The 144,179-nt window shown below is 37.3% G+C and overlaps 2 protein-coding genes across 2 annotated transcripts; one reads left to right on the top strand and one right to left on the bottom strand.

The window, feature by feature from the left end:
• Positions 1-7,653: 7,653 nt before the first annotated feature.
• Positions 7,654-9,460, bottom strand: CGA (glycoprotein hormones, alpha polypeptide; the record flags this gene model as incomplete). The annotated part of the gene is made up of 3 exons (XM_084259585.1): positions 9,343-9,460; positions 8,127-8,311; positions 7,654-7,731 (listed from the first exon to the last, which is right to left on the bottom strand). Exons 1-3 carry the CDS (start codon positions 9,440-9,442, stop codon positions 7,654-7,656), a joined length of 363 nt encoding a protein of 120 aa, XP_084115711.1. The 5' UTR covers positions 9,443-9,460.
• Positions 9,461-62,420: 52,960 nt separating this feature from the next.
• ZNF292 (zinc finger protein 292) lies at positions 62,421-138,377 on the top strand. Its single transcript, XM_084228323.1, has 8 exons — positions 62,421-62,603; positions 105,899-106,053; positions 106,237-106,315; positions 108,460-108,595; positions 120,761-120,963; positions 126,928-127,064; positions 129,625-129,766; positions 131,100-138,377. Exons 1-8 carry the CDS (start codon positions 62,436-62,438, stop codon positions 138,258-138,260), a joined length of 8,181 nt encoding a protein of 2,726 aa, XP_084084449.1. The 5' UTR covers positions 62,421-62,435; the 3' UTR covers positions 138,261-138,377.
• Positions 138,378-144,179: the final 5,802 nt, after the last annotated feature.

Raw genomic sequence — 144,179 nt, 5'->3', positions numbered from 1 at the left:
GAAATTCATGTAATAATGTGGATGGATTTTGAACTTCAGCTTATCAAATAATTCTAAATCATGTTGAAGCTAAAATTTACCTAGTGCACATTTATTAGAACCTTCCCCCTGCAGCTAGTTAGATGCCAATAAAAGGGCACCTTACAAGCAAGTACAGAAGTGTAGGGGCAGGAATGGACACAGTGCAGGTTTTCTGATCCAGCAGACCAGGTAAAGGAAGAGTTAGAGTCCTCAGATCCTCACCCTTACTCGACAACAAGCAGAGGTGCTGGGGGTCGGGGAGGCTGGCAGGCCTCCCAGCCCCCAGCAAGTCTTCACTCTATCTGGGCTCTCTCGTAGTTCTGCTTCTCTGCTTCTCCTTCTCTGGGCTTCTACTCGTTCTTGGCTTCTGCTGGTGTCCCTGTGATGCCACCCTTATAAACTCAGTCTCTCAGCCCAGGTGTACCCACTCCAGGTGCCCGCCATCAGGCATGCATTCAGGACCACAGGGTTCCCTCATCTATCCTAATGGTGGGAGGGCAGAAAAGCCCGATACTTTTTCCTTACCCTACAAGAAGGATCCCATCAATACGAAAACAAATGTGTCCAGTCAGCTACATCCTGCCAAGCATCCCTATAAAAGCATACAGACTCCCAGCCTCACCCACTCTTTTCGAAAACCGCCACTCTCCAGTTGTCCACTAGGGGCAGCAATCCTCTGCTGCAGAATAGAAAGGTTGGCAGTGAAGGAAAGCCTTTCTCATCACGCTCTACTTTGCAGTACTGTGAAGAGTGAGCACTTGCGCCTCAGCTTCAGGAACCACAAGGCACACCCTCAGGGTCCATCCACTATGCCCAAGAAAACAGCAAATACATTCCTGGGATTATGACTTCTATGTCAGAGATTGGGAGTGGAGTTGTTAGGGGGAAAGGATGTCCTGAGCTAATCCCATACAGGCTTTGTGGACTCCACTCCCACTCCAGACTAAAGCCATCAAGACATTGGGAAAAACAAATCCCATCACCACCAAAGGGAAGGTGGCTGGGACCTGAGGGTGGAGTTAAGCAGCCAGGTTGGGTATAAAAACCAAACATGTGGGCCTTGGGCTGGCTTGCTATTGCTCGCCTCCTGGCTTCATGGCTCCTGGCTTGTAGCCAGCTCTCTGAGTGCCATTTGGGATTCCTGATGGGCGGATCGGGTAGGACTTATTTAAAACCTTGTCTCCCACTTTTCTCCCTGAGCTGTACATTTCCTCATTTCCCCTTCCCTTGTAAATAAACCTTTTATTAACCTTTCACATGTGCCTGCAGTAGAGCATTGATAAGTCCTTTAAAGAGCGCGGGTGAGGACCCACAGTCAGGCACCCCGTTTTGTATCGGGGCTGCCCTATAACAGAGTCACACCATCCCTAGAATAACCATTTAGATAGTAAATAAGTCCTCTCCCTAACACTCAAGGTTAAGACTTTAATAATTCTCCTGCCCTAATATTTACCCAAGCTTCTGGGAGGAGCCCCACATACACACACCCTTCCCAATTCCTCCACCTTCACGCATATGCCAAGCTTTTCTTTGTTCAGTCCACATTTCCTTTCTTCCTCTTCCTTTATCCCCCCCACCCCAAGTCATCTTGAGCAAACTACTTTATCCTGCCTCCCAGTTCTCCACCATTTCACAGGCCTACTCCTATTGCCAGCTTTTTCTAATTATCCCCAACATGAGTTGCAATTGACAAAAGGTGTGTAGAAAGAAATTTGCACTTGCAGAAATTCTACTTACTGTCAACTTAGTTGAGAATCAATTACTATTCACAGACCATTTGCAACTGAATAAGTGACTGTATTTCAAACACACTTTCTCATCAAGAGCATTTGGAGAAAATTGATTTATCTTTTTTTGTGCTTTACATTTCACTATTCTACTTTCTACAAACATTTCATCAATGGAAATGGCTTTAAAACAACATATTATCTTTGTTAGAACATTCTTACAATTTTTCAGTTATATGCTAAGCTTTAGGCTGCAGGTCAGACTCTCCGACTCCCACATCCCCCTCTCTTCCCCAAATCTCAGCTTTCAAGTGTTTCAGATGAGTGAGCCCTAGATGTCAGATTCCGTAGAATATGAGAACATGTGCTTTTCTGGGATTCAGTAGAATTCATTAAAAAACATCCAACAGCTATTTCCTTTTTATGTCTCCCTTTTTAAAGTTTGATGCAATAATTAACTTCTCTCTTTGCTCCAAGGAAACTCAAACCCACTTTAATTCTTTGTGAAAACAGTGTTTAATATTTACAATTCCATATGTTATGCAGTCTTAAATAGGAGAATATGGAAATCCTACTTGACTTTCAGAATAGATCTTTGTGTTTCTCCTAATTAAGTTTAAGAAGAAAATTACTGGAGATATTGAGTGAATCAAGAGAAGCAGTAAAGGTGATGCTTAATCCAAGCTTCCAGAAAAAAAAAATCAGTGGACAATTCACATTTCCTATTTCGTCTCTTTTGATGCCTAGGCAAATTTCTAAAGATTTCTTCTGTTCAGTATCCAGGGAAATATAGGTTTTTCGTAGGTTTGTTGAGAGGCCAAAACTGGTGTACTTAATGGAGAATATGCAGATTATGACTTGCAGAATAAGGAGGCACAAGCCACCCATATGTGGTAAACAGGTGGCACCTTCAACATCTGAACTCCCACTTTAGGGAAGTGAAAACTCCAGGGTCTTTTAGTCGAAGGTGCAACTTCAATACACTAGCTAGCATAAAGGAAGTAAAGTCACAAGATTTAATATTTACAGATCCCAAAATAGGGTGGGGGGAAGGTTGGAGGGACACTATGAGTCAAGAGAAGAGCAGTCTTCTGTCCTAGGTCTCGAGTGAGGAGGAAATGGAGAGCAGGGTAATAATAAGCACCTGGTGTTTGTGAAGCGGCTGGAGCAGAGGTCAGCTCTAAGTGGTTATTTTAAAAGGTGACCCAGGGAAAACAAAGTAGGTACTTGTGGTAGAAATCCCAAGATCAGATCCTTATTTAAATGTCCAGACTCCCTCTGGATGTGAGCAGGCTTGGAATGCAAAATGTCGTGAAGCAGCTGAAAATAGCTGCTTTCTCATGATAGTAGGTAAAGCAAAACTCTCATACCTTAAGAAGAAATTGAAATCGAAAGAAGCACACCAAACTAGAGAGGGGGAGACCCAGGATGCAAGTGTGTTCTCAATTCCAGTACAACTGAAGCGTTCTGTGCCTCCATTTATCCAATTGTCAAATGTCAATGGTGGCACCTGCCTGGGCTTGCAGTCCATAAGGGACTGAGTGAGACCCAATGACATATTTGGCATAGAAATATTGGGGAAAGTAAAAGTGGTTGTGCAAATGTCAGGTGGTTTTGATGTTGGTTGTTTAACTTTTTCTCAAGTAAGTGGACCTCTCTAAGCCACTTGAGGTTTGTGGTCCTAACCAACTTATTCACGTCAACTTCATGGCCACTTACATGTGGATTCTTTGGTTTTACCTTCCTGCTGGGCCAGATTATGAGCAGTTGTTGTAGTTTCCCCATAGATGAGAAAAGCAAAACAAAACTATTGGTTTTGTTTTTGTTTTTCAAAGATTTATTTATGCATACAAGAACTGGGGTCCAGGCCAGAGGTGCAGGGATGAGAGGATTCACCAGAGGCAGAGTGGGGAGCAGAACAGGTAGATTTACTGAACTGCATTGCTGAGAGGAACAGTGGGAGAGATAGGAGAGGTCTGCTGCGCCATGTGGGTTAGCACCCAGCCTGGGGATCGAACTGGTGCTGCAGAGGCTGTAGATAGCTTCACAGTGCTGTGCTTAACCCCTTGTGCCACCAGGGAAGCCCCAAAACAAAACTATTTGGGGCAATATTTTCTCTAAAATTTTCTAGCAGTATAAAGAAAATGAGACATCAACACTTGGAATCTTTGATGTCAACTAAGATTCTCACCAATTTAAGACAAAATACAACAATGATCATATTAAGATTATGGCGTATGAGCAGGGCTGCCATGTATGCCTGCAGTGTGTATTGCAGAAAGCTGTCCACGTAGGAAGTGATGACTACTCATATACAAATGACAGTCATTTACTCCAGGCACTCCCTGCATAGAGAGGGCATCTTTTTCCATTTTGCACAAAGGCTTAATCTAGGCTGGAGGTTTTGTTTTGTTGGGGTTTTTTTTTTTTGTTGTTGTTGTTGTTGTTTTTCTTGAGTTTATTTATTTATTTATTTATTTATTTTAAATAATAAATTTTATTTTTATATTCCCCATACAATTGCAACCCCCCCATTCTGACCCCAATCCCTCCCCTCCCGCCCCCCACCCCCCAAAAAGTGTCTCTGGTTCATAGTTTTTTGTTGATTTTGATTTTCGCTTTCTTATAGTTATTCATTTTTCTGGTCCCTTATTTAAGTTTTCTAGATTCCTGCTATGAGTGAGACCATCCGGTATTTTTCTTTTTCTTTTTGGCTTATTTCGCTGAGCATGATCCCTCCCATAGGCTGGAGGTTTTGAATGTGGGGTGATTACATAGATTCCAACAGCAGTTGAGAAAGAAGTGGAAGAGTCGAGTTATGGCTTTTCTTTCTGGTTTCATTCCATTTGGCCACTTTTGTGGTCACGGACTGCTCCAGCAGCCCTTCTTGCCGCTCCTTCTTTCTTCTTGCACGTTTTTCCTTCCCCTGCCTTTTATATCCTCATTATTCTTCCCCCTTCCCTCTACCATTCTTCCCCTCTCATCCTTTCCCCTCATTCCCAGAAGACAGACTGATGCGTAGGAGCCATCTCTGTCTCAATGACCTCCTCCTTGAGTCCTGCTCATCTCTGACATCCCTGTAGCCACCTAAGAGTTTTTACCCTTAGTGGTTCAGCAGCTTTTTTTCCACATGCCTTCATCTCCTTCTGAACATGCTAGTCACTCTGTAGTTTTGATACCAAAATCACTGATGTCCCTCAAATCTGTACCTCCAGCCTGGAGTCCTTTCTTGAGCTACATTTCCTACTGAACACACTGCCTATCAGACATGCTCACTGAGTACAACTTAGACAACAACTCAGCAAAGTCCTGAAATAAACTTGTCCTCTTCCCACCATATTGTCACACAAATTTTTCATTTCCTAGTTATTGGCACGATCATCCATCAGTCACCAAAAAAAAAATCAGGAGTCACACTCACAATCATCTCATTTCCTTCCAATTTCTCCCATAATGTCCTCTCTCCTTAATTCTCCTCTCATTGCCAGTAGACTGTCATCATCCATATCAAGACAATGGCAAAAACCTCAAGGTACATGGTCCTACATCACTAGATCTCTCACCTTCCCAAATCATCCTTTTATTGCTATCAGAATGATTTCTCCTAAGTACAAAGCTGAGTGAACATATTGTTTAATAGAACTTCTCAAACCCCTGTCCATAAGTACTCTACAGCAGGAAGCGTGAAGGAGCTCCCAGGAGATTTGGAAAATGTTCAAAAGAGAAGAATCCAGAGGAGCCATCTGTAGCTTCTTTCCAGGTCACAATTTTAAATCTAGTGTTGTCATTTTATTTTCTAGTTTATATCAGTTTTTGTTTTGAAATTAAAATCACCTTTCTCTAAGCCCTCAAGCAAAATTGACCCTGCAGAAAAGTACATGTTTATCCTATGGCTTCAGGCATCTTCTTTAAGGAATTAGGGTCCTCACTTGAATGCACATTTCTTTGCATGTTATATAAGGATTTTCTTGGCAGATCTCTATTTGTCTCTGCAGTTCTAGCTCTCCAACCAACTCCCTAAAGTCCATTCTTCTCCTTCTTGCAATTGGTGAACGTCATACTGGTTTCCATCTCAGGATATTTACTTGTTATGTTTCTTCAAACTAAAATATACCCTTTCCCCACTATCTACTTATCTTTTATACCCAACTCAAGTATTGCCTACCCTGTAAAGGTCTCCACGGGAACCCAAAGCACTGAGCTAAATATCCCTTTCTATGTGCCACCAAAGTCCACACCTCCTGTAAGTTTTATGCCTCTTTTCATCACTAAACTGTGGATTGCTTTAGGGCAGGATCTGCATTGTATTCATCTTGGCCTTGCCAGACCAACACAATGCCTGGTGCATGATCAGGTGGGAGGTTCACATGAGCAAAAAATTTCACCCTGAAGTTCGCCAGGGTTTATTTGACTGTATGAACAGGGCATGTCCCCATCCTTTTTCCTTCCATCCTCTCTACCAAATAGGATGATCTCAGATGGGCAAGAGCAGTCCAACCAAGAGAGTGTTAGTAGCTTTCCATTCTGAACCCTCCGAACATCTCTCAAGACCTGACACATAGTAGATTCTCAATGAATATCTATTAAATATTTGAATGAACCAATGATCAATTCTATTTTCTCAATTTAAGCAGCAATTCACTTTCTCAGTCTTATCTTCCAAAGAATTCTGATATCTGTGAATCCCTACAATCTAACAATATGCCAGAACTTATAGATATTAATTAATGAATATCTGAAGTAATGTCTTCATGCATATTTCAGTGTTTGTTAAAAAAGTACAAGTACTCATTTCAATTTTTCACCCTGATACCTGGTGTGTTTATACCAACCTGTTAAGAATTGGCTTGTCACTCAAAAATGGAACTTGACAAATTGGTGATGACTGACTGAAAAATTTTTTGAAAACATTATCTGTGACCAGTGTGATTTTTTTTTTTTTAATTTCAGGCTCCTTTAAGAGTAGAACTTGTGGGTGGCTTTGATCTCTACCATAGCTAATATAATTTAATGGGTAAAAGCCATGGTCCTCAAAGTAAGGACTATCTCTGCTTTTAAGTATTAATGTTCAATAAATGTGACCGAAGCATGCCAATGCTCTGAAGCATTTTGATAGAATTAAGTGAAAGTGCTTGGTACTCCATCTAGCCCACAAATGCTCCATGAATACTCATTATTTATTCCTTCCCAGCCAAACCTGAACATGGAATGAGAGAACTGATACCTCTGGAATTTAAGAATAATGTTTCATTTCTGTTAAGGACAACGATACCATTTTCTTAGCCACCATTTGGTTATAACCTGATTACCAAGAACTCATAAAATCCATTCCCTCTTCCCCCATTTTTTGTTTTGTTTGGTTTTGGTTTTGGGGAGGCAGAAGCCGAGTGAATAGAAATTTCAAGCTGGGAAAGCTTTTGTCTCTCCCAAACCCCAGGGAGGTGTTCTCCAATATTTTTCTAGTTGAACACAGGTCTCCAGTGTCAGATCACTAAGTACATGGGGCCCCAGCTCACCAATTGTTTCACTCTTTCAATTAATCCCCTCAAAAGCTTTACAATTTTATGGAAAAATTTCCATAAATTTTTCCATTCTTTACAATTTTATGGGAAAAAAATAGATTTCAATGATGGGATGATGATTTAAAAGACTTTATTTCTAGCAGAACCAGCTTTTTATGGTCATGTTAAATGCTATATTTCATTCCATGTAAAAAGAGCTCAACTGTCAACTATACTGTAGGATAAAGAGAAAGGCAGTAAAGTTGCAGTATATCCTTGAAGCATGTCAAAATTAGTATGAAAAAGAAAAGGAGGATTTTATCTCACAAGGCCATAAACACTGAGCAAATTAATTTTCCAGTCCAGGAAATCAGCAGTCATCAACAGGGTACTTTGCAAAGTAGTTAAGATTTGTGGTAATAACAAGTACTGCAGTGACACTCCGTGTGGTTCTCCACTTTGGCATTTCCCATTACTGTGGCCTAAAGGGGAAGGGAAATATTTCAGACATATTGATAGATGAGCAAAACTGAAAACTGTCAAACTAAATTGCCCGTAGCCAGCTACACAAAATAGATGCTTGCTACATTTGCATATTCTCCTTTTTGACTGATCTTTTCAACCTGAAAGATTCGATTGTATTGTATAAGTACCCTATTCTGTTTCCCAACCTATCCCACATCCCTCCACCCCAATTTTATTGGGAATAAATCCAGTCTACTCAGAGGGTGCTGACTCTATTGATGAAAGGTGACATATGCAGATGATCCCAGTAAAAGTGTCCCCAACAAAGGGAACCTTTAGACATCCATTAAACCCCCATGAATATCTCTGTTTGGATTGTTAGGAAGTTTCCCCAGGCTCTTTAAGTTATCACCTTGGTAAATGCTTTAGCCACACAGCATGTGGCTTCTGAGGTGATGTTCTTTGGGACCAACATTGTCTTCTTAGACCTTGCTGGAGTGGGATATGCTCTGGAGAAGCAGCAGCCCATGCACTGGTAAATTGGAGCACCCGGCTTGGAGAAGTATTTGTTTTCCTTTAGCTTGCATTCTGGGCAATCTATCACCAAAAAAAAAAAAAAAAAAAAAAAAAAAGCAATGAGTAAATTAATTCAAAAATGATTTGAAAGGAAACTACCAATTGTTTCTTATTATGGAATGGTAAGAATTCTTTTTTGCCATTGGAAATAGAAAATAAACAAATAAATACTTCTGGCTCTATGTTAATATCCATATATAATATCTTTATATTGATTATAGTTACTTTCATGGGAAAACAATTTTGCAGCTATGCATGAGAAATCTCAATAGTAGTCATTTCCTTCTGTGCAAGAATGGATCCTCTATCGCAATGCTATTAGAGGGCCTATAGGGAACACAGCACTTGACAGATGAAAACACCATGCTCATCTAAAGGAAATTTTGCCCAGAGGCAAAATATTTTCCCTATAGAATCTGGTATTTTTCCCAAAGAACTGCAAATATTGACAGAGAAAAAATATGTCAGCTTTTAAAAAGGTTGGTGAGTGTAGAGATCCTGATACTAGATCAGACACCTGCACTTGGGAACTAGAATTAAAAATTATCCCTTTGCTAGAGAAAAACCATAACCAATAGTAGCTCACAATTTCATAGCAGATGGAATTCTATCAGTAGCTACTATATGAATTTTTTCAAACAATACAACAAAACAAATTTATAGCATAAAATGGCTTTTTTCCTCCCTTGTTAACAGATGTGAAAATTCATTTACAAAGGCAATATTAAAATCCTCTCAACTCTTCTGGGAGAACTGTCGAAAAAAATCAACTAACTGAAAAGAAGTTTTGCCCATAAAATTCAGATAAAGAATAATAAGGACTCTATTTCAGTTGAAAATACACTGGTTATTTAAATGGACATGAAAATATCATTTTCACTATATACTTTCTGAACTTAATTTTATATTCACAATCTACAAGTGTCTAGCTATGTTCAGTAGCAAAGATTCATCACATTTGAAAAGAGGTGGAAATGTAATTAATAGAGTTATTGACGAGTATGTAGAAAGGTGCATTTTTCTTCATACTGCAAACCCATTTGGTCACACACCCTGCATTATAAACTCTCCATCAGGAAAGGAATGGAGAATATGCAGAAACACAGACAGCGTGGCCAGAATGACAGCTGCATATTTTCTGTAGTAATCCATGACACTCCTGCAAAACACACATGAGAGAAAAATGTTACTCTGCAATTGGTTTACCACACATAATAACAATGGGCACTTTTAAAATCATGCTAATAATAACCACCAGTATCTTGATCCCTCTGCTTACAGTTCCAACATAATCTAAAGTCATGTGGAATTTTTAAAAATTCTTTTTAGGAAAGAGGTAGAGGAGTGAAGCTTCCCTTTTTGTCACATACAATGGCTTAATGATACAACAATAAATTATCTTTTTAAATACATTACCCCATTAAGAAGTCTCAGTGTCCTTCTGAGACAGAAATACCTCAGTGTCTGGAAAGCCCCTACCATAAATTTCTTTGATCCATTGTTTCTATCAATAAACTTTACAGAACATGTGCATTCTTGAGCTATTTTTACAGCCTATTAGGTGCTCTCATGATTAGAGGAAGAAGGACCCTGGCCCAAACTAGTCAAAGCCAGATAACAGCACATGCGCAGAATGACCAAAAGTGACTCACTGTAGCAGGGGACTCATTATAATACTAAAATCCCAATGTCTGGGTGGAATTTTTTCTGAATGCATGATGTATAATGAGGTATGTATAGAAACTGCAAAGCACCAGTGAAACACCATCCTGAACACACAAGAACACCTAGTTGTTTGTTTCTGGCCCAAAAGCCTTGAACTCTATAAAAACCAAAGGTAAGGCTTTGATCAAGAGCCTCCCCTTTCCAAAGAAGACTCTGTGGAGCTCTTTCTCTTGCTCTGTCATTTACAATAAATCCTGGTGTTCTCTTGCCTTCACTCATTGACCTTATTGCAATCTTCAGTGAGGGTCTCAAGGACCCACCAGAGAAGCAAATAACACTTATTTATGCAATGTCTCATTACTGCACGTAGCGGAGGGATGAAAAAGGATTACTCAGACTCCATGTACAGAACAATGAGAAGTCTAGAGGGACTACACCACAAAGGTGCAGCCAAGCTCCAAGGCAGTCTCATTTTTATTTAGAATCAGACAGAAAATAAAGATCAAAGAAGCAAGCAGGCAAATGGGGAATGCACAAGTGTGTGGGGGATGCGTAAGCAAATGGCCCCAGCCAAGGTTGGAAAATAGGGAGAAAGTCAAGGAAAGTCTCAGTGTTTATGGTACTCGAACCATAACACCTATTGCTGTTTGTGCACATGCTGTTTTCAGCATGTATAGATCCTCATACCAGGACTTTTGTCCTGAGAGGTTCCTTATCAACTTTCTGTTTCTGCACACTGAGAGGCACAAAATAGTCAAAGCAAAGAATAATCAAAGCAAAGATACGAAATAGTTGAGGCACACGATAATCCAAGCTCCCACAATGCAATATGGAGGCTAGATTAACAGTTTCTTTTTCTTTTTTTTTTCTTTTTTTTAATAGAGGCATGTTATTTATTTGTTTGTTTATACATGCACTGGGTACAGTCAGAAGCACGGGAGGGTGAGAGAATTCACCAGAGTCAGAGCAGGGAGCAGAGCAGGCAGAGGACCAAAGTACACTGCTGAGGGGAGCAGCGGGCTGCAGGAGAGGTCTCCGCGCCATGTGGGACCCTCCTCCGATGACCAGGGAGCAGCCGGGGATCGAACCGGTGCTGCGGAGGCTGCGGGCAGCTTTCGCAACCCAGCACTCAACCGCTGCGCCACCGGGGAGGCCCTAGATTAACAGTTTCAAGGAGTCAGTGGTAAGAAAGGAGTTGAGGAGGGGTAAGTGTGGCTAAAAAGAACAAATGAGAGGGAGACTTGTGCTAGAACAGCACTGTATCTTTATTATTATTATTAATTATGTATTTATCAATGGAAATTGTTACTTAACCAAATATTCATGGTTCAGGACACAGGTCAGTGACAAATTTACATAGATGTCAACTCAAAAAATTGTTTATGTTCCAAATCACTCAGTGCTCTGAAAGATAACCAGTCTTCCTCATCTCAAAATCTTTCATGGAATCATAATTTCTACATAAATATGAACATGTCTTTCTTAGTTCTGCCACAGTAAATTTACATAGAAAGCTGCAACCCCCAGGAATACAATGAATGTCTCAACAATATGAAATTGCAGACACTTGATCATAAAGCCATGCATCTGAGGTTCATCAAAGCATTGAAAGCCCATGGTTATTCTTCTCAACACCAATGTCCTTCCAGACAATTCTGTATCTTGATTGTGATCATCATCACACTAATCTACACATAGGATAAAATTGAATACAGGTGCACACACACACACAATAATAGTGAAAGTTCAATAAGCTCTTCAGGTTGTACCAATATCAATGTCCTGGATTTTACAATATAGTAGAGTTATGCAGGGTATAATCACTGGGAAGAACTGATGAAAGGTTACCTGAGACTTCCCTATACTTTTTTTTGGCAATTCTCCCTAAAATATAATCCAAAACAAAAAGTTTTTTTAAAAACACATTTCAGAATGTGATTTAAAATTGTATGTGAGTCAAAATTTACATTTATTTGTAGAACAACATAAGACCATAGTTTTGCTAGATGTTTCTGTCAGCTCATACATCTTTTAAGAATAATTTGTCAGACGGCAGAACTAACCTTTTATAATGTAGTAAATGAACTACGTAAGTATAGGTGAAGCTGAAACATTTTATTACTTATGAAAACATTATTTTCACCTAATATATATTTATACATAAGTAATTATAGGTTTTATTTTCTTCATGCATAAATGACAATGACTAAATACTGTTCTAAGTCAGTGATTCTGGGAACCCAAAACACTTTGTAGTTGTCAGAGAGGTCAAAATGATTTTCATAATAATACTAAGAGGTTATTTGCCTTTTTTCACTCTTATTCTCTTATGAGTGTTCAGAGAAACTTCTTAGAGGCTGTATGACATATGAGATTACAATATATTGGATTAGGAAGCACATGAGAATTTAGCTATGTTCTGTTGAGCCAAACTTTTAAAAAGAATTGCAAAAAAAGATAAAATAATGACATTAATTGATTGTGTTTTGTTTTGGAAATTTTCATTTTTTTATATAAATATACATTATTTGTGTTAACATATAATGGGTTGTTTATTGCTGTTTTAATTTTTTTAATTTTTAATTTTATTTTTTAAGATTTTTTATATAATTCTTACAAGCGACTATAAACCAGAGACATATTGCTGTTTTTAAATGAACAAATATCTTAAAACTTTTCTAATGTAATTTCTCAATCAGTAAATATAACTTCATATGCAAAAGTTCTTTGGGATCTTTGATCATTTTTAAGAGTGTTAAAGGATTCTGAGACCAAAAAGTTTGAGAACTACTGCCTCATTGATATACCAAAGCTACAAGGAAATTTTCAGAATTAAAACTGGTTTCCTTTTTAAAGTATCAGTTTTGTGCTTTGATATTGCAGCTCATATATTATGAAAATCCAGCATTATGCGGCGAACAATTTTATCAGAATTAATTCAGAGAGAAACATTTATAACAAGATTGCAGAGTGTGAGAGCATGAAGTCAATGCACATATTAAAATTTGCTTATGATAAAGTGAAAATTGAAAAAAAGAGCCAAAGTCAACCCTGCTGTAGCTCTTAATATTTTTTTTAAGAAATGAGATTAACCAAGCAGAAAGGGATTAAACTCAAATTCTAGGTGTTTTGGAAAACATTTTAATAAATCTTTTTATCACCCTAATCACCTTTAGGTCTTCTGGTTTGGAATTTGGAAGAGAAGCATTAAGAATCACTGGCTGGAAAAATAATTATGTTCAGCTGGGATTTATGCTACTTTGTAAAATATGTTCAATATTAATCAGATTTCCTACCCTCAGATTCTTGGTATTCTAAGTGAATACCTTATAGACATCGCAAGTACATAACAGATCTATACACACAACCACTCTGTCAAACTCCCACATCTACTCAACAGGCCCTTACCTCCTGTCAATTGCCACATCAGAATAATAGGACTTCAACAAAATGTGCATTTTCTCAACTTGGCTGCTAAGGCCTTTTTGTCCCTTCTTAGTCCATCTACCTGAGAGTCCTTTAAAGAGTTGCTCAGCTGCCAACTTCTCTGTGAGGGTTTTACACAAGCCCAAAGTCATAAATCTCTCCACTGCACTCACCTATCACTTTGCTTGTTTCCTAGGTGAAGTTCTGGTTTGCCCTGAACTCTAGCCAGTTACGTATATGTTTGTCTCTCATTCACGTGATGCTTTCTTAAGAGTAAAAACTATGCCGCCACCAGGCTACCCCAAAGTCTTGCACAGTAAATGCAATGATGTTGCAGTGGGACTTTAGAACAGTTATAATATCAATCACAAGTTGCTAATGTAGAGCTGTCATTCAAGCCCAGGAACAAGATAATGCTGGAATGACAGCTTAGAATAAATGTTTAATAAAATAAAATACTTTCAGATATTAAATTCATTAAAGACTGTTTTCACTTAACTATATAACTTGTAGCTGGATAATATGTTACTCTTTAAGTGCTAAATAAGCACAGGTAGGAGCCATACTTTATTCAAATGTAAAGGTCATAAAAATTTTAAATAAGGTCACAGTAAACTCTGTATGTACACAAATTTAGATTCTTGCTATAACATCAATATGAAGAAAAAAGTAGCATTCTTGAAAGTAAAAAGAATAGTGCTATATTTTTTATTATTTAACACGTTTGCATATTATTTATATATGCAAATATATAAATTGTATAATTAATGTGTTAAATGATTTATAAAATAAGCACTCTACCAGTGTACCATACATGTATAAATATAGACACACCAAGTATCATGCACATACATACCCACCCCACATATCATTAGAGAGTCTAGGTTGAGAGATACTATTGTGGCCACTTTGGGGGAACACAACCTGCTCTAGTGGTGAAAATCTACTGGCAATGAACAGGGGACTTCTGTGGGCAAATTCTCTGCTCTGTAAAAAATCTGCTCAGAAAAAAAAAATCCTTATAAAGGTGCCAGGATTGAGAAATCTATAACCCCAGCATGTCTGTCCTATTGTTGAAAGACTTCAAGCCAAATATACATAAAAAAGATATGTAAAAATACTTGGTTCACTGTGACATCCGGTCTTTCAATCACAAAGATGCTATCATTCCTCTCCCCTGCCAGAGAGTGAGATTTTGGGGTTTTCTAATGGTGGTAATATATGGGGGTGACTCATCCATACTCGCACCAGTAAACCCAACTGACTCATAGCATGTTTTTGAGATGACTGGATAGGATTAGTGGTATCATTCTTTGTTAACAAAGCAAATTAAATCTAACTGACTTCTAGATAGTTAACCTAAGGCTTCACTTCATTTGTCCCTTGTCCAGTAATGACAGAGGAGAGGAAAATTAGAGTGCCTTCAGTGAACGGTGACTCGTGAAAAGAAGCAAGGTGTTTAAGGCCCAGCACATTGCCCGACATTGACAATGGTATAAATAATTGTTAAAATAATACCTGGCATTAAATGAGCCCTTATATGTGCTCGATATACTTTTATGCATGTTGAACATACAAATATACTCAATATTCATGACAACTCTATATGTACTGTTCTCATTTTTGCAGAGGTGAAGTAACCTATGCAAAATGACAAAATTTGTCAAGGGCAGAGTCAAGCTTTTAAAATGTCTCTTTATAATTCTAGACTCCAAGCTCTGAACCACACCTCACTATACTGCCTTGAAATATTTATAATTTACAATGAACTTCTTAAATGACTTTTTCAATGATACATCCCTAAATAAGATGCTGGCATCCTTTTTAGAGCAACAGTATTTTGTAACAAATATACCTTGCCCATGAAATTTTTTACTTTACACATTAAATGACTTTATACGTTCAATGCCAATTCTATTTCCCACCTTTTACTTTGTTTTCATGTAAATTTGAGCCACACCTTCTTCAGAGCAGCATTAAAAAAAAAAGTAATTTCATTTGGATGAAGAGGCATTTTCTAACTGATCCACTTATGAGAACTGTTGTTGATTAATGGGGTGTGGGAAAAAGAGAACCAACATTACCTTTTGCTTACATTTCCTTGTTTGATTCTTTTCTCATTTCTATGAGGAAAGCATTATTATGGTATCTATTTCATTACCAGAAAAGTAAACTCAGAAAATTAAAAGGATTTTCCAAAGTCATTTGGAAAATGATCTGATCTTAAGATAGTACCCTTTACCTCTGGTACCCCCATAGCCAAGAAGTACTAGTTAATTCATTTCCTCCTTTATGATTTTGATTATCAGGCATGGATCGTGCTGTTACAATTGTCTTCTCTATGTTGCCCTGGATTCTACTCCCAGTTCACTCTAAGTCCCACTCTCATTTATATCCCATATTATTGAGGGAGCTGGAACATTATCTGAGTTTGATGAACCAAGGAAATACTGTTTACTTTATGCAGCATTACAGTGGTAATGCTGAAATGTTATACACCAAAAGCAGAATTTGCAAGGATTGTAAATTGATAGCAAACTACTTTAGGATCCACAATCTATTAAAAATGGAAGTTTGATGCTATGGATCATGCCACTCTCAATGCAAATATCAATTGATTTCTGTATATTTTCTTTTTGTGAAAGCAGATCATTTTTATCTATTTTTAGACAAGATATACGTTATTTTCTAATTTTGCCAATTCTATTTCCCACCTCTTACTTTGAGTTTTCATGTAAATTTGAGTCCCACATTTAAAAATATGTACAGTAAAACTGAGATTATGTTCTGGAACATAATCATTTGTTTTTTTTAACATTGTTCACATTCTACCCTTTCAGCAGGAAATGGCAAGAAATATGACTCAAAATTTCAACAACCCTATTACTAAAAGAAAAAAAGAAAGAAAAGAAGCAACCGAGAACCAAAGTTAAAGTTGAAATGAAAACACAGGAACTTTTCATAAATTGTGACTTATCTTTGTAAAATAACTCAAGTCTGTAGCAAAGTATTACAATGCAATGGGTGACCGATAATGTGAATAACTGAACTGGTGTTAAGTTATTACCTAAGAAACCTCTTCAAAAACTTAGAAATATCTTGTATTCTAATGTAATATATGTTACTTTAGTGTGGGGAAAATATTATGGAGTTTAAGAAACAAAAGTTCTTATGAAAATTAAATAGAGCTTCTTCATTTCCAATAGAGCCACACAAACCTGCCCAAAACCTGATGCTAACAACGTAGAGGCAAAAGAACATTTTTATTTCCTACTTTCAATTTCCCAACCAGCTGCCATTTCAACTATCCCTGACGCAGTATAACTAAGGTTAGCAAAGGTTTCCAGAATGTTTCAATGGAACAAGCCAATCTGACTTGAACAACTGATTCTGTATTGCAAGGTATGCTACCCATATGGCACAGCAGACCTCTCCTGTCTAGCCCACTGCTCCCCTCAGCAGTGTATTTCAGTATATCTGCCTGTTCTGTTCCCTACTCTGTCTCTGGTGAATCCTCTCACTGCCCCCCCACCTCTGGCCTGTACCCCAGCTCTTATATGCATAAATAAATAAATCTTTAAAAAAGACACAAATGACATCCAATACTTCTTGAGGACAATTTTTAGATACAGGCACTCAAATATCTCAACAAGAGACATTTATGTTTCTGGTTTGTTAGATAACAGATTGGTCTATGATCACTGAACACAATTTTGCAGACTACCTTCTAATTCAGACATGAAAGCTGAAAAAAGAATGTGTAAATGCCTGTCTAACTCTCTCCTTACAAAGGTTTATGTATAGCCCCCCACTAAGTTCTCAAATTTTTATTCCTTCATCATTTAAAATCCCCAAAGTTGATTCATTCAAATTACCTTCCTCTGGACTTTTTGCAGGATGTATGCAGGGCAGTTGATTGTAGATCTGAAGACAGGTTTTAGCTTTGTCTTATGATTTCTCAGTAACTGCAGTTAATAAAGTCCTCACCTGTCTTTTATAACAACAGAGTAATAAAAATTACATGTACCCACCTGTCCCTAAGCCCAGGGATCAGCAGTAAATTCCATCCAGTGATTGAATGGTACTTGGTATAATTACCATGACATCAATTTGATCTTATCTTGTTTCAACCCTTAGATTATGTTTTTGTTTTGAGCCATTTTCACATGGTAGTGACCGCAAGGTCAGCCTATGAAAAGAGAGTCCACTGCCATTTTCTACGTAATTTTATCAAGACTTGCACACAACATCCTGAAAGTTGACACTTTCCTATAAACAAGTCCCTATGAGTGCCACATTTAATTAACTAAGTACCTAATGTTTACTTAAAATGGGATAAAAGCTGTAAATTTCAGATAATAGATATAGAGCATTTCCAGGCAACACACACATATTTTGACTTCTCTAAAATTAAATGTTCAAGAGGATTTAATAAGGATGCATGGAGAAGATAAGGCAGTTCTGAGGAATGGTTGGTTCTCAAAGATAATTGTGCCCTTTTTTCTCATTTCAGTATTGTAAAGCTCAATTTCTTCCTAAAAAGTTGTAGTATGCTTAATCCTAAGATTCCAAATTCAGTATCTCTATAAAACTTAGACAGTTACTCAGGTTATAACTGTGGTTTTTATCCACACAGATTATGATCTCTCAAAAGTTCCTGTCTCTATCCAGTCTGCTCAGTTACTGTCTCTGTTAAGAACTGTAGCATCCCAGGGGGAGTTTACAGATCCAGTGAATCAAAAAGCAGCTACTGTTTAACGTAAAAAAATAATTAACCAAAGAAAGAAAAGTTGCTCTGTAATTTATTATCTCTGATAAGTCAACTATTTCAATTCTTACACGTTTTCAGATTTCCATTATCTCCTTCTGATGATTTCTTTCTGTTTTCATTCTACCCATTCACCTTTTCCTGGTGACGATGTTATTCTTTTTCCATGAATTTCTATCATTTAAGTCTCAAAGGAGTGGCAGTATATTTTCAGAGTAGCAGACTTATTTTGGAAATCTGGAGCTTTTATAGTTTCAGGGAATGAAAACCATTCAGTCTCTGGATAGACTCCTTTTCCTTTTCTCCCTTCTACTGATGAATTTTACTCTTTATTCTAGTGTCTCCCCTCTGTTTGTATCTTCTTTCAATGCTTCTTTCTTTTTTATCTGTATGATTAAGTAGAAATGTTGTTTCTGGTGTGTTCTTATTAAACTATTTTCATTGGTTTATGATTTAGTAATGGGGTTTATTTTTATTATGTTTCTATAAAGAATTGGGACTATAAGGAGATTAATATAAAATTTTTAAATAGTGTTTTTAAATTTTACAGGTTTTATATTTGTAAACAGACATGGAAAAATAAGTAAATTAAACAAAACAGTTTTCAAAACAGTCCCTTCCACACCTCACCTCTCCCAAACCCTCTTCCCTACTCAGGAGTAATTGTTCCAGTTTCTTATGTATGTTTATGCACATAGCCTATGGAGAAATAGATAAACTATATATAACTTCACATTCCCAACCCAATTCTTAAAATGATAAACAGAGTACAAAAATTAAAGGAAATTCTGCATTGGTATTCATAGTTTAGAGCAGTTTCTTGAGGTTAATAAGATTTATTTTTTTAAAGATTCATTCATTCATTCATTCATTTAAGCACTGGGTACAGTCAGAAGTGTGGGAGGGTGAGAGAATTCACCAGAGCTAGAGTGGGGAGCAGAGCAGGCAGAAGGATCAAAGAACACTGCTGAGGGGAGCAGCAGGCGGCAGGAGAGGTCTGCGCACAATGTGGGACCCTCCTCCGGTAGCCGGGGAGCAGCTGGGGATCGAACCAGCGCTGCAGAGGCCGTGGGCAGCTTCTCAACCCAGCGCTCAACCACTGCGCCACCGGGGAGGCCCAGGTTAATAAGATTTAAATTATGCTTCTCTGTACTTTCTAAAATGAACATATATTACTTTTAATTATAATTGGGGAAACAAATGATTAATAATTGGAGAAACAAATGTTAATAATTGGAGAATTAATAATTGGAGAGTTTTTGTTATGATTTGGCAAAGTATTATTTGAAAGATAAGTTTTTGCTTCACAATTTTGTGTAACTTTTTTCATATATCACTGACAGTTCTATCCCAAACCTGACAGCTCCATTTTCCTCCCTCTTGGATTGCTGGTAGGACCACTGAGTGATCTAAACTACTCCTCATCCATTGATAATTACCTCTCAAGTGCTAAAATTGAATCTCCTAAGGCCAAGAAGGTAGACTGGCTGAAGACAATAGGATGCCAGAGCAACTAGTTACCTTTACAAGGCAAAGTCTTAAAAGTACCTCATGCTGCAGAAGTCATATCAGAAACAACTTTGCAAACCCATATCATACAGTGAATATGTAGACTATGCTAAATATATTAACTTTTCCTAATGAAGTTTTGTCATCTACACACTGAAGATAACCACCTTTGTAAACATTTCATATACTTACTTGATTTGTTTTATTAAGCATGACTTGATCTTTCTAATAGCAAGCTATGATTATCCCAAACATTATGCTATAATCAAAACAGCTGAAGTATATTAAATTCTTGCTTTTCCAAGTAGTTTTTTCTTCAGTAATTTCAGTGATGCATTACATGATTTTAAATTTTCAAGTAACGCAAGAGCATATATAATGAACAAATAAGTCTTTTCCCACCCAAAATCTCTACTCTCATATCCAAAGGTATCTACTTCTAGCAATCTCCTAAAGTTTCCAGAATTTTGCTATGCATATACACACATGTTTTTTGGGGGAGGAGGGTGCTATATACAAATAAGAATATAATATACACATGCCCTCCTTCTTTCTTCTTTTTAAAACTTACAATGTACTTGATGGTTTTCTCCATATCCAAATGTGCAGATCTAACCATACTGTTAAAATATACAAACTCTTAAGGATCATTAATTATTAACAATTCCCTTTTAATGATCCTTTTCAGTTTTTTAACTATTATAAGCAATCCTGTAATTATCATCCTTGTTCTGATTACATGTAGAATTATAGTTCTAAGATACATTTTTAGAAATGGAATTGCTGGATTAATAAATATGAATACTTTAAAATTGTATAGAGATTACTCAAATGTTCTTCTCCACCCCTACTCAAAGCTGATGCCGTGAACTATGCTAATTTTTATGAAATCAGTGAAGAATGGTAACTTTTTTGTTTATACTTATGTTGAGCAGGACTGAACATCACTTTATACCTTATAGGTCATGTATGGATCATTTTCCGTGAACTACCTGTTCAAAAATCTTTCTCAAATTATTTATCTTTAATTTTAAACTTGATATTCAACTCTTTGGTGTTATTTTTAACATACAATAGTTTTCATGTGATCAAATATATCTTTTTACTTTCAGGCTTGTTATATATAATGCCAAGATACTAAAAAAAGTATTCATATTACATTCTAGAATATAGATAGCTATATTTTCTTTTCTCAGTTTAGATCCTTCATTCATCATTAGCTTATTTGGAAGTGATGAATAAATTAGAAAACCAGCTTCTTTTTAAGTCTAAAGAGTAAATCAGTTGTTATAACACTATGTATAGAATAGTCAAATTTTTTTTCTACATTACTAAATTCCCAAATATTTGGGATTAATTTGGGGGGATTCTGTACTATGATTCACATCAATTGGAATGTTCAATAAATTATAGTAATGTTTAAAAATTCATAAAGATCATTAAACATTAGATTTAATTACTTAGTATCTATCAAATATGCATGCTGATGTGCAATATCAAAGAGAATTTAGACATAGAACATATTTTTAACTTGCTAACAACCTGGTTGCCATAAATCAGAAGAACTCAGATTATCCATCCACATTCTTTTTGACTTGTCATTAGGCTACTAACCCAGAATCCTGATTTCCTAATCTCAGTTTGACTATTTAATACTATATAGTAATGTTTCTTGTAGTATTTCCCATTTTTTATCTAAACTAGAATTACCAAACTATTTGTTTAAAATACAGATTTCTGGGTCCCATGTGTGACCTACTGCCTCACAATCTCTGAGTTGAACTGAGAGATTTGCATTTTATATGTCACAGCTTTATTATGTAACATTGTTGCACAAGGCTGCACACCATTGTTTAGTGAGCCAGAATTATGGTTAAAGGGCAATGTGGTTTGTTTTCATCTTCAGCTGTGCCCATAGCACAACTAAATTGAAAATGGTCAAGTCATTTGTTCGGATATGTGAGCCTGAATGCTGCAGAGGCAGCTGAAACACCCAGCAACCAGAACCTGCCATAAGGATAGTCAGAGCACCAAAGAACTACCCCTTGGTCACAGACACAAAACATCAGCAGACAGTTTCTTCATTGAGATAAGGCTTTTCAGCAGCAGCAGCAGGTAAGGCAATTGACAGTTTGAAAGAGCAACCTGAGAACGTGATGTCTAACACACACAACAGCAACAAAATCTCCCCAGAATTGATGGACAAGGAGCAGGCCAACTTGACACATGCAAAGCAGCAAAGAATATTCTCTACTATTTGAGTCAAAATAGTGTAGTCTAATCAATAATGCAAACATCCTGTTTCTCGGGCTAACAACCTCTGTCACTTAAGCCCTCGGAGTGATAAAGAAACTGCTGGTACAATTATATGCAATCTTCTTCTACTCTGAAATGTCAATAGACTAGGCAAATAACGCTTGGAAGAAAGGGAGGAAAATCTCACCGGTGAAAAATGATTTATTAAACATTTTCCCATTTCTTTTTGCTGCACATATCTCCTCACACTTCTGTTTCAGAAAATTTTCAGTAATGGGCCATCAATGAAAGCTCCATAGGAGAAATGGGTTTTGTACAACAACTTAAAAAAAAAATTGTATTGATAGAATGATTCAGATATAGTTACAGTGTAGTATGGGAGGCGTGGGAAGGGAGCAGGAAATGAAACCCAAAAGTAGTTCCTACCCAAATTTTGCAGGGAAATCTTAAAAGACATTAAATGCCACATGAATTAGCCTAATGCACCTCTGTCACAAAGGACATGGCTATTTTTCCATGAGAAAAAGGATGCCACATTCATAAATCTTTTTGTATTTTCCCTCTGTGCTTGAATAAAACAATCATGTACAGTTTTGGAGACAGTGAAGAGCTTGGTGAGAGTAAGTTGAAGTCATTGAGTAAAAGAGATTTCATTTGGATGACACTTTTGGTGTGGGTAACAGGAAGCCTGTGGTTCCCACCAAAAGGAAGGGCAAACAATGCCAGCTAACCTGGCCTAGAGTATTAGCTGATATTCGACAGAAAATGTTCAAGAGGAAAGAAGAGAATCTTGTCACAAACATTATCCTGACCTTTGTCCCATACATCAGACCACCTGAATTGAACAGTGGAAAGATTCTGTCTAATGTCAGCCTCTAGATGCTCATCTGGGCTTGTAAAGTCCTAATCATTGCTCAGGCAGTGGGAGACTCTCCCTTTCACAAAAGTGCCTCCATATCTCTTCAGTATGTGAGACATAACCTGAATCAGCAATCACCCACCAAACCTCACCACCTCCATTTCCCTCACTGACACCTCTAAGATAAACATACTCAATGGGAACTAGGTTTGTCATCCTTCCCCATGCCTGATCATATTCCATAGGAGTTGTTTTTGCCATGTCTCATCTGTGAAATATTAAAGTTGGGTTGGGAGAAGGGAGAAGAGAATTTGGAAGACTAGAAGTAAAGAATTAATATATACCTATATCTAGTTCTATATACCTATATACCTATATATGAGTTGTCAAAGGAATACAATGTCATAAAATATAGTATGAGATTTGTTAGTAAAGAGGAGGGAAAAAAACAGTGTAAGAGCTGATTCTTAAGGTTCAGAGATTGAGATAACACAGTTATTTCAGTATAAGGTCTCCTTTCCCTGTCCTCAAAATACTGAATTTTTATAAAAGAGTTGTTTTTTATTTATCTATGCATACAAGAACTGGGGTATAGGCCAGAGGTGTGGGGGAGGTGAGAGGATACACCAGAAACAGAGTGAGGAACAGAACAGGCAGACTGACTGAAATACACTGCTGAGGGGAGGAGTGGGTAAGACAGGAGAGGTCCACTGCACCATGTGGGTAGCTCCCAGGCTAGGGATTCAACTCATGCTGCAGTGGCTGTGGATAGCTTGATACCTCTGAGACTTAAGCCCTGCACCACCAGAGAGGCCCAACACTGAATTTTTTTAATTAATTTTGTTTTGAAAATTATTCATATCCTTTGTGATAAAGACATTCTAGATGCATTCCCAAAAGTAGGGTCAGATGCTTTGGCCTCAAGTACAAAACAAAAGAAGCTCATTCTCTCTCATAGCTTCACTTTATTTTTTTTTTATTTTTTTTTAAGATTTATTTATTTATACAAGCACTGGGTATAGTCAGAAGCGCGGGAGGGTGAGAGAATTCACCAGAGATAGAGCGGGAAGCAGAGCAGGCAGAAGGACCGAAGTACACTGCTGAGGGGAGCAGCGGGCGGCAGGAGGGGTCTGCGCGCCATGTGGGACCCTCCTCTGGTGGCCGGGGAGCAGCCGGGGATCGAACCGGCCCTGCAGAGGCTGCGGGCAGCTTTGCAACCCAGCGCTCAACTGCTGCGCCATCGGGGAGGCCCCATAGCTTCACTTTAAATCTCTGTTCCAGATCTGAATTTTCCCTTGACCTTCTTGCCAGTGTCTTCAGTATTGACAATCTATTGCTGTATTACCAGCTACCCCAACCTTAGCAGCTTTAAACAACATTTATTATCTTTTTTTTTTAAAGATTTATTTATTTGTTTGTTTATACAAGCACTGGGTACAGTCAGAAGCGCGGGAGGGTGAGAGAATTCACCAGAGCCAGAGCGGGGAGCAGAGCAGGCAGAAGCGAAGTACACTGCTGAGGGGAACAGCAGGCAGCAGGAGAGGTCTGCGCGCCATGTGGGACCCTCCTCTGGTGGCCGGGGAGCAGCCGGGGATTGAACCGGCGCCGCAGAGGCTGCGGGCAGCTTCCCAACCCAGCGCTCAACCGCTGCGCCACCGGGGAGGTCCACAACATTTATTATCTTACTTGGTGTCTAAGAGTCAGAAATCTGCAAGTGTCTTAGCTGAGTGGGATAGAATCAAGATCTCTTAAGAGATTGCCGACAAGCTGTCAGATGGGGTTGCAGTCATCTCAAGGCTCAACTGGGGTAGAGAATGGTCTTCTAAAGTCACTCATGTGGTTGCAGGCAAACCTCAATTCCTCACTGTTGGGCAGAGACAGTGGAGGTTACCACGTGGTCTTCATAGGAGTGCTACAATGTGATGGGGGGGAGGGGAATTCTCATATATTATTGATGGGAATGCAAATTTCAAATAATGCAATCATTTTAGAAAACAATTTGGCCTTTTCTTATAATGTGAAATACACAGTGATGATCTAGCAATCTTTCTCCTCAATTTATCTAAAAGAAATTAAAACATGTCCACACAAAGACCTGTATGTGAAAGTTTATAGTAACTTTAAGCTACTGATAATAGCCAAAATAGAAAATAAGTTCATTGCTGTTCAATATGTGAATGTACATACATAATGTGGCACATCCATACAGAGAAATGTTGTTTACAGTAAAAAAGAAACTACCAATACATGCAACACATGTATCAATGATGATAAGCCAAACAAAAAACTTTACACAGTATAATTCCTTTCCTATCACATTCTGAAAAAGCGAAACTACAGGAACAAAGATCAGATTAGTGTTTGAGAAATAGGGTGAGGGGATTGATTCCAAAAAGACAGTAAATTTTCTGTAACTGAGTATCGTGGTGATCATTACTTGGCTGTATACATTTGTCAATTCTCAAATTGTACCTAGAGAAAATGGATTTTACAGTATATAAACTATGCATCATTAAAACTGACTTTCAAAAAATAAAAATAATGGTAGGAAGGACATTCCATTGAGAGGTAACAGCAAGTGAGAATGTGACAATATGGTGAGTATAAGTTTCCTGTACCCAATTCTAACATGAATGTATGTGGAGGATTCCTTACACCATCAAGAGGCTGGTGTCCAAGAATTCAACTCAGTGCTGACACTATCTACCTTCAGATAGCATCAGATTCCATAGGTAAAGTGTTCAGTCTTCCAAGATCTCCTTCTAGTCTTCTACTTCAGGTGTCAGTCACATGCAGACTTTCGGAAGTGCTGCTTCTGAAAACTGGCTACAAATCAGAGATTCCCACAGCCCTCTCCTTGGGTTCTATTAATTTGCTAGAACAGTTCACAGTATTCAAGAAACTCATTTACTCACTAAGTTACCAGTTTATCCTGCAAAAGATATTAAAGAATATAAATCAACTGTCAGATGAAGAGATACATAGGGAAAGATCTCAAACAAAGGAGCTTCTGCCTCAGAGTTTGGGGCCTGGCACAGTGGCATGTGGAAGTGTTCCAGTTCCCCAACCTGGAAGCTGTCTGAATCCCATCCTGATTTCCTAACCAGGCTTGATTGATTAAATCACCAAGGTCACTGGTAATTGATTAAACCTCTAGGTTCTTTCCATTCACCAGAGGTGAGGGTGGCAGGGGGATAAGAAGAAATGAAAATTTTAACCCTCTAATTACATGGTTGGTTCTCCTGGCAACCAGTCCCCATCTTTAGGTGGAGTCTAAAAGGAACCTTATTAACATAACAAAAGACACTCTTCCAAGGGTTTAGTTGCTGTGAGCCTGGAACCACAGATGAAGACTAAATATATAGAAGAAATATATTTTTGTCACCTGAATGAGAAATAGATTTTTTTTCATAAATCTCAATATCATGGGGCATAATATTCAAAGCACGGAGTGGCAAATGATGGAATCCTGAATATTTCTCTTGCATCTTTAGTTTCTATCCAACACGAAAGCCTGCATCCCTCTCACCTTGAAAAGTACCTTCTTATGTTGTTGAAACTCTAAATCTTAGCATAGCAGACCCTTCCACACACTGATGCACAGCCGAGCTGTCAATGTGAAAATTCAGGAGACAATTTAAAGTTAGATTTTCTTGACTGATCCCCTTACTTATCCTACCAAACAGATGCCACTCTCCTTCAGGGCCATTGCTTTGAGGGTGGTAGCAGTGGTACAGTGATGACAGTGGTGGTGATTTGTTTCTCTCGTATACCTTTCTTTCCCACCCACTGCTCTCCTATAGTTCAGGCTTTTATTTTCTTCTCATCAGGATTGACATTGCAGACTTCTAACTGGTCTTAGTGTCTCTGATCACTCTCTCTTCTTTCCAGATAAACCTTCTGAAAAATACTAATCTAATTCCACCATGTCCTAAGAAAATATTGATTCAAAGTCCTTGTCAATGAAAAAATCTCCTCCATTTTATCCTAATCTACTTTTTAAATTTATTTCTCCATATCCCCAGGTCAACAACCTGCTTCAGGGTGAGCTAACTTGAGTTGCTCATTCCTATCTGTGAGCATTCTCTTCGGGGCAGTTATTACCAGTTCTGCCTGAAATGCCCTTTCTTTTCCTCTCCACATATTTAAATCCTCCTCTTCTACCATCACTCAACACAAGACCTAGCTCCCCAATTTCACTTCTCCCCCTCAGTAAGATTCCTCAAGTCATACTCTTTTCCTTCTGCAAACTCAGCAACAATTACTCTTCCAGCTATTTGGGATTTAGATTGTTGTATTGATAAAAGTAGCCTTGTATTTCTACAGCCCTTGAAAGATTTCAGTGCACCTTCCTATTCATCATCTGGTTTGAAGTCTTCTCAACCATCTATGGGACTATTCCTGTTTCAAAGATAAATAAGTTCAGGCTCTATAATACACAATGATTTGCCTGAATTAACACTACTAATTACACTTTTCAATACATTTTTAAATGAGCAAACAAAGACATAGCCAGGATACTGGTGTAGCAACTTAAAAGAAGAGGCAGGACTGTCTTTAATGGAGAAGAAACTAAAGTCAGAAAGACTATACAAGGTCAGAATTTGACCATGATTGTGTTCATACAGACCTGACTGTGTGCTTGACTTTTGTGAGACTGGTAAGATACCTTAAAGGGAAGAATTTAATATAAACAGCTTAACAGATGCATTTTTAAAAGCTTAAAAACTGGGAAACTAAGCAAACACTTATTTCTGCTTTTGCGACTCTTGGAACTGACTGTGTGGGAGAGTTAACTGCTGTGTAAAATGTGGAATTAAAATGAAAAAGCTCTTATGTATATTTTTAGAAAATAGAAACAATTAAAATTAAATGTAACTCAAAATCCAGTTAGTAGAGTTGGCATTTAAATTGACGCTTTAATTAGTAAAATTCTATATGATTAAAGTAGTCACTTGAAAATATCTTTCAAAGTAAAGCATTTTAATATGCTCCAGTTCTTACATGATCTACATAACTTGATCTTTCTTCTACCCCTCCCCGCAAAACTGACTTGTTTCACAGTTTGAGTTAAGGAGTTCCTGGACTAATGCTTTAGAAAGAAGTTTAGCCAAATGAAAGCAGAATGTGAATCTAATTTAAATTAGTCAATAGCAATCATTATGAGGAATGTAACTTCCACATGTGGTCTCTCTCTCCACCTATGTGCTACCTGGATGATGCCAGGGAGTCTTTAAGGCACTGTGCTGAAGTATTAGTTATGGCAGACCCACAGCTTGAAAGAAGCCTGATCTTTAATTGGACTTTGAAAGACTATTAGCTGTCTTCAGTATAGGAAGGACTATAAGGAGAGATCTATTTCTTCATATTGAAGTTTTAGGCCCCTATCTTACATTCCATCTAAGTCACTCACTAGTTGACTATCTTATTATTATTTTATTTTTTTAATGTTTTATTTTATATAATTCTTACATCATTTTTCATTTTTGCACAATGTATGCATTTTCATTTTGGTTATATTTCCCATACAATTGCACCCCCCCCCCCTTATTTTGACCCTAATCCTTCCTCTCCCTCCGGCCCCCACAGTGTGTCTCTGGTTTATAGTTGCTTGTTAATTTTGATTTTTACTTTGTATTAATTAGTCTTTTTCCTGGTCCCTTATTTAGGTTTTCTAAATAGTTGACTGTCTTTGAGGGTGTTGATGAGTCAGAGAATTGCTGAGGCTGTGCTTCTGATCTAAAATATTTTTAAGCAAAAAACACATTTTTAAAAGCCCCTTATAAACAATTATAAGAAGGTCTTTGAGGAAGGATATCTAGTTTAATCCCTATTTTTCATTTAGAACTGACTGAAACCATAACTATCAGATAAGGATCCAAATAGGTTTTTAAACTTTCCATGGCAAAGACTAGCTAAATATTCACCAAATAGATTTCCTCTCCCATTAAATAAACTACATTTTCCAACTGCCTTGCACCTAGAAGTGGGATCATCTGTGCCGCAGACCAGCACAGCAGTGAACGATGAGGCCGTCTCAGGGTTGAGAGACTGCGCAGGGTGATCAGGGATTTGGCGGCCTCATCGTTCACTGCTGTGCTGGTCTGCGGCACATCTGATCAGTTTTTGTGGATGAATTATGAGAAGGGTTATGCCACTGCCCCATCAAAGTATCAATAGCTAAGAGGACTGTAACTTCCACTGTGGTCTCTCTCTGCCTGTGGGCTACCTGGATGATGCCAGTGAGTCTTGGAGGTGCTGTGTTGAAGTGTTAATTATGGCAGACCCACAGCTTGAAAGAAGCCTGATCCTTAAGGAGGCAATTAAAAACGCAAAGCATGTTTCTTTGGGATCAAAGAATTGCAATTTTTTTGTGTACAGTTTCAAGTACCAAGCCTAAAATATACCACAAAGAGGGACAAACTCAGGGGTTTTCATGGGAAGAAAAGAGGAAGATGAGATAAGTGGTTAAAGAAAAGAGTTGATCAGTGTTAAAAAGCTTAATCAGTTACTGATTTGCTAGAAAAGGTGAAAAATAAACTTGACTGATTCTGTCCTTCAGCTAAAAGTTCATAATTATCAGTTTTATCTGAATTACTTCATAATAATTTTTTGCTTAATGGTTTCTTAAAAAACAATTACTTTTAGCCCAACTCAAAGGTCTTTGGTCCAGATCACGGACACAGGTACCCTATTTTTGCAATGGTACCCTATTTTTTTTTAAGATTTGTTTTATTTACACAAGAACTGGGGTACAGGCCAGAGGCTCAGGAGGATGAGAGAATTCACCACAGAATTCTGCACAGAGCAGAACAGGCAGATGGACTGAAAACACTGCTGAGAGGATCATGGGTGAGACAGGAGAGGTCTGCTGTGCCATGTGGGTATCTCCCTGGCCGGCTAGAAATCAAACCTGCACTACAGAGGCTGCAGACAGCTTCACAGTGCTGTGCTCAACCTGCTGTGCCACCAGGGAGGCCCAATGGAACCCTATTTTAAAAATGGTTTCACTAGGCAAAGATAAACAGCTGGGACTACAGCAAATTAAAGAGCTTCTGCACAGCAAAAGAGACAATAACAAAAACAAAGAGAAACCCCACCAACAGGGAAAACATTTTTGCACACAACACTAATGATAAAGGACTGATCACAAAAATCTGCAAAGAACTGATGAGACTCAACAAAAACAAAGAAAATAATCCAGTCAAAAAATGGGCAGAAGAGCTAAAAAGAAACTTCTTGAAGAGGAAATGCAAATGACCAACAGGCATATGAAAAAATGTTCAACATCACTTGTAATCAGGGAAATGCAAATCAAAACTACCATGAGATACCATTTTACACCAGTGAGAATGACACATATTAAAAAAACTAGCAACAACAAATGTTGGCGAGGATGTGGAGAAAAAGGAACTCTTCTGCACTGTTGGTGGGAATGCAAACTGGTCCAACCACTATGGAGAGCTGTGTGGAGATTTCTGGACCTACTAAACATAAAGCTTCCATATGATCCAATAATTCCACTCCTAGGTATTTACCCAAAGGACACAGAAACATCAATTCCAAAGAACACCTGCACCCCTATGTTTACAGCAGCACTATTTACAATAGCTAAGCTTTGGTATATGTGCTGCCAAAGCAAGCACTACAATAGCTAAGCTTTGGAAACAACCCAAATGCCCAAAAATAGATGACTGGATCAAGAAGATGTGGTACATATATACCATGGAATATTACTCAGCATTCAAAAAAGATAAACACATGCAATTTGCAGCAACATGGATGGCGCTGGAAGTGATCATGCTCAGCGAAATAAGCAAGAAAGAAAAAGAAAAATACCGGATGGTCTCACTCATAGCAGGAATCTAGAAAACTTAAATAAGGGACCAGGAAAATGAATAACTATAAGAAAGTGAAAATCAAAATCAACAAAAACTATGAACCAGAGACACTTTTTGGGGGGTGGGGAGCGGGAGGGGAGGGATTGGGTCAGAATGGGGGGTTGCAATTGTATGGGGAATATAAAAATAAAATTTATTATTTAAAAAAAAAAGAAAAATCCATTAAAAAATAATAATAATCTGGGGATTATACTGCAAACAGAATTTAATAAAACTGATTGTTTACTATGAAAAAATAAATAAATAAAAATGGTTTCACTGATGTCAACTTTTCATACCACCTCCCACCACTAACATCAAAGTGAGCAAGACAAAATTGCTACTATAATAAACCACAGGGGCTCTGGGTGATTGTTTATTAGATTATGTATACCTGTTTATTATACATTCCCCAAAAAAGAAATTTCCATTTTTATTATAATCCACAATGCAATATCTAAACAATATTTCTTCATATCCTTTGTTGTAGTTGCCTGTGCTAGAGGTCAGTGGGTTTTAATATTTTTTGAGACAAGGACTGTTTCAAATCTGAAAAACCAAATCTCTTCTCTCCAGGAAAATAAACAAATGCACATATTTTTGCCAAAAATGTCAATATGTTTTCAGAACCCCAAGAAACTCCAAGCTAAGATAGCTATTAACAGTAATCAGTGTATTAGGAATGTAGAAGAGCCCTGAGTAAGTATTAAATGTATATTTCTAAGGTTTCCAATTTAAATTATCATCCCCTTCATATACAGTTACCCAGTCATATTCATGTCTTTGATCATTGAATTTTGAAAGTGCAGAAAATTTATTCTTCAACATTGATTTTTCTTTCCCAGAGCAAAGATGCCAATGTAACAGTCCCAATGACAAACATCAATTCTGTGACTCTGTCTTCTGATTTATGTATCGATTGTCAGCAGTCCCTAGATCAGAATTATCAGTGATGTGATGTTCAATATTCCATGCCAAGCACTGTGCAATTTGCTTTTGGGAACAGAATTTTGACTCCCTTGCATAACCTTTGAGATCTTTTTGATTTTGCCTTTGTCAAACTACCTAACTTCATTTCTCATCATTCCCTTACACAAAATTTTTGTTCTTATAATATCATACTGCTCTGAATCTACCCTGTTCTTGCAAGCCTCTGTGACTCTGCCTGGAATGTTCTTTCTCTTGACTGCCTCCCCAAATTTACTAGTACTCTCTAAGCCCAAGTTATAACCCAAGCATCACCTTTCTGAAAATCATCCATGGCCTACGTACTCCTTCTAAGTGAAGTATCACCGTGATTACACCTGTGCTATTGTGCATGCCCTAGTCATAGTACTCACCACACATAGTGAGATCAACTGCTCTGGCCTACCAAAAGTAATATACAAATTTAATGCAATCCCCATTAAAATATCAACAATATTCTTCAAGGAAATTGAAAAAAAAGTTAAAATTTATACAGAACCATGAAAGGCCTTGTACAGCAAACAAAACCCTGAGGGAAAAGAAGAGAAATGAAAGATTCATATTGACTGACTTTAAACTATACTATAAAGCAACAGTAACTAAAACAATATGGTATTGGAATAAAAATAGAACTAGAGCGAGTGGTCCCATCATTAGCAAGAGTATTTTCAGATGTGATGAGAGATTAGAGAATTTTCAGATGTGATGAGAGATTAACTTAGATTGTATGAGTGGGCACAATAGAATTAATCACAAGTGTAGGGAGAGGGAGAGAGAAAGAAAAGTCAGAGAGGAGAGATGTGACATTTCTGAATGCAAAATGTATAAGTAGGCCTTTTTTAGTTCTCAGTGTTAGAAAACAATCTCAAATTAGTTTAGGCAAAATGTGGACATGCATTAAACCTCATGTAACCAAGCTATAAGCGATAAAAGCACACCTAGGCATTAATCCCTCTATTGTCCATGTCAGTGTCTCTCTTCCAGAGAACTGCACTCTTTTTCCATTTTACCAGCCTCTCATATACCTTAAGAAATATCACTGATAATGCATCCTAAACTTCCTATGTCCAAACTTCCATTGTCATGGGTGACTTTTCTCAAATTCTTTTTTTTTTTTAAACATTTATTTATTTATTTATACAAGCACTGGGTACAGTCAGAAGCGCGGGAGGGCGAGAGAATTCACCAGAGCCAGAGCGGGGAGCAGAGCAGGCAGAAGGACCGAAGTACACTGCTGAGGGGAGCAGCGGGCGGCAGGAGAGGTCTGCGCGCCATGTGGGACCCTCCTCCAGTGGCCTGGGAGCAGCCGGGGATCGAACCGGCGCTGCAGAGGCTGCGGGGCAGCTTCGCAACCCAGCGCTCAACCGCTCCGCCACCGGGGAGGCCCGACTTTTCTCAAATTCTAAGAGAAAAAATTTAGGATGCTGGCCTGACTTTGCCAGATTTTGTCTAAGTATCTTCGGTCATATTCTTACCACTGGATCAATTGTGGTATGCAGAAAAATGCCCCATCCAAGAGAATTTTCAGATGTGATGAGAGATTAACTTAGATTGTATGAGTGGGCACAATAGAATTAATCACAAGTGTAGGGAGAGGGAGAGAGAAAGAAAAGTCAGAGAGGAGAGATGTGACATTTCTGGTTTGAAGACAGAGGTGAACATCTCATTAAACAAGAAAGGTAGTTGGGCTCTGGAAGTTACAAAAGGCAAAGAAAGACGTTCTCCCTAAGGACCCCCAGAAGGAAAGTACCAATGTTGGCACCAATTTTATCCCAGTGAAACTGATTTTAGACTGTTGGTCCATCCCTAGCAAAACTACCAAAAAGAAAAACCATATTTATTAATGATTATTCAAAGAATTTTCAGGCTATCCTCTTACTCCTCAAAGCGTGATCCATATACCAAAAGCATCTGCATCACCTGAGAGCTTGTTAGATTTGCAGAAACTGGGACCTAACTCAGACATAGTAAATCAGAATCTGCATTTTAGCATATGCACAGTGATGTTTGAGAAGCATTATTCTATAACACATTCCTAACCTTAGTTCTGTAGAGCTCTGGCCAGGCTTCACGAAGATGGTGAATACCGTGAAATTGCAGTTAGCTCTTGTGCATGTACATTTGTGCATTTTCTGAGGAGAAATATGACTGTTTTCAGATTTTAAAAACTGTTTGCTTCAGGGCCTCCCAGGTGGCGCAGCGGTTGAGCGCTGGGTTGCGAAGCTGCCCGCGGCCTCTGCGGCGCCGGTTCGATCCCCGGCTGCTCCCCGGCCACCGGAGGAGGGTCCCACATGGCGTGCAGAACTCTCCTGCCGCCCGCTGCTCCCCTCAGCAGTGTACTTCGGTCCTTCTGCCTGTTCTGCTCCCTGCTCTGGCTCTGGTGAATTCTCTCACCCTCCCGGCTTCTGACTGTACCCAGTGCATGTATAAACCAAACAAACAAACAAATAGATAAATAAATAAGACATGCCTCTAGAAAATTAAAAAAAAAAAAAACTGTTTGCTTCAAACATATTCACTAAGGTTAAGACCATTAGCTATAAATTTTGTAAAATATTTCTTTTGTCTTGACTAAAGTGTCAAAGAGGTTTGTACTGTTTTCAACTGTTAGCTACCTGTTGTTGTATGACAGATTATACCCAAATTTAGTGGTTTAAAATAATAAACATGTATTATCTCACAGTTTCTGTGGGTCAAAAATCTGGGAGTGGCTTGGCTGGATGCTTTTAGCTTAGCATCTCTTATGAGACTGCAGACAACCTGTTGATCTGGGCTGAAGGCTTGATGAGGCATGGAGTTAATCACTTCCAAATTTCCTCACCTAGCTATTGGGAGGAAACCCTAGTTATTTATTAATTATTACTGGATATTTTGAACCCTAACTTAGGTAGGTGTCTCCATACCCACTCTGAGTGTCCCCTCACCATGACATCCAGCTTCCTCCAGATAGAGATAGAAGACAGGAAGTAATGTTGCCTTTTATGGCCCATTTCCAAGTTACACACCATCACTTTGGCTTTATTCCATTCTATTTTTGTGTGAGGATTAGATGACATAATGCATGTACATAAGTACCTTAGTCAAGTATTTCTTACATGGTAAGTGCTCAGTAAATATAACTATTGCACTGAGGGTGCTATAAGAAGCAATCCAGTGAAGAAGACTGTTATATAAACTATTAAGGTATTAGTGAGGACATGACACACTATGCTGCACAGCAATGACTTCACAAAAAACTGGAGGATTTTTATTTGGTATCCGTAAAAGGAGCACATGATTCATTTCATGGACATTATGCATTAGATGACCGTGTCCTTCCTGTGTTGACTGTACAAAGTACATAATTACACTAACGGACTGACCTTAACAAGGGAGTGGAGAGCCTCTTAAAAGCATTTTATGCCCTGAATTTGCCCTTAGCTTAAGGCTACTTTCAACCCTTAGGCTCCATCTACTCCCATTCCCTCATATACATAAAACAATATTTTGTTTTGTATGGATATGTAGTTTTGTAAGCTGTGAAGGTTTTTGTAACCACACAATATGAAATAATCTTTCAAGATTCACTAATGAGGAAGCAGACATATGAAGTTTGATCTAGCATTTTCTTTCCATAATATGGAGTCTAAATAGTTTTCAGTAATAATCACTTACTCATGAAAGCTATGGAAATCCCCTCCCCCCTTCAAATATATAAACACACGAAAACGTCAACACTATTTTAGAAGTGTTGAAGTTAGAAGTATGTACCACACCCAACTTATCCACAAGTACCCATTTTCTGTGGGGCTTCCCTGATATTTAGAGGATTTATCTCCCTATCTTCCCTAAACTTTCTAAATAAAACACAGTCTTCAAATGGGACCTATATGCCTCTGGAAAGGATTTTGAAAGCATATAGGGGTAGATATAGTTTTGGTGCTATAAATTTTCTAGTTCCTCAAATTCTAAGGGCATTCTTTTCTAAACTTGCTCTTCCTGACAACAAGCCATGGTCAAAACATCATACTTTCCCACCCGCCCTCACCTTAGGTCATTACATTTTCCTATATTTCCCACACTCATGAATCTGAAAATTTACCTCATTTCATTGCCCTAAGGGCAAAAACTATGGAGTGACATAGCAGGAATCTAGAAAACTTAAATAAGGGACCAGGAAAATGAATAACTATAAGAAAGTGAAAATCAGAATCAACAAAAAACTATGAAACAGAGACACTTTTGGGGGGTGGGGGGCAGGAGGGGAGGGATTGGGATCAGAAAGGGGGGGTTGCAACTGTATGGGGAATATAAAAATAAAATTTATTATTAAAAAAAAAAACTATGGAGTGAAAACATAGGCAGAATTCAAAAATATTTGTGTTGATGAAAGCATCTTTAGTCAAGGCACCATAAATCCATGTGAGACCTTAGCATGTTTCTCTGTTGTTTTTTTTTTTTAAGATTTATTTATTTATACAGGCCAGAGGAAAGGTTACAGGCCAGAGGAAAGGCGGGTGAGGGAATTCACCAGAGACAGAGTGGGGAGCAGAACAGGCAGGTGGACTGAACACACCACTGAGGCATGCAGCAGGCAAGACAAGAGAGCTCTGCCGCACCATGTAGGTAGCTCACTGGCTAGCTGTGAATCAAACCCAGGCTGCAAAGGTTGCGGATATCTTCACAGAGCTGTGCTAAAGCAGCTGTGCCACTAGGGAGCGAAGTGTCAGAAATCTGCTAGGATGTTTCCATTTTAGATGTGTGGCAAAGTAGGGCAGCAGAAGTCCTGAAACATTTTTTTTTTTTAATTTTAGCTTTTTTTTTTTTTTAAAGATTTATTTATTTATTTATACAAGCACTGGGTACAGTCAGAAGCGCGGGAGGGTGAGAGAATTCACCAGAGCCAGAGCGGGGAGCAGAGCAGGCAGAAGGACCGAAGCACACTGCTGAGGGGAGCAGCGGGCGGCAGGAGAGGTCTGCGCGCCATGTGGGACCCTCCTCTGGTGGCCGGGGAGCAGCCGGGGATCGAACCGGCGCCGCAGAGGCCGCGGGCAGCTTCGCAACCCAGCGCTCAACCGCTGCGCCACGGGGAGGCCCCCTGAAACATTTTTTAACTGACTCATGTAAGTTGATAAACCTTCATTTACCTTCAAATTTTAACATAACCATTTTCATATTTCTGTGCAGTAATTTATAATAAAAACACCAAATTTTATTATTTTTTATTTTTTTAAATAATAAATTTTATTTTTATATTCCCCATACAATTGCAACCCCCCCATTCTGACCCCAATCCCTCCCCTCCTGCCCCCTACCCGCCAAAAAGTGTCTCTGGTTCATAGTTTTTTGTTGATTTTGATTTTCACTTTCTTATAGTTATTCATTTTCCTGGTCCCTTATTTAAGTTTTCTAGATTCCTGCTATGAGTGGGACCATCCAGTATTTTTCTTTTTCTTTCTGGCTTATTTCGCTGAGCATGATCCCTTCCAGCGCCATCCATGTTGCTGCAAATTGCATGTGTTTATCTTTTTTGAATGCTGAGTAATATTCCATGGTATATATGTACCACATCTTCTTGATCCAGTCATCTATTTTTGGGCATTTGGACTGTTTCCAAAGCTTAGCTATTGTAAATAGAGCTGCTATAAACATAGGGGTGCAGGTAAAATACCAAATTTTAAATGACAACTTTAAAACAAATACCAGTCATGTTGACTGTAGGAAATTTATATAATACATGCATGTATATTCAAGGAAAAACTTACCATATCAATTTACAAATACAAATGCATCTCAATAGAACAGTAACTTCCCTCAGATAAAGGCAATACTTTCAAACCCCTACAACTGACCTGGTATCTTTAAAAAGTCAATGTCACAAATGAAAAAAGATAGATGAGTATTTTAGAATTGGAGACCAAAGAGACATAACAGTCAAATGAAATACGTGAGTCTTGATTGAATCCAGGTTCATGGCAACTTTTGGCTCAACATTCTCATCCCTTCCATCTCTACATATTACCACAAAATGCATTGCCCCTGAATAAAAGAATTTTCTCAGAGCAAACCAAAAGAGCCTCATAAGATAAATAACAGTCTGCTAGTTCATTGAGTAACAAACTCTTAGCAAAACCTATGACTTATCTAAATATTTACCTGGGTGCTAGAATTAAGAAGGAAGATGATATTTAGTGGGATGAATACCAACTCATACACTTGATTTGAAAATGCAAACATATTTCTTCTAATGGTAATCTAGTGTGGATTTAGTTCATTCATTTGACAAAAGGGTCAATTTGACCAAGTAGTTTATATGTTGAACATTTTCCATAGATTGAATGAAGTAAAGCTCAATGTTTTAAAGATAAATATATCAAATGAGATCAAATATTTGCAAAGGTGAATTGACATGAACAGTTTTTCAATTTTCCCACCTTTTCTACTATATTGAAATGTCTCCAAGCAAACAAGTAAAAGTAGCTAATACTTATTTGATAACTATTAATGAAACCTATTTGGGAAATTTTCCAGAAATGAAAGGACTCTAATGACTGAGTAACAAATACTTTGCAAGTTAGGTGGTTTCTAATTCTGTGCTTTCAATAAAATTGAAGGAGTACCTAATTGAGTTGTCAGTTATAATATTTTTAGCACATAACTTGAAAGAAGTTTTAAAAATTGAGTAATATTGCCATAATAAAACTTTCTCTATTCTTATTACTTATGGGATAAAGATTTGTCAAAGCTTACATTATTAAAATTAAAAAATAGAATAGTTGGTGCTTAAAATTCCATCTTCTAGGGATAAGAGATGGTAAGTAATAGTTATACATAGATGTATGTAAAATGTGAGTAGTAAGAGCTGCCACATCATAGCATTGCCATGAAAAATAAACTAACTCAAAAAGGATTTAGATAATACCTAGCACAAAATGAATGATAAAAGATGTGAGCTATTATCATCATCATTATCATTATTATTGCTATTATTATTGTCCTTGCTCTTGGCATAGAAATGACAATCAGTGTAGTAATTTATAATAAAAACACTAAACACACCTATCACCACTCTCATGACCAAAATTTTTCAGTTAATTATTTATCAAATTATAGCATATGTATATTGTTTTGATGAATTATTATTGAAAATAATTGTAATGATACCTCAATTCAGAAAACTATTTTTAGCATAAATCGCCACAATCTCCAATAAAAACACTTTAACTTCAATTTTTATACATATTTTTGTGGCAGAAAATTGTATTAGGATTACCTATTAAAGATTTTCAAGCATTAAATTTTTTACATTAGGATAAAATTATGTGGGTTCGTGCAATAGAAGTGAATTCTAGAAGAAAAGATTGCAATGCAAAATTCCTATGTTAAGGAAGAGTTCGTTCATGAATTTTTAAAATGGGTTATGGTAGATACCAGATTGGTAGAGCATTTGGATTCCATGTGATACATTTTTGGTAGTATTTTGTTATGAAGTTAACCCTGGTTAGGAGTACAGATTCATATCTCTTTAGATGCATGCCTACCACCAAGGCACCCAGAGGCCACTGGGCCCACTCCCTTACTGTGTCCCTCTGGTAGCCTCAGCTCTGCAGTCACATTTCTAGGGTTTGTTTTGGTTTAATTTTGTATGTTCCTCTGTTTGCTTCCATTTATTCATTTTTCCTGAAATGTTCCTGTTATACATCTGGGTTTATCATGGTTTAATATTGGTGTTTATGTTTCTTTTTCTTTATTACAGGTACGTGCAAAAGTATTGGCAGACTGGGTTGCATTTTCAAGCAATAAAGGGCAGTCTAGCTGGAGGCATACTTATTTCTAATCTGACTTTTAGTAAGAGCCAATCAACATGTTCACATGCAGCATTATTGAGATCTTGTTGCAGAAAAGGAAAAAGACTGTGACAAGCAAGAAACAAAATATTTATTTCTTTTTTTCTATTTTAATTCCTAATTTTTTTTAACATTTATTTATTTATACAAGAACCAGGGTACAGGCCAGATGTGCGGGAGGGTGAGAGGATTCACCAGAGACAGAGCAGGGAGCAGAACAGGCAGACTACTGAAATACAGTGTGAGAGGAGCAGCGGGCAAGTCAGGAGAGGTCTCCTGCACCATGTGTGTATCTCCGCTGCTAGCAGGGATCAAACCAGCACTGCAGAGGCTGCAGACAGCTTCACAGCGCTGTGCTCAACCACCTGCACCACCGGGAGGCCCAAAATATGTATTTCTTTATGAAAGATGAACAGAACATGTTCTTAACTGCTTGAGGAAAAACTGAAGATTGATGGAATGGGTTAGCATCCTAGGACAAATAGGTTACCAGTCCAGAATCAAAACACCCCAGACTCCTGACCCTCTGTGAGGCCCAAATATGTGTGCTAATCAGATTACTTGCCTCTTCAACCTCATCAAAGACAGGAATGTTTGATAAAACCATGGAAAATTTTAGCATGTCCTTCTGACCAAAATCACAATACAAGATCATCCCAGTGTTCTATGCCTGCCTGGTCACTATGAGGGAACAGTCAACCACCATAAGGATGCCATGTCCAAACATGTGCACCTAAACTTTGCACAAGGCAGACTCTGAACTATCACGGAAGAAGTATGACTTTGACACAACACATTGTTCTTAGCCAAAACTGAATTTTGGTTTTTAGAAGAAGTAATATGGGTTCAAAATCCTACATCCCTACACATGAAATCTATAAATATCTTAAAACTGAAATTTTATTCATAATTCACTTGGATTATTCTAACCCAACCTGGAGTCATTTGGCAGCAAATTCTGGCCCAGATATTATTCATAATCTTTATTCATTCAACTTTGTGTCAATATTATGCTTGGCTAAGAAATGCTGGTGTGCTTTATAGTGAAATACTCTCCCAAACTCTATGATGGTAGACAGATAGACTATAATATTTGTGTGTATATATATTGATATGTCCTCTGGTAGGGTGGTAGAATTTGGGGGAAAATATGTATAATATTATTTTCTAAAATTAATATCTTTATTTTTAAAATATTTTTATTGAAATAAAGTTGGTTGACCTTACTATTTATATTTTTAAAGTACAGGATCCCCCCTTCTGGTGATGTCACCATAGTGTTCCCATTACCAACATCCATAGTCCATCACTGTAGTCCACTGTGCCCCACTTTGTGATCACAATTGCCCACTTTGTGTTCACAATTCCCTCTACCCTATCCCCCTCTGACTGACTCAAGTCTATAGTTAACTTTCAAGGACTAGCTTTGGGGTTTGGTTTTATCTAACCCTTTGCCTGGTTTCTCTTTATTCCACATGTAAATGACACTATCTGGTATTTGTTTTTCTATTTTTAAATAAAATTAATATTTAAAAAAATATTTAAATTATGAAGCACATCTGTCCCCAAGGTTTGCAGATATGGGATCATGAAGCTGCTGACTTGATATAAAAACATTTGTCAAATGTCTTCCTTTCGATGTGCATTTGCCCTGTTAGGTAGGGATTGGGATTAAAGCTGAGTGAAAACATTTTAAATGAACAATATTGGGCACCATGCAATTAATATCTAATTACCATTTTCTGATTATTAGAAACTTTTTTAAAGTTATTTATTTATATATATTTTACATCATTGTTCATTTTTAAACAATGTTTGCTTTTTCTTTTTCCTCAGGTGTAGTCCCTACAGAATTTCCTCCACCCTCCTTCACTTAGAATTTTAGGGAAGTGCTGGTAAGCTTGTTTGACCTTTCTGGAGACAATACATATCCTAACAGTTATCTTTTTGTATGCCTCCTTCACCCAATGTTAAAGCTTTTCTGCATTTACTAACCAGGACTCTTTACTAGTGTCCCCAGAATCTCATTACAGGATGAAGGAGTTCACTGATTCACCTGCCCCTATAGAGACATGTCAATGTCCTTTATTTTAACAGATGTAGCAGCCTGATTCCAAGGTTTGAATTTTTCTTTTTAGCTTTGTTTCTCTAGCTCAAGATTTCTAAATCATTTTTCTCCTAACGTAACATCAAAACTTCTGTCATTTTCCTCTTTTCTATTTATAATTTGCCTTTTCTTCAATGCTCCCCAAATAATCATTCATTTTTGAAATAAAATTTTCTTGCTTACTAAAATACATACAGAAATAAAATTAAGTTTACTGGAATTTCATGTAAAAGGAAACTTGCATTGAGGGAAGAACTGTTGACTTTACAAGTCTTCAAATATAATTTTTGAAGATTACCTTCATATAGACAGTTTCTGATCTACACAGGTAACACAGTCACAATAACTTATAGGATAATGTGGCTTTCCCCAAAAGATAAAACTGATAATTTGTGTTCTTGGTTTATGAATAGCTTAAATAACTCAAGCAGTTTCTTTCCTGTACATCATACCCAATTCAAGCCATTGACCAATCTGAAATTAGTTTAACCATTCAGCCTGATCAGCCTGAAAGTTCTCTACACCACACTTTCCAATGAGGCATTGCTATAGAGCCTGACATTTACTGCAGCAAATGCCACAATTCATAAGCATTCGACTATTTAGGTTTATACTTGCCCCACTAGGCATTCCCATCAAACAAAAATATCTAGATCTCTGCAATGTGATAATCATTAAGTGTACGGGATTATTTTTATACAGATCCTCAGAGAAGGTTTGTGATCTGTACAAATTATAAAAGCAGGGACCTAACAGTCTTATATTGTGAGCCCTCTAGTGCCTGAGACAACTTTAAGGTCTTCTCTGTATTTGTATTGTACATAGTTCTGGTATCTAAGTTAGACTCTTTTAAGTAAGTAACAGTTGGTGTTTCTTTGCCACTAGCATGTTGTGATTAGACCCAGTACAGCAATGGCATGATGTAAGTGGTAAGAAGCAGTAGTTTATGTTCATCAGATTGCATTCTCGGAGACTGAAAGTCAATAATCACTTGACATTCAGAATACATTCTCATGCTGGTAAAGCCAATGTTTTCTGTCTTAGTTTGTTAAGGCTGCCATAACAAATGTTAAAAAATAAATAAACTACCCCCAAATGGAATCACTTGTGCTAAGCACAAAATCAAGACTTAATCCTAACTTAAGTGCAATTTCAGCCCCTCCTAGGAATATAATTTTAACCATTCAGTCCCACCCATTCTCTTCCTAAACTTGACCCCTGCTGCCTATGAAAACTTTCCACTTTCTAACATCAGAGTTCCATCTGTTTACTAGATGGGATATCGTCTGATACACACACAAGTGTGTGCACACCGAATTTCATAGCATATCATCCAAGAAATCCCCCCAAACTGCAGTGCTGGCCCTTAACACAAGCAGCAATGCACTTTTCAGATTATTGATCCTGTCATAGAGATTTACATTTCAGAATGGCTTTTTGATTTTTTTTTTTTTCGACAGTTCTACCTGAATACTAGGCTGAGAAACAAAAACAAGGAGCAGTAATTCTTCCCTGGCACTACTGCCTATTAAGTAAAGTTGCCTCATATACTTACATTGAAACTGAGCCTTGACAAAGAGTACTTCTTTACCATTACTGGATCAATCTTGTCAAGGGGGAAAAGAATTATTGTCATTTATTATTGGTTCTTAATTCTACATATCCATGCTTCAGTATCTGGGTTTAGCCTAGACCGATTCCAGAAATAAATATCTTTTTAACAACTCTTCTTTCCTTGCCTGCTCTTGGTGTCCTGGGTTTATTTTCTTGGTACTAATAGCCACTATGTCTCTACCTCCCTCCCAAGACCTGCCTATTGCATGAATCTTATTTTATTTCAACTTGAATTCTTCCTTTCTCTAACTCTTCAAATATTTATTGCATGGACTGCATAATAACTTCCTCAAGAGTTCTCTAAGGTGGTCACACATAACATTCAATAAATATTTTATTGATTCATTGATATTCTTTATAAATAGCTCTAGTCCATTAATTATATATCTCTTGTGTAGAGTTTTTTTAAAAGAGAGAGAAAGCAGAAGAGAGCAAGTTGTATGCAATTGAGTTTCTTTCTAGAAACCTCATTATTGCTTATGTCACCCAAGCAAGTCATCGGAACTGAGGGTCACTGGCAGAAAGCATGATACTAGGTACACCCAATCCCGGATGCCTAGATTTATCTGAAGAGACTATTGGCACCATCCCTCTCCCCACTCAGGATTTGGTTTGGTTCAAACTTCCCATAAGGGACCACAATCTAGCACAAGTCTTGTTTTTTTTCCAGTGTTCTCTTCCTCTCTCACTGCAGGATGAGATTGTTTTTTTCTTTGTAGTTTGCTCCTAGGTAGTACTGAAGGGAGGTAGGACAGAATGGAGCTTGCTTCTCAAGTTTTCTTTCCAATCTTTCTCACTTACATTAGAGATTCCACTTTTAAATTTGAACTTTAAAAGCATGTAACTAAAACAAACAAAGTGTTGCCTTTGTTCTCTTGTTCTATTGTCCTGGGGTAGTGGTGATCAAATAGCCAGTAGCACTATTGGGGAAGAACTAGGGGAACAAAACAAAACAGCAGGGGACCACATCCATTCACATTTTGGAACAAAAGCCAGTGGTAGGTTACAGTAATTTGGTTCAATGTTAAAGGTAGTCTAATTATGGAATGATTTATTAAAATAAAGCTTTGAGAATCAGGATTTAGTTAAAAATTTTAGTTAAAAAAATTAAATAATTATTTTTAATGTATCATAAAATTAAGTTTGTCCTATATTCCTTTGTTTGCCCCCAATTTTAGCTCAGGCAACAACTTACTCTAACAGCGACTTCTTTTCTACAAAAATCCATTTATAATTTATATCTGTAAAGTGAAATTTTCATCATTTGATTGCTGTGAATGCTTTGGTTTCAGCAAAGGTGACATTTTGCCCCTTATCAAGTAAGAGAATAGCTGTGTAAAAAGCTGCTATCTTGGTGTTAAAAAGCAAAGACTTGTATCCCTGACAAGAAATGTATGTGCAAGTCATTGATCCCAGGGGAGATTTAGAGGAAAAAGTTAATATTTTCTTGTTAAATTCTCTACCACCATAATATTGTGAGTTAATTGCAAATAATGCAAAGGTTTGCCTGAGTGAAATTTATCTGTGTATGAAGAACTGTAGGAAAGTAAATTTAGCTGCTGAGGATTTATGTTATAAAGCTTTTTATTGAGAAGTGGTTAATATCACATTCTTCTCCTAATATTTTCTACATTCTTATTACAGTTAGCGATGTTATAAGAGCATTTCTTTCATTCAATGTGTTCCCATTAATCATTAAAAAATAAATATAATATTGCTTTTCACTTTATCATCTCACAACTATTGTTTTCCCACTAAGCAATGATTATTACCATAAGGGTAAAATCAATAGACTGTTAACAAGTAATATATATCTATATAGGTTTATCATCAATCAAAAACCCCAAGGAGCTAACATAGCACTTATTAAAATTGAGTTTGAATTCATCCTTGCTATTGTATTTTGTGAAACATCTTTTAGGGATCCTGGCTTATTTTATGAAGAAAATAAGTAATTTTCAATATTTATTGACAAAATAAGGAAATTAATCAGAAAAAATTACTTGCACATAACTGGAATAGGAAAATTTGGAAAGCTTTTTGCCATAACCTCTCTGCCTCTGGCAGTGTAATACAGCAGAATAATTTGAAGCTAGTTTGATTTTATGTAATATTTACATAGAAAATCTTCACTTAAAAAAAGCTGAAGGTGGGGGCCTCTCTGGTGGCGCAGACAGTTGATTGCAGTGCTGTGAAGCTGTCCGCAGCCTCTGCAGTGCTGGTTCGATCCCTGCTGGCATAGGAGCAACCCACATGGCGAGCAGACCTCTCCTGTCTTACCTGCTGCTCCCCACAGCAGTGTATTTCGTCAGCCTGCCTGTTCTGTTTCCTGCTCTTTCTCTGGTGTATCCTCTCACTCTCCTGCGCATCTGGCCTGTACCCCGGTTCTTGTATTAATAAATCTTAAAAAAAAATAAGTTGAAGGTAGAGTGTTTGCCTTCGATGAAGGCAAAACCAAAGGAATATCTTCAAGAAAATGTCTCATGAAAAATGAAGTGGTTTTTGATGATCTGATTATACTACCTGCTCCTAAGTCAAGAAACAGAAAAGCAAAAAACTTAAAGGTCAAATTATCAAAGTGATTGTAGCACTTAAACCAGAATATGAAACTAATTCATACTGAGAGTAGAAGTGTGACCTCGCCTAAATGGTTCAATTAGTTTCAACCCTAAGGGCACAAAATAGAGGGGGTGGGGGGGAAATTATTTAAATTTTTCTCTGAGACTTGCTTTCCTAGACACAGCAGAGCCTAGAGGCTTATCCACTAACCTTGAAATGGTCTCCAAGGCCAATTAGAGCCAAGAGACTACAAACAGAGTAGTAAGGCTACCTAGAGGCAAGGAGCCCCAAAATTAAAAACTCCAGTTACCTGAAAAAAAAAGGCTCTTCATATGTCTTAGTACATAAAATGCCCTTTAACTAGCCGATAAACTTCAGCAAGTACACATTTCCTTGCCCAACCCACTCAGCCAGTAAAATTTAACTCCCTTGTTCTCAACCCCAACCCTCAAAATCTATATAAACCTCATTCCCTTTCTTAACTGGGGACATAGATCTGAGTTTGTCTACCTCATTGCCTATCGATTAACAGTAAAGCTTCTTTCTCTTCTCAAAGCCCTGGTATCATAGTCTACTTTGGGTAGAAGAAGGGAAAATAAATAGTTACAATTAAGAAAAACTGAAAATATGGCTATAAATCGGTTTACATATGAAATGAATCTGCCTAAAAATTAGAGGTCCTGGTAATGAAAACCAGACAACTCCAAGTACAGAATACATAGAGATGATAGAAATGAGGAGATGCTGTGCCAGGAGCGCAAACCTTTTATATATCAGTTTCCTTGTGTGCAGAGTGCCTAGAAATTCCTGCTTCCTATGTATCATATAATCCTCCTAAATAGGCATGCCTACTCCTTTATCATAGCCCCTCAAAGTCTAAACTGCATGACTTCTGTGGGTTCCATAACCCAACTGCAGATTTCGCTCAAGTGCCCCAAGAAATTTCATGATTTCATGGTTGAGTATTTATCAAAGAATAGTTGAATAGTTTTCACTTATGTTAACATGGCACAGTGCCAACAAGAAACATTCTCTCTCTTTCTCTCTTTCTCTCTCTCTCTCTCTCTCTCTCACATACACACACACACACACACACACTGTTGTGCGCAATTAAAGAAATGTGGCGAATTTTACATATTATCCCACTAAATTGAACTCAGTATTGTTTGATAACGCAATGCTGCATGTACAAACTTGTTTAAGAAAGGAACGGAAACTTTCCAGGGCATGTTTTGATAGTATAGAAAAAGAAAAGAAATGAAGGGAGTGAATACTTTGTTTAGAGTAAAATTTAACAATTACAAATAAATCCCTTGGGCCTTCCCGGTGGCACAAAGGGTTAAGACGCAGCGCTATGAAGTTATGTGAACCCACTGCAGTACCGGCTGAGTTTGATCCCCAACCAGGGAGTTGACCCACATGTCGCAGCAGACCTCTCCTGTCTCTCCCGCTGCTCCCCTCAGCAGTGTATTTCAGTCGATCTGCCTGTTCTGTTCCCCACTCTGTCTTTGGTGAATCCTCTCACCACCCGCGCATCTCTGGCCTGTATCCCAGCTCTTGTATGCATAAATAAATAAATCTTTTAAAAAAACAACAACAAATAAATCCCTGAGGCAATTGAGAATTATATAACACTAACCATAAACTCTCTGGGCTCATAAATCCTTTTGTAGTCATTCTGACCTTTTCATAAAAGCTCTCAGAGAGCTATCCTCCCCCTTTTCTCACCTCACTTATAAACTAGTGTCAGAGGTATTTTGTTGAAAAGAAACCAACAAACCAAAAGGGGATAAAGCCCAACTTTATGGGCAGCTTATGGGGGCCTCCCTGGAGGCACAAGGGGTTAAGTCTCAGCACTACGAAGCTATCAGCAGCCACTGCAGCACTAGTTGGATCCACCACCAGGGAGCTAACCCACATGGCACAGCAGACCTCTCCTATCTAGCCTGCTGCTCCCCTCAGCAGTCAATCTGCCTGTTCTGCTCCCCACTTTGTCTCCAATGAGTTCTCTCTCCCCACCCCACCCCCACATCACCTCAGGCCTATACCCCAGCTCTTTTATGCATAAATATATAAAATAAATCTTTAAAAATAATTTGCAGCTTAGGGCCTCTACAGGGGACCCTAAACTTCCTGACTTCACAATGGCTAATGTAATATTTGCAGAATATGCTACAACTTAAATATACAGTACTCTACAAAATGCTAGAAGCAAAATTGGGGCAACAAGCATCACACCAAGCTTTGGTTAGTATTCCTTAGAACAGGGTGATTTTTCATCCTTAAATGCTTGCAACTGAAAACAGCTTTTATGAATAAGAATAAGGTAGCTTCTTACCAGATCAATACCTTGTTTTCAAGGGGCCAGGTTCTCATTCTGTGTAACTATGGAAATCAGATTACACAGGAAAGCAATCTTCCCCAGAGGGAGCTGGTTACAGGTGAACTTTCTAATACTGGTTGTGAAATTGAAATTCTAAATCCAGCTATGTTGATCAAATTCAACACACTCAAGTGGGCACACACATCATTTTAGTAAGTTTTATTTTAGTAAGGGGAAACAAAGCACAAATAATGTGATTGAAAGGTTTATTGACTTCTAAGCATCTGCCACTGAACAAATGTGGAAACGTTCTTTACATCCAGAACTTCTTGTCTATTTGATGTAATATCTTTTTTTTAATAAAGAAAGATTTATTTATTTATGCAAGCACTGGGTACAGTCAGAAGCGCGGGAGGGTGAGAGAATTCACCAGAGCCAGAGTGGGGAACAGAACAGGCAGACCGAGGAAATACACTGCTGAGGGGAGCAGCAGGAGGCAGGAGAGGTCTGTCACGCCATGTGGGACCCTCGCCGGGTGGCGGGGGATCGAACCTGTGCTGCAGAGGCTGCGGGCAGTTTCACAGCCCAGAGCTCAACTGCTGCGCCACCAGGGGAGGCCCTGATGTGATATCTTTTAACTACCTCCAAAAGCAGCAATTTGGCAATTGAGAAATTATTATGAGTCAATTGCTATAAATTTTCCTAATATCTACCTTAAATATGTATATTTTTAAAGTTTAAAGTTGTTTCTAAGCATATGAAAATTAACCAGTGTAAAGACTACCAGACTTACTCTTAGCACTTATATTCATTTCCTATGGCTGCCGTAAGTATCACAAACTTAGTGGCTTAAAACAATAGAAATGCGCTATCTTTCAGTTCTGGAGGTAGAAGTTTTACCTGCTGTAACCAAGGTTTGAGTGAAGCTGTCTGTTCTGGAGATTCTAGGAGTCTTTAAGAGCTCTGCATTTCTTCTCTTTCAGTCTCTAAAGAGCTCTGCATTTCTTAGCTGGAGGCCCCTTTCAACACTAAAGCCAGCAATGGATGCAGAGTCTTTCTCATGCCAAATCATTTTGACCTCCTACTCTGCCTCAGTCTCGCACACTTATTTATTTATGTATTTATTTTTAAAGATTTATTTATGCATAAAAGAACTGGGGCACAGACCAGAGGGAGGGGTGGTGAGAGGATTCACCAGAGACAGAGTGGGGAGAGAACAGGCAGATTGACTGAAATACACTGCTGAGGGGAGCAGCAGGTGAGACAGGAGAGGTCTGCTGCACCATGTGGGTCACCTCGCTGGCTGGGGTAGGTCAATTCCCTGGGCGGGATGGAACTTGTGCTGCAGTAGCTGTGGATTGCTTCATAGTGCTGGCGCTTAACCTCTTGGGCCATCAGGGAGGCCCCTCAATCTCCCACATTTAAAGGATATTCATAGTTACACTGGATTCCCTCAGAAAATAATCTTATTACCTTAGTGCCAGGTTAGCAAATGTAATTTCATTTGCAACCCTTTTTTCCCCTTGACTTATAACCTAACATACTCACAAGTTCTGAGGATTAGGACATAGACATCTATTGGGCGGATATTCTGACTACCTCGGGAGTCCAACATTTATGTGATTTATCATATCCTCACAAACTCGTTTTTGGAATAACATATTCAATTTAAAAATCTTTGTTGTTTACACTCTGTTATGAGTTAGGTTGTTGCCTTCCCCAAAAGATTTGTCAAACTCCTAACCTTTGGTAGGAAAATTTCTGTGGATGTGACTTTATTTGAAAATTGGGTCTTCACAGGTATAGCCAAGTTAAGATGAAATCATTAGGATGGACCTTAATCCCTTATGACAGGTATTCTTTGAAGAACAGGGAAACACCATGTGCTACATATATGTGTAGACAGAGCATCACATAGATACACAGGGAGAATGCCATGAGACCACAGAGAGATTGGAGGCTAGAGCTGCAAATCAAGGAATATAATGACTGACTGCCACTGCCACCAGAAGTTAGGAAGAGAAAGGAAATACTCTATATGTTTCATAATAAGCATGCCAACATCTTAATTTTTAACTCTAGCCTCCAGAACTGTGTGATAAGTTACACCTTCATTTGTATTACTTCGCTACTGCAGCTCTAGGCAACTAATACATACTCTTTAAACTACTCACTGACCCTGTGTGGATACTTTCTCATTTATCAGTAGCTATCTCATAATGGGTTCCAAATTATACAAGGCTTTATAAAAATGGAGTCTTACACTAAAGAGGAATTGAAATGACTTCCCACAGTTCTTCAAATTACCCTTGTTTAAACATGTTCAAGTAATTCCTTCACTTTTTGGCAAAATTTTCCACTGCATTTTGAGGGATCTTATAGCTTCCAATTAAGTCAATGTCATCTCTGCTGACTAAATCAATTGCAAATTTAACTGTACTTTTAATATCAGCATTTTTTAAACAATCTCACAATAGGAATTTTCAGATCTTTTTGTAAATATTGAAAAGGTCTATGAAAGGCACAGTTGCAAGAATGGTGAGGAAATATAAAGATGATAAAACACTTTACATGCTCAAATGATCTTATTTTCTGATATACTGAACATCTTTGAAGCATTTTACCCTGAATGGACTTTTTCCAAGAAATGCCCAACCCACATAGGGTGGGTTCTGGCTGTCTGAGGTTTATCTGAGGTGACACATCCAGTTGCCATAACAGACTAGATTGGAATGAACACCTGATTCTCTTTTCCAGAAATTTGGAACTGAGATGTAGGGTCATTTGATCTATATGTAAAACTATGTGGATAAAAAGCCGGCTACATAAATTAGGAGGTGAGTGCTGCAGGTACAAGGAGAAGCAGAGAAAGTCATTTTTTCTGCAGGGGCCAGAAATACGCAGAGCCCATGTGGCCCCCAAATGAGAATGTGTGGAAGAATGTTTTTCCACAGTTCTTGACAGATTTCTAGTGCCTAGCGCGCCCAATAGATGAGTTAATAATTTTATTTCTTTTTTTTTTCTTTACTTGATGTGAAGAGAAAACAATTCATTTGTAAGTAACAGAATGTTGACAATGGGAAGTTTAACAGCTATTCCACCAACTAGAAAGATACATTCTGGATACACTACCTATGCATAGAGAATAGTTCAACATACCTGAATGAAAAAGGAGTTTTTGAAGGGCAGTAAGTGGCATTCAATGCCAGAAAGGTAAGATGGAGTTGCACCATTTGGCGGACATTGTTACTGTTGGCAGTTCTGAGCAGCAAAGAGACATGACAATAATAATTGCTAATATTTATTGAATACTAAGTGTCAGGGATAAGCATTTTATGTGAATATTTTTGTTCAATCAATTAAGTACAAATTATGGAAATGATTATTATCCACAATACAAAGAGGGAAATAGGGAATGACAGTGACTTAGCTAATGTCCACACTTAATTCATTCCAGATTTAAGAATTAATTCTTCTAGATTGTGTTGCTTTAAAATCACATTTGTCCTTTAAAAGGACAGCCCTTGCTTAAAACATTTAGCACAAAATAGAAGAGACAGAAGGTAAAGACACAAACTAAGAAATCTTTCCCTGGGAGATGTTTATGAGAACCATTGTGGGGGCAAGGCTGGAATGGAGAAGCGACCCAAAGATTTTCTTTGGCAAGTCTGAAAAGTGACAGCACAAAAGGAAAGGGAAAACAAAAAGTCAAAACCAAACTCAAGGTTTGGAACCTAAAACCTAGAAGGACAGTAATGTTTTGAACAGAAATAAGAAAGTGAGAGCTTGGGGGAGAGCAAGTGTGGGAGGGACCTTGTAAAGTCATTCTGGGTTTGAGATGCCAACTTAACTTCTAGGTGGAGCTATCCAACAGGCAGGTGAATGTGTGAGGTGGAAGTTCAGGGGAAAGTTTACATTGGTGATACTGATTTGGGAATCATGTTCATAAAAATTAAGAATTAACTTCATGAAAATGGACTAGAGTGCCAAAGGAGGGGCATAATGAGATTTTTGAAGCCAGAGACATAGAAAAACAGTGACATGAAGGAGTTTTTAGTGAAACCAAATATCCATTGGGAGGCAAAATTAAGAAAATACTCAGTATCCTGAACAACTAAGATACAAGTTCAGGCTTTAAGGAGCCTGGATAATATGTCCCCTCTCCCCCCACCACACACACATAGAAACTTACTGGTTGTGGGACCTCCCTGGGGGTGCAGGGGGTTAAGCCGCAGCACTGTGAAGCTATTGGCAGTCACTGCAGCATAAGTTTGATCCCTGGCCAGGGAGGTGACCCACATGGCACAGCAGACCTCTCCTGTCTCATAAGCTGCTCCTCTCAGCAGTGTATTTCAGTAGATCTGCCTGTTCTGCTTCCCACTCTGTACTACTAATCTGTACTACTAATCAAGGCACGTGTACTACTAATCTGCAGTCATCTTCAACAGAACAACATGCTTTATTTTTACTATATTTTGAAGGGCAAGTATTTGGAGTAACTGAAATTTCTTAATGCAAAAAATTTACACAGGGAAGTAATGATGGTCAGTTAACCCTTTATATAATAGTTTTTGGGGCCTCCCTCCCTGGTGGTGCAGGTGGTTGAGCGCAGTGCTGTGGAGCTGTCCGCAGCCTCTGCAGTGCCGGTTCGATACCCGCCGGCCTCGGAGCAATCCACATGGTGAGCAGACCTCTCCTGTCTCACCCGCTGCTCCCCTCAGCAGTGTATTTCGTCAGTCTGCCTGTTCTGTCCCCCACTCTGGTGAATCCTCTCACCGACCCCCCCACGCCTCTAGCCTGTACTCTGGTTCTTGTATAAATAAAATAAATCTTTAAAAAAATTAAAAAAAAAAGTTTTTGGCTTCTCATATAAATAATTAAAATATATAAAAGATGCAAAATACTCAAAATATTGGATTTTTCATGAAATAGTTTTCATAGTTATAAACTCAAATAAATATGTACAGTACAGTTTCTAATAATTCTGTGAGGAGCAATTCATATGGATCATTTGGAAGTTAAAAAATAACATTTTGACTTTCATCTTGAAATCTCACTTGAAACACATTTGGCTTATTTTAAGTCCTGGTTTTAGGCATTTGACAGAAAAAGAAAACACAAATTTCTTTTAGTTTATCAGTTCAGCTCTACTCCCCTGCTGTGTTGTGCCAGTTAGAGCTCAGGAGAAATGATTGTTATTTAATGATGCTAAATAATGCACCAAAGCTGCGACAGTTAAATGTTTGTGAGTGAGCTGTCCCTTTCTATCCTTGAAATAGGGCAAAGCACCAATGAAAGAAATACTACAGTGAAATGGAAATGACAAGACTCAAGCATCCTGAGGTAAAGAAAAGTAAAGGAAGTTCCCTGATTCACGGATTATTTCATGCATAAAATAAGCACTTCTTGGGCCTCCCCGGTGGCGCAGTGGTTGAGCTCTGGGTTGTGAAGCTGCCAGCAGCCTCTGCAGCGCCGGTTCGATCCCCGGCTGCTCCCCGGCCACCGGAGGAGGGTCCCACATGGCGCGCAGACCTCTCCTGCCGCCCGCTGCTCCCCCCAGCAGTGTACTTCGGTCCTTCTGCCTGCTCTGTTCCCGGATCTGGCTCTGGTGAATTCTCTCACCCTCCCGCGCTTCTGACTGGACCCAGTGCTTGTATAAATAAATAAAATAAATAAATAAAAATAAATCTTTAAAAATAAAAAAAGCACTTCTTACCAGGAATCAAGTCATTTACCTTGTGTTACTAATTTAAAAGGGTAATAGTATGCTAAAAAGCTACTCTATTGACAGAAACATTACATTAAAGGAAATATTCACTTCATTTTTAGTATTCCTCTATAGATTTAAAAGAATAATTTATACCCTTAAAATATATATATTAACATTTATAAATTGATAGGAACAATAAGCAATCAAAATTACTAAATTTAACCCAAAATTTTAAAAGTGCTCATCAAAACAGATAGTTTCAAATTACGAACTTGTGTTAAAAATTTGATAAAACTTTGACCTCCCTGGTGGTGTACTGGTTAAGTCTCAGTGTTATGCAGCTTAAGTTCAAGCCAGCCAGGGAGCTGACCCACATGGGGCAGCAGACCTCTCCTGTCTCACCCACTGCTCCCCTCAGCAGTGTATTTCAGTAGATCTGCCTGTTCTGCTCCCCATTCTGTCTCTGGTGAATCCACTCACACAACTCCCCCCACCCCTGCACCTCTGGCCTGCACCCCAACTCTTGTATGCATAAATAAATAAATCTTTTTTAAAAGTTTGATGAAACACAATTCTGGGGCCTCCCTGGTGGTGCAAGGGGTTAAGCACCACACTATGAAGCAATCTGCTCCCTGCCAGCCAGGGAGCAACCCACAGAGATCTGGCGCAGCAGACCTCTCCTGACTCGCCCGCTGCTCTCCTCAGCAGTGTTTTTCGGTCCATCTGCCTGTTCTGTTCCCCACTCTGTCTCTGGTGAATCCTCTTACCCTCTGAATCTCTGGTCTGTATCCCAGCTCTTGTATGCACAAATAAATTTAAAAAAAAAAAATTTAAAAAAAAGTTTGATGAAAAACATGTTCTCCTCTACTCTATTTGTGTGATAATAAGTTGATACAATACTATGGAAAGGCAATTTGGCAACACAAACTAAATTAAAGTCACACATTGCTTTGATCTAACAATTCCTTATTGGTAATTTATCCTATAAATATTTACTTGTTAAAATAATCAGATATATGCACAAGAAAGGTCACTGCAGTATATTTATAGTTAAAAAAGGATGGGGGAATAACTTAGTTGCTGTCAATGAAATAATTAAATTACCTGCATTTATAGTGTGGAATAAACTTACATCCATTAAATAAACTTACATCCATTAAAATAATGTTTATGTGGGAAAAAAGCCTAAGTAAATTTTTTTTAAAGATTTATTTTATTTATACAAGAGCCGGGGTACAGGCCAGATGTGCGGGAGGGTGAGAGGATTCATCTGAGACAGAATAGGGAACAGAACAGGAAGACTGAAATACACTGCTGAAGGGAGCAGCGGGCGAGACAGGAGAGGTCTGCTTACCATGTGGGTTGCTCCGAGGCAGGTGGATATCAAACCAGCACTGCAGAGGCTGTGGACACCTTCATAGCACTGCGCTCAACCACCTGTGCCACCAGGGATGCCCCCCCTAAGTAAATTTTTAAGAGAAAACAACAAAGTGGAAAATTTCCCAAATGAGTCTTATGAATCAATTTAAGAAAACAGAGTTCTGATATATACACACAAATGCTTATCTATGCAGAAGGAAATTCTTAATACTAAATGATTCTTCGGATAGATTATGACAAAGTAGCCCAGGTATGGAGGAAGGCTTTTATTTTTAATTTTTTTAAAGATTTATTTATGCATACAAGAATTGGGGTACAGGCCAGAGATGCAGGGGGTGAGAGGATTCACCAGAGAGAGAGTGGGAAACAGAACAGGCATACTGACCAAAGTACACTGCTGAGCCGGCGAGACAGGAGAGGTCTGCCTCACCATGTAGGTAGCTCCCTGGCCAGCCAGGGATCAAACTTGTGCTGCAGAGGCTGTGGATTGCTACAGAGTGCAGTGTGTAACCCCTTGTGCCACCAGGAAGGCCCTATTTTTAATTTTTTAATGATGTATCCTTTTTTTAATCCTTGCTAATTTTTTGAAACTACAGGATTTTCCCCCTCAGGGATGCTCACCAAACTTCTCCCACAACCAGAGCACCCAAAATCCTCCACCATAATCCATTGTGCTCTCCCCCAAGCCCATTTTTCTTTCATTTTCTTAATCATGACAATTTTAATTTTGTGTCTGACAGGTAATAAAAGCTCTTCCATGTCTTTGTGGGTTGGTTCTGGGGTTTTGTTTTTTCTCTGTGGTGTACTGTTCCCTTGAGGACTTGCTTGGCCATTTATATTTCTCCCTATTGTTTGCTCTGCTATAGGTAGGACTTTTGTTGTGTGTGGGTTCTTCTCTTCCACTGTTCTGGCCATTTACTGATTGGTAGGCACAGCAGCTGGGGCTTTGTGGGATCTGGAATGGTGCTGTGTTCTTTCGGTAGCTCCTTGGGTGATTTTCTTGTAGACCAGTGCAATGCCACGCAGGGCACATAGCAGGTTTTCTATTATTCGGCAGAATGGGTAAAGGAGAGTCCTGGAGCCCTGGGTGACTTTCTCAGGCTTTTATTGAGATTTTACATGTAGTGTGGCCAACAGGTATACCGCAGGCAAGGGTACCGGGGATAAAGAAGGCCGGCAAGTGCCCAAGGGCACCCCCCCCACAGAAGTAAACAACACAGCTTACAACAATGTAACAACTGCAGGTGCCCCATCAGGCAGGGCAATCCTAATGGTGGGAGGGTAGAAAAGCCTGAAAACCATTTACCCTACAGCAGGGCATCAGGACCTGAGTGGGTACGTGGACTGGTATATGGGCCACTGGGAAGATTGCCCTGATGCTCCTTGGAGTATTCTTCATCCCAAGGAGGGCCAGAGGCTAAGTGGGCTATTATTAATTGTAGGCTTTTTTTTTTTTGAAGATTTATTTATATATACAGGCCAGAGGTGTGTGTGTGTGGGGGGGGGGTGTAGGTGAGAGGATTCACCAGAGACAGAGTAGGAAACAGAACAGACAGATCTACTAAAATACACTGGTAAGGGGAGCAAGCAGGCGAGACAGTAGAGGTCTGCAGTGCCATATGGGTTGCTCCCTGGCAGGCTGGGGATTGAACTCGTGCTGCAGAGGCTATGGATAGCTTCACAGTGCTGTGCTTAACCCCTTGCACCACCAGGGAGGCCTTGTATGCCTTTCTTTACTGATTGAAATTTTACCCAAATAGGAACTATGTTTATAATTTTGAAATTAAGAACACCTAATCACCAGTTGTAGAGCCTTGTAAATATGGCTTAATTATAGACAACTATGATAAAAGACAAAATGATGACTTCCAAATCAAAATACAGTAAGTAGTAAACCAAAGTTACAGGAGCTTTGAAGAGTGAATTTTTTCTTTATAGGAGGGGGGATTAAGGGAAAACAGAACTAATGAGTTAAATCTACTCTGGTGCAGAGTTTTCAGGCCTCACTCCACCTGAGCAGACTAAGAGGAGTCCTTGTTAGAGTGGAATTCCAGAGGATGAGAATCTGGAGAAAGGAATAATATGAAAACATTTTTGTAAAGATGTGATAGAGGAATGCTTGGTAACTCTGATCCTGGTTCAGTATGTGAATAGAATACTATATACAAATTTGTATTTATCAAATTGTTATTTAGTTGTGCTGTTGTCAGGTTGAATCATATATCTATAGGAATCATGGAAATCAGCACAACTTTTAGAAATTGATCTTCTAAAATGGGAAGAGAGATGTGTATTTTGAAGTTCATCACACTTTGACAGTTTTATATTTTTTAATCCATATGCCACAAAATAATATTTTATGATGGATTTCCAACAAGATAAATGAGCTACAGTGATAAAAACCTAGAAATTTAAGGAAAAAAAGGCACTTTCTTTCTTTGCTTCATTGCATAATTTCTGTGAACCAGCTCAAGGATTCTCTATAGAGACAGTGAATACAACATTTATGCTTCTAGGTTTTATTTTGCTTTATTTTGATTATTTTTAGCTTGTATAATATATTTTATATTACATATGACAATTGAGGAGCTGTTAAAAACATTTTCCTGGAAATGTTTGCTCTTCTCAGTCACACTTTCTGGCTTTTTCTCATAAGAAAAGAAATTTCAAATGGCAATACAAATATCCCTCCTAGTTTAATTATATATACCTATATATCTACACATATATGTTTAGATCGCATACATACAAACATACTATCTTTTTTCTGAAAAGAACTCAAGGACTATAATTAATTCTCTTTTTCTTTTTTGCCATGGGATTCAGTTCACATTTTACTTGTATTTATTTTTCCATTATACACTCAGTGCCATTAATTTAAGCACATTCTGCCCTCCACCCAGGTTCTTGAATGGTTAAGAAAAAAATTTACATTACAGACTTGATATATTAAATAGTAAATAGAATCTAGGTGGTGGTCAAGATTTCCATACTGACATCTAGGGACAGCGAGGAAGCCCCTTCCTCTCCCCTTTTAAGATCTGTGGTCGGGGTCTGGTTACTGGGAATCCACTTCCAAGTTGAACTTGTAACCTAGACAGTACATGAGGCTGGAAACGGAAAGCACATTAGTGATTCTCAAACGGTTAGTGGCTTTTCCTAACTGGATTCAGGGATGCTCTCCTCAAACTGAGAAATTAATCCTCTTGAATGTGGCTCCAGTGTTTCTGATACTTTACATTAATTTCAATATATGGCCAATACCTGCCTCAAGTTTTCAATACTTCATAGGAATCCACTGTTCTTCTCAAGGAAAATGTCTTCTTTGGAAAAATGCGTGTTTTTTTTAACCGATCCATTCGGGCTTTAAACTACGCTCCTTCTTTGTGTCTGTAGGTGCAACAGTGGTTCTCAGACTCAGGAGGATTTTCTATTGGACTAACCCTATACAGATTCCAAGCCTCACCCCTGAGATTCAGGAGGGAGCCGGTCAGGGGACCGCTGCCCAGCCTTTCGGAAAACGGCAGTTTGAGCCTGCAAGACCAAACATCAGTGAACGTGAGGACGCATCGGCAGAACAGCCCCAGCCAGGTCGGTTTCAGGCGGCCCGGCGCCCAGCGGTGCCCTGGAGAGGCTCCAGCATCTTTCGGCCTGGAGGGCCTGAGCGGTCGCGGCCCCAGAGCCAGGAGCCACAACCGCTCTGGCTTCGTTCTTGGCGCTGGATGGGAAAGCCACAGCTGCAAATGAGGGTGCTAAGGCTTCAGGGCTCTGGCGTTGTTAGTGCGTGGGCGGTGGCGCTGGAGGGACAGAGGACCTGAGCACCAGCACTGCCGCCAGGCGACGGCGAGCCGGGCCGCAGTCTGGGGAGCTGTCTGGACTCTGGCGTGTGGGGAAGTGTACAAAGGCTTAGTGGAGCAGAGCGGAGCCAGCCCCAGCCCTGCTCCAGCCCCGCTCCAGCCCCGCTCCAGCTCTGCTCCAGCCCTGCTCCAGCCCTGCTCCAGCCCTGCTCCAGCCCTGCTCCAGCCCTGCTCCAGCCCTGCTCCAGCCCTGCACACCTTCTCGATCGCTTGGGCCCTAGAGAGCAGGGAGAGGAAGAAATAGCTACCCCGAGGCGGCGTGCACGCTCCGCCACCTCCCAACCTTCTCCAGCTGTTGGGGTTCCCGCCGTGGGCTGCGCTCGATCCCTGGGGCTCGGGGTCGTAAGGAATTGCCCCGCCTCAGTCCTGAGCCCAAAGTCGTCAGCAAACCGCACGCTCTCTGTTTCCCTGGCCTGGTCCCCTTACTTTGTTCCCTTCCTGTTTCTAGGCCCTGCTATTTCAAGAATTCTAGGGGGAAAAAAAAAAAGTGCACCAGTTTGGTGCGGATCTGGGTAGCCTCAGGAACTAGGAGTGAAGCAGGCAGGCACGCGCAGTCCGGATGCAGACATACCAGTTTCCTACCGACAGGATCGCCCCAATTTTATTGATCGCAGTAGCTATTTCTGTCTGCCAGGTTTACTCCGAAATCGAGTCACGTAGGAGTGAAGGTTCATGTGATCATATCACTGCACACTCGCTGTGTCTAAAATGGGCTCCGGCACTCCAGGCGTAGATGCTAAATTCCCCCATACTCGCAAGGAATCTCTTGGCCTGGGGCTAATTGTGTTTTTTAATGGCAAAGGGCCTCTGAATCCGCCCGCCCACCCCCCTCCCGCCTCAGTTAAGTGGTGTGTGTGCCTGTGTGTGTGTGTGTGTGTGTAATGATTCCTATGAACTGACAGTTTGGTATTTAAAGAACAAGTGCACTCAACTACAGTAAGTCGTTTGTACTTGTTGATACACCTTTTCCAAGGATAAGAATGAGATTTCTGAGATCATGAAGAAAAGGTAGTTTTGCCCGATGCTCCTTTATTTAGAATCTACACTTTTGTAGAGAATCGATAGATGTTCTACTTAGTTCCTTACTTCAGATTGTTTTAGTATTTTGAGTTGAATTTACACTCATTTTCATGATAGAACACTTTCATATTTTACAATATATATTGCCATTGCCTGCCACTCTTCTACAAAACAGCAAGCTTCCTACAGGTAGATTTTATTCACTAACTCAAGCAATGCCTGACCCTAAGTACTCAAAAAGTAATTATTAAATGACTGATACCATTCACTCCAAAGTCCTTGGCTTTCCCATAGCCTCCAAACATTTCTGTGTGTAGGCCAGAGGGAAGCAAGGACAGGGCTCAAATACACCAAATTAAAGTGAAGGACATCATGCTGAGGGACATTTACAAGACAGTAATAGTGCTCATAGTCAATTTGTTTATCAAGTGTTCTTGGTTTTTTAGAACTTTAATGGGCAGGAGGTGGGAATGATCTATAGTCTCAGACTATTGTTTAAAAAAATCAACATTTGGATACATTTCTCTTTTGATATATTTTACTTCTTCCCCTTTCTATAGATTAGGCATGGCATGGCATTATACTTCAGAGGGAAATGTACTTTGTAAGACTTTGATAAGTTCTGTCCTTGGATTTACTAGTATATTTGGTTAATGTCATATTTCTCACTTTTTATATTTTCACAGGTATCCTAAAATAACATAAATTGGAGAAACCTGGTTTGGACTGAGTTGCATATATTAAAATCCATTAGTTGGCTTAACTGTTGCTTTTTCCGTTCTCAATGAGACTAATGTAGTGTCGCTCTTTAGCCTTTGAATGTACTCCCCAATCTCTTCCATGGTAAAGATATGAAGAACCTATTTTGTTAATATGCACTATCAGTACATACATAATATTTTAGCTGGTATTTTTTCCCATAAGGTGTTTGGTTGTGCTCACTCATCTTACATTATGGCACTTTAAAAATATTGCTATCACCGATACATTAAAGAACATTTGTTCTGCACAAACTATCTAGAACACTTTCTATTAATATTAGAAATCTCTTGAAAAGGATGTGCCACAACATAGGAATCTGTTTAAATGCTTGTACTAGAAAAAAAAAATGTACTTCACACAGAATATAATAGTGAAGACTAGGTGCCTCATCAATTACACTGCTTCTGAGTTTCCGTAGATCAGTTGTAAGAAAGGCTATTCTCTAATTTTCTACTAACTACATATTCATTTTTTTCCTGAACTATAGAGTTTAAGCACAGGTTTTTGTGTTACCTCTTCTATCATGTTCAAATGCCAAATATTCATTCCTTCTGTAACAGGGTGGTCCCATAACACTTCCAGGTTACGAATAAAATGTGGTTCAGAATACCATCTCTTTATGCAGTACCAAGGGAAAACGCTGTTGCTATTTATAATAATTCTCGATAACCTTTTTCTTTTATTTTAGCATCACTTTCCCCTCGGATGTAATTTTGAATGAAGTACTTATTGCTTTTTTCTTCTTGACCTACTTTCAAGAGCTTTCATATTTCTGTAATATGTAGTCCTAAATCATAGTGAAACAGATTAATTGGCTATCACTTATTCTAGAAATGTTTTTGTGGTTTAAAAATCATCGGGTTACAAAGTACACAAATTTCATAGTCTGACATCTTTTCAGCTACGCCTTTCGTGAGTTCGCTCTCTGCTCTGCTCCCATTATTTTTCTTTGTTGCCTTCAATCCCCAAGAGACTGTGTTTCCAGGAGAGAAGCGCTAGTGGAGCAGAAGAGTTGGAGACTCGAGTGGGAAGAGATCTGGTACCTCAGAGGCACTAATCCCTCCTCCCCTGCCCGGTGAGAAGTCAGCCGACGTTGACAGCGCCTAGTCGCGCTTTGGCAGTCAGGCTTGTGGTCCACGGGTGGGATTTACCTCCTCCCTCTCCCCCTGCCTCTGGCCTGCCTCCAGGCCAAAGGCAGAAGCAGCCATTGCCCCAGTCCATCCTGGGTTCTCGCTCACCCGTCCCCTTGGGGAGCCGGGCTCTGCGGCCGCGGCTGACTCCGGGGACTGGGGAAAGTCACGGCGGGATCTGGACGCTCGAGAGGCGGCCCCTCCCCGGGCTTTTCTCCCGTCGCGGCGCCCACGTGACCGAGACTAGGCCTCCGCCAGCCCGCCCCTTTCCCCCGCTGTTGCCCACTTCCCGCTCGGGGTAAGTAAACCGCGGTTTTCCGCACCGCCCCAACCCCGCCCTTCTCCTTTCCCCTTCGCTTCACCTCCCTCGGGCTCCCTCGCTCCATTCTCCCCGCCCCCTCCTTCTCCACACCAGGCCCTTTGTACGTGCTCGGCGGCGTGCGAGCGCGCCCGGCACGTGACCCCGCCGAACGTGGCATTGTGTTATCACGTGACCCAGGTGCGTACGCGACGGAGCGGGGTGTGAAGATGGCGGACGAAGAGGCCGAGCAGGAGAGGTTGAGTCGCGGCGGAGGCGGCTGCGTCGCGGAGCTGCAGCGCTTGGGCGAGCGGCTCCAGGAGCTGGAGCGACAGCTGCGGGAGAGCCGGGGGCCGGCCGTGGAGGCGGCCACGGAGTACTGTCAGCAGCTGTGCCAGGTGAGGGCGCCGGAGGTCCCCTCCCCCTTTACCCCGGCTAGACGGGGAAGAGGGCGAGCGAGCGCCTGGCGGCCGAGCCGTGGTGGTCGCTGCCTTGGCATCGTCGGCGCCGCCGCCCAGGCAGGAGCCGGGAGGACCAGGAAGGGGCCTTTGTGTGGCTGCCGTGGTGGCGGTTGTTGTCTGCAGCCCCGGCTGGGGGAAGGGAGTTGTGGTCAGGGCGGAAAATCCCCCTCCCCTTTCCTTCCCCGAACTCGGGTCTGCGCTGTCCCCGCGACTGAGGAAATGCAGACCGCGAGGATGGACCCCGCGCCGCCGCCGGGAGAGGGTAAGGAGGGGTGGAGGCCAGGTACCCTTCCTCCTCTTATTGTGCACTGGGGATCGCCGCGGCCTACCCCCTCCCCACACACACACCCACACACACCTCTGCGCCTTGTTTCCCACTCCGACGGGCCTTCGCCCCCACCGCTTTGAGTCCCTGGCCTCCCCCCTGCTTTTCTCCGTCCCGCCCCCGACCCCGTACTCTGGGCTGTCTCCGGGCCTTTGTTGTTCGAGTTTCGCCTTAGAACTGAAGGGGCCTTTGTTGATGTTCGGAGGAGCAGTGCCCGCCGACCCCTTTAGCTTGAGCGAGACGTTCCTGGGTTGGGGGCGTAGAGGTTGTCCCTTCCTGCCTTTGCTTGATGGGTGCACCGCTTCCTCGGGAAATGTTGCTCTCAGTGAAGAGCGTCGACTATCCCTTTGGGGCGGCTTTTCCAGAGTGCGCTTCTCCTTTGCTTCCTCACCCTTGGAGGAGTACGATTTCCTCTGTCCTTTCTCCCTGGTCTCCCCACCCGGTTATTGCTAGGCGCTTTCTCAGTTTGGCCTCCTAGTAAAACGGAGAGGCTGAGGTTTGTGTCGACCTGTGGTCAGGTCAGTTGCAAAGCTTTCCTTTCTGTTCTTGCACAAGGACATCGCTTTCCAGTAACAGCGTTCTGACCAGGATTTGGAATGTTAATAACGCTGTTTGCTTGATAGAAATCGGGGTTTCCGTCAACGATTGGACTTAATTACTAAATACCAGTTACCTGTGAAATTTCAAGGTGCTGCGACGGGCTGTGGTGAAGATTTTGGTTAGAATGTATCGGTCACATTTAGAGTTAATTTGGGAATGTATCGTTGTAGAGAAGTTGTTTCAGAAAGATAATTAACTTAAGGTCGAACAATGGTGGCCCATTTTGTCATTTCAGAGTAGATTACATTTCACTTATGTTTTAATCTCCAAGTTCTGGTATGTCTCCTTTATTATAAGATCCAGGGACATTTGATCCCATACCAAAAATTCAGCATTGCTGTATTGTCACTAAATATTTGGTGGTGGTTGGTTCATTATATTTATTTTTTTTAAGAAAGTGTGAGACAAAGTGGTGACTTGTCTAAGAGTATATGCAATATGAAAGATCCTCCACTTAAAGAAACGTTAAGTCTTGGAGATTAAATCTCTATGGCAAAATTGAAGAATCTGTCACCCTTTTGAAACTCTAGTTTTAAAGATTTTTGAAATTTGCCAGTTTCACTGCTCATGCAGTACCCACTCATTCTTAATTACTTTTTTTAGATATTTATTTTAGGCATAAAAATGCTTCAGTAAAGTATTGAAGTTTAGCTTTGCTGAAGACATTTCATATGTGTCCGCTGTAAATATCCTTGGCCAGCAGTATTTATAAGCAGGATTAATAATTCTGGGAAAATGGAATCTTACGCAAGTTGGAATATCTGCAACAAAGTTATCACTAATACAATATTTTTTATGTAGAGAACGGCATTTCTTAAAAATCCGTATGAAAGTAATTTCGTGTTTTATTAGGTGATTAGTCTTAACTATAAATGGTTTTTATTGACCCTACATGAACTAGTAATAAAGCAAACACTGATTTGGTGGATTTGAAAAAAAAATAGATATTTCATGCACTGAAATCCCTCAATAATTTAAATGCAGGTGAAGGTGATCTCTAATATTTGAGTAGGTACAAAGTGTATCTGATGTTTAATCCCCTCTACAATGTTTTCTGTAAATTTTTTTAAAGTAACTGTTGTAGACATCTTGTCAAGTGAGAAGCAAGTTGAAGTATAATTGTTTCTTTAAAGTTGTATCCTAACCTTTATAACATTTTAATATGAAGTTGAGAAAAGCAGTGGTTAACAATTATAAAATGTATTACAGCAATCTAAAAACTGCTAGGAAAAAAACTAGGAGGTAGAAATTTTGTCTTGGCTTCTAATATTGAGATTTTCATTTACAATTTTCTATTACATGGGATATTCACATATTTTAGGAAACAAAGATGAATAAATATTTCAGTGGCCTTCAGAGTTAATATTCCTTAAGGGTTGGTGTTCAGTATTTGTGTAAACCTCCTTGTTGCATTTATTTTTAAAAGTGAATTAGTTTATATTTTGAGTTTTCATCTCAGCGTAAAGTTTCTGGAGAATGTAGTGAAACCTACAAAAATAGAAGTTCTGTATACCTCCTAGTTTATAGTTTTTCTTTTCAAAAGAGGTAGGATATTGACAAATTTCTTGAGTTTTTTTTTTTTTTTTAATAGAGGCATGCTTTATTTATTTGTTTGCTGGTTTGTTTGTTTGTTTTTGTTTATACATGCACTGGGTACAGTCAGAAGCGCTGGAGGGTGAGAGAATTCACCAGAGCCAGAGCGGGGAGCAGAGCAGGCAGAAGGACCGAAGTACACTGCTGAGGGGAGCAGCGGGCGGCAGGAGAGGTCTGCGCGCCATGTGGGTCCCTCCTCCGGTGGCCAGGGAGCAGCCGGGGATCGAACCTGCGCCGCAGAGGCCGTGCGCAGTTTCGCAACCCAGCGCTCAACCGCTGCGCCACCGGGGAGGCCCAATTTCTTGAGTTTTGAGTTGAGTAGAAACTAAACTTTTTCTTATTGGTAACAGAATTGTTTTTGCTTTTTGTATTGGTTATGCCCTGAAATCATGCCTCATTTTTACTTAATTACATGAACATTTGTTTCAAGCTCTAGTGGGAGAAGGGGAAAGTGGTATCCAGGATGTGTATGGGAGTGCCTGTCAAGAATTTTATAATTTTCTAGTATCCTTGAAAGTAAGCTTTAGGGCCTCCCCTGGTGGTGCAGGCAGTTGAGTGCCATGCTGTGAAGCTGCCTGCAACCTCTGCAGCGCCTGTTCTATCCCCGCCGGCCAGGGAGCCCGCCAGGGAGCTACCCACATGGCGCAGCAGACCTCTCCTGTCTTGCCTGCTGCTCCCCTCAGCAGTGTATTTCAGTCAGTCTGCCTGTTCTGTTCCCCGCTGTGTCTCTGGTGAATCCTCTCACCCTCCCGCACATCTGGCCTGTACCCTGGTTCTTGCATAAATAAATAAATTAAAAAAAAATCTTAATCAGAGTAGTTTAGTAGACTTTTCTTAATTTTCTTAAAGTCAATTTAGAATAAGAATATAACATAGCTAGAGATAATATCTTGCACTTATTTGTTTCAGGATCCTTATTATATATATATATTAATTATAGTTGGAACTTCTTTGACTAGTTGTATTAGATTGGACCAGTATTCACTCACTCTTTCAGCGTTGTCACTGAAGGCCTACTGTGGGCCAGGCAACCATAATCATGGTTCTGGTTCAAGGAGCATATAGTCTCTGGATGGAAGTAGAGAAATAATTGTAGTGAACTGTGATTTATATCTTATTTCTGAGATGAGTGCACTACATGGTGAATTTTATTTTTGGAATTTAAAGAAAAGCATTCCAATCTAAGACTTGTTTTAAAAAGGCTTAAAAATAACTGTTCATTTAGAAGTTAAAACATTGTAGTAGTTGAGGAATGATGAGGTGGCAGGCATTGTATATTGGACCAGATGACTGTTGAGTAATACTTGAATTGTGACTATGATCATTTATCTTTTGGTCATTGATTGTTTCAAAAGGTTGAATTGCAGTTATGGAAATATGTGTGTGTAAAATATACACATCATACCTTAGTTCATGTAAACAGTGCTTCTCAACTGGGCATGGTAATCTCCCCAGCTCCCCTTGCAGTTCCCTATTCTAGGGTACAGAAAAATATGTGAGATCAGTTGTTTTCGTCATTGCAGTGACTTGGATGTGATACTGTGCCCATGATTCATGGGTGCTATATTTTTAAGTCATTATGCTCTTTTCATGTTAAGATAATATAGGTTATTAGGAAATGTAGTTACTCTGAAACAGGTCCAGGTAAAAGCTTTTCGATCATTTTTAAATTCACACTGAGTTTGGGAGTTCAAGATTATTCCAAATTGCTTTTTGCGGAAATCACAAGCAATAATAGTAGCCAGCTCCTGACCACCCCCATCCTCAGTTTCATTTTCTATGGTTTCAGTTACCTACAGCCAATTATTCCAAAAATATTATGTATAATATATTTTGAGAGAAGCTACATGCACATAACTTTTGTTAAAGTATATTATATTATTAGTTTTTTTTTTTAAAAGGGGCATGTATTTTTATTTATTTATTTGTTTGTTTGTTTGTTTGTACATGCACTGGGTACAGTCAGAAGCGTGGGAGGGTGAGAGAATTCACCAGAGCCAGAGCGGGGAGCAGAGCAGGCAGAAGGACCGAAGTACACTGCTGAGGGGAGCAGCGGGCGGCAGGAGAGGTCTGCGCGCCATGTGGGACCCTCCTCTGGTGGCCGGGGAGCAGCCGGGGATCGAACCGGCACCGCAGAGGCCGTGGGCAGCTTCGCAAACCGGCGCTCAACCGCTGCGCCACCGGGGAGGCCCTATATTATTAGTTGTTGTTAATCTCTTGGTGTGCCTAATTTGAAAATTAAATTTTATTATAGATATGTATATATAGAGAAAAATAGTCTATATAGGGTTTGGTTCTCAGCAGTTTCAAGCATCTCCTGAATGTCTTAAAATATATCCCCCTCACACTACAAGGGTAAGGGGTGGGCTGCTATACTAAACAATTACTGAAGCAATTCACTTTTGCTAGGTTTAAGAGGGTAGGAAATTTAGCATTCTTAATTGTCCCAATTAAAGAAGAGGTTTGACCTTTTAATATAATTGAAATTCTGCACTTTTTAAAGAAAGCATTTAATGTAATGATTAGGTTTAAATGTTAGCAGGGGATATAAGCTACAGGAGATTCTAGTAAGATACAAACTGATAAAGTAGAATTGTTTCAGGATGACAGTTAAGTAGATGTCAAAAGGCAGTGTATCACTAATTAATTCATTTGCTTTACTCTTTAAAATTGAAAATGGCATATATTGAAATGGTTTTAAAATATTCAAACACAGAGACAAAGGATACAGAAAAAACATCTTCCCAATCCCAGACCTCCCCAGTTAGCTTACACAAAGACAGTCCCTATTATTTTTCATCCATCTTTTCAGAAATACTGTTTGTTCAAAAAAAAATTAAGTAGGATATACTATACACTGCATCTTGCTGTTTTACCCCCCCCCCATGTATCTTCATAATCATTCCATAGTTGCTCATGTAAATCTATGCAGTTTGAAACTGTATAGTAATTTTAGTCTATTGTTGTGTCTGATTAAACTAATTATTGATGGCTATTTAGAGGAATAAGTTGGTTTTATACATAGTAATTTCAATAAAGAGTTCAAAGTAGCTACTAAGCCCTCAAGGCCTGGGGTATCAGAAAAGTCTACTGAAGAGATAGGATTTGAGCAGTACTAACTTTTAATGTCTTTATTGTTAGTGCCTTATTGGTGTAAGAAGCAAAAATCAAGTTGAAACTGTTAGGAAAGCTACTGGCTATTTAAACTATGTGGTGAAAATATTTCTGTGTATATTTTGTTTCCTCTGTTTGATGCAAGTTGCTTCTTTTGTTTATCTGTATTTTTGCTTAGCTTTAATTATGACAAGAATTTTGAAAATGTTTAAACATTTTCTTTTAAAAACTGAACTTTTCCCCCTTTTGATTATTATAGAGTATCTTAAGTTAATTTGTAGGACACTTCAAATCAGAAGGAAAGATGGCTTGCTTCTTAATTAGTGATAATTACTTTAGGTAGTGAGGGAGTAATAAGTCATTTAAACTTTAAAAACTTAAATAATGCTCAGGGGAAATAACTTTTACATGTTCATAATTAGGATGATTGCATGTTGGAGATATTAAATCTCACTTTCCAGAAAATGCTTATACCAATTTTAGCAAAGGAAGGGTTTTTCAAATCTTGCTTATATCCTTTTTGACATGTTTTAGTCCTAAATTAAAACGGGGAAGAGAAATTATAATTGCCTTTCATAATTTTTATATGACTAACCTGCAACCAAGAATTTTTGAAAATATATGTTCGTAACTATATGAAACTGCTTCTGTGTTTTTTCCTTGAGATTTTGTCAAAATTGCGAAATTGTCTTATTTTTCCAACTCCCACACATAAATCCAGTTTATAATATTAACCAATCAATATCAGTAGTCTCATTTATAAAATGGAAAGTTTGCTTTTCATTAATGTTTGGCATGCCCAGATGTAACCTTTAACTATGTATTATTTTCCAAGAGAGCCTCTTGATTCTTTGTTTCTTTTTGGGATAGAGTTACAGAGAAGAAAATGTTACCTTCCTCACCCCCCTTAGCTTTACATTACAAAAGTTAAATGGCTTTTAGGTACTTATATTTAGCCTAGAAAATTTGTTAAAATTCAATCAGTTAATGTCTTTCCTTTATTTTAACCTGATGTATAAATACCTCTTATGTGGGAGCAATAGGGGGGCTATGGAGAATTATTGAGTGGATCTCTCCATTCAAAGAACTTATAAAATCTGGTATATATATTAATAGTGAAGCAACAGTATTAGTAAAGCTCCGATAAATAAAATATAAGTGGAGCATGATTAAGAGAATAAGAATTTTGAAAACAATTTAACTAAGTGTTTAAGAGTCAAAGGAGTTTTCTAATTAAATCTCTTATGAGTAGATAAATATAGGGCTTTCCTGGTGGCATAGGGGGTTAAGACACATCCTATGAAGCTGTCCACAGCCTCTGCAGCGCGAGTTCGATCCCTGGGTGGATTGGGGCAGCCCACATGGTGTGGTGGACCTCTCCTGACTTGCCCGCTGTTCCCCTCAGCAGTGTACTTCCATCCATCCGCCTGTTCCTTTCCCCACTCTGTCTCTGGAGAGTTTCTCTCTCTCTCTCTCTCTCTCTCTCTCTCTCTCTGTCTCTCTCTCTCTCTCACACACACACACACACACACATGCACCTCTGGCTCTTGTATGCATAAATGAATAAATCTTTTTATTAAATTTAATTTTATTATTTTTTTAAAAATTTATTTATTTATACAAGCACTGGGTACAATCAGAGGTGCGGGAGGGTGAGAGAATTCACAAGAGCCAGAGCGGCTAGCAGACAGACAGACTGATGAAACACTGCTGAGGGGAGCAGTGGGCGGCAGGAGAGGTCTGTGTGCCATGTGGGACCCTCACCCGGTGGCCGGGGATTGAATCAGCGCTGCAGAGGCTGCGGGCAGCTTTGCAACCCAGTGCTCAACCTTACTGCACCACCGGGGAGGCCCATAAATGAATAAATCTTTAAAAAAAAAAAAAAAGACTAGATAAATATAGCTACAGTGCCAAAAGACTCACCCTTCCAAGTTTGGGGACTTGAAATAAAATTAAGTTCCGAATATTACCACCTTTGATTCTTCTTGGTATCCTTTATCAGTTACTGTCTTATAACAAATATCTGAAAATTTAGAGGCTTTAAAAGACTAGCCATTTTTTTTTGGGGGGGGGACCCTCCCTGGTGGTATAGCGGGTTGAGCACAGTGCTGTGAAGCTGTCCGCAGCCTCTGCAGCACCAGTTCGATTCCTGGCTGGCCAGGGAGATTCCCACATGGTGCGGCAGACCTCTCCTGTCTTGCCCACTGCTCCCCTCAGCAGTATATTTTGGTCCTTCTGCCTGTTCTGCTCCCTGCTTTGTCTCTGGTGAATTCTCTCACCCTCCCGCTCCTCTGGCCTGTACCCCAGTGTTTGTATAAATAAATAAATCTTAAAAAAAAAAAAGACTAGCCATTTTTCTTACTACTCTCAAGTCTCTTGGTTTATTGGGTGGTTCTGCAGTGAGCTGGTTGGTTGTTTGGGTCTGAATGATCCCAGATAGTCTTCATATGGGTCTTGTGGTTGTGGGTTGATCTCTGGACCTCAGTTAGGTTGACTCATCTCTGTTCACTCTCATCCTCTTAAGGTACCCTTGGTATCTTTATATTGCGGGGAGAAAGAGGTCCTCTATTGTACAATTGCTTTTCACACCTCTGCTTGTGTCAGGTTCGCTAGTGTCCTATTGGTCATAGCAAATAGTTAAACCCAGTCTCTGTTAATAGGGTGGATGTGTCTTGTTAGGGACTATTCTATAATAGTCTCTGCCATGTATCCCTTTTCACTTTATCCCCAAACTACTGCGATTCCAGGCACTTTTAGAGGTTATGTCCCCCCCATATCTTTGCTACTGCTTGCTTTCTTGTCACCCATATTTTATAATACAACCATATCTGAAAGCCCCCTTTTTTCTTGGGTTGAGAAAGGGTATCTTCATTCCTGCATTCTCATCTCAGTCTCTTAATAGAAAGGTATCCCATTCCATCACTGTTACTTTGAAAAAATTTTTGAATGAAAAAATTAGTGTTTTATAGTCTAAACTGTGTACAGCTTAATAGTAGCATCCTACTTCTTTGTTGTAGTCTGAACTGATAAACTTGCATTCAACCTTTCTTTCAATTTGTGAAATTGTCCAAATTCCCATTTTTGTCCTGTCTCAGTGGTGGTCTAATAATTGTGGTAGTGTTTATCAAATTTGATAGTTCAAGAAAACCCAAGAGTGTGAGTTGTAGGTATTATAACTTTATTTTGCCATAGTTGTTAAACTGAAACAATATTAGAAAACAACATTCATCCTTAATATTTATGATACATAATATTTGGTTATTATTAGAAAAAACTGCTCTTGATTTTATTGTGCATCAATAGGTTATAACAGTTTGAAAAACATGACTTTTAGTGAAGGAGCATTGGGCTCAGTAAGCACAAAGGGCAGGCAGAAAGTAATAAAGTAGCCTATTCTGGTTGATTCATCAAAATTAAAGTACAGACATAAATTTCTTACAGTGAATGCTAGAAACCCAGGATTATATACACAGAAACCAATTTGAGAAATAACTGGTAAATAAGATAAAATCTATATTTAAGTTCAACAGAGCTCTTGCTCCTTTATTACTTACCTTTTTGTGTCCTTTCACTCTTCAACAGGCACTTTTCTGCCCCATCCAAATGGTTCTGGTCGCTTCTCACAGGTTGTACCTATTCATATTTTTCTACCTTTGCTATTTTGCTTTGGGGAGCATAGTTATATAGTGGAAACCAAATGGCTTTGAGCTCAAATATGAGCTTTCCTCCAAAGTAAAAGGTATTTTGCTCATGCTTTCTTTGTCTGAAAAAATAAGGCGGGAGTGAGGATGGAGTTTGGAGTTAGAGGCTAGACCCAGCAGGTTGAAGAGGAAAAGAATTAATGTTCAAAGTAAGCATCGTAAGATATTTTACTAACGATGAATTGTTAAACTTCTGAGATTATACAATGAAACATCGTTATAGAATGAAACCAACTAAATATTGTTTAAACGTTGTTTAGTCAGTTTGAATGCCTTGGTTTATCCAATACCTTAGTTTATTCGGTTTGACATTGACTCATCAGAAAATGTCAAAGTTTTACTAGGCATTTGTTTAGGAATACTGAGATAAATGATTAAATGGCTTTAATGAACTAGTTCTTTATGAAATTAAAATATCTGGATAATGTATTCATGTGGAACATCCTTATTGATGCCTGATATAGATGACATATGTTAACTTTGTAAATCCTAGATACCAGTTTTCTATTTAGAAAGATCATCTAAATTTAAAAGTAATGCTAGTAATTGACTTGCTTCCCATTCCAATAAGTTTTTAGATACAGATATAGAAGCTGTCATACAAAATATTTAAATTAAATCCTGCAGTATTTTTACCAAAATTAATTGAATCAGATATTTGTGATTTTTTTAGAAGATTTTTTTTTTAATTTATGCAATAGCTGGGGTACAGGCCAGAGATGTGGGAGGGTGAAAGAATTCACCAGAGACAGAGCAGGGAGCAGAACAGGCAGACAGACCAAAAGCACTGCTGAGAGGAGCAGCGGTCATGGCAGGAGAAGTCTGCTGCGCCATGTGGGAATCTTCCCCCGGCCGGCTGGTACTCGAACTGGTGCTGCAGAGGCTGCGTACAGCTTCACAGCACCGCGCCCAACCCACTGCACCACTCGGAGCCTCCAGATATTTGTGATTTTAAGAGAAAATTATTTCCAGTATATAAGGATAATTTTGCTACTTCTTTTAGATGAACCATTGTCATCAAACTAGACATCTTGTCAATGTATATTCTGGAAAATACAAATTTTTATTTTTCTGAACAAAACACTTGCAATTAAATTTTGAAAGAATAAAAGAAAATTTGATTAAAATATTAAAATTGAAAGTAGTTTGAATCTGGTCACATACTATGACTTAGCCCATCTATATTTGTATAATTAAACCTCAATTAGAGAAAATTAAAAAAAAATTGCCTGCTTAAAGTGGGATATTATACATAATATTGTGAATAAAATTTATATCCTCAAATTAATCATGAAATTCATCAGCATGAAGATATTTTACAGAAAATCTTTCTAAATGTTTGTGTCCTGTATATTGCATCTTTGGTCATTAATATCTAAAACTGAATATATTGGCAAGAAATGAGCCAAACTCAGTATATTTAGTATTGTTACCTATTTATAAAATATTTCTGAAAAGACAAACTAATATTGCAAGTGCTGCCTAAAGCAAAACTATTTTTAATATTCAAAGACCTTTGGGGATTTATTTATCTTGAATGAAAGCACTTGTGCTGTTTGGTTTTCATTTTTAATTTCCCCCTTTTCAATCATCTTTTATAGATCTTGTTTTGCTTGACAACCCATTAGATTCTGTGAATTAGTGTTGGGATTCTAAGGACACTGGTTTTAATTTTCACAAAATTGTTTATTGTGACCCTTGGCTTACTACTAAAATTTTTTCTGTTCATTACCCTTTGAAATGGAGTTGATACATACCTCTATTGTTGTAACAAGACTTGAAGGAATACTTATTTAAAATGTTTGTTGTTCTATAAAGTAACATTTTCATTTACACTTAGAGACTATTCTGGAAATACCTTTGATGTTTTATATATGATAATGGCCTAGCCTAATTTAAAAACAATAACTACCATTTTCAAGTTCTCTATTTTCATCACTTTGAAAAATAACATTAGATTATTGATTTACCAATTTGTTTGAAGACTATTTTAGAAAAAGACAGGATTAGATTTTATGGTAATTCATAAAAGATCTTGTCTGCAGGGCCTGGGGTCAGTGGAGGGGCACAGATTACTTGATGTATGTGAATGTGCCAGGAAATTTTTGACTTTGTAACTGAAACCTTTCCTTTGTCCAAAAATTTAAACCTGGGGTTTGAGAGACTAGGGATTAGAGAAAATGCATATTAATAGTAACTATAGATTTTAAACTATGCTTTGAATCGGTTTTGTGTGTCCTCATCTATAGACAAGATAATAATACCTGCTATTGTGAATAAGACATGTTTGCTGAGCATTTTGCATGTTATGATGCTGAAAGTACACAGTAAATGTTTGTTATCAGTACATTTTTAAAAATTAAATATGAAATATAAAATAGTATTTGTTATTAGTAAAATACTCTTCAGTTCCATGCCATCTAGTTGTGTTTTTTTCCCCTATCTTAAAAAAGTGGAGGCTTTGCTCACTAAATATTACTTGATGTCTTGGTGCATAAAACAGAAAGTTACCCCTGCAGAACAGTTTGACAAGTACTAATCTAGACTATAAAAGTACCGTTGCCAGAGGTTGTAAAGGAAGTTCAAGCATAGTTCTCTTCTGACATTTTTGCCTAAACAGGCATTTTTTCCCCCTCATTCCTCTGTACTCTCCCAAAGAAAATACTTATCTTACAGACATAATAAAGGCATCACTAAATATATTTATAGTTCTTATTTAATTCTTAAAGAATTTTAATCATGTTGCTTGTATTTGTCTTATATAGTAAGGCACATGAAATAAACTCACTTTTTGGTACCCAAGATTTTAAATCTTGGGTTTTAATCTTTGGCATTCAAGGTAAATGTACTTTTCAAAGCATGGCACTGATGTGTATATAGTGTGAATGGAGAAATTGTATTTCATCAGGAACAAATGATAAATAATAATGAAAATTATGCACGGTTTCACAAATATACTCAGTGCTAGTATTTAATTCTTCCTGAAAATTTATTAAGAAGACCTAAATCTTACATATTCCCCCAAACTTTACCTTTGTATCATATTTTCTCTTGATCTCGCATTTTCTTTCTAGAGCTTCCAAAGAAATGATTGGTCACTTTCCATAGTTTTTCTTGTGTGCACTTGATCCCCACTGCCTAAGGGAACTCTTAGTAAACCTTTTCTGTGTCTTCATAATTTTTCTCTCCATCACACTTGTTCTTTAGCCTATAGATATGTGTATTTTCCTCATCTTTTTGCTTTGTTGGTCATCTGTCTTCACATTTCTCCCCTTTTTCTTAACTCTTGCCACATATGAGAGTTCTATCCTTAAAAAGGGTTTCTTAACTATTGTTTCTAATTTTTATTGCCAGACTTCTTGGAAAGATTTTGTGTCTTCATTTCTTTACCTGTAATTACAATTTGGATTCTGTCCCTCACCACACTAAAGAAAATGCCCTTTTAAAGGTCACTTCTAGCATATCTGTCCTACTTTATTAACTGCAGGCCCCTGCAGCAGTCCAGCAGCTCATCAGACTACTTATGTGCCTGAACTACTTTTTAAGTTTAAATTTTAGTATTATAGAAGTTACAGACTTTCATGTTGAACTGCAGATGTTTGGCCTCTCTTAGAACATCAGAAGATCTGGCAATATTGGACTCATTCATGGTTACGGGTGAAAGTGGCTGCCTGCTCCCGCTGGCATTTCGAAATGTCCATGTAACCATCTGAAGTTCATCTCCCATTTATTTGCACTACTTTCCTGATTCTCCTACCTTTGTGACTATTGATCCTTAGTTCTTGTCACTGACTGTCACCTGCTAAAAGTACACAGTGATTATTAGCTGGAATAAATTAATTTTTTAAAATATTTTTATTTATTTACATAAGAACCGGGGTACAGGCCAGATTCGCAGGAGGGTGAGAGGATTCACCAGAGACAGCGGGGAACAGAACAGGCAGACAGACGAAATACACTGCTGAGGGGAGCAGCGGGCGAGACAGGAGAGGTCTGCTGCGCCATGTGGGACCCTTGCCTGCCAGCTGGGATCAAACCGGCGCTGCAGAGACTGCGGTCAGCTTCACAGCGCTGCGCTCAACCGCTCAACTGCCTGTGCCACCAGGGGAGGCCTTGGAATAAATTAATTTTAAGAGGAGGAACCATTTCCTCATTGTTTACTTCCTTCCACTCTTCGTTTAGTGACCTTCGCCCATTTTCATTACCTCCTCAGCACACTGAGAGAGGACTGTGCTCAGAAAGTGACCCATGATGCTCTGATAAATCATGCTTTAAATACTGTAAATCTTCAACAGTCATCTACTCTGACAGCATCTCCTGCTGCTGATTCTAGATAGCACTTACAGGTGTATGTTCTTTCAGAGCTGCCACTCTCAGCTCTTGGCTTCTATTTCCATCCCCCTGTGGAACTCTTCCTCAGAGATACTCAGTATCTACTTGTAATAAACATGTCTCAAATCATACTCACCCTTTCTCCTTACCATCTTCCCCAGCCCTCATCAAAAATAAAGCTTGTTGGTGTATGTGACATTTCTCCCCACCCCAAACTTAATTTTTGAAGTCCTAAGTCTTTTTTTGCACCTCCCCTTTTCACCTCTATAGCCCAGTCACCAAATTCTGTCACCTTTATTCCTGAACTGTCTCTTGTATCCTTTGGTGAGGTCTGATATGTCATTGTGCCCATTTAGTTTCAACAGGAAACTCAACAGTTTTTTGTTTGTTTGTTTTTGTTTTTTGGTGAAGGTACTTCTTGCCCTCCATTCTCTTCTTTTCCACTGTATCTTCTTTTATATTGTAACTGAAATCATCAGTTATCTTTTTAAAGCAAGCATATCCTGCTTTTTAAAGGCAGCACATTGTTGAGGAGTTCAGATTTCTGGATTGACCACCATGCATTGAAATCTCAGCTCTACCATTTACTAGCTGTGGGCTCAGTTTAACCTGTTAAGTGAGGAAAATAGTACCTACTTCATAGGACTGTGAAGATTAAGTAAGGCATCAGCATGGCGCTCATCACATTAGTAATCACATAAAATGCCATTCTGTGAAAAATAAAATTCATGCTCACTAGCCTTATATTCAGTGTCTTCTAGCTTGCAGAATGACTGCTTGGCAGCCATCTCTTACCTTTCTGTAGCCTCAGGACTTTATAATCTGTTTTTATATTACAATTTACATATCCTCCCATATCCTTGTGCCTTTGCTTTAGCTTTTTCCTTTAGTGTTTCATTCTTTTTATCAACTCCACTTCCCCATATCTCTTTCACTCAGTGTATGATACCAGTATTAGGCATTATTACATTCTTCATGAGGTCTTCCTGTATTGCTAAGTAGATTTAATGATACATTAAAAAGAATGAGAATTTATTGGACTGCATATGTTTTTCTGGCTTCTAGCATAGTTTTTCTGCTTGTGTTTGCCTGCTCACTGTTTCCCAATTTGGAGCTCCTTAGAAACAGGGGTCATGCCTTATTTTACTGCAGCATAAGTAATTAAATATCTTTAAATTATTTCTTCTTTTTCCTTGAATTATTCTTTTTGATTGTTGGAGGGGGGGAAGTGAATTTTGTGCTGTTAAGAGGCCATTCCTTCTGAAATTAGTTTTCTTCTAGCCCCTCTACTTCATCTCATTTCTGACATTGGGAAGTGATTCAGTTTGATCAAATATGTATCATTCTTATAAAGCAAACATGAGTATGAGAAGTAGCAATCCTCTTAATAGTTTATATTTATTAAAAGCTGACTATGAGCCAGAAACTATTCTCTCTCTCTCTCTCTCTCTCTCTCTCTCTCTGTGTGTGTGTGTGTGAGAGAGAGAGAGAGAGAGAGAGAGAGAGGTGGTGTGGAGGAGAGTGGCAGGGAGGAAGAGGGAGAAGAAAGGGATAGATTGAAAATTGAATTTGCTTAATTCTCAATAATTCCCTGAAACAGGCAGAGTTACTATCCCTATTTATATATGAGACTGCTGAGGCATAGAGAAGTAAAATAACTTTCCCAAGTGAAGTAAGTTGGATTTAATTCTTAAAAAGCAAACCTAAACTAAGTAAACCCTTTTTTTCTTTTTTGGTGGATTGTGTAGGAGCTGATTATTGAAATTTGTTTTAGAGTACAAATTTATGATAAGCTTAAGGGAAGATCAAGAATGAATATATTTTACTGTGGTGAAGTTTGAGTAATAGCCTATTTAAAGAATGTATCAATTGTGTTTGTTTAGTGGTAGTGGGAATTTTATTAGTTTTGAATTTATTTGAGTAATGTATGGGTCTTTTAGGGGATAATCAGTACACATTTATGAAATACAGTGAAAGCAGCTTGTGGAAGAAACTGGTTTCTAATCTCCAAATATAACTAAAATCCATTCTTTATTGGATTAAGAAAAAACACATTTGTATTTGTGATGTGTTCGTTTCTTTAGTGCAGAGAGTACCCAAAATCCATGAGGGAAAATAGGGTTGTTGTCTGTGTCAGTGGTCTTCAAGTTGTTTTAGTTGGTTGTCCTGTCAGTAAACATTAGAATATGAAACTCTAATATAGGTATGTTATGTTATAGATGCACACATATGTACTGTTCACTTTATATAGTTGAGTCTGTTTATTAAATAATGAAATTCAAGTTTTAGGTATATTAGAAAAAGTATACCTCTTATACTTCTCCCTTCTGTAGTCATTGTATACTCTGCATGGAAATCACTGGTTTATAATGCTTGAGTATTTGAAGTTTCTGAGATGTATTAATAAATAACTGCCTGATTTATTTCTCTCCATTTCAGAGCATACTGGAGAAGTGACAGCAGTGGCCTATTCATATTTTTTTCATACTCTCTTTTAGTCAAATATAATGTATTGTGTATTTCCAGTTCATTGTTTCTGTCACACTTTACCCCTTATGAAGGATCCCTAAGTATTGAGTGTGCCAGCTATCAGATTCCCTCTCAGCTCTAAATCCTCTTTATTACATGCTTTGTTATACTGGAGCTGGTCCTGTTAAGCTCGTCAGTAAAGGATGCTGAAGGAATACTATACTGGAATAGGCTTCTGTTTTTGTTTCTTGCTCCTACTGCATGACTGCAGTGTGTAGATATAGGGCATTCAGTGGTTCTCTGCCCTAGGTGAGTGTCAGAGTGGACAGACAACTTGGTACGTTCACAGTTTCAGCCCCAACTTAGTGACCACCCCAATACAGTTCTCCTGGCATGGGCATTGCATGCACACCCCAGACCTCTTCTCAGTTTGCTAGAGAGTCAGCAGTCAACCCCAAATCACCCTGCATGTTTACACCATGGAAGTTTTTTTCCATAGCCCTCTCTTAACAGGTACTGCTGGCAATCAGTTCCACTACTATCCCACATCTTTGTGCTAACCTACCACTCACTTAGGCCCAGGCAAATCAACCTGGCCAATTTCTTTACCATCCAGTAGCTTGCAGTCTCACCTCCAAGGTCAAAATTTCAAGTTTGATTTTTCCGTGGGTACTCTCAATCAGATCTGTGGTATTCTTTAGCATGCACTTTACATGTAAAACTACTCCTCTGTGATTAATACTTCATGTGAAATTCCCTTGTTCAAATTATGTGTGGTTCCCATTGCTTTATTAGACCCGATAGGTATCAGGTGCAGTAGGCTAAAATGAAATAAATTACATACTATTTTATGCATAAAAACTGTAGAGTAGCACCAGGTTTTTTTTTTGTTGTTGTTTGTTTGTTTGTTTGTTTTTGTGGGACCCTCGCCTGCACCCGGGGAATGAACCGACGCTGCAGAGGCTGCAGGCAGCCTCGCAGCTAAGTGCTCAACTGCTGCGCCACCAGGGGAGGCCCAGCACCAGTATTTTTTCTCCTTACATGCATGACATACTTGGTTCATCTGCTAGTCCACGGAAATTAATTAAATTAAAAAGAAAATGCTGTGTTTGTAATGCAGTTATTCATTCTAGTGGCATTATAATGGTTTTTATTTTTTTAATATTTTATATAATTCTTACATCGTTTTTCATTTTTTGCACAATGTATGCATTTTCATTCTGGTTATATTCCCCATACAATTGCACCCCCCCTTTATTTTGACCCTAATCCTTCCTCTCCCCCCCCCCCCAATAGTGTGTCTCTGATTTATGGTTGCTTGTTGATTTTGATTTTTACTTTGTATAATTAGTCTTTTTCCTGGTCCCTGATTTAGGTTTTCTAAATTCCTGTTATGAGTGAGACCATCCGGTATTTTTCTTTTTCTTTCTCACTTATTTCACTGAGCATGATCCCTTCTAGCTCCATCCATGTTGCTGCAAACTGCATGTGTTTATCTTTTTTGATTGCTGAGTAATATTCCATTGTGTATATGTACCATACCTTCTTGATCCAGTCATCTGTTTGGGGGCATTTGGGTAGTTTCCATAGCTTAGTTATTGTAAATAGTGCTGCTACAAACATAGAGATGCAGGTGCCCTTTGCAATTAATGTTTGTGTGTCATTTGGGTAAATACCTGGGAGTGGAATTGCTGGATCATATGGAAGCTTTATGTTTAGTAGGTCAAGAAATCTCCACACAGCTCTCCTTAGTGGTTGGACCAGTTTGCACTCCCACCAGCAATGCAAGAGAGTTACTTTTTCTCCACAACCTCGCCAACATTTGTTGTTGCTAGTTTTTTTAATATGTGCCATTCTCACTGGTGTCAGATGGTATCTCATTGTAGTTTTGATTTGCATTTCCCTGATTACAAGTGATGTTGAACATTTTTTTATATGTCCATTGGCCATTTGTATTTCCTCTTTGGAGAAGTTTCTTTGTAGCTCTTCTGCCCATTTTTTGACTGGATTATTTTCTTTGTTGTTGTTGAGTCTCATGAGCTCTTTGTAGATGTTTGTGATCAGTCCTTTATCATTAGTGTTGTGTGCAAAAATTTTCTCCCAGTCAGTGGGGTTTCTCTTTGTTTTGGTTATTGTCTCTTTTGCTGTGCAGAAGCTCTTTAATTTGATGTAGTCCCAGCTGTTTATCTTTGCCTTCACTATCACTGCTTTGGGTGATGCGTCTGTAAAGATGTCTTTGAGGTGCATGTCATGTAATGTTTCGTCTGTATTTCCTTCTATGTATTTTATGGTTTCAGATTGTATGTCTAGTTCTTTAATCCATTTTGAGTTGGGTTTGTGCTTGGTGTGACGTAGTAGTCAAGCTTCATTCTTTTGCATGTAGTGACCCAGTTTTCCCAGCACCATTTATTGAACAACCTTTCTTTGCTCCAGTGCATAGTCTTTGCTCCTTTGTCAAAGATTAGTTGACCATAAATCTGTGGGTTTATTTCTGGATTTTCTCTTCAGTTCCATTGGTCCGTGTGTCTGTTCTTGTTCCAGTACCATGCAGTTTTGATGATTATGGCTTTTCATATAGTTTGAAGTCTGGGAGTGTGATGCCTCCATTACCTTTTTTTTTTTTTCAGGAGAGCTTTGGCTATTCAGGGTTTTTGGTGATTCCATTGAATTTCATCAATAATTGTTATATTTCTTTTTCTTTTCTTTATTTTTTTTTGTAGGACCCTCGCCGGCGTCTGGGGAACAAACCGGCCCTGCAGAGGCCGTGGGCAGCCTTGCAGCCCAGTGCTCAACCGCTGCACCACCAGGGGAGGCCCAATAATTGTTCTATTTCTTTGAAGAATGTCATTGAGGGCCTCCCCGGTGGCGCAGCGGTTGAGCGCTGGGTTGCGAAGCTGCCCGCAGCCTGTGCAGCGCCGGTTCGATCCCCGGCTGCTCCCCGGCCACCGGAGGAGGGTCCCACATGGCGCGCAGACCTCTCCTGCCGCCCGCTGCTCCCCTCAGCAGTGTACTACGGTCCTTCTGCCTGCTCTGCTCCCCGCTCTGGCTCTGGTGAATTCTCTCACCCTCCTGCGCTTCTGACTGTACCCAGTGCATGTATAAACAAAACAAACAAACAAATAAATAAATAACATGCCCCTATAAAAAAATAATAAAATAAAAAAAAAGAATGTCATTGAAATTTTTATTGGAACAGCATCGAATCTGTAAGTTGCTTTTGGTAGGATGGCCATTTTAATAATGTTAATTCTTCCAATCCATCAGCAGGGGATGTCTTTCCATTTCTTTGTGTCATCTTCTATTTCTTTTAACAGTGTTTCATAGTTTTCTTTGCATAGGTCCTTTACCTCTTTTGTTAGGTTTATTCCCAAGTATTTGATTTTTTTTGTTTCAATAATAAAAGGGATTTTTTTTAAATTTCTTTTTCAGATTTATTGTTTGTGTATAGGAATGCTACTGATTTTTGCGTGTTGAGTTTGTATCCTGCCACTTTATTAAACTGATTAGTTTAATTAGTTTATCTGTGGAGTTTTTGGGGTTCTCTATGTATATTATCATATCATCTGCAAATAATGATAGATTAACTTCTACTTTCCCTGTTTGGATTCCTTGTATGTCTTTCTCTTGTTATTGCTCTGGCTAGGACTTCCAGTATAATATTGAAAAGGAATGGTGAGAGTAGACATCCTTGTCTTGTTCCAGATCTTTTTTTTTTTTTTTAAATATTTATTTATTTATACAAGCACTGGGCACAGTCAGAAGCGTGGGAGGGTGAGAGAACTCACCAGAGCCAGAGCGGCAAGCAGAACAGGCAGACTGACAAAGCACACTGCTGAGGGGAGCAGCAGGCAGCAGGAGAGGTCTGCACGCCATGTGGGACCCTAGCCCAGTGGCCCGGGATTGAATCTGCGCTGCAGAGACTGCGGGCAGCTTTGCAACCCAGCATTCAACAGCTGGGCCACCGGGGAGGCCCTTGTTCCAGATCTTAAAGGAAATGCTTTCAGCTTTTCGCCATTGAGAATGATACTGACTGTGGGCTTGTCATATATGGCCTTTATGATTATAATGGTTTTTAAAAGTCATTGGTCGCAAAAGTTGTTGGGATGAGGGAATGGAATACTTCTCATAGTTTAGTACTGAATGTCATACTTCAACAATTAGGAAACATTACGTGAGAACTTTTCAATCTTACTAGCATATTTGATGACTCACATTTCCACTTGGTCATCTCTTTTTGAATAAATTAGCAAGTGACAGTCATGTAAATTGTCTCTTAAAATTTCTCCAGATGGGAAGTTGGATTGAAAGAAAAGTACACCCACACTCCCAGAGATTGTGGTTCTGGTGAGACAGGAAAACACAGAAATGGTATGACTGCTTTATTACTAGGGCTAACCTGTTAAATGTTTTATTTGTAGATGTCCTTTTCATATTTTTTTTTGTGAATATTTAAAATTATTAACTTCGCTAATTTTATAACTTTCTGCCATATCTTTAATAACATTGACCATATTGACATATCCGCAGTTATTTCTAGTTATGACTAGAGTATTCCAGTAATACTGCCTTCATTTCCAGGAATTTTCTCAATTTAGTGGCTAGTGGATTTTTGACTTGCCCTCATTCTAGCTTTTTCTTTGAAACTGTGAGATACGTGTGTGTATGTGTGTGTATACATTTGTGTGTGTGTGTGTATGTGTACATAGTCGATCATTCTAGACATTGAAGGAAAGAATAGAAGTAAGTGATAAAATTAGCAAAATTTGTGGGTGCTGTGTCTAATAGCCTTCCCACTGGTACAGAAGTAATGAATCTGCTTATTGTAGTAAGTATATATATTTTTTAAAAAATCATAAAACAGCAGGACAACAGAATCTTGTTTGAGGTGTTTCCTACTTCCTGATCCTACTGCTTTATTTAACTTGACTATTTATGATAACATTGAATAGAGGTATTATTAGAGATAAAACTGATGACCCTGGCTCTGTAGATGGTAATCTTCCTAATAGAACATTTTATCTCGCTACTATCTTAAGTAAATTTTTAAAAGCAAATGATATTTTCAGTGGAGGAGCCAATTTTTTAATTTTATGTTATAGTAACTATGTAGACAAGGAATGTTTTTGAAAAGAAAAAAAATGATTTTCAATAACATTAGAATAGGAATTTCTCCCTCTGCAATGGAAAGAATATACATTTCAGTAGGATGTGATGCATTAGAGAAAGATTATAAGGAGATGAATCTAATCATCATAAAGGAAAATAGGATTCTTTGCAATATATAATCTAATTGCTGTCAAGTACATTTTTTTTCTTTCAGGCTGGCCTCTGCATGCAATTGCAACATGACAGGTATACATATTCTCTCTTATAAGAAGTTATTCTTTTTTTTTTTGTTTGTTTAAGGCCTCTTCAGTTGGTATGCTATGGCAACTTAACACGGTAATAATTTAAATTTTGTTGTATTATTTGTGTTCTTTTCGAACTTCAAGCATACTTTTCTATGTTATTAATGGAGGTAAAATTGCAGGCTAATGACAAAGTCTTTACAAACTTACAGTGTATGCACTGTTAGTTTGCATTGTAGGAATAGGATGTCATACAGGAAAGAAAGGTTTCCTACCAGTTTTGTTAGTATTAGGCAAGATTACTGTCCAGTTCAGAAATAATAGTTGTGGGTTGTTTATTTTTATTTGTCATCACTTCATTTTCATTCCCCTGCCCTGTTCTCCCAAGTAGCCAGTGTTCTCATATTTTGGTGAGCCTCGCGAGTATAGGAGAATTCAGTTAGCTGTTAAGGACCATATAGACTAATGTGTGATAATGTGTGAGTATGCTTTGATAAGATTTCAAACAGGGGCCTCCCTGGTAGTGCAGTGGTTGAGCGCTGGGTTGCGAGGCTGCCTGCAGCCTCTGCAGCGCCAGTTTGATCCCCTGCTCCCCAGCCACCGGAGAGGGTCCCACATGGCGCGCAGACCTCTCCTGCCGCCCGCTGCTCCCCTCAGCAGTGTACTTCGGTCCTTCTGCCTGCTTTGCTCCCTGCTCTGGCTCTGGTGAATTTTCTCACCCTCCCGCGCTTCTGACTGTACCCAGTGCTTGTATAAATAAATAAATCAATCTTTAAAAAAAAAAAAAAAAGATTTCAAACAGGTAGTAAAAATCAGAAAATATGCTTGGAAGTATAATTTGGAATAGAAAGGTCTTTGAAGAGGCAAGCCACACTGTTGCTGCTTTCTGAGTCCAGTCTTTTTTTGAAGAGTTGTTCCTGTGCTCCTGAACTCATAGTTTCTCTGAAAGTGAGAATTCAAAACTTTTTCCTAACTACTCCCATTTCATTAACAGCAATGGTTTGGGGAGGGGGGGAGTGGTGAATAAGGTAAGGCTAGAGCCTTTGATATACTGCATGATTTTGTAAACTCAAGATTCCAGTTGTGCCATCATCACTTTAGTCTTTTCCAGTTAATATGTGAACAGATAACTTATTTTTTTCATTTAGTGGCATTTGTTAAATTTCTAATCATGTTTCCAAAAATAATCCAATTTTTTGTGGAAAACTGCTTAAGTTTATTTAACAAGTGATCAGACCTCTTTGACTTAAATACATAAAAAATACTGCTAATTAGGGATCCAAAATCAATCATGATAAATACCAGTGACCTTTAAAAATCTAAGGCTAACCTATTTTTTAAAATGATTTATTTATTTATGCATACTAGAGCTGGGTTGCAGGCCAGAGATGCAGGGTGGGTGAGAGGATTCACCAGAGATCAAGTAGGGAACAGAACAGGCAGATCAACTGAAATACACTGCTGAGGGGAGCAGTGGAAGAGACATGAGAGGTCTGCTGTGCTATATGGGTCACAGGGGATGGAACTATTGTTGCGGTGGCTGCAGATAGCTTCATAGTGCTGCAGTGGCTGGGGGTAGCTTCATAGTGCTGTGTCTTAACCCTTGCACCACCAGGGAGGCCTGTAAAGCTAACATCTTAGTACTTGAAAATATACATATCCACTGCTAGATAAGCTAAAGGTTATTGGATGATCCTGTTCTGTGGGCAAATGTTTAATGTTTACTAACTACTTAAAGGTAGTTTGGTATTCCTGATTAGAAGCTGCTTTTTGTTACTTAACTGTTTGTCTATGCCAGCAATTACAACATTAAATGCTTGTAAACTTCAGGAATGTAAAGTTAATGAATGATTTGGGTAGGGAAAGAACCTTGAGGTACCCTAGAGCTTCCACTCTGATTTACCATCTGCAACCTACTAGCTTATTAGTGCTATGTGGAAATTTGGACCTGGTGTTGCTAGATCATCTGAGTTTCTAAGAAGAATTTGAAATCTATATTATGATATATAATGTTCTGTTTATTGCATTGAAATTGGCAACTAATTCAAAATGGTTTTTGGGGGGAAACTCAAAACACTGTGAGCCAAACAAAACATGTCTGGAAAATTTATTCTTGATATTCTGAGCAATGTATAGTGAGTGAGTTTTGGTCCTTTTTGATTCCATAGTGGTTTCGGTGCTTCTCCTCTTCATTTCCTCAGGTAGGAGATGTACATTGGACTACATTGTGTGCATCTTGAACTACACTGGAAATTGTAGTCTCCTAAATGCCTCCGAAAAGAGGTGTGTACAAGTGGTCAAATATGTTAAAGGGAGGGAGACAACTTGGTTGCTTTGAAACCTCCTTTAGAAGAGAGAGGTCGCTAAGGTAAAGATATCCATTGGCAGTTATGTAGAAATCTCTTACCATTTTCCTGGTCTTATTCTTATGCTATAGAACATTATGCTTTAATTTATTATGAAACCTGACAGATTTTTACAGTATTCTGTTTTAAATATCTATCTGTTAAAATTAGTTTTTAGAATGTCAGTATTCTAGCTTAATTTTTTACATTATCTAAGAAAAATTCTTAAGTTAGAATTAATACGTGGCTGGCTGTATTGTCTCATTGTTTTAGAATGTTCACTGTTGTCTTTCAAATAAAAGCAGCCAAATATTAAATTTGAAAAGGAACATAATGAGGATTTAAAATATATTAATCTTTTTAAAAACAAATTTTATTAGAATAATTTTAGACTTATGAAGATAGTACAGTGAATTCTCATATACCCCAGTTTACTGTGTTAGTCACATGTTGCACTAGTGTGCGACATTTGTCAAAATTAGTGAACCAGTATTGATACGTATATGTGTGTGTGTATATATATATAATTACTACAGTCTATACATTTAGATTTTTTAAAATTTAAAAAGTTTTATTGAAGTGATACTGGCTTTTATAGCATTACATAGGTTTCATATGTACAGCATTATAAATCAGCATCTGTGTATGCTACACAATATCACCACCAAAAGTCTGGTGCACCAGGTATGGTGCAGGACCCATTTGACCCCTTTTACCTGATTGTGCTTAGTTTTTCTCTTAATGGGTTCTTTATTTCAGGATCTGATCCAGTATACCATATTACATGCAGTTATATCTCCTCAAACTCTAAAGTGTGATAATAACTCATATTTCTCTTGCTTTTTGTTTTTTTTTTTTGAGACCTTAAATTTTGAGGAGTACCAGCCAGGTATCATCATGTAAAATAAGCTTCAGTTGGAATTTAATGTTTTTCTCTTGATTAGACTGGTATTATGGTATTTTGGCAGTAAAATCACAGAATTAAAGTAACATTGTTCTCTCAAATCATACTAAGATTACATATTATCAGGGTGACTTAACACTGTTGTTAACCTTGATCACGTGCCTGAGGTCTTGTGTTTGTCAGGTTTCTCCTCTGTACTCTTCCCCCCGCCAAAGATTTATTTGTTTATGCATACAAGAACTGGGGTACAGGCCAGAGGTGTGGGGGGGTGAGAGGATTCACCAGAAACAGAGTGGGGAGCAGAACAGGCAGATCCACTGAAATACACTGCTGAGGGGAGCAGCGGGCGAGACAGGAGAGGTCTGCTGTGCTATGTGGGTAGCTCCCTGGCCAGGGATCGAACTCGTGCTGCATTGGCTGCGGGTAGCTTCATAGGTTGCATCTTAACTCCTTGCGACACCATTGAGGCCCACCTTCTGTACTCTTTCCTACTGAACTCTTTCACACTGGACTCTCTAAGTCACCATGTATAGCCCAAGTTTAAGAGGTGAGAAGTTATGCTGCACTTACTTGAGGGTAGAGTCTAGATTAATTATTTGCATTTATTTACTCATTTATGACATCAGTATGGGTGGATATTGGTTTTATACGTTAGAGTCTAATCTGATAATACTTTCATTTGGCCTCTGGAATCTCTCATTTGATTCATGTTCCTTTGACGTATCCTTCCTTCTCCCCCCCCACCCCCCCACCCCCGCCTCTCTTGTGTATGTGTTTTTGTGTTTTAGCACAATAAGTCTTTTGATCTAGAAGAAAACTTTACACATAGAGACTATATTTTATACATGGATAATCCTTCCATTTTTACACTCTCATTAACCTTAAAATCTTATAATAACTAAACAGATCCAAGTATACTTTCAACAATCTTTACTCAGCTATCTTCTGAGGCATTGGTGGACATTATCATAGAAGTGAATGTTATCAAAACAGATGATTCTAGAACATTTTGAATTTAGAGTGCTTATGCTTGGTACAGGGAAACTTGCAAGGAAATGTACTTTTTAGGCCAGTGAATACATATTTTTAAGAAGACACACATTTAGGTGTTTAATACATATAGGATGTACTTTTGTTGTATGCTGGGAATAGTTGTAGTTATTTACCACATATAGCTCATAGTTTCAGCATTATTTATGGAATGGTTTGTACTTCCCTCACTGATCTCTAATGGCACATTTGTGTGTTTTTTTTTTTGAAGAATTTTCCCCTTTTTTTATTTTTAAGATTCATTTATTTATACAAGAGCTGGGGTACAGGTCAGAGGCGCGGGAGGGTGCGAAAATTCACCAGAGAGAGCAGGGAGCAGAACAGGCAGATGGACTGAAGACACTGCTGAGGGGAGCAGCGGGCAAGGCAGGAGAGGTCTGCCACGCTGTGTGGGTTTCTCCCCGGCTGGCTGGGAATCGAACCTGGTGGCACAGCAGATTGAGCACTACGCTGTGAAGCTGTCTGCAGACTCTAATGGCACATTTGTAATATACCAAGCTGCTAATATTTCCAGCTCTGGTTTAAAGCTATGTCTACTCTATCATCTGTGCTTGTACTGATACCACACTCATAATTTCTATCTCTTTAGGATAAGTCATGCTTTGTGATTAGGGCAATTTACTAACATCTGGCTTTTCAAAAGTTGACTTGACCTTCTGTGTGAATTTTAGAATTAACTTGTCAAGTTACATGGAAAATCCTATGGGGAATTTTATTGGCATTGCTTTGACTTTATAAGTTAAAATGGTTCATATTGCCATCTTAAACTTGCCTTTGGGCATCTACGGATGTGGTTTTTACATTTATGCATAACTTTATGTCTTGAGATGAAGTACATAATTTTTTTCTGAAAAGATCTTATAAATATCTTATTAGATTTATTCCAAGGCTCTTTTTAACAGTTATATTTTCTTTTTTTTTTTTTAATAGAGGCATGTTTTATTTATTTATTTGTTTGTTTGTTTGTTTCTTTTGTTTATACATGCACTGGGTACAGTCAGAAGCGCGGGAGGGTGAGAGAATTCACCAGAGCCAGAGCGGGGAGCAGAGCAGGCAGAAGGACCGAAGTACACTGCTGAGGGGAGCAGCGGGTGGCAGGAGAGGTCTGCGCGCCATGTGGGACCCTCCTCCGGTGGCCGGGGAGCAGCTGGGGATCGAACCGGCGCCGCAGAGGCACGGGCTGCTTCACAACCCAGCGCTCAACCGCTGCGCCACTGGGGAGGCCCAACAGTTATATTTTCTGACTGCTTGTTGGTGAATAGAATTGATTTATTGTATTGGTTTGATATCCTGCAACTATGATTTTCTTGGACTTTTGTGTATGTATTCTCTGCAATAGTGACGTTTTAATTTTTCCTTTCTAACCTTTATTACTTTCATTTCCCTTCTAATTGCACTGAGTAGCCATACAGTGTTGAATAGAAGCAGTGAATAGAAGCAGACATTTTTTGCTTCTGATTTTTTTTTCCTGATTTAAATTTCTTTATTTTGGGGCCTCCCCTGGTGGTGCAGGCAGTTGAGCGCAGCACTCTGAAGCTGTGCGCAGCATATGCAGTGTGGGTTTGATCCCAGCCAGCCAGCGAGAATCCCACATGGCGCTGCAGACCTCCCGTCTCGCCCGCTGCTCCCCTCAGCAGTGTGTTTCAATCAATCTGTCTGTTCTGTTCCCTGCTCTTTTTCTGGTGAATCCTCTCACCCTCCCTCACATCTGGCCTGTACCCCAGTGCTTATATGCATGAATAAATAAATCTTAAAAAAAAATGTTCTTTATTTTGCAGATAAGGCTAGTGAAATTTAAGTGACTTTCCTAAAGTCACATTTCTGGCTAATTAGCAATGCTAACTAAACAGGACATGCCCTGTTTTTAATTTTTAAGGAAAACACTTTTAAAATTTTGCCCTAATGTGTGAGGTTTGCTTTAGATTTCATGGAATACCCTCTGTCAAGTTAAGGAATTTCTATTCATTGTTGCAAAAAGGTTGCATTTTTTTCTTTACTTGAATGGGTTGCATTTTGATTATATCCTATTTGGGCTAATTATTGAGATAACTAGTTTCCCCTTTCAATTTGTTACTGTGGTAAATTAATTAACAAGTAGATTTTTCTAATTTTAAAATACATGTTGCTAGAATAAATCCTACTGGATTCAAGATATACTTTAAAAATATATTGCAGCCTTTCCTCTTCCCTTCCTGAATAATTCAGTTCTGATCTATTTCATAAGGTAGAACAAAATAGGTATCTAGGTGGGTGCAGGTTTGCTATGCTACATTGGCTCAGAGTGAATATGGGAAGTCCAGAGGATGTGAAGAGAGTAACAGCGCAGAGTAGCAGTCATGGGGCAGGAGTCAAAGCCCAGTTAGGGTAAGGAGAGCTCCACAGTGAGGGGGCTGAAGTGATTTAGAATCCAACTGAGATTGTTAGGGGGAAATGAAGATGAGTAGGGCATTCATGAAGGAGGGAGGGCGCATCCTTCCATAGACCTTCAGAGCCAGAGGAAAGTATTTCTGCAGAGGGACAATTTGGCATAGAGTGTCAGAGCCTAAGCAAAGGGTAAAGGAGCAATGAACTACAAAGAGTGATAGCCATTTCTAGCAGGTTAAGTCAGAGCCCAAGTGGAGTAGGGAGCTCACACACTGTTTTAATCAAGTAATCAAAAAGAACATCAGCCACAAGGGAACAAATTAAAAATATGCTCCTCTTGATAAGGGTACATGAGAAGAAATGCTACCACTTTTGTGATACTCCTACAAAAAAATGTATAGCGTGAATATAGTCATGAGAAAATATCAAACTCAATTTGAGAGACATTCTACAGAATAATAGGTAGGCCTGTAATTTTTGATAGTGTTGAGACATTTTAAGTTCCATTTACGACTTAAAGAGATTGCAGGGACATGACAACTGAATACAATCCTTGGTTCTGAACTGTCTCCATTTCTATAAAAGATATCATTCTTGTGGTTATACTGTGGTTATGCAAGAGAATGTTCTTGTTTATAGGGGAGGCTCACTAAAATATTGGAGGCAATGGGGCATCATCAGGTTTGCAACCATCTCTCAAATGACTCAGAAAAATTTCTCTGTGCTGTATTTCCAACTTTTTGTAACTTTGTGATTATTTAAAAAAATATTTTAAAATGGCTTAAAATGATTGCAGGATTTGGTTTGCTAATATTTAGTATTTTATTTTATTTATTTTTTCAAAAAAAGATTTATTTATTTATTTTATACAAGCACTGGGTACAGTCAGAAGCACGGGAGGGTGAGAGAATTCACCAGAGCGGGGAGCAGAACAGGCAGAAGGACCGAAGTACACTGCTGAGGGGAGCAGCGGATGGCAGGAGAGGTGTGCGCACCATGTGGGACCCCTCGCCAAGGGCCTGGGATCGAATCAGCGCTGCAGAAGCTGCCCGGCAGCCCAGTGCTCAACCGCTGCACCACCAGGGGAGGCCCAATATATTTAGTATTTTAAAACCTGTTTATAAGTGAGATTGGCCTGTGATTTTCCTTTCTCATAATACATAAACCATGTTTTCAAGTTTATGGTAACCTCAAACGATGACATTGGGACATTTTCCCTCCTTCCTTTCCCCCTTCTTTTCTTCTAAAAGTTCCTACAATAAAAAGATCCATTTCCTAAAAGATTGTTTGCTAGGTTTTTCTGTAATAACCATGTAATGACTTTTTTTAAATTGGGATCATTTTCTTCAGTGGGTAAAAGACTATTGTTTTCTATTTCTTCTGCAGATAGTTTTGGTAACTTTTCTGGAACATTTCCATTACAATCATATTTTAAGGCATTTCATTAAATAATAGTAAGAATATTTAAGCAGAATGAAATTATTCAATATATTATAATTTAAAAAAAATCTGTATTGCTTCCCTGATTATGGTCCCTTGCTCATTCCTAATTCTGTTTATTTGTATTTTCATTTTTTTCTTGCTCAGTTTTGCCAAAAGATTTTTTTAAGTCTTTGTAAATAACTGTTTTATTGATCCTGTTGACTCTTTATTTTCTGTTTTTTTACTATAGCTCTTTCACTATTTTCTTTTTTTTAAATAAAGATTTATTTTTATTTATATAGGAACTGGGATATAAGTCAGAGGCGTGGGAGGGTGAGAGGATTCACTAGAGACAGAGTGGGGAGCAGAACAGGCAAACAGATGGAAAGCACTGCTGAGAGGAGCAGAGGGCAAGGCAGGAGAGGTCTGCTACACCATGTGGGTATCACCCTGGCTGGCTGGGAATTGAACCTGCACTGTAGAGGCTGCGGACAGCTTCACAGCTCTGTGCACAACCTGCTGCACTACTGGGGAAGGCCTTCTTTTACTATTTTCATTTTTTTTTACTTTGAGTTTACTTTGTTCTTTATCTAACTTTAGTGCTTAATTCTGTTGTTTTCATAAAATTCTGCTTCATAGTCACAAGATCCTTTGCTCATTCACTAGGTCCCAGGGATTGTTGGCTAGGCATCTGCTGCTCTTGCATGGAGGCATGTACAGGTTTGAAGTTGGCTGGATGTTGACCTCAACTAGAACATTGTTCCCGTTGGTATCTACCCTCCTCACCCATCTAGCAGCAGCAGCTTATCTAAGCACATCTCTTTTTGATGTACACAAGCATGAGAGGAGCAAGATCATTGAACTGGAGAGCTGACTTAGCATCGCTTATGTCTAATTCTTTTGGGTTTTGTTATTTCTTGTAACTGTCTCTGTGGCCTAGTTTGTGGCACCATTTTTGTAAATTTTTTCACTTGTGTTTGTAAAGAATGTGTGTTCTTGACTTGCTCAGTACAGATTTCTATAGACTTATCTTATTTCCTTAACAGAATTTTCTACAGATATAATTAATTCCATCCAAATGCTTATCCAGTTTTATAAATCTCCTCTCGACTTATCAAAGTCCCTAAATTAATCTATGAAGTTTACTTGAAATTCTCTCCTACAGCTACCTGATAAGCTATAATCATTCTTCAGACCTACTACAGTTATCTTGGGATCTTTTTTCATCAAATCTCTTGTGTTAGATTCCTTTTTTCCTAGATAACATTGTTTTCCTTTTTTGGTTTATTCCTTCATTTGGGGAAATTTCCCCTTCAGTAAACTCCTCAAAAAATATGTCTAGAAGGCGAAATTTTTGAAAGCTTCCATGTCTGGAAACTTTCCTGGCATTTAACTTAAGATATTTGAAAGAAATAATTTCCCCTTTCTTTTTGATGCAGTGCTTCATTTTCCTTTTGTTCCAGTGTTGCTACTGAGGTCTTTGGTTTTTTGTTGTGGTGCTCTTTCCTCTCCCTTTCCCCCTTCCCTGTCACATATACTTTGGTGTAACTTTCAGTTCTGTCCTTAGAAATCTCATCCTTAGCTTCTAGGAAATTAACTTAAAATAATTCTTTCATTTCTTTTCCAGTTCTCTGTTCTGACTTCATGGAACAATTATATTTCGTTATGGAACCTCTATCACTATTCTCCAAATTATCTTTTCTCCCCTATTCCTTTTATTTCACTCTTCCTCTGTATATCTTCCAACTCTTAGAAGTTTTCATTTCTATTGTATTTTTAATTTAAATATTTTTTATAAGTATGCCTTTTATATGGTGTTAATGGGTCAAATGCATTCTCTCTCAGGATATTAACAATAATTTCTTGGAATTTTGTCTTCTCCCTGCATTTCTCCTCACTTTGTTTCCTGCTTCTTCCCTCCCTAACCTCTTTAGATGCATTCCTCAAATGTCTAACAGTCCATGGTTGGCCATATTTATTCCTTTCCCCCCCCCTTTGTTTTTTTATTATATATATATTTTACATAATTCTTCCATTTTGTACAGTGTATGCTTTCTCCTCTCATGTGGTTGGCCATATTTAAAGATGTACTACTGAAAAATTGAAGGCCCAGGCTCAATAATGAGATGTGTTTTGATCTTGATCATGGTGGGGGTGGGCCGGGGGCTAGTTACTTTTTTTTCTGGGAAAGGCCTGGTCTTGGAATCTTTGGATCTTTTCTCGAGTTCCCAAGGGACTATGGAAATCATAAGGAAGATTGGCACTGCAAGAAAAGTGACCGATAAGTAGGATTTATGTAATTATGTAGAAGCACCGAAGGGCACAAGAACTGGAAATGGGGATAAAGGTAGGGCAAGAATGAAAGGACATTGACAGATTTTGAAGGTTTTGGTAATGATTTGGGGGAAAGGATTTGAGAAGAGATTTTCTCTATAGTCAGTATATAAAGTTGACTTAATGTCCTGTTAAAAGTAAAGTACCTCCTCCCAACTATGTCCAGACATCTTTTCAAAAACTTCACTACAGAATAAAGTTCTGCTGGGGATAGGATTAGTACCAAGCTTGGATCACCTAGCTGTGGAGTGCAATGAGGAAATGAGGGAGACTTAATTGCTTAAATAGAATCTCAGTCTTTCATTCTTAGCCCAACCCTCATCCTCATTTCCACAGGTGTCTACTGTTCCCAGTTCTAGAGCCCTTTGGTAATTCTACGTAGTTATATAAAGCCTATTTACTAGTGTCTTTTCTTGGAATGCTAATCTTCCTTACGATTTCCAGTATTAAAATTTTGTTTCTCTTCCCTTCATTCTTTTATTTTTTTGGTTGTTTGTTGGTTTATGCCACTTTATTTTTTTATTTTATTTTATTTTTTTTATGGAGGCATGTTTTTCTTTGTTTGTTTGTTTGTTTGTTTGTTTGTTTTGTTTATACATGCACTGGGTACAGTCAGAAGTGCGGGAGGGTGAGAGAATTCACCAGAGCCAGAGCGGGGAGCAGAGCAGGCAGAAGGACCGAAGTACACTGCTGAGGGGAGCAGCGGGCGGCAGGAGAGGTCTGCGCGCCATGTGGGTCCCTCCTCCGGTGGCCAGGGAGCAGCCGGGGATTGAACCGGCGCTGCAGAGGCCGCGGGCAGCTTCGCAACCCAGCGCTCAACCGCTGCGCCACCGGGGAGGCCCGGTTTATGCCACTTTAAAACAATAACTCTTATTTAATTTAGTAAGATTTAAGGAAAGCAAGGTGCAAAATATGTGTCTAAGCCACCATTTTTTGTAGAAAAATTTATTTTAATTACTTGGAATTTTTAAAAAAGATTTATTTATTTAAGCATGTAAGAGCTGGGGTACAGGCCAGAGGTGTGGGGGATGAGAGGATTCACCAGAGACAGAGCAGGCAACAAAACCGGCAGATTGACTGAAATGCACTGCTGAGGGAGCAGCAGGCGAGACAGGAGAGGTCTGCTGTGCCATGTGGGTTGTTCCCTGGCCGGCCGGGGATCAAACTCATGCTGCAGAGGCTGCGGATAGCTTCTTAGGTTGCATCCTAATGCCTTGTGCTACCAAGGAGGCCCTAACTTGGAAATTTTAAAGAATATTAGGCACTCATGAAAGATACAGGGGTCCAAAAGGTCAAAACTACAAGATGTTATTTATCTTCTTTCATTTGTATACAGTGGAATTTTACAGATTACATCATGTGATACTGCAACGGATTAAATGCAGAAACTGTTATTAGAATCTTGCTCTTTTCTATTAAGTCAAACATCAGAGATGTTGAAAAAATGTAAAACTGCCACTTTTCTAATTCTTTTTGAAAGAGGTTTTTAATTACTATTCCTTGTTTATAGTAAATGTGATGTTTATTTTAAATTCATACATAAAAATATAATTTTTTAAAAATCTGTTTTCATTTCTAGTATGGTGATTATCAGTACTTATGACCCATATACTATAGTTATAACCCACATAAACAAAAACTCTTTGGGATCTTGAGTAGTTTTTAAGAGCATAAGGGTCATGAGATAAAAATGTTTAAGAACTTCTACTCTAGAGAATACTAGATATAAATTGGAACTGGAACCTGAGTACAACAATATGAACATAGCCAACACTCCTATAGTCTTATCTTTATTTAGGACAATAATGTAATTTAACCTTTAGCTCATTATATTTAATCTCTGTGGTTTTACCTCTTTTGTTTTCTTTCCTAACAATTCTTTGAGGAAATAGAGGAAGCTGCTGGAAATTAATCATATTGAATTTCTCTCCCGAGTATATATGTTCTCGTCTCTGCTGATTTAGATAATGAGAAATCAACTTAAGAGCCAAATTGTTAAAGTGTGCATTGTTAGTCCTCAGAGGTAGAAATTGACTCTTAGGGAGCCAAACAACAACAATCTTAGTACAACAGTTTGTAGCCTATAAACAGATATAGTACATCTATGGTATTAAAATTTCATTGGGGTTGGAGATGGTTTAGATAAAAAGTCAAAAGCTCCTTAGGAGGAGATGATAGTGAAGAAGAGATTGAGAACTACTGTGTTAGAGACCTTGTTAGAGCATGATTCTTTAGCCTAATTCTTTTCCTTGTTGTAAATATTTTTTCTGTCTCATGTTTAATCTGTAACATGAACTATAGAATAGAATGACCACAAATGCCTTATAGGGGTCCAGCAGTTCCCTTAAAGAGGGAAGCAGCTAGGTAAGGCTTGTATTGGTGTCAGTCTGGGAACCTGACTCATCACCCCCTTCCAGCTAGTTGTTGCTATGTTGGAACATGAGCCTAAAGTTGTAGATTTTCTAAAAAAGAATTTAAAGAAAAGCCAGAAATCCAGGTTTTAGGTAAGACAGATTTTTATTTTATTTTATTTTATTTTTTAAAGATTTATTTATACAAGAACCAGGGTACAGGCCAGATGCGAGGGAGGGTGAAGAGGATTCACCAGAGACAGAGTGGGAAACAGAACAGGCAGACTGACTGAAATACACTGCTGAGGGGAGCAGTGGGCGACTCAGGAGAGGTCTGCCGCACCAGGTGGGCTTCTTGCTGGCCAGCCGGTATCGAACCCTCACTTCAGAGGCTGTGGACAGTTTCATAGTGCGGTGCTCAACTGACTGTGCCATCGGAGAGGCCCAAGACATGATTTTTATTTTTTTATTTTTTTAAAGATTTTATTTATTTATTTTTATTTATTTAATTTTATTTATACAAATACTGGGTACAGTCAGAAGCGCGGGAGGGTGAGAGAATTCACCAGAGCCAGAGCGGGGAGCAGAGCAGGCAGAAGGACTGAAGTACACTGCTGAGGGGAGCAGTGGCGGCAGGAGAGGTCTGCGCGCCATGTGGGACCCTCCTCCTGTGGCTGGGGAGCAGCCGGGATCGAACCGGCGCCACAGAGGCTGTGGGCAGCTTCACAACCCAGCGCTCAACCACTGCGCCACTGGGGAGGCCCAAGACATGATTTTTAAATATCAGAAACAAAATGTTTAAAAAATAATATGCAAACCAACAAAAACCTTTATGAATAACCAGTTTAGGACTATCAACTCCCCTGACCCCACCCACCACACACAAATGTATTCTCTTCACTGAATAGAATATGTCTCCAAAATATGACTTCTACAGCATCCTAAATTAGAATCATCTAGCTTGTATTTGAATAACTTCAATGATAGATCCTTGTGATCCAGGATGCCAACCTGTTATATTTTTGGTTAACTCTAATAGTTTGATGCTTCTACCTCATAGGAAGGAGAAATGTTATCTATCACATTTTAGCCCACACAGACTAGACTAACACTTTTACATAACAGATCTTCACTCTTGTGAATTTGGCTATAAATCAAGTTTTTATTTCTCTAGAAATACAGAGCATAGTAGTTAAGAACACAGACTCTGAAGTCAGACTGCTAGGGTTTGAATCTCTTCTCTGCCTCCTAAGTTGTTCTGTGAACAACTTCTTTCTTACCTCATCTCTTTGTTTGTCTGTTTTTAATATATTACTGTAATTTGTCTAATAGATAATACATGTAAAACTCTAAGAATAGGGTCCAGTGTGTAATAAATATGCAGTAAATGTTATTATCCAGATTAAGCATTCTTATTTCCATCAATCATTCTTCATATAACTCAGTTTAAAAATTTTTTTTTCCATACCTAGCTTATAGTTTACACTCTAATGAAAGCGATCTGGTGCCTTGTAAGAAGATTTTTAGGTCTTCCCTCCCTCTTAGCTTCTGTATGATCCACTCACCCTCTACAAACCAGATCACAATAATATTATCTTTTTACCTGTGTGTGTATATGTAAGTATATGTATATAAATATATACATGCACACACATTCATTTTTGGGAGCATGTAGGAAAAAAAATTGGTGAGACAACTAAAGCAATAGACTTTTGCCCCTCCATCACTATCCTACTAGAACCCTGATTTTATGCACATATTTTCCTTCCTTTCATAAGGCTTTGTGCTTCAGAGAAAGGGTTTCTATTTCCAACATTGGGATTCCATTCTGACGGCATGATTTTTTCACAGATGTGTGATGCGGTTCTGGCCATTCAGACCTGAAAAGAAATCTGCTAATGGGAATTGAGTTGGACTTTTCTAGTAAGGTTTCCCGACAGTCTTAAAGATATATGCATGAAGAAGTGGTTTTACCTTTTCTTCTAGTTATTGCTAATTCTGGATAAGAAGCCTGTTATACTTTGGAGGGCTCAGGTTTAGGTGGGGCTAGGACCTGAGCTTGGCAGGGTAAAGACTTATCTAGTAGATCCTAGAACCTGCCCTTCCTCTTAATTTCCTGTCATGTGAGAAACTTTTATTATTTATATTGCTTTGAGTTGGATTTTCTTACCGCTCAGCTAATTTTTTTTTTTAATTCTCTCCACCAAACCACCCATGGTGCATTCTCCATCTGCCTCCCTTCCCATCTCCTCCTTCCTGTCCCGTTTCCTCAGGTAACCATTACCTTCTTTTTGCCTAATTCAAAATTTTATTTCTTCTGTTGTTTGTAATTTTTTTTGAGTATTTATATTCTGCATTTGAATGATACTATCTGAAGTCTTTCACTGTTTTTTTAAAGATTTATTTATTTATGCATACAAGAGCTGGGGTATAGGCCAGAGGTGTGGGGGGTGAGAGGATTCACCAGAGACAGAATGGGGAACAGAACAGGCAGATTGAAATGCACTGCTGAGGGGAGCAGCGGGTGAGTCAGGAGAGGTCTGCTGCGTCATGTGGGTTGCTCTCTGGCCAGCCGGGGAATCAAACTCATGCTGCAAAGGCTGCAGACAGCTTCAAAGGTTGCGTCTTAACCCTTGCACCACCAGGGAGGTCCTGTAATCTTTGATTTTTTTAAAAGATTTATTTATTTATGCATGCAAGAGCTGGGGTACAGGCCAGAGATGCGGGGAGTGAGAGGATTCATCAAAGACAGAGTGGAGAACAGAAAAGCAGACTGACTGAAATACATTGCTGAGGGGAGCAGCGGGCGAGACAGGAAAGATCTGCTTCGCCATCTGAGTTTCTCTCTGGCTGGCCTGGGATCAAACTCAGGCTGCAGATGCTGCAGATTGCTTCATAGTGGGGCGCTTAACCCATTGCGCCACCAGGGAGGCCCTCTTTCACTTTTTGATTGATAATCACCTCAAGGTCCATCCATTTTTGTCCCAGGTGCCACCATTTCATCTTTCTTCACAGCTGTGTAATATTCCATCGAATATGTGCTCCACAATTTATCCATTCATGTGTTGACGGGCATGTGGGTTGGTTCCATGATTTGGCAATTATATACAGTGCTGCTGTGTACCTAGGTATAGGTAGTTTTTTTGTATTCGATTTTTCTTATTTGGATAGATGCCTAAAGTATTGCTGTATCAAGTGGAATTTCCCATTTTTATTTTCATGAGACTTCCACATACTGTTTTCCATAGGGCCTATACCAACTTGCATTCACACCAACCCTGAGTTGAGTTCCTTTTTCACTGCAACCTCACCAACATTCGTTAATCTGTTCTTTTTTTCATATGGGCTTTTCTCACAGGGTGAGGTGGTGTCTCAGTGTGGTTTTAATTCATATTGAATTATCTCTTGCAGTAACTGGCATTGAACATTTTTTCTTATGTCTATAAGCCATCTGAATGTCTTCTTTAGAGAGAGAAGTGCCTATTGAGGTCCTTTGCCCGTTTTTTTAAATTGGGTCATGTCTTTCTTTGTTGTTGCATTGTGTAAGTACTTTATAAATTTTGGGAATTAGCCCCTTATCAGATGTATGATATGCAAATATTTTTTCTCATTCTGTAGGTTACCCTTTAGTTTTTGTAATGGTTGTGTTCCCAAATACATCTTTGTGGTAGATGTCCTGTAATGTGTCTGCTGTATTTTCTTTCAAGTATTTGATGTTTTTCGTTCTTATGTCAAAATCTTTGATTCATTTTGAGTTAATTTTTGTGTATGGTGTTAATATGGGTCTTGCTTTATTTTTTTGCATGTGACTATTCACGTTTCCCAGTACCATTTATTTAAAAGGGCTGTCTTTTCTCCAATGAATGATCACTATTCCTTTTCGAAATTAGCTGTCTGTATTTATATGGATTTATCTCTGGACTTTCAGTTCAGTATACCATTGGTCTGAGTTTTTGTTTTTGTTTTAGTACCATACTGCTTTTGATTACTGTTGCTGTGTAATATTGCTTAAAGTCAGAAAGTGTGATTCCTCCATTTTTTCTTGTTTTTTTTTCTCAAGATTGTTTTAGTTGTTCAGGGCCTTTTGTGGTTCCATATACATTAGATAATTGTTCCGTTTCCTTAAAAAATCACTGGTATTGGGCCTCCCTGGTGGTGCAGCGGTTGAGCGCTGGGTTGCAAAGCTGCCTACAGCCTCTGCGGTGCCGGTTCGATCCCCAGCTGCTCCCCGGCCACCAGAGGAGGGTCCCGCATGGCATGGCGCGCAGACCTCTCCTGCCGCCCGCTGCTCCCCTCAGCAGTGTACTTCGGTCCTTCTGCCTGCTCTGCTCCCCACTCTGGCTCTGGTGAATTCTCTCACCCTCCCATGCTTCTGATTGTACCCAGTGCTTATATAAATAAATAAATAAATAAATCTTAAAAAAAAAATCACTGATATTTTTGAGTAGGTATTAAATCTGTAAATTGCTTTGGGTAATACCGCAGTTTTAATGATGTTAATTCTTCTGTTAAAATGAATTTAACTGGTAAAAAAGATCCGACTATGGTTGGCAAATTGGATAAATAGTATTTTTCTCATAGAGATGAGGAATAATTGAAATAACATAGGCAAAAGATACTTTATAATTATAAATTCCACAGATTTATAATTATGTGCCATTACCACACATAGTATTTATTGTAGTGGACAGAATGTTGTACAAAGAATGAGTCTTGCCTGGCTTTGCTAATTATCAATTGTTTTAAATATCATTCAGGTCACTGGACCCTTTAATGACCACTGTAAAATAGAATTAAATGATCTTTAAAGGTCTCTTCTGATTCTGTGAAAAGAATATGAATCTGATCATTTTGGGATTCCTGCCTGGAAATCCTATTATAGATTAAGGCAGTAAATGCAAATGAGCAATTTTTTTAATTGAAGAAAGCAAAATTTAGTAACCAGTCATGTTGAGGATACTTTTACTTTCCAGTGATTCTCTTGATCTTTAGTGTCTTCAGAAACAAGGGATGTTTTATTGATAAACTTGTTTGCAGTGAATATCAGCTTATAGCTTTATACAGATAGATACTTGCTTTTTCACCCAACTTTTTAATTTGTTCTCTAATATCTAATTATATGAACTTGTCATCAGTTTTGTTTTTATACCATCTCATAATCTGCCATCATCCTTTTTTCCTCCCTAGTTAAATTATTCCCAGACTACTAATTAGCTACCTAAGTGGATTCATTTTCACCAGAATCTGCTTTCCTCTCCCTCTTTTCTCATCTGTAAAATGAAGTGAGATCATTTTTTAAGGTGCCTTCAGGTGCTAATATTCTGTGAATTGTGTATTTTTTTTAAAAAAATTTTTTTAAAGATTGATTTATGCATACAAGAGCTGGGGTACAGGCCAGAAATGCAGGGGGTGAGAGGATTCACCAGAGACAAAGTGGGGTGCAGATAGGGCGGATCTACTGAAATACATTGCTGAGGGGAGCAGCAAGTGAGACAGGAGCAATCTGCTGTGCCATGTGGGTCACCTCCCTGGCCAGGGATCAAACTTATGCTGCAGAGGCTGCGGATTGCTTCATAGTGCGGTGCTTAACCCCTTGCACCACCAGGGAGGCCCTGAATTGTGTATTTTTCTTACCAGTTCAGACTCTTTTACTCAAAAGAACTCATCTTTGGATATATATTAATCAGTTAAATTTAAAAACTTCTTTCATCTGAGAACAGAACTCAGTTACATAAAGGAAAGTTAAAGTATGAGTAACCTTTACAGAGCTAGACATACCAAGTTACAGGTTGGGTAAAAAAGGGGGGGGGGAGGGTGGGAGTGTGTGTGTGTGTCAGGTAGATAAGAGTTTCTTCAGAATTGGGGGTGAGAAGCTTATAATTTCAAAAGTTTTGGGAAATCAGTATATGATATATATTTTATTAAAAGTTAAGCTATTATGGAAATTCATTCCTACAAGAATACTAATGGGGAACCTACAGGTTTGATCTAATCCGTGTTTGATTGGGAGCATTTGCCCAGGTGTGAACTTCCCCAGATGTGTAAACTTGTTTCTCCAGCAGAAAGAATAACTTTGTGTAGAAAGACAAATGCTAGCTAAAGTAAGAATTGTATCCATAATAGGTGTTTATTCTGAAATCCTTGAAAATGTGAGTGAGATTATCTGTTATATTGCCATAAAATTCCTAAGGAAAACATTAGAACCAATCATGTCAACTTTTTGCAACTGTAACATTTTTTTTTAAAGAACTGTGATACAGGCCAGAGATGTGGGGTAAGAGGATTCACCAGAGACTGAGTGGGGAACAGAACAGGCGATTGACTGAAATACACTGCTGAGGGGAGCAGTGGGTGAATCAGGAGGGGTCTGCTGCTCCATGTGGGTAGCGCCCTAGCCAGGTATTGATTGAACTCATGCTGCAGTGGCTGCAGATAGCTTCATAGGTTGTATCTTACCCCCTTGTGCCATCTGAGAGACCCCTACACCTGTAACATTTTTAAGATACATAACATTATACTTGGTTTTTCCATTTGATTGGTAGGTTTTGTTTAGATTTCTAAAAGTCCTTTAAAGATTTTTTTTTTTTACTGTTGACCTCAAATACATGGTGTCTTTACTAGTAGCAGTTTTATTAGATAACACCAAATATTGATAGTTGTCCTACAATTCAGTTAAACTCTGACACTATCTAGAATTGGCATCACACTCCAAAGGCTAAAGGACTTTATCCCACAAAACTAGCCTCGTTTTAGATGTCATTTGCAAGTACCAGGTCTCCAGGTTTCCTGCACCCTGTCTAGCTTGGAGGTTAGGATCTATGAATACATGATTACTCAGAAAGTTAAGTTGTTATTTAAATTACCATATTAATGGTAATTAATCTGCCTATTCTGTCTGCTCACATATTGCTTCTTTTTTTTTTTTTTTTAAATAGAGGCATGTTTTATTTATTTATTTATTTATTTGTTTGTTTGTTTGTTTATACATGCACTGGGGACAGTCAGAAGCGCGGGAGGGTGAGAGAATTCACCAGAGGCAGAGCAGGGAGCAGAGCAGGCAGAAGGACTGAAGTACACTGCTGAGGGGAGCAGCGGGCGGCAGGAGAGGTCTGCGCACCATGTGGGACCCTCCTCTGGTGGCCGGGGAGCAGCTGGGGATCGAACCTGCGTCCGCGGGCAGCTTCGCAACCCAGCGCTCAACCGCTGCGCCACCGGGGAGGCCCTCACATATTGCTTCTTTAGAGGTTAGTAGAGAGGACAAGCAGTTGTTTGTTTTCAATGTTGTGAGTTTGAGATTTGAGGTGTAATTTCCTTCTAGTCTCCCTCCCCTCCGTCCTTTTTCCTTTAATCCTTCTTCCCTCCCTCCCTCCCACACATTTTTACAAAATTGCATCTATATGCCAGAGGATACAAGCCCTCATGGAACATCTTCTCTAGAAGACACCTGAATTTCCATAAGTGATAAAATGAGTCTTAACCCTTATATACCGAGGACCGATTGTGGAAGTCTTCTATTTCATAAAACCATTTAATTGAAGTCCTATTTTATTTAGTGTAATTTTAGTGCCTTTTTGATAGTTTTTCTGACTCTTGATTTTAATAGTTGTAGAATCTTAACATGTGGTTGTCTTTTTTACTACTGTTGTCAGTTTCTTACCCATCTCTTATTTCAATAGAATTCTTTAAAAAAGACAGCAGACCCCAAATGTGCTTAAGCTTCACACATGTCAAAAACCACCACTTATGACCTAACCTAATTATAGTTTCAGCCTTTCACAAGAAAGTCAGCTGCAATTTCCTGATCAGGTAATCTGTCTTACAGACCTATTCCTTCTCCCAAAAGAAGTTAACCATGCCGGAAACAGTTCACTCTCTGCTAATAATTTCCTTATCTCCCCCCCTTCTGTCTATAAAAAACCTTTTATTTCGTAAAGCCTTTTGGAGCTCCTGTCTGCAAGATGGGATGTTGCTGATTCATGAATCATTGAATAACATCAATAATATCTTTAAAAATTAACTGTTGGATTTTACTTTTTAGTAGGATAAGCATTTTTTTCCTTTTAGCAATTTTTATAGGATGAATATGAAATATTTACTTCATTAAGGATTGGAGAATGTTTTTTAATTTTAAAAAAGAACACCTTATTACAAAAATTGCTTGATCATGTAGTCATTCTTTAATATTGATAAACATTAAAGTTCTTTAGATGATTTTTTTAGTGATAATGCTTTTCATAAGAAGAGTAAGATGTTAAATTTTTGTTGTTGTTGACTGAAAAATTACATGTCTTTTCTGACAAATGTCATTTTTTGTTAGGTGTTGAATTTCCTGCTCCTTATTTGAAAAATAGAAGCCTAAATATTCTTTGAAATTGTGCACTGCATGCCTGGTCAAGTTTTACTTGCCCAAGTTAAATCTTAGAAATTTTAGTGGAAAAGGTAGCATTTTGACTAGGGGAGAAAAGAGCTATTGCTTGCACTATTTAAAACCATCATAAAAATGGGCCTCCCCTGGTATGCAGCGGTTGTACTCTGGGCTGCGAAGCTGCCCCCAGCCTCTGCAGTGCCGGTTCGATCCCGGCCAGCTGCCGGCGAGGGTCCCACATGGCGTGCAGACTTCTCCTGCCGCCCGCTGCTCCCCTCAGCAGTGTATTTCGTCGGTCTGCCTGTTCTGTTCCCCGCTCTGGCTCTGGTGAATTCTCTCACCCTCCTGCGCTTCTGACTGTACCCAGTGCTTGTATAAATAAATAAATAAGATTTAAAAAAAAATCATAAAATGATGCTATTGTTGCATGAATTAACACTGATCTTTTCTCTAGTTGCTAGAAATATGACTTTATTACTTTTAATATTTGAATCAGCACAAACTACTATTTGTTTTTATAAATAGAAATGTTATTTTTCAGAATTTCTTAGGGAGTAAAGAAAAATGGTGTATTTTTATTCACATTGAATATTTTTATTATTCCTTCCAAAACAGACACTCCTTGAATATGCAGAGAAATGGAAAACATCAGAAGATCCCTTACCTTTATTGGAGGTATACACAGTGGCTATCCAAAGTTATGTTAAAGCCCGACCTTATCTTACCTCTGAATGTGAAAATGTAGCGTTGGTTCTGGAACGCTTGGCATTGTGAGTAGACCTTTGAGTAAATAAAAAATTAGATTTAGCTTTTTAAAAACTATATATCACAGGTCTTATGATTGTTCAATTTTAAATATATGGAGAGTCTGCTGACAACATTAGAATTGTTGGTTTTATTTTACTTTGAATTCTAATAATTATTTGTGTTCTTGCCAACTTTTTGTTTTTTAGAAGCTGTGTTGAACTTTTATTGTGTCTGCCTGTTGAGTTATCAGATAAACAGTGGGAGCAATTTCAGACACTGGTGCAGGTGAGAATATTTACCTACTAGATTTTACATAGATATAGCTTATATATTACTTTCCTTTTATTCTTAATAAAATAATCAGTGAAACTTTAAAATGTCTAAGTAATGACAAACATTAATTGCTGTTTTTATTAGTACTAGTGTCCTAATAAAGCATATAGTAGATGCTCAGTGTTTGCTAAAATGAATACATATATTTAGTAAGATTGGTTGAACAGCACACACTGTTCCTTAAAATCAGATAATTAGGATTTTCCAAAACAGTAAGAGAACACAAAAGAAAATGCCCTCATTTGTGTTTAGAAATAGCTTCACTAATTGCTAAAAATCTGCAATATGCTTTATAAGAATTAACATCTCATTTAATCCTTTTGAAAGCTCTCTTGGTGTATAGTACATTTTAAAGGTGAGGAAACTGAGGCTCATGCTCTAATATAGTTATCTGCCCACGTTTCTACAGTTAATATCACAGAGCAGTCATTTGAATCCTATATCTGGCAACATGTGCTTTGTCTTTTATTCAGTGGTTATTCTAATGATATGTGTACTGCACAGTTAGCACTTAAGAGTATTTTCAGGAACGTTAAATATTATTTTAAGCACTACATTGTGCTGGATATCTTATTGCTTCCTGTATATTTGATTAATTGGTTAAAAAAAATGTTTCTGCCTAACTAGTTTTAAATAGTATACTTGTCTATTTCTCTAGATAGTGTTAAGACATCTTTTGGCCTTCTGTTTTTCTGTGGAAGATAAAGAGGGTTAGTCTCAAATTTTAGAAGCATGTGAAATAAGATAGATCAATTTTCCCATTTCAATATCACACATTAAAATCTATATCAAGTACAAAATTCTTGAAGGTAGAATTCATATTTTAATAACATAGGATTCCCCATAAGATCTTAAACATAGTAGATACTTAATAACTGCTTGTTGAAATGAAACTGTCCTGTCCTGTTTGTCACATTGCCACTAACTTTTTGCTCATGCAATTTCTGCTTCAGCATATCAGTGATTTGTGTCTTAGTTTTTTTTTTTTTTTTTTTAACCTCAGGCAGCGAGTGTTTGTTTTCAAAGTTAAATAATTATTTCAGAACTTTTCATTGTTTGGCATTCACATATACTCTACATATAATTAATTTTAAAAGTTACTTGTGTACAAATATAATGCCAATTCCTCTTGCTATTGATTTTGTTTGTCAATATAAGATAAACTTTCAAATTTCCCTTTTTGAAACAGTATCACTGATTGATATTTATACATAAGAATTAATGAGAAGTCTTAAATCCCTTTGTGGCAGTTTTCAGCAGTAACTAAAAGAAAATTCTTTAAGCACTCGATCTTGTTGCAGTGGGAAGATTTTTATGGCTTTGAGGAATAGACTTTTCATATAAATAGAGCACCATGGTGCTTCCTCTGGGTTAATTTATGTCTGGTTTACAGTATTTATTTCATTTTGCCTTTGTTTTAGCTGTTAAAATATTTCTACTCTACTAGAGGATAAGTCCTATAAACACTGGCACTGATAACTCCCTTCCCTAGTAATTTGTCCATAGAAATTCTCAATGAACATTTTCTTATTTGATTAAAAATGATTGGTCTTTGTTGGCTGAAGAATATGCTGATTGCTTGACCACTTGGAAACAACTAGTAAGCAAGTTTGTCAGCTTTAATAAGATTGCCAAAGCTATATGATAAACAAAAAAAAAAAGCATGCATTTGGTTGTTTTCTTAAGTCCCTTTTATTGAAATATGTGTAAGTTGTCTCTTATACCTAATGCACATTTGTCACTTATTAATAATGGTAGATGTTTTGGGGGGAAATTTTTACCAACAACAGGATGTAAAATGTGTAGTCTCTTATGCAATGGATATTTTAGTGGTTTTCTTGTGAAATAACTTTGCTCTTGGTTTAGATTTTTGGGAGGAAATTGTTTTTCTAAAAGTACTATTTAAAATTAGTAATTCTTTTCATTCTTTGAGATTTACCTTTAAAAATGAGAGGTAACAGAATGTAGCACTTTGTAATGTGACATGAAATTTATAAAGGTTTGTTTTCTGAAAGTTTGGTATTATATTTAAAACCTGATATATTTGCTTTTTAAAATCTGTTGTAATTCTTTGGATGTTTATTTAATATTTATAGGTAGCTCATGAAAAGCTGATGGAGAATGGCAGCTGTGAATTGCATTTTTTAGCTACTCTAGCTCAAGAGACTGGGGTGTGGAAAAACCCGGTACTGTGCACTATTCTTTCCCAGGAACCATTGGATAAGGATAAAGGTAAATTTTCTAGAAAGAGAGAAAAAAAAATCATTAGACTAGAAAAAAATAAGTACTTAAAATTGTTTCTGATATAATTTATCTTAAGATATGCCAAAAAGGGACCACTTAATTAAATTTTACCTGAGGTACTTGAAGCCCTTCACTTTTATTTTATATGGGAGAAGATGTATTTATAAGGTTATATAATATTAAAGTAACAGAGAAGCTAAAAGTTTTTCCCTAGCTTTTCAACAGAGGGATTCCCTCTGCAACGTGCTGACAGGTGGCAATTTATATTTGTCAACTTATTTGGCAGGTGGAGAAGGAGAGAGAGAGAGGATAGTGAAATGATTTTCCTCAAAATAGAGTAAAAAATCAATGCCAAATCTCTCAAGTTTTCTGTCTCTAAAAAATTAATACTCTTTCTCAAACATCTTATTGCTTAGTCTTATTTTCTCCTGCTTTGTTAGTATTATGAGAGCTGTACAGTAAAGATTCAGGCTAAACTGGCAAGTTTCCTATTGAAAATAGTTGAATCACTAATATGAATAACCTTAATGTACAGAGTTCAAAAATTATGTATACCATGAAGGACAGCACAGTTATTCTTTTCTTGAGATTATTTAGGAAAGTGCTTCCACTTCACCCTAGCCTTTCTTAAGGTATTTAACTAGAGATGTGAATATGCTTCTCCATTGTGTATTGCTGCTTTTTTTTTGTAGATTAATTGCAAACTTTAGGTATTTTATTATACCATGGCAAATTCTGGAGACCCTGGGGAGGGAATATTAAGCCCATTGCTTGTGAATTTTCTGATACTTTTACAAAAGTTTTCCCAGCCAATTTCCAAACTTGTCTTTAAACTGAGCGTTCTTACCTGACTCCCCTCTTAGCCATTTCTCTGTGTTTTCCTGATTTTTCTAGTAATGTCATCTGTTTCTTAGTTTTCACAAAAAATTCATTGTTACTGCTTTCTTCCTTCATGGACATCTATAGATTACCTTGGAGAAATGAAAAGTAGGCCCTCATTATTTAGTGACATTTAAAAGTGAGAATCTTAGATTTTTTTCACCTGTAGTATATTTGTTTTATTCTCAGTATATTAACATCACTGTTTTGTACCCAGCATCAAATTATAGTCTGATAACACCTTTTGGAAATGTTGGATGTAATATATTAATAATAATCAAACTACATTGTTACAGTTCTTAATAGTTTGAAAAGTGCTTTTTATGCTTGTTTTATTTAACCTTCACAATGATCTTGTGAAAAGGGTGGGGACCTCTATTGTCCCTATTTTAAAGACAAGAAGATGGAGGTTAAGAAAGATTGTCTTTTGTACATGACATTGCTAATGATCCAAGCAGAACCAAGAATTGAAGTCAGACCTTTAGCCTCCCTCCTTTTTATATTGTACTCTGTTGTACCTAGCTTCATAAAATAAAGTTACACACTAATTTAAATAAAAAATTAGCTTCCCCGCCATTGTCAATTTCTGAAATGTGTTTTTGCCAAACTCACATTATGCTAACGCAAGAAAATGGAACCTTTACCTTAGTGATTTAAAACTTATTTTAAAAGAAAATGAGTTCAGTTTCCTTACTGTTTGAATGTGCTTAAAATTGTTTCTGCTAACAAATGTCTTTGCCCATCTATGTGCTGCTTTTTTTCTTAGTCTTTAGCTGATACAGCCACAGGAATAGTTTGAGCACAAAGGAGATCTACAATAGCAGATGATTATACATAGACAGGCTTTTGCTATAGCTCATGAAACAATCAGAGAAATGTTATCTGATTGAGAAATTTTGTGGTTGTAGTATTTACTTCCTCTTCTGTTATTTAGAATGTTTCCTTGATGGGAATTATTTTATGAATAATCGTGTATACTAGAAGTGTGTGTTCATTTTTTCCTTTGAAAAAAGTTAAAGGAATTAATGTTTTCTCATATATACTAATTTGTTTACATTTTCAAATTTGATGGTTTAAAAGGATGGGGAACTTTTAGTTTTTATATATCCAGCCCCTTTAATCTAAAATACAACAGATTTGAAGACAGTAACACTCAGAGAATGAGTACCTCTGTAGGCTGTACTCACTAGTTTTTTATATAGCATTTGACAGTTTGATATAGTATTTGAACACTAGATAATACACTTAATCCTGAATTTTCCATTTTTAAAAATTAATTTGAATCTACTAAACCCCAAATAAACCAAGAAATGCTCTTTAATTTGAGGGATTGAGGATGGACAGGAGTCAAGATTTTAAATGCTGGTTTCACTTTTTAGCTTCCTAAAGTTTTCAGCATTTTAGAATAAAGTACCTCTAATAACTAAACCAGTATAAGTTAAGCAGATTTCCTTTGAATGTCACAGGAACTTTATGATTAAATGTTACTTGTGCTTTTTTTAGTGATAATCTCAGATTGGAAAGGTGCTGAATACTCTCTTTTACCCAATTTTTAATTCTCCTAAAAATGTCACTGATACATAAATCAGCTTTTTGTTTTAGAGAATGGTAACTGTAGTTCTCTCTCAGAAAATCTTTACTGTGAAAAATATGTTTTCGGAGCTTCCATGTTTTGGATTTAGTGCTACCCCTAAAACCATACCAAAGTATAAAGAGCTCTTTCACACCATAGTATTCAAGATATTTAAAGATTGTTGTCAAATTTATGCTTTCCTTCTATAGACTAGAAAGCCTTCCTGGTGTAGCATAATTTCAGATCAGCAATCATGATTCCTGATTTTTGAGTGCATTTGCTTATTATTGTTCTTCTTAATGTGTAATTTCCAGAGCTTAATATGTACCCTAAATATGACCTGGTAAGCTTTGAGATCATTGATACTCTTACCCCACTTCATCCTAACAATTTATATTTAATTTAATATGACTTAAGAGACATTACCTTTTTGGGTAGCCTAGTTCTCACAACTCAGTGAGGTTAACTAAAACCCACATAAAAATTTTTTAAATGCTACTCTGAAATTATATTTGCATTTTTTACTTTGGCTTTTGGCACACAGGTTTTTTTTTTTTTTTTTTTTTTTCTGTTTAATTTCATTGTATTAGATCCATTCTGTCTCTGCAACTTGTCAGTATCCTTTCAATTCTTGATTGTGTTATTCAGAGTTTTTGTTCTTCCCTGTTTCCTCTCATTGGCAAACTTCCTTGGCATACACTGTGGTGTTCAGGTCCTTGATAATAAATATAACCATAAAAAAGTTATGTCCAACCCCTGGGATACTTATAGAAATCTTCTTCCTTCCCTTCAAGCCTTTAGTCAGTAACCTGATTATGTTGTTTCAGCAAACACACATAATTTTTCTTATATCTGTTCCATTGTTCTCCTTGTTGTTCTAGAAGGGGTTGATGAAAGACCATAACAAGTATTTGACTAGAAATCTATTAAATAAGATTATTTAATATTAGGTTAGTCTGGCCTAATGTGCTTTTTTTTTTTTTTGAATAAACCTTTCAGAATCATGTTAGATTTACAGAAAAATTATGATGAGTACCCACATACCCCACACGAAATTTCACTCCTATTAATATCTTACATTAGTATGATACATTTCACACAATTCATAGTCCGTTATTTGGTACTTTGTTGTAAGTAAAGTCCACATTTTTTTCAGATTTCCCTACTTTTTACCTAATGTCCTTTTTCTGTTCCAGGATCCCATCCAGGAAACCACATTACATTTAGTCGTCATGTCTCCTTAGGCTCCTCTTGGCTGTGCCAGTTTTTCAGAGTTTCCTTGTCTTTGATGACCTTGACAATTTTGAGGAGTACTGGTCAGGTATTTTGTAGAATGCCCCTCGATTGGGATTTGTCTGATGTTCTTGTGATTAGATTAAGAGATTGGGGGAAAAGCTCACAGAGGTAAAGTGCCATATCATAATGTCTCTTATCAAGGATACATAGTATGAACATGCCCTCTTACTGTTTTTGTTAGCCACAATCACCTGGCTGAGGTGGTGTGTTGGTCAGGTTTCTGCAATGTAAAGTTCCTCTCTCCTCCTGGCCCCTCCTTCCATACTGTACTCTTTGGAAGGAAGTTACTTTAGCAGCCCATATGTAAGAGGTAGAGAGTTAACCCCCAACTCCTTTAGAGGGAAGTGTCTGCATAGGTTATTTAGAATTCTGTATAGGAGATTTGTCCCTCCTTCCCTCACATCATATGAGCTTATAGATTTTTGTTTTATACTTTGGTAATCTAAATAATCTAATACTGCTATATTTTGTTGCCCACATTTTCCAATTTTGGCCACCAGTATGTCTTTGAATCAACTTCTGTATCCCTTTGACATACCCCTATCATTGTGGGTTTTGTTTTTTTGTTTGGTTACTTCCTTACTTTCTGGCACTATAAGAAGCTCCAGGCTTATCTTATGTATATTGTGTGCCAGTTCTAGAATCAACTATTTTCTCCAGTGAGCCCTGATACCTTTTATTAAAGAATACTACTAGAAATCAGACCTGGTAACTAGGTGTGCCTAATGCTACTTTTGGGTATCATTGCTTCAAGGGTGGACAAAGCAGGAAAAACATATATAGGTATACTTCTCTATATATACACATGTATAAATTTTTCTGTTTGTAATAAGCTCTATCATTATTAAATTTTAAATTGGATGTCTCCAACTCTAACCTATTTCTGCATGCTGATCTGTGACCTTCAACAGAATGTTTTAAAATTGGAATAATATAGTATGTACACTTTCAGACCGACTTCTCCCATCATTGGCCATCCATATACTTAATCAGTACTAGTATAGAGTGTAGTGGTTTCAAAGTTGATAACTTGTTACCCCTATGGAAAACAACTTTACCAGTTAGAGAACAGGACTTGTGTACAGTTCCTCTTGACAATATTCTTAGGTTCTAGTCCTTCAAAGTTAGTTCATCACTTTATTCTCCCCCCTTTTTCAGTGATGGTCTTTCATATATTTGTTATTCAGTTAGATTCTTTTGCCATATTCTGCATTCCATCCTAGATACCCCTGCTGATTTTTTAAAATCTGTATACCTTAAGATTCCCTCATTGTGCTGTAAAGTTTTATAGATTTTGAGAGGTGCATAGTGTCCTGTTTCCATTACAGTATCGTGCACAGTAGTTTTGCTACCATGAAAACATCAACTGCTTACCTGTTCAACCCTCTCCTAAACACCTGACAACTACTGATCTCTTTAAGACATCTGTCTAGTTTTGTCTCTTCGAGATTGTCTTACAGCCTTTTTAGCAGTACATAGTAGGCATTCATCCATTATGTCTTTATGTGACTCATTCCTTTTTCCTCATCATTGAATAATATTCTATCATATAAATTTACCAATTTGTTTAACCATTCACCTATTAAAGGACATCTTTTTTTTTAAAGATTTATTTATGCAGACAAAAGGACATCTTATTTGCTACCAGTTTTTGGTGTTCGTGAATAAAACTACAATAAACATTTGTGTGCAAGTTTTTGTGTGGACCTAAGTTTTCACATCAGTTGAGTAAATACTTAGGACTGTGATTATTAGATCATGTTTGCTTGGTAAGAAACTGCCAAACTGTCTTAAGTGTCCATTCCTCATTCTTATCAGCAATGAATGAGAATTCCTGTTGCTTTATACTGTTTCCAGCAATTGATACTTTTTTCCTGGTTTTGGAATTTTAGCAATTCTAGTAAGGTATGTGGTGATAACACATTGTTTTAATTTGCATTCTGTATTGGACATCTTTTCATATAAATATATATACTGGCCATCTGTATATTTTCTTTGGTGAGGCATCTGTTTAGATTTTGTTTTGCCTATTTTTAAATTGGGTTGTTTTATTATTGAGTTTTAACAGTTCTTTGTATATTTTGAATACATGTTTTTCATTAGATGTGAGTTTTGCAAATAACATTTTTCATTCTGATTTGTCTTTTTAACTGTGTCTTTCACATCAAAAATTTTAAATTTTAATAAACTCCAACTTAATGAATTCTTTTGTGGATTGTACTTGCGTTTTATCTAAAAACTCATTCCCAGCTGTGTAGATTTTTCTCCTGTTCTAGAAGTTTAAAAGTTTTACATTTTACATGTGGGTCTGTGATCCATTTTGATACACCCTTTGTGAAAAGTGTAATTTATGTTCAGTGAATCTGTCTTGACTCTTCATTGAAACACATCTGAACAATCACAAGCTATATTCTTAATATAATTAATTTTGATACTCTAAGATATATATCTGAATTCCTCTGGTCTATAATTTTGGGGAATATTCTTTCTATTTTGAGGATTACTTTTTCCCATCTAGCCCCATTTTGCTCCATTGAATATTCTACTTTTTCATAGCTAAAGCTTATTATCAGAACCACCATAAGAATTAAGGGCTTCCTCTTTTTTTCTGACACTCCTGGTGCATCTTTAGCTCTGTGTCTACTTTCTCCTTTGTGTGTTCTGTCATTTTAAAATCTAAACTCTGAGAGAGCTCCTATTACAAGCGTACTGAATTATTTTGATGTTTTCCCTTCTACTTCTACATTGGGATAATTTGCAATTGTTTCAATTGCATTTTTATCAGCTTGTTAGTCCTTTCTTGACTCTTAAGCCCTGCAGTTCTGGTTTGTTTTTTTTTTACAGAACCCCTTGATTTTCAAAGGAAATTTCTAAAGCTTAAATCTTTCTACAGTACTTATAAATCCTTCAGAATTTTGTGAGAAAGTAAGTCTTTATTTCAGTTATAAATTTTTGCATTTTAAATTGAACATGGGAAAATTGCTGTCAGGTTTACCAGTCATTAGCATATATAAGATATAATACCTTAAAGGGAGAAGAGATAGGAAAGAGAAAGTAATAACAAATAACTCCTATTCTACATTATTCTACAGTATATTATAGTATTATAGGTCTGCTGCATTTGTTTTTGATTAGTAAAATTTCCAGTTCTTTCACACTCAGATACTTTTGGCATAATTTCCATTTGTGTGTATATATCTTTACTTGTCTATATAGAGAATCCAAAATGGGTGACTCTGCAACCTAGGCTTAAGTTTATTGACAATATTTTTGTGTTAGGACATTTCTTATAACAAGTGACTAAAAAGAAAAAAAAAACACTTTATGGATGGCATATTGATAAATAGTTTTCATTGTTACTCTTTGTTATTTATTTATTTGTTTGTTTATTTATGCCTGTCTCTCCTTGGCCCTTAATTAACCTTTTCTTGGTATAAAAAAAGTAAATGGAGTATTTTAGATTTTGTTTTTAAAAATTAGTTTTCACTTGGCATATAGCCCTTTGATCCATCAAGTTCAGTGACTCTGGATAGAATTAAGCTGATCAAACTTAACTGAAATAAGCAACCCTCCCTTTCTCCACTCCTAGGCCAATTTAACCACCATTCTATTGGTAGTTTCTATGATCTGCTTTAGATACCCCATATTTTTGAAATCATATCACATTTAACTTTTTATAGCTGGCTTGTTTTACTTAGCATAATATCCTCAAGATTCATCCATGTTCTAGCAAGTGTAAGGATTTCCTTCCTTTTTAACAGTGACTAATATTCCATTGTATGTATATACCGTATATTGTTCATTTATTTGTTGATTTTTTGATTGCTTCTACCTCTACTATTGTGACTAGTGATGCTGCGAATATGGTTATGCACCCATCTCTTCTAGACCCTCCTTTCAATTTTTTTTTAATATTCCCAAATTGATATAGTTGGATCATATGGTAGTTCTATTTTTAATTTTTTGAGGAACTTCCAGGCTCTCTTAATAGAGGCTTCATTTTTTTATAGTCTCATCAACAGTGCAAAATTGTACCACAGTTTCACATTCCTCCACATTCTCACCAACACTTAATAATCTATTATTTTGGTAGCCATTCTAATGGGTTTGATGTGATTTATCATTGTGGCATAGATTTGCACATCTCCAATGATAAATGATTTTGTATATCTTTTCATATGCTTGTTGGTCATTTGTATATCATATTTGGCAAAATGTCTGTTTAAGACCTTTTCCTACTTTTTAATAGGATTATTATTTTTGGTTGTTGAGTTGTAGGAGTACTTCATATATTCTGAATATTAGCCACTTACCATCATAGATCACGACGTATTTTTTCTATATTATTTAAGCAAAAATGCATCATGACTTTTCCAACAACCCGGTAATTTGCATTTTCTCCCATTTTGTAGGTTACTGTTTGCTTTTGTTGATTTCTGTCCTTTGATGCAAAACAAAAGTTTAGCTTTATGTAGTCCCATTTATGTATTTTTATTGCTTGTTGTAGTTTGGTATCATTTCCATATCATTACCAAGTCCAGTGTCTTGAAACTTTTTCCCTTTGTCTTATTCTAAGAATTACATAGCTTATACATAGTTTTAGGTGTTTAAGCTGTTTTTAATTAGGCATAAGAGTTCAACCTCATTCTTTTTGCATGTGGGTATTCAGCTTTTCCAGCACTGTTTGTTGAAAGACTTTTTCCTCAAGGGTTTTGACACCATTGTGGAAGGTCATTTGATCATCTGTGTGAGTGTTTGTTTCTGGTCTCTCTAGTCTTTTGCTTTGGCCTATATGTCTGCTTTGGCCTATGTGTCTGTTTTTTTTGTGCCAGTACCCCACCATTTTGATTGCTGTAGCTTTGTAATATATTTGAAGTAAGGAAGTGTAAAAAGTCCAACTTCAGTCTTTTTAAAAATTGTTTTTTCTGTTTGGAATCCCTTGAGATTCCATATGAATTATAGAAGTAATTTTTCTATTTCGGCAAAAAAATATAAAGATGCCATTGCAATTTTGATAGGTATTGCATTGAGCTTTAGGTTGCTTTAGCATTTAGATATCTTAATGTTAAATCATCCATGTAGGCCTTGGTGAGAATTTGGTGATTTACCCTCCAAAGGCAATAAGAAACAATTGGAATATTTTTAAATTGAGGGGAGACTATCAAATGTGTGCTTTAAAAAACAAACCCCCCCAAAAAAACAAAGGCACCCTTGGTCCCCGTGGATATGTAATGGGAAGTAATAATAGGTGCAGCAGAATGCTACAGAGTGGTCCAATTCATTAAGGATATTGACGGAGAGGAGTAGAGAGAATGGTTGGAGTGGTGATGGAAAAAAGTAAATGGGGTTATTTGAGAATTAGAAGTGAACAGAATTAGATGATGTGTTGCATGTATGGATGAGAGGGCAGCAGGGAAACATTTTTAAGGCCAACCTTAGTTTAGTGCCTGAAATACAGCTAAGTGGACGTAGATAGCACATATTGTGGTGTAGAATTTTTTTATGCAGTTTGAGATGCTTGTAAAACACCTACTGGGACATACTGCAAAGGAAATGGTGTATGAATTGAGGTATGAAAATACGCACACAGTAAAGAAATTAAGTGCATTTTGACAGAATCCTGGACCTAATCTAAATTTTGGTGCATAGTGCATACTCAATATTTTTGTTAGTGTTTATCACAAAAATGCAACATACTGTATTAGTTAAACATCTTTGACACAGGAGCTAGTATTTGTTGATTCTATAAAAGTGGGGGAAATACTTTTTTAATTGCACTGGATGAGTATCATTCATTTACATTGCTATTTTATGCCATCCAGCTCTTTTGGTATGCTCAAATGTAGCAAAACTTTCTGTTGAAGTCCATAAATATGGAGAAAAGTAGATAATTGGCTACACACATGTGAAAATTCAAAATAATTTTACTTCTCTGGGATGGGAGTGGGAGAAGCAGAGTGGAGAGTGAAATTTGATGTGACTGGCTATCCATAGATAAGATTATAAACTTTTTTTTTCATAAGTCTGGCAAGCACTCAAACCAGATTGTCTTTGATATAACTACAAGGGAAAATACTTGTTAGATTAGAGGGAAATAGAGAAAGATAAAAAGGAATAGGAAAAGGGACAGCATTAAAAGAAATGGAGAAAGAGGAAGGAGAAAAAAGGAGATAAGTGAACTTTTAGTAAGTTCTAAATTGAGTATTAGAATGTAATCTATTTTTGATTGTTTTTTTTTTAAAGATTTATTTATTTATGCATACAAGATCTGGGGTACAGGCCAGAGACGCAGGGGGTGAGAGGATTCACCAGAGACAGAGTGGGGAGCAGAACAGGCAGATTGACTGAAGTACACTGCTGAGGGGAGCAGTGGGTGAGTCAGGAGAGGTCAGCAGTGCCTTGTGGGTTGCTCCCTGGCCCGCCGGGGATGGAATTCATACTGCAGAGGCTGTGGATTGCTTCATAGTGCAGTGCTTATGTGCCACCAGGGAGACCCTACTTTAAATTCTTTTAAACCATAAAATTTATAACATTACCTGATTTTATGACCCTTGAAAGTCACTTGTCTTCTGTGAGCCTCAGTTTACTCATCTGTCAAATGATGGAGCTGGACAGAATGATCTTTAAAGTCCCTCCTGCTCTAATATATATTTCTTTGAAATCAGTTTTACCTTAGTGTGGTTATGATTTCCTATCTTTTAAAATGCATGCACAGCTATGTTTTTGAAATTTATAATATCTTATTTTCCTGTACAGTGACTTAATACAGAAATTATTTTGTACCATTTGTGATGTTGCTATTTGAGATTTCAGGGACTACTTGGGATTATTCTATTAAGATTGTCAATCAGTTTTGTTAAATCCACATTTAACGTATTTCTTTGCCATGATGTTTTAAAGAGAGTTTGATTATGAATTATTGTGGGAGTATTTGAAATAATTCCTAGACTTTAACTCCAGAGAGTTTTCTTTTGAGAGAATTGTTGAATTTGGAACAGTTCTGTAGGTTTTGTGAACTATATGACTTATTTACAACCAGAATAACTTTAACTTGTTCTTAAAGCTTTCATTTAAAATCTACAGATTTTGCTCTGGCAGTGAATTGAACTGTGAAAAGATATTTGATGTACAATTTTCTTCATAGAATCATGTGTTACTAAAAAAGAGATATACTCAGAGACACTAGAAAGTTATGTATTTAGTTTTGCCTGTGTCAGCTTTTGTATTTTTTCATTTAGTTTTTAAGAAATGGAGAATAGCAGGTACAGAGTTCTAGAAAAGAGGGATGAAAGTTAGGATCACGTATTTAAAATGCTAGTACGATGATAGTTTTAATATTGAGGCACCATTACCATACAACCTATAGAAGTTTTTTTTTTTCCCCCATAGTGAAATATCTAAAAAATAAAGGTATTACAGAGTGGTAGCTGAGGATATTTAAAGAGGGAAATGATACTTTTCATTCTCCGTCTTCTAACCCACCAATTTACTAGGCATAACTTCTAGTGTACTTACAAGTAGAGAAATTTATGTTCTATTTGTATGGCATTTAAAATTCTATTATTAAAAAACTTCCAAAGGTTTTGGGCTAGTGGTCACCAACTAAATGTTTAAATATGACTTTCATCCTAGTAAGAAAACTTAGGGAAAATTTAAATTTTCATTTGTATAAGTTAAAATTATCCTTAAAGGACTAAGAAATTGAAAAGATTTGAACAGAATAGAAATTATATGTAAGTGGGTCTTAAGCAAATGTTGAAGTTTAGCAGTTCTCATGTTTTAAAAGTAACACCACAAGCTCACACAAGTTTTATGAGGTCCTTTGTCAGACTCCCACCAACTCCCTTCTTCATTTTTCTGTAGCTTTGTTAATTCAATCTGAAACCCCTACTAAAGCAAGATAGAGTTCGCCTTTGTAAAAATTTAAATAAATAAATAAATGTGTCGTCAGAATTGAACACAGTATTGGTTGAATCTCATCTTCTAGAATATCCAGACATACTTTTGTGGTTATCCAGTAAGTGTGTAGTGCCCTCGCATTGCAAATTTATAGGAATTTAACCCCTGCTATGAAAGATAAATGATGTGGGAAAAGGGAATAGTATAATTTCAATTATACTATTATTATTTAATGCAAGCTTGTTTTTACTATCAAGAAGTTATTCATCTTATTCTAAATGGTACTTACTAAGGGGCAAAAATATTTTAGGTAACTTTAAAAAGTTAACAGTGTAATCACCATTTGCTTATAAGGTCAAGTATTTTGTAATATCCTGACAGTAATAGAAAATTAAAAAAAAAGTTTTAGTCCCATGCTTTTTTAAAAAAAAAATCCTTGTACGTATTTGTATTGCAAATGAACTATTACCAAATGTTAATAATATATTATGTCTTGTTTTTTAAAGTGAATGAATTTTTAGCTTTTGAGGGTCCCATCTTGTTGGATATGAGAATTAAACATCTAATCAAAACAAATCAGTTAAGTCAAGCAACTGCTCTAGCAAAGCTGTGTTCTGACCATCCAGAGATTGGTACAAAAGGTAGTTTTAAGCAAACTTACCTTGTCTGTCTTTGTACATCATCACCAAATGAAAAGTTAATTGAAGAGGTGAGTATGTTTTCTTTCATTAGTAATTATTTTTTAATTACATGATGAAATTCATTTTTCATTACTTCAGAATGTCCTTGACTTCCCTTTCTTTTGAGAAATCATTGATACTCTTAAATTTTGGCATACTCTTAAAAGTACAACAATTCTAAGCAGTTTTCAGAATTATTTGTAAATTGATATCTACTTTCTATTTTAAGTAATTCACATTTTTTAACTGCTTTGACTACATTCTGGAAAATATGGCTGTGCCTTAACAATTTGGTAAGATGTTTACGTTTGTCAGCATTAGGAACTTAAGCTTACCTTTCTGTAAGCTACTTGCACATGTTTTAAGTGGGTAATTTAACTTTATCAAATTTATATGACTCCCCAATCCTTTTCCTATTTATTATATACACATATAAACTATATCTGTCTCTCTCTCTATATATATAAAAACAAAACAGTATTCCTAGGGGGCAAGATACATGGGTGGATAGCTAATTAAATTTTTTATTGTATATTTAATGTAAAACTTGATTTTCTTAGAGAGACATGTGATTCTGGGTTTTTTTTTCTTTCTAGGTTGGCATAAAGGTTACTGTTCATGTATTTGGGGGTTTTATTCTACAAAATTTTTAATGGGCCAATGGGAAACTTGCATTTTGGAAGACTCATAATTCTAAAATGAAGTTGGAGACAGAATAGGAGAATTAAAAATTGTTGATCAAGAAATGGGGAATATATATATTTTTAATTTAAAGAGAACTATAATACATTTAATAGTGTTGTGTGAACCTTTAATGTGTACAAGTATCTTCTATTCCTAATATGTGTCATTTGACTTTAGAACAATAGAGAGAGAACAAAGGGATTATGCCACAGACTAAAGACTTGGGAAATGTTGACATATAATACGGAGAGGACAGTTAACTGAGTATGCATGATCCCTTGAGTAGTCAGGGAAGGATTGTAATCAGAATCTAGAAAAAGAGGGCTAGCCCTAGACAGAAAGCTGAATGCCCACATGAGATTAACTGTGGTTAAGTATAATGTGACTATGATTTTTGAGACTAGAAAGCGAGGAGGAAAATAGTACACTTGAATCAAGATTTGAAATAAGCCTGGAAGGTATGATGAGCAGATTGAGGATACTGGGGACAGTGATTTCAGGCAGTTTCTAGGCCGAATGGAGTAGAGTCAAGTGCTCTAACCTGGAAATTATTAATGCAGACATTAGCTAATCCATAGATTTTTTTTTCTTTACTATTTTATTGCAAGTAATTGACTTTTTTAATAGCTATATATTATAATGAAGTAAGTTTTCTTATTAATGCAGAATAGTTACATAGATAAGTTAATTCACAAATGTATCAAAGTTTATTGAGCTAGCCTTTGACAAAATGTAGGTAACATTTTTTTAAATCCTTAAATAAATATGCTACTGTACTGACACATCTTAGATGTTTTGGTTTCATTAAAGCTTTCATTGTCAGTTTAGTTCAATCCCTTGAGTTAGACTATCCATATTTCCATGAGCAGAGTTTTGTGAAGTGAATGATATATGTACTATGTCAGCACTGGTGGGTGAAAGGTAAGTAAAGTATAGGCCTTGCCCTAAAGAAGCATACCTTCTATCAGAAACTAGCTAAATTAATTGTTGGGTTAACTTTGAAGTCCTATTTGAAGTTGAAGACTATGAATTTGTAATCTCAAGTAAAAACCCAGGAGAAATCTGTATTTCTAGCTTTTTTGAATAATCAAAAGATACCAGTCTTGACTGAGTATCCTCAAGAAAATTCTCTGTGAAAACCCTGGATATCTTTAATATCATGTGAAATGATTTTTTCCCCCTTCTGACATTAAAGCAGGTAGAACTAAGATGTTTCATATTCTTTTTTTCATAACCAGTTTATTTTATTTTTATTTTTTAAATTTTTAAAATTTTATATATTTTTTACATCATTTTTCATTTTTGCTCAATGTATTCATTTTCTTGGTTATATTCCCCGTACAATTCCCATCCCCCTTATTTTGACCCTAATCAAGCAGACCTCACGAGGTTTCTTTATACCTCACCCCATGAGCAAAAACTAGATTGATCACATAGTGTAGAGCAAAACAGGATATGTGTGAATCTGCTTATTCCTTTTTAAAAGTACCTTTTTACTTAGAAATAAATTACTCTTTTATAATTGTTATGTAGATGCGGAAACCTGTTCCATTCCTAGTTGTGAAATAAATGAATTAAGATTAGTTGCTAATAAGCCTGTTGTTTTTCCTGCTCAGGAAAGGTAGTCATTTGGGAATATTTGCTCAAAGACATTGCCCCCATAAAAACTGCTATTTCTTCTTCCCTCCTACCTTCCCTCCCTTTCTCCCTTTCTCTGTCTCTTTCTCTCTCTCATCATAACCTCATTCATTTGCTTTATCTGTCTGGTTATTGTAAGCAGGGAAATGGAGCTGAGTGAGTTGAGTGTATTTCTGGCTTCTCTGGGAGGAATGAGCTTTAACCTGAATTTTTGGTATAGTTTTTAAAAATGAAGTTTAACAGTGATCATTTTGCATTTGGTATTTCTCTTTTCCTGTTAAACATAAAAGCTTTAAAATCCTCTATTATATCTCCCAACCATTTTCCCATTTAATATCCCCAAGTAATCATTAAGTTTAAAATTTGATATATAGCCCTTCTGCATTTTCTATGTTCCTGTATATTGTTTAATATACTTAAAGCATTCACACACACACAGGCTGTCAGTCACTTTCCCCTTTCATAATATAGATCAACCTCATTTTTTCTCATGGCGTATAATTCAGTAGTATGTATTTTTAATGCCTTTAGGCAGACTAGGGGATATTTAAGGTTTTTGCATTGTTCATACATCATTTGAAACTTTGTGAGGCAGGAGAAATTTCTAGAAGTGGAATTGCTGTATCAAAGAATCTACATTTTAAATTAATAAATAGTAGGTATAATACTGTCCAGAAAAGATTATGCCAATATCTACTTTCACAGTTTGTGAAATTTCTTCTTTCCTAATGTCTGGAGATAGTCTTTTAAATCTTTCCTAGCAGATGAGCTCATTTGGCTTCACCTTTTCTTTATGTGACAGACAGATTTACCATTTAAACTCTTTCCTATTTGGAAAGCAGTTTCATTTTGATAACCAGAACACTGTTCTTGAGATCCATTGACAGTGTTCTGGTTTTTTTGTTTTGTTTTGTTTTGTTTTGTTTTGTTTTTTGTTTTTGAATACCTGGCATAGAGAGCCATATTAAAACAGTTGTTTATATATTTTTAATATTTTTTCTGCTTTGCAAAGGAATTTAGCATAGTTTGCCTTTGACAACTAGGTAATTCTGATTGGTTTTTAATATTGTACTGAGAGTTCTAAATTTTCACTCATTTTTCTAAGCAACAGTGAATATCAATAGATGTTTATATTAATAAGTAGTCTCTGTGTAGATAGTCCCTCCCTTTATGCTGCCTGGGATATTAGGACTACTTCATGTTCATTGATGGCTATATTTGACCTGTATTTCGTTTTTCACAGTTTTGATTCACTTTCCCATTTGTTTCACTTTCCCATTTTCATGTCAGTTTTTCAAGAGAGCCATCTAGTGGCAAATCAGAAATAAGAAAACTATCAAGAGCCCAGTAAAAATTGTTTCATTAGTAAACCTATTAAAAGTGAGGTATTCTGTATTGTTATAGTCTACATGTGTGTATATATACATACATATATTAAAAAATACATATTTTACGTTATAGTCTACATATATATGTATAGTCTACATATGTGTATGTATATATACACGTAGACTATAATGTAAAATATGTATTTTTTAATTTTAATTTAGTGTAAACTATTATCAGGCAGTTACTAGGCTGGATAGAGTTGAGTCAGTGGCTCTAGCCTAGGGAATCATATCATTAATTTAGACATTAGCTAAATGTAGGTAATATCATTGTGAAAATAAATTTCCTAATAACATAATTACACATTTTGTGGCATTTGCATATTCAACAATAATGGCCTAGGTTTTAGAAGAAAAAATGATCAGATTCAAATCAGACTTAAGACAAGTAAGAATTTTTGATAAACCTGAGCATGTGAAAAGTCATTATTTAGCCATAAAGGAGACTACATTATGCTTATGCATATGGAATTCTGGGAAGAGCACAGACTTTGAAACTAGCCCTTGTTTGAAGTCTTGACTGCCCCTAATTAAGTGTGTGACTTTGAACAAATAACAAGTTCTCTGACTTACCTCTGAAAAGAAGTAGCAGTATCTATCAGGGAAGTCATTATGCTAATTAATAATGCTATTTCAGAAGAAGTTGGCAGTGATAAATAGTTATTATTACTGTTGTTAACATCTTGTGAAAAAGTAAACAAAACAAAACTCAAGGGTTGAATGCTAACATTTTTTGTCTCTATTAATATGTCAGGATAACTGTTTAAAGTTAGTATAACTAACTTTAACTATATTTAAGTATAACTTTATAACTAATGGAAAGAATGTAAGTCTTTCATGTTAACCAAGCATAATTTGATTTGGGGCTCTAGCCATCTACAACTAACTGTTGTAACTTGGGCAAATCACATAACTTCTTTGACTCCCACATCATATTTAAAATGTTAATACCTACCAAGTAGAGAAGTTATACTTAATGTCTGACAATGCATTTAATAATATAGATGTTTGAAAATGTTTATTCTATAACTGCATAGCCTTATTGTTCTTTTGGTTTAAGTGGTGTCCCTTTTAAGTTAAGATTTCTTAGAAAGAGACAGATAAGAGTAGTGAAAGTAGCACTTCACCAGGGAATTCTAAGACTTAAGTTTCAGTCTTAACTCTGTCACTAACATCAGACTTCCTTTACAACATCATTTCTGTTAAACACACAGACTCAGACAGAATTGGGTCTTTTCTTGCTTTGTGTTTTCTAGCCCAGTTTAATACATAAAATTGAACCTCTGACTCTAACCCTAGGCAACCTTTATTCCCATTACCAAAATTGACCACAGAATTACCCTCATCCACAATTTAGATACTTTTTATGTCCTGAATACTATAATTTACATACAGACACATGAATACTTACATCCTGTATTCAGAAGTTGGTGAGGAGACGTGAAAGATCAGTAAGGATGGGCACAGTTATCTCTATAGTATATGGGCACTAATGGTCTGTATTGATCTTAAATTCTTTTTACTATTTGTTGCACCATGTTGGAATTAAATTATCCATTCTGTGGAACATTAATTTGTGATTGTATGGCTGTTGTCACATTCTTATAGCAAATGCTTACAAAAATCATGTAAATTCTGTTTATGTAGTAAATCATTGTGATGAGGTAGCAAATTTTAATTTAAAAAAATAGATGCAAATACATGATTAAGTGAAGCAAGTTGCTTCATCTAGGTTATATTTTGTGTGCATGACTGTTGACAGATTTTTAGAAGGAGCCAATTTATATGAATTTACATGAAAAGAAAAATAATGGAATGTATAGAGAACTGAGGTGAGCTTAATTTAAAAATGGTATAGCTACATAGAATGTTTCTTTTTATGCATTTTCCCCCTCAGATGAATAGATACTTCTTAATCTATATCCAGGAGACCTTGGTGTCTTTATGCTGATTCTAATGCTTTTTAACTTACTAGATAAAAGGGCGAAATGCAAATACTGCAGCTTTTTTTCAGTGTCATAAATCTGATTTAATGTCTATAGAGTTGCTTATAATTAGCACCAGTTGTTTACCTATAAATGAATGCTTGTAAAAGTCTTCAAAATAGTTGGTTCATTGACTACAAAAATATTTCTTTAAAATACAGCCTAGTATGAATTCATGACATTTTACAAATGAAAATACATTAGTACATTACTAATGAAAAGCTTACAAAGTATATATATTTCTATATGTCCTAATATAAAACCATTTTATGGCATATTTCTGTATCCTTTTTGGTAGATTTCAGAAGTTGATTGCAAAGATGCTCTAGAGATGATCTGTAACTTAGAATCTGAGGGCGATGAAAAAAGTGCTCTTGTCTTATGTACTGCGTTTTTGTCACGTCAACTCCAACAAGGAGATATGTACTGCGCTTGGTGAGTTGATTTTCTTTTGTTAAACAAACAAGATGTTTGTTACTTAAAGAAAAGTTTGTTGAATAAGTATACAAGATGGGTTGTAAGAATTTAGATAGCTTAAGAACATTTTTAATTTTTTTTTAAATTGAGATAACATTGGTTAGTAACACTGTACATGCTTGTAGGAGGTTCACACCTCTTCTCATGTCTGTTATACCATGCCCACCACCAAAGCACCAATAATCCTTTGCCGTAATTCATTTAGTGTCCTTTCCCTTCTTTCCCTCCCTCCCCCATCTCCACTTTTGGTATCTTCAGAAAAGCATGTTTTAAAATATTTTTTTAATCTTATCAGAACCAAAAGCTTATTTTCAGATATTGCATGTTATGCAGACTGTTATATGGAAGTCTGTAACTTTTAAAGCTTGTATTAATGACCACACAACAAATAAAGACTATATAATGATCAGTAGTGATCATGAAAATTTTAACATATTAACACTACATAAACTAGCTGCTGGTTATTTACATAAAGAAATGTAATTCATTTTCCACCTATGAGATATTCTACTTCACTAATTTCTGCAGTGCACATTTCTTCATAGTGCGCTTCCTATTAGTCAATGCCTATTATATATAATCCTTTGGCAGAATGCAACTGATAGATGTCAGCTTAAGATCAATTGTCTTAAATTAGTGTTAGCTAAACTGACAGTTTAGTCACTCACTAATATTAGTCTTCACTGTTGCATTGGTATTATGGGAATAAAAGAAAATTTAGTTTAAAACATTCTGACATTGAGAAAAATTGTATTTGCAATACAGAGAGGGTTGGTATAAAAAGCAGGTAGAAAGGGGCCTCCCCAGTGGCACAGCGGTTGAGCGCTGGGTTGCAAAGCTGCCCGCAGCCTCTGCAGCACCGGTTCGATCCCCGGCTGCTCCCTGGCCACCGGAGGAGGGTCCCACATGGCACGCAGACCTCTCCTGCCGCCCGCTGCTCCCCTCAGCAGTGTACTTCGGTCCTTCTGCCTGCTCTGCTCCCCGCTCTGGCTCTGGTGAATTCTCTCACCCTCCCGCGCTTCTGACTGTACCCTGTGCTTGTATAAATAATAAATAAATCTTAAAAAAAAAAAAAAGGTAGAAAGATTCTAAACAGAACAAATAAGATGTATTTTTTGAGGACAATAAGATTTTATCCATGATACATATTCTCACTGATTAATAAGAAAGTAATCAGAAATTAATGTATTACATTGGTTTTAAAAATTGTGAGTTCTTTGTGATAAGCAAAAACAATCTACTATAAACCCTTATTAGAAGGAGGGAAAATAGAAGTTTATGTTTATGAAATACTGTTAAAGGCAAGCAGATGAAAATGAATGGGGGAATGAATGTTGAGAGCAGAGTTGGGGGGAGGAAGTAGCAATACAGAGCTGAGGCAAGAAAATCAATTAGAAACCAAATAAATAGTCCAGCTGAGAATTTATGAAGTCTTCCATATGAATATGGGATGGGATGAAAGAAATCCAAAGATAATAGTCTTATGGAAAGTAAAAGGCAGAGATTAATGAGTCTGTGAAATTGATGCTTTAAATTAGAAAGATTGTGAACTGGAAAGAATGTTAATCATCTTTTTCATATATTAAGTTTCAGGTTTCAGAAGAGATCACAGTGGAGAAGTCTTATAAAGAACTAGAGAGGTGAAAGTGGTCAAGACTGGAGAGACAGATTTTGAAGTCCTCAATATATAGGTTAAAGACCAGTAAAATGAGCAAGTTATTCAAGTGGGTAGTGAAGAGGGCAGAGTTCCTAGGTTTGGAAACTGAGGAAATACTAATAGGAAAGGCCCCTATTGAGGAGAATACTGGGTGAAAAAAGTTGAAGCAAGGATGAAGATTTTTGTGGAAGTTAATCATGGAGGACAGAAGAGAAATAGGATGATAGGTAAAAGGCAGGAAAACTTAACACCTCAGTAGAATTATTTTCTATGAAAAATACATCGTAATTTCATTTGAAATTTCAAAGTTTATTTTTCAAAATTTGTTTTTCTGCTGTGGCACAGGTTACTTTCTTTTGTGTTCTTTGTCACCATTGGTTCTTAGCATTTATCTAGTAGGAATTTTAAATTCAATTGACTAATGAAGTTGATCGATAAAATATAATAATTAAATGTGTTTTAAAATGCATATACTATGGATGCATTTTTTATGTACATACACATCTTGCAATTATTACATAAATTTTATGTCACTGAGAGTTATTATTTGTATAACTTGTTTAAATGTCAGATACTTTCCTGGTAAAAGTTAGTACTTTTCTGAGATAGGAAAATATTAACAATAAGTCATATTCCAATTTGAATTTATGTAGTCTCTAGGAAATTAAGATTTATTTTCTTGCTTTTATTTTTTTTTCTTGCTTTTAAACTTAATTCCACATGTAGAATTGAATCTAAAACCAGTTTTAATTTCAAATGTTAAGATTGGAATCACATAGTCCATAGTCCATGATTATTCACTTTCCTGTACCAACGTGATTTTTAACCTTTTTTTTTTTTTTTTTTTTTTTTTTTTTTAAGGGAACTCACTCTCTTTTGGAGTAAATTACAGCAAAGAGTAGAACCATCTATACAAGTGTATCTAGAAAGGTGTCGTCAACTTTCTTTGTTAACAAAGACAGTTTATCACATTTTCTTCCTGATTAAAGTTATTAATTCAGAGGTAAGAGTAATCAAGGTAAAATCTTTTCTTAATTATTTAGGAAAAATTATAAATCAAGCAACTTTAAAAACACTTGTTATATAACTTATTACATATGAACTTATATAACATCTAGTTTTGATTTGAGTGTTGCCTGTACACTTTTTAATCACACATGGAAAGATAAAGACTCAGAAGAATAAAATTTTTTTATATAGTTTTTTGTTTTATTGGCATTTTTAAGGTTTCAAATTATATATTAATATATTTTAATGCGAATTTGTTCAAGATTGTTTGTTTGACTTTGGTTAGTTGAATCCTTAAATCCATTAGTAGACTGTTTTAGAATAAAAATATCAGTTGAGTTCACTGAAATAATTTTAGTTGCATTTTTGTAGCAATCGGTATTTTTGGATCAGCTTTTATCATTCTGGAGAAAGGAGTGGACATTCATATGACAGAAAATAGTTATAGTAACCATCCCCACAGCAGATAACCTTCATCCATAAGTCCTGTTCCCAGAATCCTTTCTAAAGTCATTACTTCTCCACTTCTCTTCACTACCTGTATTTTTCAAGTGACTCTTACCTTCATTAGTGCTGTCTTATAATGATAGTTCAAGATGCTAATCTAAAAGAAAAAGTGTTGATTGTATCTTTTCCTACTCTTCATTGTTAGATTGAGCCAGCCATGAGGTGGGTGATTTGACATTCAGTTTTGTGATAGAATTAGAAACCCTCTTTTAAGGGGTTTTTTAACTTGATTCTGTTAAAAGTGAAACTCTTCTTTTATTACTAGTGAGTTTGAAAATATGGAAGCAGTCTCAATTTTGTCATTGGTTTAAGAGGGTTTTGTTTCTGAAGGATCACAAATACAAACTTAGGAAATGAGATTTGTGGTAAGGATAATGACATTTACTGATTGCTTAGTATGCACCAGACATTATACTGAACTACACCAGTTACTTTAGTTACATAAAATCCATTAATACCACAGCAACTTTGCAAAGTTTTAAGTGCTATTTTGACCTCTGTTTTATAAATGACATATGAAATGTCAAAGAAATTAAATAACTTCCAAGTTTGGCTAGCTATTAAATGATTTTATACCCAGGTCTTATCTTAGCTCCCAGTACTTAAGCTTTTCTGCTATTCTATATCGCTTCCTTGGTACCAGTGCCAGTAGCAGTTTATTTTACAGACAGTTTTACATAGCAGACTAAGCTGCAGTGCTTCAGAAAGGGCATCTTTTCATATGCAAAATTTGAGAAATGCAAACCACATTTTAAAATTAATAAATTCAGAAATCTGTGTTGATTAGTATAGATTAACATTTTCTCTTTGCTTTTCTACAGACTGAAGGGGCTGCTGGACTTGCCACCTGTATAGAACTGTGTGTGAAAGCTCTTCGCTTGGAATCTACAGAAAATACTGAAGTGAAAATATCTATTTGCAAGACCATTTCGTGCTTGTTGCCTGATGATCTGGAAGTTAAACGTGCTTGTCAACTGAGTGAATTTCTTATTGAACCTACAGTAGATGCATATTATGCTGTGGAAATGTTGTATAATCAGCCAGACCAGAAATATGATGAAGAAAATCTTCCAATACCAAATTCTTTGCGCTGTGAGCTCTTACTTGTATTGAAAACTCAGTGGCCCTTTGATCCAGAATTCTGGGATTGGAAAACCTTAAAACGACAATGTCTTGCATTAATGGGGGAAGAAGCATCCATAGTGTCTTCAATAGATGAACTAAATGATAGTGAAGTTTATGAGAAAGTGTTAGACTACCAGGAAGAGATTAAAGAAACTTCTGTGAATGGACTTTCTGGTGGAGTTGGTGCTAATTCTGGCCTCCTTAAAGACATTTGTGATGAAAAGCAAAAGAAGAGAGAAATAAAACAATTAAGAGAGAGAGGATTTATATCTGCTAGATTTAGAAATTGGCAAGCCTACATGCAGTATTGTGTGCTCTGTGACAAAGAATTCCTTGGTCATAGAATAGTACGGCATGCTCAAAAACATTACAAAGATGGAATTTATAGTTGCCCCATATGTGCAAAGAACTTTAATTCTAAAGAAACATTTGTCCCTCATGTCACATTGCATGTTAAACAGTCTAGTAAAGAGAGACTAGCAGCTATGAAACCTTTAAGAAGATTGGGAAGGCCTCCTAAGATTACAACTACCAATGAGAATCAGAAGACAAATGCTGTGGCCAAGCAGGAACAGCGGCCTATAAAAAAGAACAGTCTCTATTCAACAGACTTCATAGTATTTAATGACAACGATGGTTCAGATGATGAGAATGATGACAAAGATAAGTCTTATGAGCCAGAAGTGATCCCAGTCCAGAAGCCAGTACCTGTTAATGAATTTAATTGCCCTGTAACTTTATGTAAAAAGGGCTTTAAGTACTTTAAAAATTTAATTGCTCATGTAAAGGGGCATAAGGATAATGAAGATGCCAAGCGCTTTCTTGAAATGCAAAGCAAAAAAGTTATTTGCCAGTACTGTAGACGGCATTTTGTAAGTGTTACTCATCTCAATGATCACTTACAAATGCACTGTGGCAGTAAACCATATATATGTATACAGATGAAATGTAAGGCTGGTTTTAATAGTTATGCAGAGCTCTTAACCCACCGAAAGGAACACCAAGTCTTTAGAGCAAAGTGTATGTTTCCTAAATGTGGTAGAATTTTTTCAGAAGCTTATTTACTATATGATCATGAAGCACAGCATTATAATACCTATACTTGTAAGTTCACAGGTTGTGGTAAAGTTTATCGTTCTCAGAGTGAATTAGAAAAGCATCTGGATGATCACAGTACTTCTGAGAAAGTGCTACCTCCTGAAGACCAACTTAATTCATCTGGAGATTCTGTTCAACTTTCCAAAGTGAACCAGAACTCAGAAGGAAGTTCTGAGAAAGAGAGATCTACGGTTCTTTCAGAAAATAACGTTGAAAACACCTTATCAGCAGATGGAAGTGATACTTGGGATAAAAGCAAGGCCGAATCAGTTATGACCAAACAAGATCAGATTTCTGTGCCTGAGTTTAGGCAAGCTGATGGACCTTTGTCAAATGGTTTGGAAAATCCTGCCGCTACTCCTTTACTTCAGGCCAGTGAAGTCGCTGTGTCTATTAAGGTGTCTCTCAATCAGGGGATTGAGGATAACTTTGGAAAGCAAGAAAGCTCATCTGTGGAAGGCACAGATGAGTCACTGGTCACAAACTTAAATACACCAGTTGAAAATACTTGTAATAATTTGTGTCATTCAGATTTTCAAGAGAGAAAAGAACAAGATTGTTTTAATGAAACACAGATTACTCAGAATTCTTTAATAAATTCAGAAAACCTCAAAATAGGTGACCTTACTCCTCAAAACTTACAAAGACAAGTGAACAACCTGATGACCTTCTCTGTACAAAGTCAAGCAGGATTTCAAAACAGTTTACCAACATCTAAGTTTGAATGTGGAGGTAATGCTAAAACAACATCAAGTATTTATAATTTACCTCTTAAGACTTTGGAAAGTATTACATTTGTTCCACCACAACCCAACCTAAGTAGTTCTTTAGTAACTCCATCAGTGCCTCCAAAAGCACCATTTCAGAAATTCAGTTGCCAGGTTGAGGGATGTACTCGAACCTATAATTCTTCACAGAGTATTGGGAAACACATGAAGACAGCACATCCTGACCAATATGCTGCATTTAAAATGCAACGCAAAAGTAAAAAAGGTCAGAAATCTAACAACTTAAATACACCAAATAATGGAAAGTTTGTTTATTTTTTGCCCTCACAGGTGAGCAACTCTAATAATGCATTTTTTACACCACAGACCAAAGCCAATGGGAATCCTACGTGTTCAAATCAGTTGCAGCATGTCTCACCTTCCACTTTTCCAACTCATTTAGCAAGTGTGTCAACTCCACTGTTGCCCTCAGTTGAAAGTGTCATTAATCCAAATACACCTTCTCAGGATAAAAATGAACATGGTGGTGGTATGTTATGTCCCCAAATGGAAAATTTACCTAATGCTACCTTGCCAGCACAAATGGAAGATCTAACCAAAACAGCTTTGCCTTTGAATATTGACAGTGGCTCAGATCCTTTCCTTCCTTTACCTGCAGAAAGTAATTCAATGTCTCTCTTCCCTTCGCCAGCAGATAGTGGGACTAATTCTGTTTTTTCCCAACTGGAAAATAATACAAATCATTTTTCCTCACAGATTGAAGGAAACACTAACTCCTTTCTAAAGGGCGGTAATGGTGATAATGCAGTTTTTCCTTCACAAGTGAATGTTGCGAGTGACTTCAGTGGCACCAGTGTCCAACAGTCTGCCCCTGAAAAGGTTAAAAAAGAACGTGGACGGGGCCCAAATGGGAAGGAACGAAAACCAAAGCACAACAAAAGGGCTAAATGGCCTGCAATTATCAGAGATGGGAAATTTATTTGTAGCAGGTGTTACAGGGCTTTTACTAATCCCAGATCTTTAGGTGGACATTTGTCTAAGCGATCCTATTGTAAACCACTAGATGGAGCAGAAATTGCTCAAGAACTTCTACAAAATAATGGACAGCCTTCTCTTCTTGCCAGCATGATTCTCTCTGCAAATGCAGTAAATTTGCAGCAGCAGCAGCAGCAGTCTAACTTCAATCCGGAGGCATGTTTTAAAGATCCATCGTTCTTGCAGCTTCTTACTGCTGAAAATCGCTCATCAACATTTTTACCAAATACATTCCCTCGGACTGGTGTTACTAACTTTAGTACAAGTGTTAGTCAAGAAGGAAGTGAAATTATTAAACAGGCTTTAGAAACTGCTGGCATTCCCAGTACATTTGAGGGCCCTGAAATGCTTTCTCATGTTCCAACAGGCTGTGTCTCAGATGCAGCGCAAGTAAATGCAACAGTGATGCCAAATTCAACTGTGCCACCCCTGTTGCAGACTGTATGCCACCCAAATCCCCTGCTAACACACCAGAATAGAACACCAAATTCCAAAACTTCTTCCGTTGAGGAATGTAGCAGTTTGCCTGTTTTTCCAACAAATGACTTACTACTGAAGACTGTTGAAAATGGTTTATGTTCTAGTTCATTCCCTAATTCTAGTGGACCATCACAAAACTTCACCAATAACAGTTCACGTGTTTCAGTTATCAGTGGACCTCAGAACACAAGGTCTAGTCATTTAAATAAAAAGGGAAATAGTGCTTCTAAAAGAAGAAAGAAAGTTACGCCTCCGCTGATTGCACCTAATGCTTCCCAAAACTTGGTAACAACAAGTGATTTAACAGCGATGGGACTTATAACAAAGAGTATTGAGATACCGACTACTAACCTTCATTCAAATGTAATTCCAAATTGTGAACCTCAGGGTTTGGAAAATTTAACACAGAAATTAAATAATGTTGACAATCAGTTATTTATGACTGATGTAAAAGAAAACTTTAAAACCAATCTTGAGTCCCATACAGTGTTAGCTCCTTTAACATTAAAAACAGAAAATGGTGATTCCCAAATGATGGCTTTGAATTCATGCACAACTTCAATAAATTCTGATTTGCAGATTTCTGAAGATAATGTTATGCAAAACTTTGAAAAGACTCTTGAAATTATTAAAAGTGCTATGAATTCTCAAATACTTGAGGTAAAAAGTGGATCTCAGGGTACTGGTGAAACATCACAGAATGCGCAAATAAATTACAGCATTCAGCTCCCTTCAGTAAACACTGTACAGAACAATAAATTACCTGATTCTTCTCAGTTTTCCTCTTTTATAGGTGTCATGCCAACAAAAAGTAACATTCCTCAGTCGGAAGTATTGCATAAGGAAGATCAAATACAAGAAATTTTAGAAGGCTTACAGAAATTAAAATTAGAAAACGACCTGTCCACTCCAGCATCCCAATGTGTACTAATAAACACATCAGTGACACTGACTCCTACTCCAGTTAAGTTAATTCCAAATGTCACAGTTGTTCAGCCAGTTTCTGAAATGATAAACAACATTCAATTTAGTGACAAAGTTAATAAACCCTTTGTATGTCAAAACCAAGGCTGTAGTTACAGTGCTATGACAAAGGATGCATTGTTTAAGCACTATGGTAAGATTCACCAGTACACTCCAGAGATGATTCTTGAGATTAAGAAAAATCAGTTGAAATTTGCTCCATTTAAATGCGTAGTGCCTACATGTACAAAAACATTTACAAGAAATTCTAATCTCCGGGCACATTGTCAGTTGGTACATCATTTTACAACAGAAGAAATGGTAAAGTTAAAAATAAAAAGGCCTTATGGAAGAAAATCTCAGAATGAAAATTTGTCAGCTCCACGAATTACACAAGTGAAAAAGCAGCTAGCAACAACAGAGGAAAATAAGAGGGAATTCCAGCCTCCTTTGGAACTGGGAACATTGAAGGAAAATGCTCTAAATAATGTGGCACCAACCCCAGAAAAAGAACTTACAGAAAAAAAAAGTCCTGAAAAAACAGAAAGTTCTTCACAAGTGATTACAGTTACTTCAGGACAATTTAATACAAATTCCCTAACAAATATACAAACCAAAGGAAGGAAAATTAGAAGACATAAAAAAGAAAAGGAGGAGAAAAGAGGGAAAAAGCCAGTTTCTCAATCCCTTGAGTTTCCAACGAGATACAGTCCCTACAGACCCTATCGATGTGTTCATCAGGGTTGCTTTGCTGCCTTTACAATACAGCAAAATTTAATTCTGCATTACCAGGCTGTACACAAATCAGACCTACCTGCCTTTTCTGCAGAGGTTGAAGAGGAGAGTGAAGCTGGTAAAGAAAGTGAGGAAACTGAAACAAAACAAACTGTGAAAGAATTTCGATGTCAGGTGAGTGACTGTTCTCGAATTTTCCAAGCAATTACTGGCCTAATACAACACTACATGAAACTTCATGAAATGACTCCTGAGGAAATTGAAAGTATGACTGCTTCTGTAGATGTTGGGAAATTTCCATGTGACCAGTCAGAGTGCAAGTCTTCATTTACCACATATTTAAACTATGTTGTTCATCTTGAAGCAGACCATGGAATTGGCTTACGGGGAAATAAAACTGAGGAAGATGGCATATACAAGTGTGACTGTGAAGGTTGTGACCGTATATATGCAACTCGGTCTAATCTTCTCCGACATATTTTTAATAAACATAATGACAAGCATAAAGCTCATTTAATTCGACCAAGAAGGTTAACACCTGGCCAGGAAAATATGTCAAGCAAGGCAAACCAAGAAAAGACCAAATCTAAACATCGGGGGACAAAACACAGCAGATCTGGAAAGGAAGGAATCAAAATGCCTAAGACCAAAAGAAAGAAAAAAAATAATATAGAAAACAAGAATGCAAAGATTGTGCAGATTGAAGAAAATAAGCCTTACTCTTTGAAACGTGGAAAGCATGTATATTCTATAAAGGCTAGAAATGATGCCTTATCTGAGTGTACAAGCAGATTTGTAACCCAGTATCCATGTATGATAAAGGGGTGTACATCAGTTGTTACAAGTGAAAGCAATATAATTAGACATTATAAATGCCATAAATTATCTAAGGCATTTACTTCACAACACCGCAATCTTCTTATTGTCTACAAACGATGTTGCAACTCACAAGTAAAGGAAATTTCTGAGCAAGAAGTTGATAAGAGTGATGTGAAAGATTCTGGCACATGTGTATCAGAGAGCAGTGAGAACTCAAGAACAACTGACGTTCCACAGAAGGAAGTTGAAAAAAATGAAAAAGATGAAATGGATGAACTAACAGAATTATTTATTACAAAATTAATCAATGAAGACAACACAAATGTAGAAACCCAAGTTCATACCTCTTCAAATGTAAGTAGTGATATTCAGGAAAATAACCCTTGCCAGTCAGAAAAGCAAAAAGCAAGTAATTTGAAGAGAGTTAATAAAGAAAAAAATGTTTCCCAAAATAAGAAGAGAAAAGTTGAAAAACCTGAACCAGCATCAGCAGTTGAGTTAAGCAATGTGCATAAAGAAGAAGAAACTGCTGTTGCAATTCAAACCACTGAGGAGCACCCTGCATCTTTTGACTGGAGTTCATTTAAACCAATGGGATTTGAAGTATCATTTCTGAAGTTTCTTGAGGAGTCTGCAGTAAAGCAGAAAAAAAATACTGACAAAGAGCATCCAAATAGTGGAAATAAAAAAGGATCCCATTCAAATTCAAGAAAAAATATTGACAAAACTGCTGTGACTAGTGGAAATCATATGTGTTCTTGTAAAGAAAATGAAACCTTTGTACAGTTTGCCAATCCATCACAGCTTCAGTGCAGTGATAATGTAAAAATTGTTTTAGACAAGACTCTTAAAGATTGCACTGAGCTTGTCCTAAAGCAACTTCAGGAAATGAAACCTACCGTCAGTCTGAAAAAACTTGAAGTACATTCAAATGATGCAGATGTACCTATCATAAAAGAAATCAGTATGGGTAAAGCCACAGGGAGAGGACAATACTGATAACTAATGTACTATAAATACATCATTTACAGTTTTATTTTAAATAGGAGCCATCAAGCATGCTAGAATTGTGAAAGTTACCCATTATTTTTTGTTATTGATGTGAATTAACCTGGCCAAAAAAAAGGAAAAAAAAAAAACCATGACATTTGTCATGTAAAACTTTTTTTTAATCCCTATGGGACTTAAACAGAATCAATACTTCAGTTATTGTAAATAGTTGAGCTAAACTGAAATTTCTATGAACCAGTTGCCCTTTCCATGAATTAAACAGAATTATCTGTGTGATTGATACGTTTCACCAGGTCACTGCTCATGTATAACAGTACTCATTGTTTGTAGATACTTTTTTGTATATATTTATTATTGTAAATCATTTGCTGCCACCAGCAGTCTGTAAGTCTAAACTATTAAATGACACATTTATATTTGGAATTTTAATTTTTAACTAAGTGATCAAGTTTTTAAAACTTCTTTTATTGTTTTAAATTAAGAATTTTTTGATCTAAAATAGAAACTGCATAGTTCACTGATTTTTACATAAAACATTTACAAGATGATTTCAATATTACTTTTCACAAAGTAGGCACGTTATATCAACACTTTGCTCTGCTTTGTAAATTTTCCATCCAGGATTTTTAGGTGGTATTCATAGGAAATTAAAGCAGATTCTTAAGCAGTTTCCTATAGCTACAGGTTTTTTTTTCCAATGCTTCTGATTGGATATAGTTACTCTAATTCCATGAAATATAATGGAAATGTGAACAAAGAATTTACTACATTGAAGAGTTTAAACATTTGGTATAAAAAAAAATCCTTTGTGAATGTGATAGAAACTAGTAGTGTGGAGCAGTGTAAATATTTGAGGTGGTGATTTGTGAAGTAGCCCAGTATTGCCTTAAATAAAATCACATTTCATTTCTTGTTTTATACATGTGATCTTATAAAGGTTTTTTTTTTCTGTTGTTCATTTTCTGAGATTTATAGATTGGTGTATAGCTTTAAACTGTAAAAACTTTTGTGGAAAGATTTTTTTAAACATTTTTATAAATCTTAAAATTGGTATCATCAAAGTGAGCCCATCTTGTGTTTATAAAATGCAAGAGTCCTTAACATTTATAATTACATAGATGAAACACTTTCTATAAGGAAGTTGGATGTTTTGATTTTACTGTTTATAGATGTTAGATTGTACAGAGTTGTCTGTATTTTACCCACCATATCTAATGATACTTTTTCATTAGATTGGTCTTCCAGAGCAGTATTAGTTGTTATAATTACTTCGGTTATTCAATACATAGTTAGCACTTATAGTTTAGCTTCACCATATTTATACTGTTGATTCACTGCCTGAGATAGAGGCTGTTTCAGGAGAGTTTATGACCTTCATTTGAAGTTCAACTAAAATCAGTACTTGGAAGCAAACAAAATAGTTACTTTTGTTTCTGTTTACCATAATAGTAGCACTGATTTTTGGCTTTGTGTTTGTTATAAGCCAGTTGCATTCACATTATTATTATTATTAGCCTGAGATATCAGTGACATTGTGATGATATGAAAATGTATATATTTCCTGTGCAACATCAGATTCATAGGAAAAATGAAGCACTTAACATTAATTGAAATTGCTGGTACTCTGAATAAATAAGCATGGTCAAGGAGTGAATTTTCTTTTGGAAAATATTTTTTAAGTTTTATTATTAAAGTATTATAGTTTTATTTTTAGAGCCTAATAGGTTTTATTGACTAGTTCGTTTCACTTCATTAAGGTTTATTACCAATATGCATAAAACTTGACACATTAAAGTTCCTACCCCTTGGTAAGCCCACTGTTATTTATTAAAAGTTGTTATGGGTGATTAATACATGTTTTACCCTAAATTAACAATAACTTAACTTTGAATAATTTTAATATTAAATTTTTGTTAACAACTGAATGTTTCCGTACAGTTTTCTTAGAAGTTGACCTAGCTCTTGAATATAGGCATTTGGCAAAACTGCTTATATTCGGTGCAGTAGAAAATAGGTTTATCTCTGATGAATGTAGTGATGGGCCATTGTTAAGTGAAAATGTATTGGAGCTTTTCTTTTGCCATTTAGCTTTAAGAAAATTGAAGACTAGATATTTCTGTAATTGTTCTCTCACATTCAGGGGAAAGAGTTTGTAAACACTGAGTTAAATTTTTAATATTCCAGGTACAGTATACTAAAGGTAATTATGAACAAGTGGGCTTTTTAGCATGAAATAAAAGATTCAAATTATGGTATAAAATAGATATGAATTTATAGAATAGCATGTTGGTAAAGTTTGATATGAAATGTAATGCCTAAGGATTAAAAAAGACAAAGTGTATTTTTCAATGGTATACTTTTCCTTGCTATTGTTTTGAGATGTTTTCTTCCTATAGCCTAGATTTGCCTGAGGTTTCATTATTAAGATACAGATTTTTCTCTTTTCAACCCAGAGAATTGGATTCTTACACATTAGAACATGTTCAATACCATTGTGTTAAGTGAACTGTAACAGTTTGGGAAATTTCCAGCAATGTTAAATTGCTGAAATTTAGCATAAGTTACTATTTTAAAGGGCTAGACAAAGATAGATTTTTAACAAGGCAATTTTTGATCAGGCAAGCATAGTTGCTAAAGCTGAAAGTACAGAAATAGTATATACAACTAGACAATCAAAGAGGAAATGTTCTACTTGGGAGCAAGGGAAAGAAGATGTAGGTAGTTATGAAAGTGTAAAAAAGATGAGTCTTGAAAGGTGAATTTGTAGTCATTGGATTGTCAGAAAGGAGAAGGGAGTTCTAGGTCTATGTTCCAAAGCAGCATAGAGCATTTGCAGTGTTATAGCTTGTTCTGTAGGTTGCAAAAGCTGAAGATCATCTCGTGAAGGTTCTTGTGTGCCATATTTAATCTTACTTTTTAAAATTTAATGTATTTAAATTGAGCAATTTGATCATATACTACTTTTGTAAAGATAATTATCACTGCAGAGAAGATAGATTGGGTAAGTTGGTGATAAAAATCAAGGAGACCAAATAATCCAGACAAAACATAATGGAAGCCAGATGAGAGTGTTAATATGAATTTAAATGGAGACTAATGGATATGAGAGGTACTGAGAGTAGCAGGAGAGTGTGACCCTATAAAGACCTAATTGTATTGGACTATCTTAGTGAATGAGTTTACATTTAGGTTTTAGATAAAGGGGTGAGATTCTTAACCTTGTAATTTTAAAAGTTCACTCTGGTGAGGGAGCATCCCGGGGGGCCAGCGGCGGGGGGAATTCAAGAAAACCAGTTAAGGTTGTCCCAGTTGTTATCCACAGAAGAGTGGATACTCAATTGGTGTACAGCAGTGGTGGGGAAGAGAGTGAAGGGAGTGGACTTGAGAGAGCTGGAATGTTTGTCAGGACTTAATCACTATAGAACATAGGGAAGGAGGGAAAGGAAAATTAAAATATCTAGGTTTTGAGTAAATGGTGGAATATCATTTATTTGGATATTTAAGCCTAGAAGAGCAGTTATGTGGATGAATGATTGCTTAGGGAAAGAGTGTAGAGAAAAGAATCCAACTCACCTCTGAACAACTCAATACTTTACAGTAGATTAAAAGAGAGGAAAAATTAGGAGACTGGTAGGATGAAAGCTTTTCAAGGTGTGTGCAGTTTGTCACATTCTGCTGAGATAAAGATTGTAAAGTTTACTTTGGGTTTAGTGACTTTTGCAATTACATAGTTTGAAGAGTGTAGGGAACAAGTGTAAATACCTAGTTTTGGACAGTTTAATTGTAAAGGAGAGAGAAGATAGAATGGTACCTGGAGGGTGTTATGGAGTCCAGCCAGGTTTGGAAAATTATAGAAAAATTAGCATATTCAAGTACTAGTAAGGAGGATTTGGATTAGGGGGTTAAGATAATAAATAGCTAATATTTGTCATGATAATGTAGAAGGAATAGAGTTGGAGGAAAGCGTTGAATTTGAGGGTTTTTTTTTTTTTAAGAAACTTTAAAGATTTATTAATTTATGCAAGCACTGGGTACAGTCAGAAGCGCAGGAGGGCGAGAGAATTCACCAGAGCCAGAGCGGGGAACAGAACAGACAGACTGACAAAAGGACACTGCTGAGGGGAGCAGTGGGCGGCAGGAGTGGTCTGCGTGCCATGTGGGACCCTCACCCTGGGGCTGAGGATCGAACCAGCGCTGCAGAGGCTGCGGGCAGCTTCGCAACCCACTGCTCAACCCCTGTGCCACCCGGGAGGCCCACATTTGAGAGTCTTGATTAGATTATCAAGGCAGAGAAGTAATCGGTTCTTTCTAAGGATGTGGAACTGTAGTTCTGTACTTAAAATCCATTGAAGATAAGCGTTCTATCTTTTTCTGTACCCTGAGCATTTGGTCCAGAATCTGAGATAGAGTTTGCACCTAATTCTGCTAGAATTGAAAGATGCAACCAGGGAAAAAGATCAACAAGGAGTGAACTATGAAGAATGCCAACACTTAGTGACTTTATTTGAAGACTTTTAAAATAAGTTTTTGTGGATTCTGTGGAGGTGTAGAGTTAGAAGAGAGAAGTTGAAGAACAGTGTGGACAGAACCTGATCCCAATAACAGATTATTACAAAATTGGACACCTCTCAGTCAAGAAATGTTGAGCTCCTTGTCATGAGATGGCAAATAACGTTCTGTTCAACAGCAAGACTTAGAACACTAGAAAATTTGAGATGATGAATAGGAGGAGCTAAATTGGAGATGTAAGAGAAACATACATTCAAGGTTCTGCTGAGTTAGAGCATAATATTTTTTTAAATGATTTACTTATTTATGCATAGAAGAACTGGGGTATAGGCCAGAGGTGCAGGAGGTGAGAGGATTCACTAGGGACAGAATGGGGAACAGAACAGGCAGATCTACTGAAATACACTGGTGAAAGGAGCAGCAAGCGAGACAGGAGAGCTCTGCTGTGCTATATGTGGGTTAGCTCCCTGACAAGGGATCAAACTCAGGCCTTAGTGATGATAGTGCTGAGACTTAACCCCTGTGCCACCAGGGAGGCCCCACTGAGCATAATCTTATGCTCTATAGTTCTAGTTGATTCTTTTCAGTAATAGTCCTCAGTTTGAGTGGAGGAGGAAGAGGGAAATGTTTAGTCTTTGTAGAAATAGTGAAACAATGAATTGAACCTGGCTAGGTTAGGAAACCTAAAGACAGAAGGAAGTGGCCCCGGAACTGGCAGTCTTATAACCTCAGGGTATAATGAGAATAGGACCAACAATTAGGTATGGAAATTTAAGATTTTAGGAGTAATGCAGTTTGCAGTGTCTGAAAAGGTAGGTTGAAGATTGTGGTAGATTACTAAATTAGACTGTAAATGAAATTTACTGGGGATGAGAAATTTAAAGAATTTTGTTCTGATTTTTTGAATGGGTTGTACCCATTGTAGAACTGGTGTAAGAAGACTGTGTCAGGTGTTGAAGTCTCAAGAAGTTTGGCAGGGAGAGTGCTTCTATCCTATGATATATGTAAGGAGTTTGGAAAATTTGCCGCTTCAACCAAAATGCTTGGGAGATTCAAGTTTAGTTAGATAAAGTTGCAGAATATAAATCTGAAGCAGTAAAGAATGAAAGTTCTAGAGGAAACCTTTTTAATAAACAGGATCGTAGTGCTTAAAGCGGAGAAAGAGTAATTAGTATGAAAATATAGACAGTACAAGAGTGGCTTTTTAGTAGCCAAGAAAGATAAAATCTTTACATACTTTAAGATCAGGACTAAGGACCTTTTAAAGTTATATTTATTGAGATAACGTTGATTTGCAACACAGTATATGTCTTAGGGGTGTAGGTTTCTACCTCTGTAATTGTCTTACTTCACTAGGCTCACCACCAGAGTCCCAGCAGTGCTCCATTGGGCCCCCTC

Source organism: Talpa europaea (assembly GCF_964194135.1).
Source record: "Talpa europaea genome assembly, chromosome: 2".
NCBI classification, from domain to species: Eukaryota; Metazoa; Chordata; class Mammalia; order Eulipotyphla; family Talpidae; genus Talpa; species Talpa europaea.
This window is presented reverse-complemented; position numbering and strand designations above follow the sequence as displayed.

What these genes read in the sequence shown, in the direction of transcription:
- ZNF292 (XM_084228323.1), top strand. Translation starts at nt 62,436, where the DNA reads ATGGCGGACGAAGAGGCCGAGCAGGAGAGGTTGAGTCGCGGCGGAGGC. An exon ending in ACTGTCAGCAGCTGTGCCAG is followed by an intron (nt 62,604 to 105,898) that starts GTGAGGGCGCCG and finishes CTTCCAAAACAG; the next exon opens with ACACTCCTTGAATATGCAGA. An exon ending in TTAAAGTTATTAATTCAGAG is followed by an intron (nt 129,767 to 131,099) that starts GTAAGAGTAATC and finishes GCTTTTCTACAG; the next exon opens with ACTGAAGGGGCTGCTGGACT.